Raw genomic sequence first — 140,737 nt, 5'->3', positions numbered from 1 at the left:
TTCTTTCTCTCAATTCTTCTCTTCAATTTCATCTTCAAAACTCTCATCAATTTTTTTATTATTATTATTATTATTTAATAACGATAAGAACACTGTTTTCATTCATTCTCACTTTCTGTCATACCTTTTCAATTTCAATTTCAATTTCTGTTATTCAATTATGCAACGCGCTCTCTCTTTCTCTCTCTAGAGAGTTCGGTCTGCCATGTCATCACAAACCGCCGCGGCGGAGGCGCCGCTGCTCCGCAACCGCCAAGACGCGGCCCGAGCGCCTGCGCTGGCGCTCCTCCTCGGCCGCGCCGGCCGCCGAGGGCCATCCATGCTGGTGCGGGAGACGGCGGCGCGCGAGCTCGAGGAGCGCCGCGCGGACTGGGGCTACTCCAAGCCGGTGGTGGCGCTCGACATGTCGTGGAACATGGCGTTCGTCGTCGTCTCGGTGGTGATGCTCGCATGCACCACCGGCGAGCGGCCGAACTCGCCGATCCGCGTGTGGATCGTGGGGTACGGGCTGCAGTGCCTTGTGCATGTGGTGCTCGTCTGGGTAGAGTACCGGCGCCGTAGCCGGAGAGACTCGCGCCGCGGCCAGGGGGCGCGGGACTTGGAGAGCCAAGCCGGAAGTGACAACGATGATGGCGGCAACGACAGCGACAGCGATGACGGTGATGGGAGCTCTGGCAATTCGTCTCGCTCCCGGTGCGTTCAATTCAATTGAATTTTGTTCGTGTTGAGCTGAGTTATTCTGTTTTTGTGGAATTGTTTCTGTTTTTTGGATGTTATGGTTTTGGCTTTCAATTCAATTTTGTTTGTGTTGAGCTGAGTTATTCCGTTTTTATGAAATTGTTCCTTTTTTGGATGTTCTGGTTTTGACTTTCAATTTCGTAATTTGATGTCTGAGTGGGTTCAACTCAATTTTATTAGATTGTAGAGGTTTGATTTTAGTAAGCAGGGTTTTTCTTTTTCAATTAATGATTTTTTTTTCATTTTTTTTCAACTGTTTGGATGCTAGGGTTTTGAGTTCGAATTTTGAACTTTGGAAAAAATTATGCATTCTGGGGTGCTTTGGTGAAGTTAGTGCTTGTGTTATGTTGTGGAGGAAAAGGGTAGTTGTTTTTGTGCCGGTTTGGTTTAGTAGATACGAACTGGGAGTGAGTTGAAGTTGCAGGGTCAGATGAAAATTGTTGTATTGTACCTTTGTCATGTTTATACACTGCTGTTTAAGATTCTATTAGGTAGTCTAGTAAAGTTAATCTAAGAAATTTTCAAATGTTATGCTTTGGTTTATGATTCAGGGTTATGTAATTTTTTGTGATTGGACTTGATAGGATTGACATAGTGCCGTGAAGAGGCGTATTGATTACAAAATTTGGTTTGCTAGAGGTAGTGAACTACAAATGTGAAAATGTTTTATTCATTAGTTAGGTTGATCTGGATGAGTGAAGGGTGATGAGTGGGGTATGTGTTTGTCTAATATCATAACTTGGACAATACTAGTGATAAAAACTGGTCCAGGTTCAGCGGACAATGAACATTGTTTATTGATGAAAAGAAAGAACACAATTTTCCTGGATATTTGAGAGATCCAGTACTGTCCTTTGCTGCAATACCGACTCTCCAACTGACTAGCCACTCCTCTCAACACCTCTTCCTATTATAAGGCAACGCTATTTATTTCTCTTATCTTAACTATTCTAGCTCGCAACTACCCAAGCCTAATAATTACTCTACTAATTAACTTAGCTAACTGAAGGGATTACCTTATCTATCAATACATCTCCGTAAAGTTTCATCTTGTCCTCTAGTTGAATAGCCTGAGGCTGCTGAAAGGCATCCCCTCCCAACTGATCGAAGCCTGGTGACCAAGCCTACCCCACCCAGCAACTCAAAATAGCTTTCACTCCTCCTGGACCAAACACTAATATTTGAATGCCCAATGCTCGTCCAATGCTCTGTCTTCTGCAGCATTTTTGGCCATGAAAAAGGAACATTGTGGCAAGCAGCTGTTGATGAGACATATCATAGTCCCTTTTCTGTTCTGGTTCACTGATGTTTGCTTCTTCTCCAAAGTTGTTATCCACCTTCAAATGTTTATCTTTGTTTTGTCTTCTAGTTCTTAATTCAGAATGTTTCTCCTGATTCTCTACCCTCTGTTTCTCCCTGCTCATCGTGTTCTTTCATTCCTCTAGATCTTGCTTCTCCACTTGTTTTTTGTTGGATATCTCCTTCTTGGGAGGTTTCCTTTTCCTAGAACTCTGGTTTCTTCTGCAACAATTTTCTGATTTCCTCATTTCTTGCCTTCAGTTGTTGATTCTATTCTCTTTAATTATTCATCTTCTTTATGTTTTCTTGCTGCATTTGTGATCACTTTCTACTTTCACATCACTGTTCTTGGCTTTTCTCTTGAACTTCATTTCCACATTCTTGCTCCTCATTCTCTTAATCTTGTAGACAAATCCAAACTCCACCAGGTTGCAACTTGGTTGTTCTCTTTACATGAAACCCACCATTCAAGAGCTTTTCCTCTCAATGCAAATGCAACAACCATGATAGTGTTCTTTCTTGTCCCCAAAATAGTGCTCTGCATTGATGTCCACCAGTAGGCATCACTTGATCAAATCTTGGAATTAATTTTGAAGTCATTTTCTTGACAATTCCCCCAAACTCCTGGATCCAAGCTTTAATACCCATTGATAGAAACTGGTTTAGCACACATGCTATTATTGATGAACAACAAAAATGTACAATTTCCCTGGATATTCTTGAGATCTAGGACTCTCCCTAGGCACAATACTAATTCTTCAATCAGCCATTCCTCTCAACACCTCTTCTTATTTATAGGCAACATGCCTTATTTCTCTAATTATTTATTCTAGCTCTCAACTAACTAACTAACTAACTAACACTAATTACTCACTAATTAATTTAACTAACTAAAGGGTTGCCTATCTAGTAGGTATGTAGCTTGCTATCTTTACTGCCTAAGCAAGGGTTGTAAACTATTTAGAATGTGCATCATGGATTTAGCATGTATTATTGTATTGATAATAAATATAGTTTTGGCCCTAACATGTTGAAATGCGAAAGCTCGTCATACCTGTACTGCAGGAATTTGTATATGATATGGCAGCATCCATATGTTTGACACATACATATTTTATTGTCTATTTTGGATTGGCTCGAGCCAACACATGCCAGCACTAGCTAGAGCATCCTCGGTATGAACAAATTACATCACTAGTGAGGACTGTTATGACTTTATGTGGCTTCTTTAGTGCTAAGGAAGGGTTATTCAGCTGTCTTCTCTGGTTGGACTTTGATGATGCAACCCTTTTGTTTAAGCTAATTTGCATTGAATATATATTTTAATTGTTTTCATTTTATTTCTACCTAATTTAAAAGTTGACTAAAACATAACATGTCTTTCAATTTCCTATTGTTTCAATTTTTTTAATATGCATATTGTATAAGGTACTTGTACCCAAGGTTATCAAACTCGAGAATCTATGTAAACTTGTGGGAACTCCATAAATTCGACTCATAAACTCGTAGAAGTTTACTTCGTATGAAAAAAATATTTCAATAATATAATTAATCAAACTACTTAAATCTGAAGTCCACAATACTAATAAAATAACTACATTTCACTTTTTTACCATTCCCATTAATATCTTTCCCGTGTTTCCATCCAATATCTGACCTATCTCCTGAAGTATTTTTGCTTCTACTTTAGTTAGATGAGGATGCATTTGGGTTGCCCTTGGTTGAATTTGATCCACTCCCAGATATACCATAAAAAACATGAATTTAAAAAATGGAATTTCTGAAATTAAAAATTGAATTCAATTGAAAAAAAAAAACTCTAAATATTAGAAAATATTGCTGTAATCTCCCAATATTTTCAATTAAAAAAAAACTCTGCAGATATGGTGCACTGGTGCATGCTTCTCTCTTGCATATATGGCCAAGCAAATAGAACATAGATGTTACAGACATGACCATGATGATCAAAGATCATAGACGACGATGCACCACTTCAATCGGAACATAGACGACGAGCAGAGGCGAATGCGAGTGAGAGAACCCGATCAACCACGATTGAAACATAGACACACCATCACGAAGAATGTGAACACAAACCCTAACCCGATCAACCCAGTTGAGTTTCTTTGATTTTTGGGTTCAGAAACGGGGTTGTTTTAGGTTTAAAGAAAAAAAACACTTTGAACTCGCCAACTCGGTTATAGAGTTGCAAGTTCAACTGAGTTCACAACTAGTTTACTGAGTCTATTCCAAAAACGAGTTTGTTTATGAGTCAACTCACTCCCTCGAACAAGTTAACTTGTGAGTTTGATAACCATGCTTGTACCTGTACATTTGAAACAACTCAAAACTTAGTATTTAATGGACTTGGTTTACTGAGATGGTATAGGAATCTCTTTGATTAAGTAGAGTAGTGTTCAATCCTTCCTTATTGCCACATTTCATTAATTAATTTACTTTTAGCTCAAGTTTTGGATGGATTGATATTTTGTAAGACATAAGATCATTTATGGGCTTGTACTTAATGACAAGTTTATAGAAGAGTTGTTTCCCTAAAGGAGGTTTTGTGTCATGGGCTTCTTGAAGATATTGGAGTATGCTATATTTATATAGCTTACATTCTTTCAACATTAATTGATACAGGAGTGACCAAGTTAGCTAATAAAATGTTGCTTTCCTTTATAATGTTTGAGGCTATATAGGCAGTGAACTTTTCACTACTTTACATTGTGGGTATACTTAGCTGTGGGTTTTCATTTGTCGTGCTGTCCCCCACCCCTCATGTTACCTGTACGTTTTTGCATGCAATTGCTATTAATTTTCACTATTTCCCCCTTTATATCAGCCTTCTGGAATAAAAAAATTAAGTATTCTTGCAATTGTTTATTCTGTTATTAACTGTGATAGGTTCATCCTTGGACCTAATTAATATGTGATAGAGCAATAGTTGTTCTTTTTCTGCTGAAAGCTTGAGTACTATTAAGCCTCCAAGCATGGGTAGATATAAAATAGTATAAATTGCTGTCGCTATTATGTTGTATACTAAAAGAGGATTAGTCACGATAGTTGATAAAAAGTTTGTTAGTAAATGTCTGGTAATATTGAAAGAATTTATGGTTTTCAAATAGGTTTCAGTAAATGGAATCCTTCCGTTGATATTTTTTGCTCAGAAGTTTTACCTGACATGGTGTACTGTAATGTGAGGGCTAACCACGGCCCACATGAGAGAACTATTATTATCTTTGGGAAAAGGAATAAGATGTCTGTACTTATCTTAAATACCCTGGCTGATGAAGCATGTTAATCTACTATAGTCTTATATGTTGTTAGGCTTATTAGTATCATATCATACTTTTTAATATTATATTATATTATACTTGATACTTCTTTGGGCTGTATTATATAATTAATTAATATTTGATGACACCAAATTTTGATTATTTACAACACAGGTTCACAAAACGATGTGAATCATTAAATACTGGAGTTTCATTCCTTTGGTGGATAGTGGGCTTTTACTGGGTTGTCTCTGGTGGTGATATACTTCTGCAAGATGCCCCACGATTGTACTGGTAAGCCTTTATTTCAACTTCTAAAATAATGTTTGTATATTAGTTTTAATATCCTGATATCTATCTATACATGTTGACTCATATACGGATGATATTTGCTTTATGTTCGGGTACCTGAACAATGCATACACATATAAGTATGTGTGCTCGGGGATTCCACATTCAAGATCAAAAAGAATTAAGCATTACGAATTATTTTAAATCCCCATTAATCCTAATTTTTAACATTTTTCAATATTAAAAATTTCAAACACATTTTTATATTGTATTTTTATTTTTTATTTCCTGTAAAATAATCTATCAATTAAACCAATATTTTCTTTAAATATTATTAATTTACATTTTCTTTTGCATATATTCATGAATACTCGAATGTTCTGATACTTGCTAATTCTTTTTGACAAATTGTTTGCTGAATTTTGTTAATCTTGCTAGCATTAATGACAAAAATCTGTTTTTGTAATTCTACAGGTTGGCTGTTGTCTTTCTGGCATTTGATGTCTTTTTCGCCATCTTTTGTGTTGTCTTGGCGTGCTTGATTGGTATTGCTCTTTGTTGTTGTTTACCCTGCATCATTGCTATCCTCTATGCGGTTGCAGGACAGGTATGAATAAAACATATTTTAGACGGACTAAAATATTTCATAGTTGTGTTGTGAACCTTCTAATATTTCTCCTTTTGTTCTGGAATAACACAGGAAGGTGCGTCAGAAGCAGATCTTAGCATACTTCAAAAACAGATTTCGAATACCAAGCAATGAGGATAAGTCCAGTGGTGGAGGTGGATCAATGGTTCCCATAGAAACCAGCAGTGCTTACTTGGCAACTGAACGAATACTTTTACCAGAGGATGCGGTATGCTCTTCTCAAATGCTATTTATTTTTGTCCCACATTCATCACTTCTATGAAATAGAAATTGCTGGTTATTTGATTTTCTATTTCGGTCAATGCACAAAGATTTGTACTGGTATTTGATAAGTGTAGACTTTGACACTTATCAAAGATGAAGTCACCAAGGAAATATTAAACGGGTGAAATTTACTTGCATAAATGGTTTTAGTGAAGATTTTGCTGAACTATTCTTGAGAGGAATCTAGTTGAAGATGTATGTAGGCTTGAGCTCTTCTAGTATGTTGCTTAGTGTCTTTTTTGTTATTATTATTCAAGATTCCAGCTTGTCTATCCCTTAAAGAATAAATTTCCTTCATTAGATAAAACATCATTTACCTTAAAATCGAAACCTTCATCTGTGGACTGTAAAAATATGGTCTGCTAAGATTCAACTTTCCATTTTCAGGAGCCTATTTTATTAATATTGCTGTTGTTTTTCAGGAATGCTGTATTTGCCTCTGTTCATACGAGGACGGAGCAGAGCTCCATGCTCTTCCTTGCAACCATCACTTTCATTCTTCATGCATAGTGAAATGGCTGAAGATGAATGCCACTTGTCCTCTCTGCAAGTACATATTCTCAGGGAAATGAACAAGTGTGACAGAAAAGTGAAGAACCTACCAAGTACCAACTGCATCTTTCAACAGCTCTTGTTTTATGTGTATATAGTTTTAAAACAAAACTCCGCTGTGTTTGATCGTTGGTTCGTTTATCTGTTTCTGTAGAGAAAAGATAGCATTTATTTATGAATAAGTTAACTAGTGTAGTCTACTTGGCATTCACTTGAAACTTGTCCACTTTATGAATTGTTTATTACTTTTCTGACGGAAACTGGTTGAGTAATCATAGCTTTTGTTCATTTTTTGTGTGTTAAATGAATCCTTTTATTTGTGTAAATTCGGTTCAGGTATCGTATATGAACCTTTCATCCTATTTAATGTAAAGTTTGCTGTAAGTTTCTTGGTTACGCTAAAACTACTCAGAAAGAATGCTACCCATCGAATTACACGATTTTCATATCAGAATAAAAAGGTTGAAAGGAAGAGGTCTTATTTAATGTAAATATTTAGAAAAATGTAGGAACTGTACTATGCTATTTGTAGGATGTTAATTGATGCGGTTTTGCTACCAACATTATATTAAAAAGGGTAAAAATTAAAAACAAAATGATAAAATATTTTAAATTTTGATTTTTTTTTTCAAGTGAATTCGTATAAGCCAACTCACTCTTAAAATAAGTTCTCTTTTATCGGCCTTATAATAGAGTGGGTTGGAAAAACTTTAACTATCAAAGTTTACATATAAAGTGGGAGAATTAACTCTTAAATACTTTTTAGAATTAAATAAATTGATCCCTACATAATTTTACATTAATTATAAAATGTTCTTAAATTAATTTTTATTATTGGTAACTTAATTGGAAGGTTAGGATCCTCCAATTGTTCAAGTGAGTCGATATAATCTAACTTAGTACAATGTGAATCCGACTCGATTCAATGTTAAGTGGGTCTGTCATGGTTGACTCTACTTGGTGTAACATAGACCAAACTAACATGAGTCTGATTATTCTCAATCCATTGTGGTCTCGACACAATTTGACCTGCCATAGTTTGACTCGACTTGGGCTGACTTATGATGACTTGACTCGGCTTGACCTGGACCAACTTGACTCGATTTGATATGGGTTCGACCTAACTCAACTCAATGTGGGTGAATTGATTGAGCCTGGGGTGAAATAAACTCAACTTGAACGAAAAATCAAGGTGGGCTTGACTTAACGTGGGTCTAACTCAATTTGACTCGATTTAACTTGATCAACATGGATCCAACCCAGATTGGCCCATGAGTCTCATCATGGCTTGACTTCCCTAAAACTACATTCAGTTCGATCTAGACCCAATAGATGTTATGAACCTTTTTAAATATTTCTCATTTCAATAAAAAATTCAATGTTAATATTTCTTTATTTTATTTAGTGATCCCTTATTAAGATTTTTTCTACATTAATTATACTTATTATTTGATTATAGAAAACTAAAGTTGTTCACATAAAAAAAAAGAGGAAAAAAGAGACACTTTTATTGTATTATTCACTTCTATATATTTGAACCATGAACCATTCACAATATTATTTAGGCCAGAAATATCCTATAAGTTCTTGAATTTACAACCTAAAAAATAAATTTATTTAAAAGGTTTCATCCAGTAGAATCATTCACTTCTCCCTCTCTTTATTGTTCCTCAAAACAAATTACCTGCAAATTGAATAATTTTAATGTTAAAAAAATAAATAAAATAAAGCCTTTAATATGAAAGACATAAGTGGAAAATAAATGGCAAAAACAATTACTTTTTTAATTTAGACTTTTGATAATTTTTCATAATTTGAAATGATGATGATGAAATATAATATCCAAGCTTGTTAAGAGGATTACATGCTTCTAAGAATGATAACGATGTTTTAAACATCAGTAAGAGAGTGAAATTAAGTAAATGGGTATCATAAACCAAATAATTAAAATTAGTTAAAAATAACTTCATATTAATTTATAATATTATTAGTATTTACCTTTTAAAAATGTTGTATTCAAAATGGTCTTTTTTTTGTTAAATATCACCAAACGACGTTAAGTGGTGCTTATGTGGCAGACACGTGTAAGTTACGTAAATTGTGCCTACATTAGTGAATACTGAATTAGGGTTTAGGTTATTCAAATTGGGGATTTCAAATTTCTGATTTAGGGTTTCTGATACGCAGGGGAACAATCCTCGAAACCCTAAATCAGAAATTCGAATCCCCAATTTGAATAACTTAAACCCTAATTCAGTATTCACCAAAATAATGTAAGCAACCAAATTGAATTTTTTAAAAATCACTGTACCAAATTGACTATTGACTATAAATATAGGGACGAAAAAAAGTAATTAAATCTTATTTATATAAAAAATATTATTAAAGAAAAACATAAGAAAAAACTTACAATATATTTAATTGAAAAAAAAAACTTTTGTATTATTAATTAAGTTATAATTTAGATTTGAATACCTGATTTGTTGTTTATACATTACAAACGCAATATCCATCAATGCAAGACAATAGTATTCGATCACAAGGTAAAGATTTGGAGTGGGCATAACAATCTTCTATTTTTTGACATGCAACTACCACTACACTTGCCTTTGCTTCCCTTGAAATTGAATGCCCTACAACACATATTTGCATCTTCTTAATACAATTTTATATGACAAAAAAATAATATTTTTCATTGAAGAACATGAGAAGAAAAAAATAATAATGATTTTCATTGAAGAACATGAGAAGAAAAAAAGAACTTTGATTGAAGAAGAAGGGATGAAATACCATTACAAACTTGCATGGCAAGAACTACAAACAAAAGTGATAATATGAATGAATTCTTTGACATCTCTTCCAATCTTCAATCTCAAGATATAATGACCAAATTTGAAACTCTTAGAATTTGTTATGATAATTTTGTGAATGTTCATCCTTAACTATTTATAGGAGAGAATGGGCTTCTTAACATTATTGCAAAATTATAAAATGGAATCTTAATTTAATGTAGTTTAATGTTATGATATTACATATTAAATTGTTAAAATAATTTGAACTTTATTGCTTCTTACATATCAAACTTATTTAATATAATCTAATAATATATTATAGTGGGGAAAGAGTAAGACTTCAAATGTTTTTTAATTAATACTAGAAGAAACATGTTAATATTAAAAATTAAATAAAAAATGTCAATTAAACTAAAATAGTGTATCTGTAATTTTTATTTTTATAATTTATATATAATTATGTTTAATATTAAAAATTAATAAAATATGTCAATTAAATCAAATAATAAAAAGAGATAAAAATTATAATTTTTGAGATAAATATATGAAGAAAAAAAATTGCTTCACGTCCTAAGAAGGTTATCACGTCTGCTTTTACGAAATTACAGTTTATTAGTCTTTTAAAAAAACAGTTTTCATTTAATTATAATAATAATTAGTTAAAAAATAGAAAATGACTGAAATATCCACACAAAAAGCACTCCTCCACCTCTCTTTCTCATCCTCCACCCGTATACCAAATGTTTTATAAAAAAATAGAAAATGGCGCAATGTCCATGATAATGAAATAAAATCAAATATTAATATAAGAATAAAATAGAAAAATAATTAAGAGCAGTTAAAGAGAATAATCTCCTTTATATATAGGTATAGATATCAATATCTAATATTTACTATCATTTTTTTATTAACCATATTAGATTAACTTAAAAATAGAAAATATTAATGAATAAAATTAAAGTAACAACAAAATTTTTAAATTAAAATAATTATATTTTTAATATGTAAAATAATTAAATAATTTATTTATTATTTAACATTATAACATCATAAAAATCGATATACCATTAACTATTTCAATATATAAAGATTCAATGAGAAGTTATTTTTACCGTTCTAGTTTAGTACATATGACTTGCACACTCAATTTACTCCATTAACTCTTTCATTATATGGTATATTTATCTATCTGACTTAGAATGTCATTAGAATTTGAATATCTCTCAAATTCCTTAACTTATTACTTGTGACATCTCAACATTAAAACCTTGGTAACTATTAACGCATACAAATCTTCATAGTAATGTCATATCTTCTAATTACTCATCATCATCATGCACACCAATGAATTCATCAATCACCCTTAATGATTCATAAATCTTTTATAAAATATGTCAAAATACGTCATATCTCACATTATTAAATTCGTATCAACTTTAAATCTTAAAAAAAAACATCTCAGATAGTCTCTAACATAAATTGAAAAATTAAAGAAATTACAAAGAAAATTGAGTTTACTTTATTTCAAAAATAATGGGATGGATGTATTTCTTATAATATTATCATTAAGAACGTTTGCTTTAGAAGAGTCTAGATGTGACCGTTGGGTGCTTTGAGGTATGAAGTGACTTCTTGTTCTTCTTTGATTGTTAACCGAACGACTTTAATGCTTTTGATATTTCAGTAGTTGTTTGAATGTCTCTATTGATACTTGTATAGTTTTAACAATGAATTGAAATGAAATCGAATTAGTGTGATTGATATTTGGATTTGTATGATAGTGTTTTGAGTGAAAAAAAAAAACTAAATTAATTATGAATTACTAACCAAATTAGTTCTTCTTATATCAGAACTTTATTTCAAAAGCTTACATTTGCATGTGTTTTTTGTGTATGAACTGCGATGATGATTATATTATGTACGTGAACAAATATTTGTATAGTTGCAAGAGTGAGATCTAAAGAGGAATTCAAGAATGATGATTTTTTTTATTTCATGTGAACTAATCAAGTTTATATTTGGTTTGATGTTCAGTTTTGGAGTGTTATAGATTGAAAGTACTTGTCCTTTTTGTAATCCTTCTTTTTCTTCAAACTAGTTTTAAATATGTAATTGTACAAGGCTAATTATCACTAAACAACACTCAACCCAATTAAAATAGTCTAGGTGGGATTTGAAAATTTTACCATAAAAATTTTGTATTTTAAAATTAAGTGGGATTGTGAAAACATCTGAAAATATATTCAATCAACACAAATTTTATTAAATATTTGTGGGTTTTATGAAGAAAATCGAGGGTTAATATTTATTCATTCATTCAATTATCTTTTTATAATAACTTTTCTGCAAATGTATTAAATTAAGATAGATGTTATGAACCCTTTTTAAATATTTATCGTTTCATTACAAAATTCAGTGCTAATATTTCTTTATTTGATTTAATAATCTTTTATAAGAACTTTTCTACATTAATAATACCTTTATTTGATTATAGAAAACTAAAAATGTTGACATAAAAAAAGGAAAAAAAAAGAGACACTTTTATATATTTGAATCAACCATTCACAATATTATTTTGGCCAGAAATTTCCTATCACTACAACCTTAAAATAATACATTTATTTAAAAAGTTTCATCAAACTCCTACTCCTGCCTCTCTAATTGCTTCCCTGCAAAATTTATATACCAAATTAAGTAAATAGAATGAAATATTATATACCAAATAATTAAAATTAGTTAAAAATAACGATATTAATTTATAATACTATAAACATTCACCTTAATAAGAATAAATAGTATTAGAAGTTGACACTCAAATATTATATGTTTAGTTAATCTATATATTATAAAAAAATTCAAGTTAAATATCACTATAAAATCTGAAATTTCAATTAGGTTGAAATTTTAGGATTCAATAATCATCATTAGATGAAAATATATTATTAAAAAAAATAGAAATACGATATATTTAATTATAAAGAAAATCTTTGATATTATTAATTAATTTAAATTTGAATACCTGAATTATTGTTTATGATTACAAACGCAATATCCCTCGTAGCAAGAAACTATTGTTGCATCACAAGCTATAGCACCCATGTGTGTATAACAATCTTGTATTTCTTGGCATGGCACTAACTCTATATCACTTTCCTTTGAAAATGAATGTCCTATAACACATAATAATAATAATTTATATGAGAAAAAAATAATAATTTTCATTGAAGAACATGAGAAGAAAAAAAGAACTTTGATTGAAGAAGAAGGGGTGAAATACCATAACAAGTTTCCATGGCAAGAGCTACAAACAAAAGTGATAATATGAATGAGTTCTTTGACATCTTTTCCAAACTTTAATCTCAAAATATAATTATCAAATTTGAAACTCTTAAAATTTGTTATGATAATTTTGTGATTGTTCATTCTTAGATATTTATAGGAGAGGATGGGCTTCTTAACATTATTGCAAAATTATAAAATGAGATCTTAATTTATTTTCGGCAAATGCTTCCTACACCCAATCATTTTAACCTGCACCCAACATATTTTTTTAATTTCCAAAAAGACCCTTTATTCTGGAAATAAAAATTCGGAATTGAAAATAATATATTCTGGAAAAATAAATCCGGAATTGATTATTGAGTTTCAGAAATAAAAATCCAGAAAGAAAAATTAAAATTCTATTTCAAAAAAAATATTCAGAATTGAAAATAATACATTCTGGAAAAAAAAATCTGAAAAAGAGATTATTGTATTTTAGAAATAAAAATCCGAAAAAAAAATGAAAAATCCATTTCAGATAAAAAATCAGTAATATAAAATTTGGTTCTGGAAAGGAAAATCCAGAACCCATATTTTGGAATTTTTTTGACAGTTTCGTCTTTTTCACTGAAATCGGATGTAGTGACATGGTGCAGGAAGCAATTGCCTGCCTTTATTTTCTGTGAATCTCATTTTGTCAAATATTTGTAACACATTTTACCGTTTTTACTTCAAAGTATATTTTCAAAATCCAAATTTTCAATAGCATTAACCATATGTTGGATCAAATTTAATGTAGTTTAATATTATGTTATTAAATATTAAATTATTAACGTAATTTGAACTTTATTGCTTCTTACAAATCAAATTTATTTAATATAATATAATAATATAATATATAATATATTATACATAACTGGTAAAGAATAAGACTTCGAATATTTTTAATTAATATATCGATTTTTAATGAAAAATAATAATTAAAATATTTTATTTAATATGTCATATTTAAATTATTAAAACATTTATTTATTTTACTTAATTTAATAAATAAATAGCTTAACTAGTCTCAAACTTGTATTTATGATATATTATTAAAAAAAAATATAAGTTGTAAATATCTAATATATTTACTGACTCAAAGAATAATTAAAATAATAATTAGAATGAAGAGGAATTTACTCTTCATTTGTAACTTCTGTTTTTATTCACTTTAAATCTTTATAAATTACTTTCAATTCTTACTTATTTTCTACTTAAAAGAATTTATTACTTGCATAACTATACACCGTATTTAAATGTCACGTGTTGATTTATTTTTTTTAAAATCTTGAGCGAAAAGAAAAAGTTTCAGAAAAATTAATAATTAAAATAAAAAACATTAAATTATAACTTATTTAAATAATATTTAATGACGATTTTTTATATTTCATATTCATATTTCACTCCTAAGTATATATTAAAATTACAACAATTTTAATATTATAATTATTTTATATATGTCCAGTAAAAAAGAAGAAAGAAGAATAGTTGCACTAAGATTAATGATGTTAATAAATAAAATTTTATTAGGTTAAATTTAATCGAATTGTTTACCTATAACTCAATTAAAATAGTCTAGGTGGGATTTGAAAATTTTACCATAAAAAATTATATTTTTAATATAAAGTTATTTAAGTGGGATTGTCAAAACTTCTGAAAATGTATTCAAAACATAAAATTTACTAAATATTTGTGGGTTTTATGAAGAAAATTGAGGGTTAATATTTATTTATTCATTCAATTATCTTTTTATAATAACTTTTCTGTATTATTTGTACCATTATTTGAATACAGAAAACTAAAAAATGTGCACATAAAGGAAAAAAAAACACCTTTTATCATTCACTTTTATATATTTCAGTCATGAACCACATATTTTGATCACAATATTATTTAGGATATAACTATATCCTTGAATCTTACAACCTTAAAACACATCTATTTTAAATGTTTCATTAATTAGAATCATTCACTCCTGCTTCTGTTATTGCTCCCCTTGAAAACAAATTACCTGCAAACATGAATAATTTTAATGTTAATAAAATAAAATTAAATAAAACATTTATTTAATGTGGAAGATATAAGTAGAAAATAAATAAAATAACACTTTTGAATTTAGGCTCTGATAAATTTTCATAGTTTGAAATCTAATATCCAAAATTGTTTAGAGAATTTGATACTTTTAGAAAAATATTTAAAATTAATTTATGTTAAAAAAAGTAATTGATGCATATTTGAACAATAATTATACAAGTAAAATTGAATTAATGGGATGAAATATTACATATAAAATAATTAAAATAATATAGAACACGGAGATACGGAATACGGACACACAAATTTATATATTATATAATTATGAATTATATAAATTCACAATAAATATTTATATGCACTAAGTATGTTTCAGTTTTTGTTGGGGGCAGAAAGATGTTTTTCATGACTGGTTCAAAAAGATTTGATTTTTATTTTCATAATCATAATAAAAATTTATATAATAAATTTTAGTTTTAGAAAATTAATGTATTTTTTTTTAAAATTATGTTAGATCTGTGTTAGAATTGTCAGAAATCCAATAAATATTTTTTGAATCAGACACTTCACTAATACGTGTCCTATGATCCTATGAGTGTCGATGTCCGATACGTGTGTCTGACACAGACACGTCATCTAAGAGGAGGGTTCAAACTTCATAACAATCTACTATCGAACTTTTCTTATTAGATAAAAAAAACATTCGTAATTAACTATTTCAATAAATTTTTTAGTACAAGTATTTATAGAGTCTAAAATTAAAACTTGAAAAAAAAATATTAATTTCATCGTATTATAAAAAATATATTTAACCCAATTTGAATACCTGATTTCTTCTCTGCATGATCACAAATGCAATTTCCATCGTAGCATGAAACTACTGATGCATCGCAAGGTAGAGTGCGAATTAATCGAACACAATCCTTGTGTGTACGACATGGAGCTATAATTATAGTCACTCCCTCTGTATTTGATTCCCCTGAAAATTAATTACCAACAAATTTAATTCTATCTTTTTAATAAAACTATATATTAAAAAAATAACATTCAATAAGAAAGGATAAATAAATAACCAATACCATAACAAACTTCCACAGCAAAAATTACAAATAAAAGAGCTAATATAAATGAATTCTTCCTCATATCTTTTTCCAACAATCTCAATATATAATCAACAAATTTCAAATTCAGATGTTTGTTATGATAATTTGGTGCTTCTTAAAGTAAAAAAACTTGATCCTTTTATAGAAGAGAATAAGTTCTTTAACCTTGCAAAATTCATAAATTTAATGGATTTTATATTACATAATTTTTAAGTCCTATTTTTATGTCACACTTAATAATATTAAAAATATATTTTTATAATTAAAAAAGTCCGAAAAAAGTTGATCCTTTTATGGAAGATACATAATTTTTAAGCCCTATTTTTATCTCACACTTATTAATATTAAACAAATATTTTTATAATTAAAAATGCCCTAATATAAACATCCAAAACTTTCTTTACATTTAATTAAAATAAATACGTTATTTAATGTAGTTCGATATTGCATTGTAACAGGGTAAACAAAAAAAAAAGAAGATAAAGAAGAAAAAGCCAAACCCTTGCCCCCACACACACACGAAACCTCTTTCTCTTTCTCTCTCCATCTCTCCCTTCTACCTTCTCTCTAAATTTCTCACTCTATACCTCATCTATTTTAGAATCTAATCATACCACGCTGTAGCAGAGGAGTTAAGGAACATTTCTACCCGATCAGATTTTTTTCAAACAGAGTAAGTTCATTTTTACTCTAAATATCCCTTTGTTCTCTGTTTTTTCCTTAGGATTTAGTCATCAATCTTGGTGGGGTCAGTTGAGAAGTTTAATCCTCTCAACTTATTCTACTATATACTGAAATTTTGTTCTGTTTGGATAATTTGCATTAGGCCCGTAAATCTTGAAGCTTATCCGAACGGTGGGGAATAAAATTCTAAAAGTTGCTTGGAAAGCAAGTAATTGAGGTAAGGGAAGCTAAATTTAATTTTTAATAGCACCCTAGGATAGAAGATCTGAATGCGGAAGGGACGTGGTCCCAATATTCAATTTCTCTTGCAGGGATGTTGTTTGTTTATATATTATTTAAATTTGTAAAAATATTAGATTTTGATGGTTTAATATTTAAGGTGTTGTTTTCTTATGTTAATTACGCTTTTGAATGTTGTGGATCTTGTTTGGAATGATATTGTATGATGAATAATCTGGAATTGAATTCATACATTTGGGATAATGTATGGACTGATGTTCGTTGTGTATTAAGTATTGATGTCAGGATAATGTATGGACTGATGTTTGCTGTGTATTAAGTATTGATGCCTATGTGGTAACAGAGATCTCCGAGCTTCACTGATGATCTAAGTCACATAGACTAAGATATCAGGTGGTGAGAAGCTGATGGGGGAGTTTATGCACACCGTGACATATGAGATGCACGGCTTGGGTTGTATTGAACTTACCCTGATCCTTTCTGTTGGATTCGCTGGTAATCTTTGGATCAGGTGTTAGTCTCTGGTAGGACTTACTTAATACGGGTCTTCCGGAAGACGTTGTTTGTTGAATATTCTGGATGTGTAGATCCATGTGAGATCTATGTGATTGTTTATTGTTGAGATTTGAAGAAAATTGAATAATTTGATAAATTGATCATGTAATTTGGTTTTCTCTTTGGATTTAAGTGTGTATATTATAAAATTCTATTTTTAGTCGCTTACCCTTGCTTTTCTTGCTGTGTTTGAACTGCGATGACTGTACTATGTACACGAGCAGATGACCATACAGGTGCAGGAGAACCTTAGAGGTTACAGAGTTTTATTTTGAGCTGTGGATATGTAAATATTTGTATTTCTATAAATCCTAATCATGTATTAGGAATATTTTGAAAAACTGTAAGCTTGTATAGAATTATGTAGAACGGTATTGTAATAGTTATATGTAAATTATGGGGTGTTACATTTAATGGTATCAGAGCGGTTCATCCTTAGGATAACCTGAGGGTAGTGGGTTTATTTTGTTTCTCTTGCGTGTAGATTTTTGTTTAAGTTTAGCCTCAAGACTTAGTTAAAAGTTTCTAATGAGATGTTTGACAAAGTTGTTTTTCTTGAAATCTTGTTTGTGTTCGAGTCAAGTTAATTGTTATGAATAAAGATGAAAGTATTAAGAGTGAAAAGAATCTTGATAGAGTGGTGATGGTGCACATTCATGACTAGATCAAGATTATTTTCTATCTTAATTCTAAGTAGCTAGAATACATTTTAGAGATAAGTCTTGATTGATTTTGTATCTATTTTGTGTGATTATTTATTTTAAGTTAATTTGTCTTAAAGATGTAGCTGAAAATTTTAGTAGTTTCTAATCCAATTCTTTATGTGCTTAGTAGATGGCACGTAGACCACCTACTCCTCTTCCACCAGTAGATATGCCCAACTTAGCTCGGGCAATAGAGATGATGGCAACAGCCTTGCAACAACAGAGTGCTACTATGGCACAACAGCATTAGGCCGCCCTTCATCAATTAGAAACAGCTAGATTAGCAGTAGAAGCATCTCAGCTTCATCAACAACCCCATACCTTTAGTCTGGAGGATTTTCTAAGACATAATCCACCCAGATTTAATGGCAAGGTAAATCCAGATGGAGCAGACCAGTGGGTGAGAGACATAGAAAGAATCTTTGAAGCTACTCAATGCCCTGAAGAGAGAAAGTTATCTTATGCCATCTATATGCTTATTGAAGAAGCTGAGTTTTGTTGGATAGGCATGAAGCAAATGATGGAAGACAAAGGAGAAGATGCCACTTGGGAGAACTTCAAAGTAAGATTCCTGGAGGAGTATTTTCCTGATAGTGTCAGGTATGCAAAAGAAATTGAATTCATGCAGCTGGAACAAGGAAATCTTTCAGTCACAGAATATGCTACTAGGTTCAAACACCTAGCTAGATTCTACACCCAGACCATGACTGAGGCTTGGAGATGTAGAAAATTTGAGTTTGGATTGAAGCAAGAACTTAAAGAAGTGGTGATTCCTATGTCCATTAGAGATTTCCCTGCCCTAGTGGAGAAAGCAAAAGTAGTGGAGAGTTTGAAAAGTAGTAGCAGACTTGCTAAGCCTCAAGTGGGAGGACCTTCTAAAAGCATGCCTAAATATGAAGATAGAAAGAAACCTTATTTCAAACCTCAATCTTATAGCAGTGGAAGACCCAGTTCTCAATCACCACCTAGTTTCAAATGTTTTAGATGCGGTGGGCCACATGTTGTTAGATTTTGCCATCATCCAGTGTCAAATGTGACATGTGATAGATGTCACAGGTATGGTCATGCAACAAAAGACTGTCGTGTCCAATTGGGAGCTCCAAATTCTGGCGGAGTGCAGCAAGTACAACAAAATAGTAATCAAAAACCCAAAGCTGCTGGCAGAGTTTTTGCTATTAGTGGAGTTGAAGCTTCACAGTCTGATAGCCTTGTTAGAGGTATTTGTTCTATCCTTGGAACACAATTATCTGTATTGTTTGATTCTGGGGCAACCCATTCTTTTATATCTTTTGATTGTGCTAAGAAACTTAAGTTGCCAGTCCGAGAATTAGAATTTGAGTTGGTGGTATCTACACCAACAGAAGGTATTATAGTAACTTCTTCCATGTGTGCTGAGTGTCCAGTAATTATAGATGGGCAGAGATACAAGATCAACATGATTTGTATACCTCTAAAAGATTTGGAGGTTATCTTGGGAATGGATTGGTTGTCTGCTAATCATATCCTTATAGATTGTGGTCGGAAGAAGTTAATTTTCCCTAAATTAGAAGGAATGCAGGTTATCTTAGCTCATCAGTTTGAGAGAGAGATACGAGAAGGTGCAGAATGTTTTATGTTCTTGGCTTGTTCTATAGTTACTGATAAAGTACAAAAAGATATGTTTGTAGTTCAGGAGTTTATGGATGTATTTCCTGATGAGATTCCTGGACTTCCACCTAAAAGAGAGATAGAGTTTGCAATAGACTTGATTCCCGGAGCAGGCCCTGTGTCAATTTCTCCATATCGGATGGCACCAGCGGAGTTAGCTGAATTGAAGAAACAACTAGAAGACTTATTGGAGAAGCAATTCATTCGACCTAGTGTTTCTCCATGGGGAGCTCCAGTGCTATTAGTGAAGAAGAAAGATGGTTCGTCACGTCTATGCATAGATTACAGACAATTAAACAAGTTAACAATAAAGAATAAATATCCTCTTCCTAGAATTGATGACTTAATGGATCAGTTGCATGGGGCAGTTGTCTTTTCTAAGATAGATTTGCGCTCAGGTTATCACCAAATTTCAGTGAAAGCGGAAGATGTTCAGAAGACTGCTTTTAGATCAAGGTATGGTCACTATGAATTTCTGGTTATGCCATTTGGGGTGACTAATGCTCCAGCTATTTTCATGGATTATATGAATTGGATATTCAGACCTTTTCTTGATAAGTTTGTGGTAGTGTTCATAGATGATATTTTGATCTATTCTCGTACAAGGGAAGAACATGCAGAACATCTTAAAACCGTCCTGAACATTTTGAGAGAAAAACAGTTATATGCTAAACTTTCAAAATGTGACTTCTGGATGTCAGAAATACAATTTTTAGGACATGTCATCTCTGCACAAGGAATATCAGTAGATCCTTCTAAAGTGGAGGTTGTACTTCAGTGGGAACGTCCTAAAACAGTTACTGAAATTAGAAGCTTTGTCGGGTTAGCAGGATATTACAGGAGATTTATAGAAGGTTTTTCTAAAATAGTGGCTCCTTTGACCCAATTGACTAGAAAGGATCATCCTTTTGCATGGACTGAACAATGTGAGAAAAGCTTTGAAGAGTTGAAAAGAAGGTTGACTAATGCTCCTATATTGACAATCCCTGATACCAATCAGTCTTTTGAAGTTTTCTGTGATGCTTCCTATCAGGGATTGGGTTGTGTTCTAATGCAGAATAAGAAAGTCGTTTCCTACGCTTCTCGTCAGTTAAAGGTGCATGAAAGAAATTATCCAACTCATGATCTAGAATTGGCAGCAGTTGTCTTTGCTTTAAAAATATGGAGACATTTTCTTTACGGAGTTAGTTTTAATGTGTTCAGTGATCATAAAAGCTTGAAGTATTTGTTTGATCAGAAGGAGTTAAATATGAGGCAGAGGAGATGGATTGAATTTTTAAAAGACTATGATTTCCAGCTAATATACCATCCTGGGAAGGCAAATGTTGTTGCAGATGCGTTGAGTCGTAAAAAGATACAAATGTCTTCGCTTATGATTAGAGAGTTAGCATTGATTGAAGATTTCAGGAGTATGAATTTGAAGGTTTCCATGTCTTCAAATTGCATTAGTTGTAATACACTTGTTATAACTAATGAATTTCTGGAGAAGGTGAAGGAGAAGCAGTTGGAAGATTCGAAATTGAAGAACTTCATGGGCTTATTAAATACTGACAAAGCTAAAGACTTCTCTTTAGGAGTGGATGGTATTTTGAGATTCAAAAATAGAATATGTATACCAGAGGATAATGAACTAAAGCAAACAGTGTTATCTGAAGGTCATAAAAGCAAACTCAGTTTACATCCAGGAATGACCAAGATGTATCAAGATCTCTAGAAGTCTTATTGGTGGCATGGCATGAAGAATGATGTAGCTAAGTTTGTAGCTGGTTGCTTGACTTGTCAGAAATCAAAGATTGAACATCAACGGCCTGGAGACATGTTAACTCAGTTAGACATTCCAGTGTGGAAGTGGGACAGTATCTCAATGGATTTTGTTACCCACTTACCACGTACTTTGAGGAAGCATGACTCTGTTTGGGTCATAGTGGACAGGTTGACAAAGACGGCACACTTCCTACCTATAGACTTGAGAATCTCTATGCGAAAGTTGGCCCAAATTTACATAGATGAAATAGTCAGATTGCATGGTGTACCCTCCAGCATAGTTTCAGATAGAGATCCTAGATTCACCTCCAGATTCTGGCAAACACTTCAAGAAGCTTTGGGGACTAAACTCAGACTTAGTTCAGCATACCATCCTCAAACTGATGGACAATCAGAGAGAACTATCCAGTCCTTAGAAGATTTGCTTAGGACTTGTGTGTTAGATCATTTGGGCAGTTGGGATGAAATTCTACCATTGGTAGAGTTCACTTACAATAACAGTTACCAAGCTAGCATAGGAATGGCTCCTTTCGAGGCATTGTACGGAAGAAAGTGTAGGACACCTCTGTGCTGGTTTCAGAATGGTGAGAGTGTGTTAATTGGACCAGAATTAATACAACAAACCAATGAGAAAGTCAAAATGATTCAGGAAAGATTGAAAACATCTCTCAGCAGGCAAAAATCTTATGCAGATCAAAGAAGAAGACCTTTAGAATTCTCTGCGGGTGAGCATGTCTTTTTGAGAGTTACACCGTTCACTGGTGTAGGAAGAGCACTCAAATCCAAGAAATTGACTCCTAAGTTCATAGGACCTTATCAAATTCTCAGGAGAATAGGCCCTGTGGCTTATGAAATTGCTTTGCCTCCTCCTTTAGCTAACATTCACAATATTTTCCATGTATCCCAGCTACGAAAATATGTGCCTGATCCTAGCCACATTCTAGAGTCTGATTCCATCCAGATGAAAGAAAATCTGTCATTTGAAGTGAAGCCAATCAGAATTATAGATTCACAAGTGAAACGACTTCGTGGAAGAAGTATTCCCAGGGTGAAAGTATTGTGGGATCTCATATCTGGAGACTCCACTTGGGAACTTGAAGAGGTGATACGAGCATCATACCCTAATCTCTTTCTTGGTAAGTTCATTTTCGAGGACGAAAATTTTTGTAGTTGGAGATAATGTAACAGCGTAAACAAAAAAAAAAGATAAAGAAGAAAAAGCCAAACCCCTGCCTCCACACACACGAAACCTCTTTCTCTTTCTCTCTCCATCTCTCCCTTCTACCTTCTCTCTAAATTTCTCACTCTATACCTCATCTATTTTAGAATCTAATCATACCACGCTGTAGCAGAAGAGTTAAGGAACATTTCTACCCGATCAGATTTTCAAACAGAGTAAGTTCATTTTTACTCTAAATATCCTTTGTTCTCTGTTTTTCCTTAGGATTTAGTCATCAATCTTGGTGGGATCAGTTGAGAAGTTTAATCCTCTCAACTTATTCTACTATATACTGAAATTTTGTTCTGTTTGGATAATTTGCATTAGACCCGTAAATCTTGAAGCTTATCCGAACGGTGGGGAATAAAATTCTAAAAGTTGCTTGGAAAGCAAGCAATTGAGGTAAGGGAAGCTAAATTTAATTTTTAATAGCACCCTAGGATAGAAGATCTGAATGTGGAAGGGACGTGGTCCCAATATTCAATTTCTCTTGCAGGGATGTTGTTTGTTTATATATTATTTAAATTTGTAAAAATATTAGATTTTGATGGTTTAATATTTAAGGTGTTGTTTTCTTATGTTAATTACGCTTTTGAATGTTGTGGATCTTGTTTGGAATGATATTGTATGATGAATAATCTGGAATTGAATTCATACATTTGGGATAATGTATGGACTGATATTCGTTGTGTATTAAGTATTGATGTCAGGATAATGTATGGACTGATGTTTGTTGTGTATTAAGTATTGATGCCTATGTGGTAACAGAGATCTCCGAGCTTAACTGATGATCTAAGTCACATAGACTAAGATATCAGGTGGTGAGAAGCTGATGGGGGAGTTTATGCACACCGTGACATATGAGATGCACGGCTTGGGTTGTATTGAACTTACCCTGATCCTTTCTGTTGGATTCGCTGGTAATCTTTGGATCAGGTGTTAGTCTCTGGTAGGACTTACTTAATACGGGTCTTCCGGAAGACGTTGTTTGTTGAATATTCTGGATGTGTAGATCCATGTGAGATCTATGTGATTGTTTATTGTTGAGATTTGAAGAAAATTGAATAATTTGATAAATTGATCATGTAATTTGGTTTTCTCTTTGGATTTAAGTGTGTATATTATAAAATTCTATTTTTAGTCGCTTACCCTTGCTTTTCTTGCTGTGTTTGAACTGCGATGAATGTACTATGTACACGAGCAGATGACCATACAGGTGCAGGAGAACCTTAGAGGTTACAGAGTTTTATTTTGAGCTGTGGATATGTAAATATTTGTATTTCTATAAATCTTAATCATGTACTAGGAATATTTTGAAAAACTGTAAGCTTGTATAGAATTATGTAGAACCGGTATTGTAATAGTTATATGTAAATTATGGGGTGTTACAGTAATCATTTTGAATATAAATCTTATTAGATAACCTTTCATTAATATTTAAATTAAATATTTAATAAAAATTAATATATGAATAATTTTACCAAATATATGCTCCTAAAAAATGTTGCTTTATCTTTCCATTGTATTGTTAATGTTAGCTTATGGTTTTGTTCTTTATCTAATCTTAGATGCAATTTTTTTTATTATCAACACCCAATATTGTTTGAGTGTTTAAATTTTTGTTATTAATAAAAAAATATAAATGAAAAACAATAGAGTATACTATCAAAAAGTTAAAAAATTATTTAGTGTTGAATAAGAAAAAAAAAGCAAAATAAACAATAATACAAAATTATTTTGTTTTATTTTTAAGTAAAAAATCCTTTGTTGTTACTTTTTGCACACCCACACCCATTTTATCAACCCCCCTCCCTTTCCTTACATTTTCCTTTTTACCCTCGCAGCCCATTCCACTATTTACGTTTCGCACCTCTGTTTTTATTTCCCGCAGCGTCGTAGCCCATTCCAGTTTTGCGTTTCGCACCCGAGCTTTACTGACACACCTCCTCACTCATTTCCAACCCTAATTTCAAACTCTGGCTTACCCTCTCCCACAGTACGCCTCTGCACACGCCACCTTCAAGGGACATGGAGGAGAAGGACCCACCGCGCAACACAGGACCGCCACCGTGCACCTCCGTCGCGCAGCTCGCCTCTGTCCGCCGCACGAGCGCCCCCAACCACCGTACCAAAGCCACTCAAACCGTCCCAGAACCCCGCGCTAGTCACCTCCAGCCACCTTCAGCCCTTTACATGGTCACTGCACTAAGGCAGTTTCTATATAAAAACTGTAATATTTTTTTTCATTTCAAATCGTGAAATTCAAAAAAATTTGATCGACGCTACCAGTAAAATTTTAGATTGACATGTTCGGTAACTTTCTGGATTGGTGTTTCTGATAACTTCTTAGAATAGTGCTTCCAGTAGTACATGAAAGACAATGTTAAAATATATGCATTTTGGATCTGTCAATCCTTAAGTCAAAATATACATTACGGATTCATCTGGAAAGCAACCTGATTCACTTTCAGATTGATGAATCCGTAGCACACTCCCAGATCCAATTTCAAATAAAATGTGAATGTCAGTTTTGGGATTTATAAAATGTTGGGGGTGCAGGAAGAAAAATGTAGGGGTGCAGGAAACTGCCCTGCACCAACTCCAAAGAGTTCCGCTAGGGCCTGGCCCCCATCTTGTTGGCCCAAAAAAATTTCTGTTATTAGACTGTTTCTTCCAGTACTTCCATATCTTTTTTGTCATCCCATACTAAAATAGGAAAATATCCTTTTATCTTTTTCGTGTCACTCGCATACATAATTCAGAAAATATTTTTGGATCTAAAAGATTTATAAAATCCAGAAACTAATCTCGTATCCAGAAAAGCTTTTGGATTATATAATCCAGAAACTAATCACACATTTAAAAAAAAAATGGATTACGTAATCGAAAAGCTAATATCAAATTAAAAAAAGATTTTTAGATGATGTAATCCAGAAAATAATATCATAAAAAAACTTCCAAATTATATAATCTGAAAGCTAATTACAAAAGGTTTCCAAATTACTCAAAACTAATTACAAATATAAAAAAATACTTGTGAATTATGTAATTCGAAATATTAAAAATATATATTTTAGGAATATAAAAATTTATGGGGTTACACAAAAACTTATGAAGATATAAGAAGAAACAGTCCTACTATTAATATTTTCACCCCAACGCTCCTACTATTTGCAGCATATTTTTAATATAAAAAAGATAATTATGTAAGAATAAAATTCTTGGATTGATTTTGAACATCAAGAGTGAAATTAAGTTAATTAATTAGACATAACTTGATATTAATTTACAATATCATTGGATTTACCATAAAACTTTTAAAATCCGAATAATTACAATTTGAACACACTCAAGTTGACGCTAAAAATGTTATATTTTTATTTAATTTTTATATTAATATATTATATTTAACTCTAAAAAATAAACTTCTTTATCATTGTTTATTCCCTTTAATTTAATTTAAATTTGAATATTTAATTTCTCCTTTTTATAAGTTCATTATTTTGAGTTAATTATTTTAAGTTATTATATATAATACTTTAATAATATAAAATAATATAAGTTGACTATTTTAAAATATTAACTTATATTAATTTTATATTATTAAATTATTACATAATTAATTTTATAAAATTTTTAAAATAATTTAAATGTAATCATTTTTTAATTATATATAATAAAAATTTATTTTCTAAAACTTCAGTCATTTTTTAATTATATAGTAAAAAAATATCATATCAAAAAATGTCAGAAAATCAATGCATAATCAAATGTGTTTTTAAATATTTAAAAAAAATTAATAACACAATTTCTAAACACTTCTTTAAAGTGAACATGAAGTTACTCTACATGAAGAAATACAAGTAACAAAAAAAGAAATTTAGGAGAGTGGGAAAATGGCATTGATTACAAATTTAATATTTAATAACATAATATTAAACTATATTAAATAATACAGTAGTTCAAATTAAATGTAGGGGAAAAAATGGAGTGTTTATGACATTTGTATTCTATATATTGTATATAAAATTATAAATTGAATATTTGACTTTTATAAAATTTCCTTGCTAGAGTACGTTAACTTAATATAACATTAAATATTATGAATTTTAATTAAGATTATGATCATAAAAATTAAAAAAGAATTTATTTTAAAACAACTATTAAAATTAATTTTAAAGATAAAAATAATTAATTATTATATTGTAAACTATTTTGTAAACTAAAAAATTATTGATATCTGTATTAATGTCTATTATTAATAACAAATTATAAATTAATTTTTAAATTGATATCTATATTACTCACCAAATTTTACCTACCAACTTCTTTATATTTTAATTAGTATAAAATATTATTGAATTTTTACTATATTTGTATTATATATATTATATATGTAGTATAATAATATTTAAAAAAAAGTAAATTAAGATTTTATTTTATAATATTAATATCATCTTTTCCTCTTGTATAAATAGGACAAAGTTTGAGTCTAAGAAGCACACAATTATCATTCATACAAAGTTCTCAGCTTTGAATTTTATCATCATATATTGAGATTGTAGGTTGGAGAAGATATGTCGAAGAAGAATTTAGTATTGGCAGTTGTGTTTGTAATTCTTGCCATGGAAGTTTGTGTTGGTATATTCATTTATCCCTTCATCAATGAAAGTTAACTTTTGTTGCATTATTACAGATTTTGATTGATATTTATGGCTTTTGGGTGTTTGATTTATTTTTCTCGTTCGAAAAAATTCTATTCAGTTGTTGGAGAATGGTATAGGGTGATATTTATTCTGTCTTATTGTGAGAACGTGACTTCTTTGGAGGGATAACGTAATTGTATTCTGATATGATCTCATCATGCCTTATATCAATCTTGTCATGTCTATATCACTTTTGTTGATGTTTTATAGAGTATGATGAATCTTCACTTAGTTGGGTGCTAAGAAGTTTGGTATGAGTTTTTTTTGTATAAGAGTTGGAACATTCGTGAAGTGTCTCATTTATTTTATTTATTTATTATTGATAAAAAAAACGTTTTAGAAACACGAAATTGTATGTTTTGTAGGGAATTCATTTTCGATGGAAGAAAACACAGAGGGAAGTGATATAGTTGTGGTTGCATGTCAAACAAAGCAAGACTGTCTTAAAAACATTCGTGCTCTTCCTTGTGGAGCATCAGTTGTTAAGTGTTCTGATGGTTACTGTGTTTGTAATCATTAGATCAAAACAAAGGTATTTTCATTTTCATTATTTATTAATTACTCACTTATCTCTTCCTCATTAAACCCTTTATTTTTTATTTTCATTAACTTTCAAATTATTTAATTTTGCAGGTAATTTGTCTTGAAGGGAATCTATAAGCTTATAAGAGGAGTGAATGATTCTACTTATTTAAACTTTTTAATAAATGTATTTTATGGTTCTATGCTTCAAGCTCTGTCATAGAATAATAATATTCCGAAACAATGAACAAATACATTGTTCATGTTGAAATATATAAAAGTGATTAATACAACATAAGTATCTCTATTTCCCTTTTTAATATGAACATTTTTGCTATTCAGTAATCAAATAAAGGAATAATTATATATAATTTTTTAATTAAAGATTATCAAATAAAATAAAGTAAAATTAGCATTGAACTTTTTTAATGAAAATTGTAAGTATTAATTAGTAATTTGGTAAGATATTGAAGTTGTAATAGTACTTTGAGTTAGGTAAATAAAAATAAATATATCATGTGATAAATAATGGATATAGCTTTTGTATACTAATTATATGGAAGTCATTAAAGACTTGGAAACAACTTTGACTAAAATTAATATGCATGATAATGAAGACATACTTATCAGACATACTAAAACTAATCACACATTTGAAAAAAGATTTTTGGATTACGTAATCCAAAAGCCAATATCAAATCTAGAAAATCTGAAATCTACAAAAGACTTCTAAGTTATGTAATGCAGAAGATAATCTCATGTATAGAAAAGACTTATGGATTATGTAATCTAGAAAGTAATCTCAAAAGACTTCCAAATTACATAATCCAGAAACTAATTACAAATATAAAAAAAATACTTGTGGATTATGTAATCCAGAATATTAAAAAAAAAGATATTTTTTTAATACAAAAATTTATGGGGTGACACAAAAACGTATGGAGGTGTAGGAAGAAACAGTCATACTATTAATATTTTCACCCCGCTCCTACCATTTGCACCATATTTTTAATATTTGCATCGCTTTTTACAAAAGAGGATAATTATGTAAGAACTAATTGATGTTTCTTGGATTGATAATGATGTTTTGAACATCAATAAGAGTGAAATTAAGTTAATGGGATGAAATGTTATATACCAAATAAGTAGAATTAGTTAGAAATAACTTGATATTAATTTACAATACCATTGGCATTTACCATAAAACTTTTGAAATCCGAATAATTACAATTTGAACACACTCGAAATGACGCCAAAATTTTTATATTTTTGTTTAATTTTTATATTTGATGGGAAAAAACGCACGCGAAAAGCAATACACAACCACCAATCAACCGCAGAAAAATAAACGACACAAGATTTAACGTGGTTCGATCGCCAACTGCAACCTACATCCATTTCTTTCCTGTTGCGTACCAATTACAAGTACAATTATCTCTTTAAATATAGATAAATAGAGATAATAAAGGGACATAATGATTAAACCCACTCACTAAAACATGGTGTCTGCTCAACCCAACCCAATTGGTCATGACTTCATACCCAACAATCTCCACTTGAAGTCACGGAATAATGTTCACCTACGCTTCAACTGTTTCAGCCCAACCCAATTGGTTTTGACTTCATACCCAACAATATTAATATAATATATTTAAGTGTAAAAAATAAACTTCTTTATCATTGTTTATTCCTTTTAATGTAATTTAAATTTGAATATCTAATTTCTCCTTTATATAAGTTAATTATGTTCACTTAACTATTTTAAGTTAATTATTTTAAGTTATTATATATAATACTTTAATAATTTAAAATAATATAAGTTGACTATTTTAAAATATTAACTTATATTATTAAAGTATTACATCATTAATTTTATTAAAAATTTAAAATAATTTTAATGTATTCATTTTTTTAATTATATATAATAAAAAGTTATTTTCTAAAAATTCACTATTTTTTAATTATAAAGTAAAAAATTATTATATCATAAAATCTCTAGCATAATCAAATGTGTTATTAAATATTTTAAAAAATTTCAATAACACAATTTCTAAATAATTATTTAAAGTAAACATGAACTTACTTTTTTGAAAATATGATTTGAGAGAAATAATCTCTAATTAATATAGGATGTGATTATGAGGTAGATAAAACATGAAGAAATAACAAGAAAAAGAAATTTAGGAGAGTGGAAAAAGGGCATTGATTACAAATTTAATATTTAATAACATAATATTAAACTATATTAAATAATACAGTAGTTCTAATTAAATGTAGGGAAAAAATTGGAGTGTTTATGACATTTGTATTCTATATATTGTATATAAAATTATAAATTGAAGATTTGAGTTTTATAAAATTTCCTTGTTAGAGTACGTTAACTTAATATAACAATAAATATTATGAATTTTAATTAAGATTATGGTCATAAAAACTAAAAAAGAATTTATTTTAAAACAACTTTTAAAATTAATTTTAAAAATAAAAATAATTAATTATTATATTAATTAATTTAAATACTATTTTGTAAACTAAAAAATTATTGATATCTACGTTAATGTGTATTATTAATAAAACATTATTGAATTTTTACTGTATTTGTATTATATATATTATATATAAAACTAAAAGTTTAAAAGTCTTAAAAATGTGTAGTGTAATAATATTTTTAAAAAAAAGTAAATTAAGATTTTATAATATTAAAATCATCTTTTCCTCTTGTATAAATAGAACAAAGTTTGAGTCTAAGAAGCACACAATTATCATTCATACAAAGTTCTCAATTTTGAATTTTATCATCATATATTGAGATTGTAGGTTGGAGAAGCTATGTCGAAGAAGAGTTTAGTATTGGCAGTTGTGTTTGTAATTCTTGCCATGGAAGTTTGTGTTGGTATATTGATTTATCCCTTCATCAATGAAACTTAATTTTTGTTGCATTGTTGCAGATTTTTTTTATATTTATGGCTTTTGGGTGTTTGATTTATTTTTCTCCCTCGCAAAAAATTATATTCAGTTGTTGGAGAATGGTATATGGTGGTATTTGTTCTGTCTTATTGTGAGAACGTGTCTTCTTTGGAGGGATGACGTAATTGTATTCTGATATGATCTGATCATGCCTTATATCAGTCTTGTCATGTATATATCACTTTTGTTGATGTTTTGTAGAGTATGATGAATCTTCACTTACTTGGGTGTTAAGAAGTTTGATATGTGTTTTTTTATATAAGAGTTGGAACATCCGTGAAGTGTCTCATTTATTTTATTTATTTATTATTGATAAAAAATGTTTTATAAACACGAAATTGTATGTTTTGTAGGGCATTCATTTTCGATGGAAGAAAACACAGAGGGAAGTGATATAGTTGTGGTTGCATGTCAAACAAAGCAAGACTGTCTTAAGAACATTCGTGCTCTTCCTTGTGGAGCATCAGTTGTTAAGTGTTCTGATGGTTACTGCGTTTGTAATCATTAGATCAAAACAAAGGTATTTTCATTTTCATTATTTATTAATTACTCACTTATCTCTTCCCCATTAAACCCTTTATTTTTTATTTTATTTTTTATTTTCATTAACTTTCAAATTATTTAATTTTGCAGGTAATTTGTCTTGAAGGGATTCTATAAGCTTATAAGAGGAGTGAATGATTCTACTTATTTAAACTTTTTAAATAAATGTATTTTATGGTTCTATGCTTCAAGCTTTGTCATAGAATAATAATATTCTGAAACAATGAACAAGTATATTGTTCATGTTGAAATATATAAAAGTGATTAATACAACATAAGTATCTCTATTTCCCTTTTTAATATGAACATTTTTACTATTCAGTAATCAAATAAAGGAAATAATTATATATTAATTTTTTTAATTAAAGATTATGAAATAAAATAAAGTAAAATTAGCATTGAACTTTTTTAATGAAAATTGTAAGTATTAATTAGTAATTTGGTAAGATATTGAAGTTGTAATAGTACTTTGAGTTAGGTAAATAAAAATAAATATATCACGTGATAAATAATGAATATAGCTTTTGTATACGAAGTCATTAAAGACTTAGAAACAACTTTGACTAAAATTAATATGCATGATAATGAAGACATACTTATACATACTAAAACTAATCACGCATTTGAAAAGAGATTTTTGGATTACGTAATCCAAAAGCCAATATCAAATCTAGAATATTTGAAATCTAGAAAAGACTTCCAAATTATGTAATGTAGAAGATAATCCCATGTATAGAAAAGACTTCTGGATTATGTAATCTGGAAGCTAATCTCAAAAGACTTCCAAATTACATAATCCGGAAGCTAATTACAAATATAGAAAAATACTTGTGGATTATGTAATCCAGAATATTAAAAAACGATATAATTGGAATACAAAAATTTATGGGGTGACACCAAAACGTATGGAGGTGTAGGAAGAATCAGTCCTACTATTAATATTTTCACCCCACTTCTACCATTTGCACCATATTTTTAATATCTGCATTGCTTTTTACAAAAGAGGATAATTATGTAAGAACTAATTGATGTTTCTTGGATTGATAATTATGTTTTGAACATCAATAAGAGTGAAATTAAGTTAATGGGATGAAATGTTATATACCAAATAAGTAGAATTAGTTAGAAATAACTTGATATTAATTTACAATGCCATTGAGATTTACCATAAAACTTTTGAAATCTGAATAATTACGATTTGAACACACTCGAGTTGATGCTAAAAATGTTATATTTTTTGTTTAATTTTTATATTAATATATTATATTTAAGTGTAAAAAATAAACTTCTTTATCATTGTTTATTCTTTTTAATTTAATTTAAATTTGAATATCTAATTTCTCCTTTATATAAGTTAATTATTTTAAGTTATTATATATAATACTTTAATAATATAAATAATATAAGTTGTCTATTTAAAAATATTAACTTATATTATTTTATATTATTAAAGTATTACATCATTAATTTTATTAAAAATTTAAAATAATTTTAATGTATTCATTTTTTTAATTATATATAATAAGAAGTTATTTTCTAAAAATTCAGTAATTTTTTAATTATATAATAAAAAATTATTATATCTTAAAATCAGAAAATCAATGTCTATAGCATAATCAAATGTGTTTTTAAATATTTTAAAAAATTTCAATAACACAATTTCTAAACAATTATTTAAAGTAAAGATGAACTTACTCTGTTTAAAAAATATGATTTGAGAGAAATAATCTCTAATATAGGATGTGATTATGAGGTAGATAAAATACGATAAAATACAAGTAACAAAAATAAGAGATTTAGGAAAGTGGGAAAAAAGCATTGATTACAAATTTAATATTTAATAACATAATATTAAACTATATCAAATAACACAGTTGTTCTAATTAAATGTAGGGAAAAAATTGAAGTGTTTATGACATTTGTATTCTATATATTGTATATAAAATTATAAATTGAAGATTTAAGTTTTATAAAATTTCCTTGCTAAAGTACGTTAACTTAATATAACATTAAATATTATGAATTTTAATTAAGATTATGGTCATAAAAATTAGAAAAGAATTTATTTTAAAACAACTATTAAAATTAATTTTAAAGATAAAAATAATTAATTATTATATTGATTAATTTAAATAATATTTTATAAACTAAAAAATTATTGATATCTACAGTAATGTCTATTATTAATAAAAAATTATAAATTAATTTTTAAATTGATATTTATATTACTTACCAAGTTTTACATACCAACTTCTTTATATTCTAAATCAGTGTTAAACATTATTGAATTTTTACTATATTTGTATTATATATTATATATAAAAGTAAAAGTTTAAAAGTCTTAAAAATGTGTAATGTAATATTTTCATGTGATGGCAGATGATTGTTATTAATTGAGGTGTCAGCCTAGCTGAGATGTCTAGTTCCATAGTGATGCCTAGCATGAAAACTTTTTATATATAAAAAGAATGTGTAGTGTAATAATATTTATAAATAAATAAATTAAGATTTTATTTTATAATATTTTATAATATAATTATAATATTAAAATAATCTTTTCCTCTTGTATAAATAGGACAAAGTTTGAGCCTAAGAAGCACAAAATTATCATACATACAAAGTTCTCAGCTTTGAATTGTATCATCATATATTGAGATTGCAGGTTGGAGAAGATATGTCGAAGAAGAGTTTACTATTGGCAGTTGTGTTTGTAATTCTTGCCATGGAAGTTTGTGTTGGTATATTCATTTATCCCTTTTTTTTCATTATTGCAGGTTTTGTTTGATATTTATCGCTTTTGGGTGTTTGATTTGTTTTTGCTCGCTTGCAAAAATTCTATTTAATTGTTGGAGAATGATGTAGGGTGATATTTATTCTGTCTTATTTTGTAAGAACGTGTCTTGGAGGGATGATGTAATTGTATTATGATCTGATCTGATCATGTCTTATATCAGTCTCGTCATGTCTATATCACTCTTGTTGATGTTTTGTAGAGTATGTTGAATCTTCAGTTAGTTGGGTGTTAAGAAGTTTGGTCTGAGTTTTTTTTATAAGAGTTGGGACACCGATGAAGTGTCTCTTTTATTTTATTTATTTATTGTTGATAAAAAAACAGAATAAAAACATAAAATTTGATGTTTTAGGGAATTCATTTTCGATGGAAGAAAACACAGAGGGAAGTGATATAGTTGTGGTTGCATGTCAAACAAAGCAAGACTGTCTTAAGAACATTCGTGCTCTTCCTTGTGGAGCATCAGTTGTTAAGTGTTTTGATGGTTACTGCGTTTGTAATCATTAGATCAAAACGAAGGTATTTTCATTTTTATTATTTATTAATTACTCACTTATCTCTTCCTCATTAAACCTTTTATTTTATTAATTTTTATTTATTTTCATTAACATTCAAATTATTCAATTTTGCAGGAATTTGTCTTGAAGGGAACCTATAAGCTTATAAGAAGAGTGAATAATTCTACTTATTTAAACTTTTTAAATAAATGTATTTTATGATTCTATGCTTCGAGCTCTGTCATGGAATAATAATATTCTAAACAATGAATATATATTGTTCATGTTGAAATATATAAAAGTTTATAATACAACAAAAGTTTGTTTTTATTTTCTTTTTTGATGGGAACATTTTTAGTTTTCAGTAATCAAATAAAGGAATAATTATGTAGATTTTTTTAATTAAATATTATCAAATAAAATAAAGTAAAATTAACATTGATCCTTTTTAATGAAAATTGTAAGTATTAATTAGTAATTTCGTAAGATATTGAAGTTGTAAAAGTACTTTGAGTCAGGTAAATAAAAATAAAGATATCATGTGATAAATAATTTTTGTATAGATCAATTAAAAGTGTATGAATCAAATAAAGAAATAAAATAAATGAATAATTATGTAGAATTTTTAAACATAGAAACCAAATTGATAACACGTGTTATTTTGTAAGTTCGAAATAGTTACGGTTATGTGAACAATGTATTTATTCTTCTTTCTTCTCTTTTATTCCATATAAGATAATTATGATATTCAAAATGTTCTAATTTTAAAATATGTTTATGGATAAAATATGAATATGAAATAGGTAGATGTAAGGAATTTTTTTATTATATATCATTTAAATAAATTATAACTTGATATTAGCTTTTAATTTAAAAATTATTATTTTTAAATATTTTTTTTCTTCAACCTCCATGGAGTGTTAGGATAACACGTAATTATTAAGTAAACTCTCTTTTCTTTTAGAAAATAAATTAAGTAATTTCCAGTTATAATATTTGAAGGTCATTTCTAAAGAAGAAGTTTCTATACCAATTAAAGTAATTTTTTACTAATGATATTATATTATTATAAATTATAGATTATTATTTTAACAACTATTATATATATATATATTAATGATTGTAGTATATATTTATTCATGTTATATTTTTTTATCTATTATTTAAATAGACACTATAAAAAAATCATTAAATAAAAATTAATTTTAGAGATAAAAATTAATTATCATTATATTAATTAAATTATATACTCTTTTTAAGATAAAAAATTATTGATATATAAATTAATTTTTATTATTAATAAATAGTTTTTAAATTATATCTAATTAATTAATAAAGTTTAAAAATCATTTATTAATAAAATTAATTTAGATATTAATAATATTTTAATATCTAAAATAGTATTAATGTAATAATTAATTAACAAAGTTAAAAAAGTGAGAATTACGGAACTCATGATACTGCATGAGAAAGAATTAAAGTTAGTTAATGTAATCTAATAATATGCAATGTAAAACTTAGTTAATGTAATCTAATAATATGTTATAAGTAACAATTAAATAATAAAAACACATCTATTCTCATTAACTCATGAGAGTTGATAGGAATGACAAGGTGGTTGGTACACATATTTTTGGATTAGTCGCATAATTTTTTTAATTAATAAAAAATAAAATTTTAAATATAAATTTTGAATAAATTTATTTATTGTTATTTAGATAAATTAGGTAAATTATTTACATTATTATTCTTACGACACATGCATAATAAGATATGAGTAAAAATATTATTACCATATTTTAATTTTTAATAAAACTTAAATTTTAATTGTATTAATAAATCGACTAATAAAATATTTCATAAAATATATACACTTTTTTAAAGTTAATATATGGAAACACATGATTATTTTTTAATTTAAAAAAGAATATATATATATATATATTTATATAATATTATATTTAATTTTTATTATAAACAAGATTAAGTTCTAACTAGTGCATTGAAACCTAAAAAATCTATACATTTTGGAATGCAAAAAAATTTCATTAAATATTAAAAAATTATTATCGAATTTTGTGAAGGTGTTATGAATTAGGATTGAAGGAAGTTTCTTCCTTTACCTACATGTCTTTCATCTTGCATCTTATATTTGAAAAAATACTCAAATTACTTTTGAAATTTTTCATTGAACGTTTTTTCTATAATTTTGGAATGTGGAATCCAGAGACTTTCCGAGTTATAGAATTTGGAAGTTAAAATTTGTGTTTCGGATTGTACAATATTTTAGATTGCACAATCCATAATACAAATTTATATTCTGAATTGTAGAATTTTGAATGAATAATTTTACAATTTTTGAAAATATGAGATTGCATGAAAAAATTATAGAGTGCAAAAAGAAATTTATAGATTTTAAGATATGCAGTTTTGACGAACTATGAATTATGCAGGATATATCTAAATGGACAAACACGTGTTGAAATAGACAATTTATCCTGTTTTTTTTTCCTTAGCAAGCCGTGGACCTGCTCATAGACTTCATCCCACATTGTTATTTTTATTTTTTAGAGTATATATATGCGGAGAAAATAAACACTTTTAATTTATTATTCAATTTTATATATTTCAAACGTCAACCATATACGTTCACAATATTATTCTCCTATGATGAGAGTCCTTTCATCTTACAACCTGAAAACACACTTGTTTAAAATGATTCTTTAACTAGAATCATTCACTTCTCCATCTCTTATTCCTTCCCTTGAAAACAAAGCACCTGCAAAATTGAATAATTTTAATGTTAAAAAAATAAATAAGTAGAAAATATATAGAACTACTGTTTGAATTTACGTTTTTGATAAATTTTCATTCGACGATCTAACCACAAGATACAACAACATTAAATTATTGGAATGTAATATTATAAATCAAATAATTAAAAACTTGTTAGAATGACTTAATATTAATCTACAATACCATTAACATTTTGCAACTTTTGAAATCTGAATAAATAGGATCTGAAGACGATGTCACACTACAAATATTATATATATGTTTAATTTGTATATTAATATATAATATTCAATTATAAAAAAATAAAATAAAAATAAAATACCTGAGTTTTCGTTTTTACGATTACAAGAACAATATCCATTGATACACTTAACTACTGATGCACTGCAAGGTAGAGCACGAATATTGCGAAGACAATCCTTCTTTGATTGACAAGCAACTACAACTATATCGCTTCCCTTGTTTGGTTCCATCGAAAATGAATGCCCTACAAACATAATTATATGCTTTTAATACAAGTAGATAATAGAAATAAACAAAAGAAATTCAGAAAGAAAAGGTAAACAAAAGAAATACCATAGCAAACTTTCATGGTAAGAATTAGGAACAAAAATGTTAATATGAATGAACTCTTCAACATGTTTTTTCAGGCTACAATCTCAAAATATGATGATGAAATTTGAAGTTCAGATTTTGTTATGATAATTTTGGTGTGTCATAGCTTGATTATTTATAGGAGAGTATGAAGTTCTTATTAATGGCAACATAGAAAACGACAATGAAGTAGTAATGTAAATGGTGCAAAAGTTTTGTTTGATGTAAGTGTAATAAATACATTATTTAATATACTATAACATTAATATTAGTATTAATGTTTCATTAATGTTTTGTAATTGATGAAATATTTGTTTTAATTATTATAGAAAAATTAGGTTTAGGATTACTCATACTTTTCGTGAAGGGGATGCGTGTGCTGATAAGTTGACTAATTTAAGATTTATTCATAGAGAATCATTTCATTAGTATCATAGGCTTTCATTTAGTTTGTTCTTAGAATTCTTTATGAATATGTGTAGTGTATCTATGTATCATTTTTGTTAACATATGAGTTTTGGTCCCATATTTTTTGTATTTTTTTTAATAATACTTTTTTCATGTAATGGTACATGATTGTTGTTACTTGAAGTGTCAGTCTAGCTTGATTATTTATAGGAGAGTATGAAGTTCTTATTAATGGCAACATAGAAAACGACAACGAAGTAGTAATGTAAATGGTGCAAAAGTTTTGTTTGATGTAAGTGTAATAAATACATTATTTAATATACTATAACATTAATATTAGTATTAATGTTTCATTAATGTTTTGTAATTGATGAAATACTTGTTTTAATTATTATAGAAAAATTAGGTTTAGGATTACTCATACTTTTCATGAAGGGGATGCGTGTGCTGATAAATTGACTAATTTAAGATTTATTCATAGAGAATCATTTCATTAGTATCATAGGCTTTCATTTAGTTTGTTCTTAGAATTCTTTATAAATATGAGTAGTGTATCTATGTATCATTTTTGTTAACATATGGGTTTTGGTCCCATATTTTTTGTATTTTTTTTTAATAATACTTTTTTCATGTAATGACACATGATTATTGTTACTTGAAGTGTCAGTCTAGCTAAGTTGCATAGTGATGCCTAACATCTTTTATAATATTTTTTAATATTAAAATAATCTTTTCCTATTGTATAAATAGGACAAAGTTTGAGTATAAGAAGCACACAATTATCATACATACAAAGTTCTCAGCTTTAAATTTGATAATCATATATTGAGATTGAAGGTTGGAGAAGATATGTCGAAGAAGAGTTTAGTATTGGCAGTTGTGTTTGAAATTCTTGCCATGGAAGTTTGTAATGGTATATTCATTTATCCTTTCATCAATGAAAGTTAATTTTTGTTGCATTATTGCAGGTTTTGTTTAATATTTATGGTTTTTGGGTGTCTGATTTATTTTTTCTCGCTCGCAAAAAATCTATTTAATTGTTGGACAATGGTGTATGTGGTATTTATTCTGTCGTATTTTGTGAGAACGTATTTTCTTTGGAAGGATGATGTAATTGTATTATGATCATATCTAATCATGCCTATATCAGTCTTGTCATGTCTATATCACTCTTGTTGATGTTTTTGTAGAGTATGTTGAATCTTCAATTAGTTGGGTGTTAAAAAATTTGGTCTGAGTTTTTTTGTATAAGAGTTGGAACACCAATGAAGTGTCTCATTTATTTTATTTATTCTTTGATGATAAAAAAAATGGTTTAAAAACATGAAATTGTATGTTTTGTAGGGCATTCATTTTCGATGGAAGAAAACAGAGAGGGAAGTGACATAGTTGTGGTTGCATGTCAAACAAAGCAAGACTGTCTTCGCAACATTCGTGCTCTTCCTTGTGGAGCATCAGTTGTTAAGTGTTCAAATGGTTACTGCGTTTGTAATCATTAGATCAAAATGAAGGTATTTTAATTTTCATTATTTATTACTCACTTATCTCTTCCTCATTAAACCCTTTATTTTATTATTTTATTTATTTATTTTCATTAACATTCAAATTATTCAATTTTGCAAGTAATTTGTCTTGAAGGGAACCTATAAACTTATAAGAGAAGTGAATGATTTTACTTATGTAAACTTTTTAAATAAATGTATTTTAGGGTTCTATGCTTCAAACTCAGTCATGGAATAATAATATTATGAGCAATGAACATATGTATGGTTCATGTTGAAATATATAAAAGTGATTAATACAACAAAATATATCTATTTTCTTTTTTTAATATGAACATTTTTACTATTCAGTAATCAAATATAGGAATAACTATGTAGAATTTTTTTTTTAATTAAAGATTATAAAATAAAATAAAGTAAAATTAGCATTGAACTTTTTTAATGAAAATTGTAAGTATTAATTAGTAATTTGGTAAGATTTTGTAATAGGGGTAAATAAAAATAAAGATATAATGTGATAAATAATCAATATAGCTTTTGTATAATAAGAATATGAAAGTCATTAATACTGAATTAAATTTAAAGTGTATAAATCAAATAAAGGAATGATTATGTAGAATTTTCAAAAATAAATACCAAATTGATAACACGTGTTATTCTGTAAGTTCGAAAGTTCAAAATACGTAAGTATTGATATTTAATGTCACTTTTGATAAGGATTACCTAAAACAATGTATTTATTCTTCTTTCTTCTCTTTTATTCCATATAAGATAATTATGATATTCAAAATGTTATAATTTTAAATATATTTATGGATAAAATATGAATATGAATAGGTAGATATAAGGAATTTTTTATTTAAATAAATTATATCTTAATGTTAGCTTTTAATTTAATAATTATTTTTTAAAAATATTTTTTTTCAACCTCCATGGAAGGTTAGGACAACACGTAATTATTAAGTAAGATCTCTTTTCTTTTAGAAATTAATTTGTAAAAAATATTTTTTACATCAAGATTTAAGACATGACATTTAGAGATGCTCTCCACTTATACAAGTAATATTTGAAGGTAATTTCTAAAGAAGTTTGTATACCAATTAAAGTAATTTTTTACTAATGATATTATATTATTATAAATTATAGATTATTATTTTAACAACTATTATATATATATATATATTAATAATTGTAGTATATATTTATTCATGTTATAATCTACACTACACAGGGACTAGAAGTCAAATCTCTTGAAGAATGTCAGAAGTTTTAACCATGACATAAGTCAAGTTTTATTGTTATGATTATTATTATAATTATTAGATATTAATATAATTCATAAAATAAAAATTAATAACATTATTCATATATTTAATATCATTAATTTTATTAAATATTATTACTATTAAATACTATTAATATTATTAAATACTATATTATTACTATTATTAAATATTATTAATATTGTTAAATAATATTAATATTGTTAAATATTATTAAATATTATACATATTATTAATATTATTAAATATTATGCATATTATTAATATTATTAAATATTGTGCATATTATTAAATATTATTAATATTATTAAACATTATAAGTAGTGTTATTATTATTAATATTATAAAAAATATTAATTTTATTAATATTTTTATTAATAGTATTTATATTATTAATGTTATTATTACTAATATTTTTTTTATATTATTAATATCATTAGTACTATTAATATTACTAATATTATTATTATTAATATTACTAATAATATTATTATATTAATATTATTAATTTTATAATATTAATAATATGTATACTTATTAGTTATGATTATTATTATTTATGAATATTAATTATGATTTTATAGTTATTTATATTATAATAATATTAATATTATGTATATAATTATTATGATAATAGTTGGTAGATAATAGAGATTCGTGGGTGATAGTTCGTGGGTAAAAGTTGGTAGGTAATAGAGATCTATATGTAAAAGTTTGTAAGTAATAAGTTTCGTAAGTAATAATTAGTAGGTAATGCTGAATTTATCTACGAATTTAGAATTTATGGGTAATATCCGTAAGTAATGTTGTCTGTGGATAATATTCGTAGTTTATGTTGAATTTACCTACGGATTTGAATCCGTAGATAAAAATTCGTAGATAATACTGATATTTTTGTAGTGATTATTTAAATAGACACTATAAAAAAATCATTAAATAAAAATTAAATTTAAAGATAAAAATTAGTTTATTATATTAACTAAATTATATATTATTTTAAAAACATTATTATAAAAAATAATTTTTATTATTAATAAATAGTTTCTAAATTGATATCTAATTAATTAATAAGATTTAAAAATTATTCATCAATAAAATTAATTTAAATAGTAATAATTTTTAATATCTAAAATGATATTAATACATTAAATAACTAATGATTGAATAGTAGTAAGAGTTAAATATATTAACAAAGTTAAGGAAGTGAGAATTACGGAACTCATGATATTGCATGAGAATGAATTAAAGTGAATTAAATAGAAAATTATTCTTCAAGTAAGTGAATTTTATTTATGTATATCTGAACATGTGTAAATATATTACTTAATTATAATACCTATTTAAAAAGTTATTTTTATTTTTTCTTATTGTGTTATGAATTATTATTGTGTGATGAATTGTATTATGTATATGAGTAAATGTTAATATAGGTGAAAAAACATATGAAAGAAAATAAACTTTTCATTAGTTTTTTTTTTTATTGTAAATGACTTGTATTTATCTAAATATTTTGAAACACTCCATACTCAGTATAGATCATCTATTAGATTTACACAATATGTTATAAGTAACATTTAAATAATAAAAATACATCTCCTTCTCATTAATCCATTCTAAGTGTTTTATTTGACTTTGAAGTGAGAGTTGGTAGGGATGATAAGGTGGATTGGTCCGCCATGCATAATAGCTCGGTCGTAAGTTTGTGGATTAGTCCGCATAAATTTTGTAATTAATAAAAAATTATTCTTAAATATAAATTTTAAATAAATTATTTATTTATTTTTAGTTTGATAAATTAGGTAAATTGTTTTACATTTTTATTCTTACAATACATGCATAATAAGATATGAGTAAAAAAAATTATTATGATATTATGATTTTTAACAAAATTTGAAATTTAATTGTATTAATAAATTTACTAATAAAATATTTCATGAAATATATACACTTTTTAAGCTAATACATGTAGGATACATGATTACTTTTTAATTTAAAAAATAATATATAGTACTATATTTAAATTTTATTATAAAAAATTAAGGTTTCCCTAGTGCATTGAAATCTAAAAAATGTATGCATTTTAGAAAGGCAACAAAATTATTAAATATTAAAAAATCATTATCAAAATTCTTGAAGGTGTTAGGATTGAGGAAAGTTTCTTCCTTTACCTACATGTCTTTCATCTAGCATCTTATATTTCAAAAAATATTTAAATTACCTTTTGACATTTTTCATTGAACGTTTTTTCTTTAATTTCAAAATGTGTAATTCATAGATTTTTCAGGTTATAGAATTTGGAAAAAAAAATTGTGTTTCGGATTGTGCAATATTTTAGATTGCACATTCCATAATACAAATTTAAATTTTGGATTATAGAATTTGGCATTAATAACTTTACAATTTTTGAAAATATGAGATTGCATGGAAAAATTATGCAGTGCAAAAAAAAGAAATTTATAGATTTTATGATATGCAAACCTAACCTACCTGCTCGAAGTGCGAATTCTGCAAGACACATCTAAATGGACCAACGCGCATTGAAATAAATAGTTCATCCCATTCTTTTTTTTCCTTAACGAGTCGTGGACCGGCTCATAAAGTTCATCCCACATTGTCATTTAGAATATATATATATATATATATATACCAACGCGCATTGAAATAGTCCATTCAATTCTTTTTTTTTCCTTAACGAGCCATGTACTAGCTCATAAAGTTCATCCCACATTGTCATTTAGAATATATATATATATATATACACTTTTGATTTATTATTCAATTTTTTAAATTTCAAACCTCAACCATATACGTTCATAATATTATTCTCTATAATGAGAGTCCTTTCATCTTACAACCTTAAAACACATTTGTTTAAAATGATTCTTTAACTAGAATCGTTCACTTCTCCATCTCTTATTCCTTCCCTTGAAAACAAAGCACCTTCAAAATTGAATAATTTTAATGTTAAAAAATAAATAAATAGAAAATATATAGAACTACTGTTTGAATTTATCCTTTTGATAATTTTTCATTCGACGATCTGACCACAAGATACAATAACATTAAATTATTGGAATGAAATATTATATATCAAATAATTAAAAATTGGTTAGAATGACTTAATATTAATTTACAATACCATTAGCATTTTGCAACTTTTGAAATCCGAATAAATAGGATCTGAAGACGATTTCACACTACAAATATTATATATCTGTTTAATTTTTATATTAATATATCATATTTAATTATAAAAAAATAAAAAAATTAAATACCTGGGTTTTCGTTTTTAGGATTACAAGCACAAATTCCATTGATACATTTAACTACTGATGCATTGCAAGGTAGAAAACGAATATTGCGAAGACAATCCTTCTTTGATTGACATGGAGCTATGACTACATCATTTCCCTTGTTTGGTTCCTTCGAAAATGAATGCCCTACAAACATAATTATATGCTTTTAATACAAGTAGATAACAGAAAGAAAAAAAAATCAGAAAAAATAGATAAAAAGAAAACAAATACCATGAAAAACTACCATGGCAAGAATTAGGAACAAAAATGTTAATATGAATGAACTCTTCAACATAGTTTTTCAGGCTACAGTCTCAAAATATGATGATGAAATTTGAAGTTCAAATGTTTGTTATGATAAATTTGGTGAGTCATACCTTGATTATTTATAGGAGAGTATGAAGTCCTTATTAATGGCAACATAGAAAACGACAACGAGGTAGTAATGTAAACGGTGCAAAAGTTTTGTTTGATGTAAGTGTAATAAATACATTATTTAATATACTATAATATTACTATTATGACTAATGTTTCGTTGATGTTTTTTAATTGATGGAATACTTGTTTTAATTACTATGAAAAAATTAGGTTTAGGGTTACTCATATTTTCCGCGAAGAGAATGCGTGTGCTGATAAGTTGGCTAATTTAATATTTATTCATAGAGAATCATTTTATTGGCATCATAGATTTCCATCTAGTTTGTTCTTAAAATTCTTTATGAATAGGTGTAGTCTACCTATGTATTGTTTTTGTTAACATATGGGTTTTGGTCTAGTCCTTCCATATTTTTTGTATTTTTTTAATAATAATTTTTTCATGTAATGACAAATGATTGTTGTTACTTGAAATGTCAGTGTAGCTAAGTTGCATAGTGATGCCTAACATGAAAGCTTTTAAAAAAATAAAAAATTAAAGATAAGAAATAATTAGTTACTACATTGTCCAAATTATATACTATTTTATAAATTATAAAATTATTGATATTTATATTAGTTTTTTATTAATAAAAAAATTATAAATTAGTTTATAATCACTTTAGATACAGGTTTTTTTAACTAATTTTTTAGTCTATAAAATAGTATTTAACTTAGTTAAGGTATTAGTTTTTATATAATGATTTAGTTTCTATTTAACAATTTTTTGAATGTAAAATAATAAAATAGGTTAATTGTAACCGCACGTAAAGAAAAAGCAACATACCTCCATAGCTTTTATCCTTTCTCTTTCCCAACTTCTCTTCTTTCCCTTTTCTCTTCAATTTCTCTTCCATAAATCATTTATTTCAAAATTTGATCACACCCTGCAATAGTTGAGAAGTCAAGCTACATTTCTATCCAATTAGATTTTCAAACATAGTAAGTTCATTTTTACTTTAAAGATATCTTATTCTTTGTTTTTCTTTATGATTTAGTCATCAACCCGTGTGAAACCAATTGAGAAAAATGTTTCTCTCAAACTAAAATTTGTTAATGTGTGAATAACTTGCTCTAGGTTACTGAATTTTGGAATGATTCCCTTGTTTGAGGTAGAATTTTCATCAGATAAGAAATTACAGGTAAGGGAAGTTATCTATTTTTTTTTATATAGAACCTTGGATAGTTGATTTAAATAATAAGTTAATCTAGTAATTGTATGCATGTTAGGTTATAAAGTTAGTTAAACTAAATTTGATTATGAGTTTATATGAGTATGAATTTGAAATATACATGTAATTGATTTGAGAAATCTTAAATGATGTATGTATGAGTGATTGATATGCATTGTATGTGAATGATGTGTGTTATATGTGAATGATGTGTTGTATGTGAATGACATGTGCCGTATGTGATTGATGAAATTTGCATGAACTTGATGTTATACATTCGAGGTAATGTATGAGATGTTGTGTTTTGGTACATTAAGTATTAAAAGTCTATGAACAAAGATCATCTAGCTTCACTGATGATCTAAGTCACATAGACTAGGGTATCAGTTGGTGAGAAGATGACGAGGGACTTCATACACATTGTGACCGCTTGTAGTCACACGATATGGATGTTTAAACTCATACGAATCCAATTGGAGTATATTAGATATTAGTCTCTAGTAAAGGCATACTTAATGAGTCTTCCAAAAGAGAATAAATCCATATGTTATCACTGATTGAAATGAAATAAAAAAAGTATTGGGGATTGAAAGGAAATCAAGGTACTGTGAAACAAATGTATTTATGTGGCCACAATTTGATTAATGAGTCTTTCGAAAGACGATATATTCATATGCAATCACTATGATTGGCTTGAAATCAAAGGTACTGAGGGTTGAAACGATGTGAGGCAAATGAATCTATGTAAAGTCAATATGATTGAAATGAAATCAATGTACTGTGGATTGGAATGAAATCGAATTATTGTGATTGATATTTGGATTTTGTATGACTGTGTTTCAGTAAAAAAGGAACTAATTTAATTATGAATTACTAATCAAATTAGCTATCTTACTTATATTTTCGTGTGTCAGAACTTTATTTTGATAGCTTACCCTTACATGTGTTTGCTTGTGTATGAACTGTGACGACTGTACTATGTACATAAGCATAGCAAATGATCATACAGGTACGGGAGAATCTAAAAGGCTTTAGAGTTTTGTTTTAAACTATGAATTGTAAATATTTGTATTTTTATGAGTCATAATCATGTATTATAAATGTTTTGAAAAACTCTAAGCTTGTATATAAATATGTAGAACTTGTATTGTAATAGTTAAATGTATTTTTGGGGTGTTCCATTAACTATTTTTTAGAAATCACACTTATTTAATGCAATCTACTAATATATTATACATAATCCTTAAAAGAATAAAACTTCAAGTATTTTTAATAAATATATTAAATAAATAATCATGAAAATTATTATATTTAATATGTCATAATTAAAGTGTTGAAACTTTAACGTTTCTTTTTTCTTTCTATTTTGTTTTTTTCTTTACATTTTTTTATAGGATATTTTTAATTGATCAAATTTTTACTTTTTAGATAAAGTAAGTACATGTTTATTTTAAAGATTCTTTATTATTTTTTGTTTCTTGTGATTTTGTCATTAATTTTTATGGATTGGTTAAGAATATTGATCATTTCATCTTAATTAAACTCATACAAAAATTTGATTATGTTTGGATCACTACATCATTTTTAAACTTAGGACAACACTGAACTAAGTTACAATACAATCCAAGTCGTGCATCTCATATGTCATTTTGTGCATGAACTTTCTCATTAACTTCTCACCACCTAATATCTTAGTCTATACATAGGCATCAATACTTAATACACAAACAAACATTTGTCCATATATTATCCCAAATGTATGACTTCAATCCCATACAATCTTCATCATATAGTATCACTCAAAATGCGATATACAACATTCAAAAATCAATTTAACATAAAAAAATATATTTAAATTCTAACCCATCAAAATCTAATATTTCTACAAGTTTAAACAATATATAAACAAACAACATCCCTGCAAAAGAAATTGAATATTATGACGATATCCCCTCCACATTTAGATATTCTAGTCTATGATACTATTGAAAGTTAAAGTTAATTTCCCTTACCTTAATTGATTGCTTTCCAAGCCACATCTGAAATTTTAGTTTCTCACGATAAGCTTCAAAATATAAGGGCCTAATGCAAGTTATATAAATAGAACAGAATTTCAGTATATAGTAGAATAAGTTTAGAGAATTACTTATCTCAACTAACTCCACCAAGATTGATGACTAAATTCTAAGGAAAAACAGAGAATAAAGGATCTTTAGAGCAAATATGAACTTACTCTGTTTGAGAATCCGTTCAGGTATAAATGTTCATTAACTCCTCAACTACAACATGGTGTGATAATATTCTAAAATACATGGAAATTAGGAGACAAAATTAAGAGAGATGGGAGAGAAGAAAGTTGGGATCGAGAGAGAAAATTATGTGAGGGAGGAGGGTGTCCATTGTTGTGTTTACCAGGGAGGGGGTTACATTATTTAGGCAATGTGATGAGCCCAATGTTATTGTGAAAATGTGTGATCTTCTACTTTAACAAAGTTTCCTCTAACTAGAAAAAAAAATAAAGACGATTTCTTGTAAGATAAATTTAAATTTAAAAATAAAACTTTTTTAATTTTAAACTGAAAATTTGAATTTAAAAAAAAAACTAGAAAACACAGTTTTTAAATTTCAAACTAAAAATTTGAATTTGAAAACACAATTTTTGAATGTAAAGGATGAAAAAGGAAAATGAAAAACACATTTTTATCATATAATCTATCATTTTTTTTTTTCAAAACCTAATAATTAAACGATTCTATTTTGTTGTGGTAATTATGAATATCTTATCATTTAATTAAGATATAACCACAATTCATTCAAATATTTGCCTACATAAAAAAATTTTCAATATATGTATATTACATATATGTTTATTTGATAATTGACATTAAGTCAATTGAAGGTAAAGTATAATAATTTTACATAATAATGATTACAATAATATTTTTTTATTCATATAGATATTAACAAAGAAAATTACTCTCTCAAAAAATAAACAAGCCTAATATATATATATATATATATATATATAATATTTATATTTTATAAATTATTTTAATTATTCAAATTCACATTATAATTCTTTATTTTACCATATAAGAGAATTTTATATATACTCATAGTCCTATAACAGTAATTTTTTTATAAAACAAGATATCTATATTTATGAGATTCTTATACTTTATTTAATCTTTTATTATAAATTATATAATATTAATATCTCATAAATTACATTAATTTATTTTTATGTAGTTTTTTAAAACTCAATAAATTATAAATGATGTGTTTTATACATTAAGAAGATTACTTTCCTATTTAAATAATATACATTTACTCCATTATTTTTATAATTTCATAAATATAAATATATTTGTTAACAAAACTTTTAGTTGTTATGAATTTGTTCAACCAGGCAAAGAAGAATTAAACCCTCAAAACTTGTTTTAATAAAAGCATACATAAATACATGCTTACAACACTAATTCAAACAAATCTTACACATTTAATTTAAATTTTAATATTTGATTCACACTTAAATTATATGTATAACGTTTCTTTCAATTAGTTTCAAGTCTACCCTCTACTATAAATATTCAAAACGATCAATAGTACATACCATGAAAAAACCCAATTTTGCTCTATTTAGATAAATTGAGTTTCAAATTTTGTATTTTTCTTCACTCACAAAATTTCAATCTTGTATCCCAAGGCTACAACCTAGAAGATATGTCAAAGGGTTCATTGAAATTAGTCTTTTTGTTCTTCATTATTGCCATGGAAGCCTTTCATGGTGTGTATTTGTTCTATAATTATTTGTCCCATGTTCTATGTAATATTTTTCTCATATCTTCTTATACTAAAATCATTTAATGAATTTTGTAGGTTTTTCATTCTCAAAGATACCAATGGAGAAGGGTGGAATGGTTGATTCATCTCAATGTTTTACCGATAAAAATTGTGTTCCCTACGTTCCATTTATGAAATGTGGTGGAGCAGGTGTTTTTTGCAGAGATGGTGCTTGTGTTTGTAAACACAAAAGTATGTAATATCAAAAGATGGAGTCAGATATTCATCTTAATATTTTTCAAAGGAAGATTACAACTCATTTATGAATAAGAATAGAGATAGATTGAATTAAAATTAGTAATACTTTCATGAGTTTTATTAAAATAAATAAATTAAACTATTATAAAATTAAATTAATATGAGATAAATTAAAATTATAAAATTGAATTAATATGAGAGAACATAATTGAATATAAATTGACTATTATGTATTTGTTATTTGTTCTATAATTATTTCTTCCATGTTGTATGTAATATTTTTCTCATATCTTCTTATACTAAAATCATTTAATGAATTTTGCAGGTCTTTCATTCTCAAAGATACCAATGCAGAAGGGTGAAATGGTTGATTCATCTCAGTGTTTTACCGATAAAAATTGTGTTCCCTTCGTTCCATTTATGAAATGTGGTGGAGCAGGTGTTTTTTGCAGAGATGGTGCTTGTGTTTGTAAACACAAAAGTATGTAATATCAAAATATGGAGTCAGATATTCATCTTAATGTTTTTCAAAGGAAGATTACAACTCATTTATGAATAAGAATAGAGATAGATTGAATTAAAATTAGTAATACTTTCATGAGTTTTATTAAAATAAATAAATTAAACTATTATAAAATTAAATTAATATGAGATAAATGAAAATATTATAAAATTTAATTAATATGAGAGAACATAATTGAATATAAATTGACTATTATGTATTTGTTATTTGTTCTATAATTATTTCTTCCATGTTGTATGTAATATTTTTCTCATATCTTCTTATACTAAAATCTTTTTAATGAATTTTGCAGGTCTTTCATTCTCAAAGATACCAATGTTGAAGGGTGGAATGGTTGATTCATCTCAGTGTTTTACCGACAAAAATTGTGTTCCCTTCATTCCATTTATGAAATGTGGTGGAGCAGGTGTTTTTTGCAGAGATGGTGCTTGTGTTTGTAAACATAAAAATATGTAATATCAAAAGATGGAGTCAGACATTCATCTTAAAGTTTTTCAAAGGATGATTACAAGTCATCTATGAATACGAAAATAGATAGATTGAATTGAAATTGGTATTCCTTTCATGAGTTTTATTAAAATAAATAAATCAAACTATTATGAAATTGAATTAATATAAATTGTTCTAATATGAGATAAATTAAAATATTATAAAATCAAATTAATATGAGAGAATTATGTGAAGGTAAATTGTGTTTTATTACATCACAATTTTAATGAATTAAATTTTATTTAATAATTTTAAATTACGTTAGCATATACATTGTTTGAATTATTATCTGTAGATATTTTATTTCAAAATATATTTTTACATCTCAAGTGTTATAATTCAGTTCAATTTAAATAAACTTATTTAAGAGTAATATAGTTTTTTTAATTAAATTAATATAATAATTCAATATAAAAAATAAAAAATTTCATTATACAATTTAAATAAGTTTTGTATCAATTTAGTTCAAATATTTTTTTAATGTAAATATTTGTATTTCTATAAATCCTAATCATGTATTAGGAATGTTTTGAAAAACTCCAAGTTTGTATAGAAACTGGTATAACTGATATTGTAATAGTTATATGTAAATTATGGGGTGTTACATTTAATGGTATCAGAGCAGTTCATCCTTAGGATAACCTGAGGGTAGTGGGTTTATTCTGTTTTTCCAGCGTGTAGATTTTTGTTTAAGTCTAGCCTCAAAACTTAGTTAAAAGTTTCTAATAAGATGTTTGATAAAGTTGTTTTTCTTGAAATTTTGTTTGTGTTCGAGTCAAGTTAATTGTTATGAATAAAGATGAAAGTATTAAGAATGAAAAGAATCTTGATAGAGTGGTGATGGTGCACACTCATGACTAGATCAAGATTATTTTCTATCTTAATTCTAAGTAGCTAGAGTACATTTTAGAGATAAGTTTGATTTATTTTTTTTACCTGTTTCGTATGATTATTTCTTTGAAGTTAATTTGTCTTAAAGATGTAGTTGGAAATTTTTAGTAATTTCGAACCCAATTCTTTACGTGCTTAGAAGATGACACGTAGACCACCTACTCCTCCACCAGTAGATATGCCCAACTTAGCTCGGGCAATAGAGATGATGGCAACAACCTTGCAACAACAGAGTGCTACTATTGCACAACAACATCAGGCCGCCCTTCATCAATTAGAAACAACTAGATTAGCAGCAGAAGCATCTCAACTTCATCAACAACCCCATACCTTTAGTCTGGAGGATTTTCTAAGACACAATCCACCCAAATTTAATGGCAAGGTAAATCCAGATGGAACAGACCAGTGGTTGAGAGACATAGAAAGAATATTTGAAGCTACTCAATGCCCTAAAGAGAGAAAGTTATCTTATGCCATTTATATGCTTATTGAAGAAGCTGAGTTTTGGTGGATAGGCATGAAGCAAATGATGGAAGACAAAGGAGAAGATGCCACTTGGGAGAACTTTAAAGTAAGATTCCTGGAGGAGTATTTTCCTGATAGTGTCAGGTATGCAAAAGAAATTGAATTCATGCAGTTGGAACAAAGAAATCTTTCAGTCACTGAATACGCTACTAGGTTCAAACACCTAGCAAGATTCTACACCCAGACCATGACTGAGGCTTGGAGATGTAGAAAATTTGAGTTTGGATTGAAGCAAGAACTTAAAGAAGTGGTGATTCCTATATCCATTAGAGATTTCCTTGCTCTAGTGGAGAAAGCAAAAGTATTGGAGAGTTTGAAAAATAGTAGCATACTTGCTAAGCCTTAAGTGGGAGGACCTTCTAAGAGCATGCCTAAATATGAAGATAGAAAGAAACCTTATTTCAAACCTCAATCTCATAGCAGTGGAAGACCCAGTTCTAAATCACCACCTAGTTCCAGATGTTTTAGATGCGGTGGGCCACATGTTGTTAGATTTTTCCCTCATCCAGTGTCAAATGTGACATGTGATAGATGTCACAGGTATGGTCATGCAACAAAAGACTGTCGTGTCCAATTGGTAGCTCCAAATTTTGGCGGAGTGCAGCAAGTACAACAAAATAGTAATAAAAAACCCAAAGTTGTTGGCAGAGTTTTTGCTATTGGTGGAGCTGAAGCTTCACAGTCTGATAGCCTTGTTAGAGGTATTTGTTCTATCCTTGGAACATAGTTATCTGTATTGTTTGATTATGGGGCAACCCATTCTTTTATATCTTTTGATTGTGCTAAGAAACTTAAGTTGGCAGTCCGAGAATTAGAATTTGAGTTGGTGGTATCTACACCAACATAAGGTATTATAGTAACTTATTCCATGTGTGCTGAGTGTCCAGTAATTATAGATGGGTAGAGATACAAGATCAACATGATTTGTATACCTCTAAAAGATTTGGAGGTTATATCGGGAATGGATTGGTTGTCTGCTAATCATATCCTTGTAGATTGTGGTCGGAAGAAGTTAATTTTCCCTAAATTAGAAGGAATGCAGGTTATCTCAGCTCAACAGCTTGAAAGAGAGATACAAGAAGGTGAAAAATGTTTTATGCTCTTGGCTTGTTCTATAGTTACAGATAAAGTACAAAAAGATATGTTTGTAGTTCAGGAGTTTATGGATGTATTTCCTGATGAGATTCCTGGACTTCCGCCAAAGAGAGAGATAGAGTTTGCAATTGACTTGATTCCTGAAGCAGGCCCTGTGTCAATTTCTCCATATCGAATGGCACCAGCAGAGTTAGCTGAATTGAAGAAACAACTAGAAGACTTATTAGAGAAACAATTCATTCGACCTAGTGTTTCTCCATGGGGAGCTCCAGTGTTATTAGTGAAGAAGAAAGATGGTTCGTCACGTCTATGCGTAGATTACAGACAATTAAACAAGTTAACAATAAAGAATAAATATCCTCTTCCTAGAATTGACGATCTGATGGATCAGTTGCATGGAGCAGTTGTCTTTTCTAAAATAGATTTGCGCTCAGGTTATCACCAAATTTCAGTGAAAGCGGAAGATATTTAAAAGACTGCTTTCAGATCAAGGTATGGTCACTATGAATTTCTGGTCATGCCATTTGGTGTGACCAATGCTCCAGCTATCTTCATGGATTATATGAATCGGATATTCAAACCTTTTCTTGATAAGTTTGTGGTAGTGTCCATAGATGATATCTTGATCTATTCTCGTACAAGGGAAGAACATGCAGAACATCTTAGAACTGTCCCGAACATTTTGAGAGAAAAACATTTATATGTTAAACTTTCAAAATGTGACTTCTGGATGTCAGAAATACAATTTTTAGGACATGTCATCTCTGCACAGGGAATATCAGTAGATCCTTCTAAAGTGGAGGTTGTACTTTAGTGGGAACGTCCTAAAACAGTTACAGAAATCAGAAGCTTTGTCGGGTTAGCAGGACATTACAGGAGATTTATAGAAGGTTTTTCTAAAATAATGGCTCCTATGACCCAATTGACTAGAAAGGATCATCCTTTTGCATGGACTGAACAATGTGAGAGAAGTTTTGAAGAGTTGAAAAGAAGGTTGACTAATGCTCCTATATTGACAATCCCTGATAACAATCAGTCTTTTGAAGTTTTTTGTGATGCTTCCTATCAGGGATTGGGTTGTGTTCTGATGCAGAATAAGAAAGTTGTTGTCTACGCTTCTCGTTAGTTAAAGGTGCATGAAAGAAATTATCCAACTCATGATCTAAAATTGGCAGCAATTGTCTTTGCTTTAAAAATATGGAGACATTTTCTTTAAGGAGTTAGTTTTGATGTGTTTAGTGATCATAAAAGCTTAAGGTATTTGTTTGATCAGAAGGAGCTTAATATGAGGTAGAGGAGGTGGATCGAATTTTTAAAGGACTATGATTTCCAACTAATATACCATCCTGGGAAGGCAAATGTTGTTGCAGATGCGTTGAGTCGTAAAAAAATACAAACGTCGTCGCTTATGATTAGAAAGCTAGCATTGATTGAAGATTTCAGGAGTATGAATTTGGAGGTTTCCATGTCTTCAAATTGCATTAGTTGTAATACACTTGTTATAACTAATGAATTTCTGGAGAAGGTGAAAGAGAAGCAGTTGGAAGATTCAAAATTGAAGAATTTCATGGACTTATTAAATACTGACAAAGCTAAAGACTTCTCTTTAGGAGTGGATGGTATTTTGAGATTCAGAAATAGAATATGCATACCAGAGGATAATGAACTAAAGCAAACAGTGTTATCTGAAGGTCATAAAAGTAAACTCAGTTTACATCCAGGAATGACCAAGATGTATCAAGATCTGAAGAAGTCTTATTGGTGGCATGACATGAAGAATGATGTAGCCAAGTTTGTAGCTGCTTGCTTGACTTGTCAGAAATCAAAGATTGAACATCAACTACCTAGAGGCATGTTAACTCAGTTAGACATTCCAGTGTGGAAGTGGGACAACATCTCAATAGATTTTTTTACCCACTTACCACGTACTTTGCGGAAGCATGACTCTGTTTGGGTCATAGTGGACAGAATGACAAAGACGACACACTTCCTACCTATAGACTTGAGAATCTCTATGCGGAAGTTGGCCCAGATTTACATAGATGAAATAGTCAGATTGCATGGTGTACCCTCTAGCATAATTTCTGATAGAGATCCTAGATTCACCTCCAGATTCTAGCAAACACTTCAAGAAGCCTTGGGGACTAAACTCAGACTCAGTTCAGCATATCATCCTCAAACTGATGGACAATCAGAGAGAACTATCCAGTCCTTAGAGGATTTGCTTAGGACTTGTGTGTTAGATCACTTGGACAGTTGGGATGAAATTCTACCATTGGTAGAGTTCACTTACAATAACAATTACCAAACTAGCATAGGAATGGCTCCTTTCGAGGCATTGTACGGAAGAAAGTGCAGGACACCTCTGTGTTGGTTTCAGGATGGTGAGAGTGTGTTAATTGGACTAGAATTAATACAAAAAATCAATGAGAAAGTAAAAATGATTCAGGAAAGATTGAAAAATCTATCAGCAGGCAAAAATCTTATGCAGATCAAAGAAGAAGACCTTTAGAATTCTCTGTGGGTGAGCATGTCTTTTTTAGATGTAGGAAGAGCACTCAAATCCAAGAAATTGACTCCTAAGTTCATAGGACCTTATCAAATTCTCAGGAGAACAGGTCCTGTGGCTTACGAAATTGCTTTGCCTCCTCCTTTAGCTAACATTCACAATATTTTCCATGTATCCCAGCTAAGAAAGTATGTATTTGATCCTAGCCACATTCTAGAGTCTGATTCCATCCAGGTGAAAGAAAATTTGTCATTTGAAGTGAAGCCAATCAGAATTTTAGATTCACAATTGAAACAACTCGTGGAAGGAGTATTCCCATGGTGAAAGTATTGTGGGATCTCATCTCTGGAGATTCCACTTGGGAAATTGAAGAGGAGATACGAGCATCATACAACCTCTTTCTTGGTAAGTTCATTTTCGAGGACGAAATTTTTTGTAGTTTGAAATAATGTAAGAACGTTAAAAAAAAAGAATAAAGGTGTAGAGAAGCCCTTTTTCCCCACCACGGTTTTTTTTTTCTTCTTTCTCTCTCTCTCTCCATATTCTCTTCTCTCCCTCTCTCTTAATTTCTCTCCCAATCTTCATTTATTTTAGAATATGATCATACCACGCTGTAGCTGGGGAGTTAAGGAACATTTCTACCCGATCAGATTTTCAAACAGAGTAAGTTCATTTTTACTCTAAATATCCTTTGTTCTCTGTTTTTCCTTAGGATTTAGTCATCAATCTTTGTGGGGTCAGTTGAGAAGTTTAATCCTCTCAACTTATTCTATTATATACTGAATTTTTGTTTTGTTTGGATAATTTGCATTAGGCCCGTAAATCTTGAAGCTTATCCAAACGGTGGGGAATAAAATTCTAAAAGTTGCTTGGAAAGCAAGCAATTGAGGTAAGGGAAGCTAAATTTAATTTCTAATAGCACCCTAGGATAGAAGATCTGAATGCGGAAGGGACGTGGTCCCAATATTTAATTTTTCTTGCAGGGATGTTGTGTGTTTATATATTGGGTTGTTTGTTTGTATATTATTTAAATTTGTAAAAATATTATATTTTGATGATTTAGTATTAAAGTGTTATTTTATTTATGTCAAATAGACTTTTGAATATTGTGGATCACTTTTTGAATGACATTGTATGACGAAATGGTATGGAATTGAATTCATACATTTGGGATAATGTATGGACTGATGTTTGTTGTGTATTAAGTATTGATGCCTATGTGGTAACAGAGATCTCCGAGCTTCACTGATGATCTAAGTCACATAGACTAAGATATCAGGTGGTGAGAAGCTGATGGGGGAGTTCATGCACACCGTGACATATGAGATGCACGACTTGGGTTGTATTGAACTTACCCTGATCCTTTTTGTTGGATTCGCTGGTAATCTTTGGATCAGGTGTTAGTCTCTGGTAGGACTTACTTAATACGGGTCTTCCGGAAGACGTTGTTTGTTGAATATTCTGGATGTGTAGATCCATGTGAGATCTATGTGATAGTTTTATTGTTGAGATTCGAAGAAAATTGAATAATTTGATAAATTGATCATGTAATTTGGTTTTCTCTTTGGATTTAAGTGTGTATATTATAAAATTCTATTTTCACTAGCTTACCCTTGTTTTTCTTGTTGTGTTTGAACTGCGATGACTGTACTATGTACAGGAGCAGATGACCATACAGGTGCAGGAGAGCCTTAGAGGTTTCAGAGTTTTATTTTGAGCTGTGGATATGTAAATATTTGTATTTCTATAAATCCTAATCATGTATTAGGAATGTTTTGAAAAACTCCAAGTTTGGATAGAAACTGGTATAACTGATATTGTAATAGTTATATGTAAATTAAGGGGTGTTACATTTCATCTTGCATCTTATATTTCAAAAAATATTCAAATTACCCTTTGACATTTTTCATTGAACGTTTTTTCTTTAATTTCAAAATGTGAAATTCAGAGACTTTTCAGGTTATAGAATTTGGGAAAAAAAATTGTGTTTCGGATTGTGCAATATTTTAGATTGCACATTCCATAATACAAATTTAAATTCTGGATTGTAGAATTTGGCATTAATAACTTTACAATTTTTGAAAATATGAGATTGCATGGAAAAATTATGGAGTGCAAAAAAAAGAAATTTATAGATTTTATGATATGCAAGCCTAACCTACCTGCTCGAAGTGCGAATTATGCAGGACACATCTAAATGGACCAACGCGCGTTGAAATAGATAGTTTATCCCATTCTTTTTTTTCCTTAATGAGTCGTGGACCGACTCATAAAGTTCATCCCACATTGTCATTTAGAATATATATATATATATATATATATATATATATATATATATATGGAGAAAATAGACACTTTTGATTTATTATTCAATTTTTTATATTTCAAACATCAACCATATACGTTCACAATATTATTCTTTATGATGAGAGTCCTTTCATCTTACAACCTTAAAACACATTTGTTTAACATGATTCTTTAACAATTCTATTTTGTTGTGTTAATTATGAATATCTTACCATTCAATTAAGATATAACCACAATTCATTCAAATATTTGCCTACACAAAAAGGTAATTGTCAATATATGTATATTATATATATGTTTGTTTGATAATTGACATTAAGTCAATTGAAGGTAAAAGTATAATAATTTTACATAATAATGATTACAATAACATTTTTTTATTCATATAGATATTAACAAAGAGAATTACTCTCAAAAAAATAAACAAGCCTAATATATATATAATATTTATATTTTCTAAATTATTTTAATTATTCAAATTCACATTATAATTCTTTATTTTACCATATAAGAGAATTTTATATATACTCATAGTCCTATAACAGTAATTTTTTTATAAAACAAGATATCTATATTTATGAGATTCTTATACTTTATTTAATCTTTTATTATAAATTATATAATATTAATATCTCATAAATTACATTAATTTATTTTTATGTAGTTTTTTAAAACTCAATAAATTATAAATGATGTGTTTTATACATTAAGAAGATTACTTTCCGATTTAAATAATATACATTTACTCCATTATTTTTATAATTTCATAAATATAAATATATTTGTTAACAAAACTTTTAGTTGTTATGAATTTGTTCAACCAGGCAAAGAAGAATTAAACCCTCAAAATTTGTTTTAATGAAAGCATACATAAATACATGATTACAACACTAATTCAAACAAATCTTACACATTTAATTTAAATTTTAATATTTGATTCACACTTAAATTATATGTATAACGTTTCTTTCAATTAGTTTCAAGTCCACCCCTACTATAAATATTCAAAACGATCAATAGTACATACCATGAAAAAACCCAATTTTGCTCTATTTAGATAAATTGAGTTTCAAATTTTGTATTTTTCTTCACTCACAAAATTTCAATCTTGTATCCCAAGGCTACAACCTAGAAGATATGTCAAAGGGTTCATTGAAATTAGTCTTTTTGTTCTTCATTATTGCCATGGAAGCCTTTCATGGTGTGCATTTGTTCTATAATTATTTGTCCCATGTTCTATGTAATATTTTTCTCATATCTTCTTATACTAAAATCATTTAATGAATTTTGTAGGTCTTTCATTCTCAAAGATACCAATGGAGAAGGGTGGAATGGTTGATTCATCTCAGTGTTTTACCGATAAAAATTGTGTTCCCTTCGTTCCATTTATGAAATGTGGTGGAGCAGGTGTTTTTTGCAGAGATGGTGCTTGTGTTTGTAAACACAAAAGTATGTAATATCAAAATATGGAGTCAAATATTCATCTTAATGTTTTTCAAAGGAAGATTACAACTCATTTATGAATAAGAATAGAAATTTGAATTAAAATTAGTAATACTTTCATGAGTTTTATTAAAATAAATAAATTAAAATATTATAAAATTAAATTAATATGAGATAAATTAAAATATTATAAAATTGAATTAATATGAGAGAACATAATTGAATATAAATTGACTATTATGTATTTGTTATTTGTTCTATAATTATTTCTTCCATGTTGTATGTAATATTTTCTCATATCTTCTTATACTAAAATCATTTAATGAATTTTGCAGGTCTTTCATTCTCAAAGATACCAATGCTGAAGGGTGGAATGGTTGATTCATCTCAGTGTTTTACCGATAAAAATTGTCTTCCCTTCGTTCCATTTATGGAATGTGGTGGAGCAGGTGTTTTTTGCAGAGATGGTGCTTGTGTTTGTAAACAAAAAAATATGTAATATCAAAAGATGGATTAGGATATTCATCTTAAAGTTTTTCAAAGAATGATTACAAGATGAATACGAAAAGAGATAGATTGAATTAATATTGGTATTCCTTTCATGAGTTTTATTAAAATAAATAAATCAAACTATTATGAAATTGAATTAATATAAATTGTTCTAATATGAGATAAATTAAAATATTATAAAATCAAATTAATATGAGAGAATTATCTGAAGGTAAATTGTGTTTTATTACATCATAATTTTAATGAATTAAATTTTATTTAATAATTTTAAATTACTTTAGCATATACATTGTTTGAATTATTATCTGTGGATATTTTATTTTAAAATATATTTTTACATCTCATGTGTTATAATTCATTCAGATCAATTTAAACAAACTTATTTAAGAGTGATATAGTTTTTTTTTAATTAAATTAATATAATAATTCAATATAAAAAATAAAAAATTTCATTATACAATTTAAATAAGTTTTGTATCAATTTAGTTCAAATAATTTTTTAATGCTTGTATATATGATTTTTTTTATGGATAAAAAAATATATACAGACCATTAAAGTATATGAAAGAAATATATTTAATGTTTTAAGAATAGTGATCAAATAAGTTAGATTTTTTCATAAAATGATACATATGTTTTTTATTAGTTTAATTATCCTTTCAGAGTATATATTAAAATAAAAAATTAATTTCTTCCTCCAAATTTCAAAAAGTTTAAAAATCATTCATTGGATCTCAATTACTTTAAAAATTTATCGTGGTCCGAACATTTTTTAATTATTTCAATTTCGTCCTAACTTTTTCTTTTTAAGTTTTTAACGTAGTCCGAACTTTTAAAAAATTTCAACTTGGTCCAACTTTTTAAATAAAATTCAATGCGATGCCAATTTCTTTTAAAAAAATTCAATGTAATAATAATACATATAATTCAATTTAGACAATTGCTTCCTGCACCATATCACTGCACCGATTTCAGTGAAAAGATGAAACTATCCTTAAAAAAAATTTACAAAATATGTGTTCTTAGATTTTTTTTTTTGGAATGAAATTTTATTTATGGATTTTTTTATTCTGAATGGGTTTTCATTTTTGTTTCTGCATTTTCATTTCCGAAACACAATAATTTTTTTTCGGAATGCATTATTTTTCAATTCTGGATTTTTTTATTCAAAATAAAATTTTAATTTTTTTCCAAATTTTTATTTCCGAAACTCAATAACCATTTCTGAATTTATTTTTTCAGAATATATTATTTTCAATTTTGGATTTTTATTTCTGGAATTAAGAACTTTTTGGAAATTAAAAATGATTAGGTGTAGGAAGCATTTGCCTTTAATTTATAGTGGTAGAGTCGTTGAGATAAATCATTTTTAATGAGAACAATCTAGTTGAATATTTAAAAAAAAATTGTAACGATATTGAACTTCTTAAAAATATCATAATTTAATTGTTTTTTTTTCCTTAATAGAAAGATTACATATTGATAATTACAATGACATTCTTTTATTCATATAAATATTTTTCCTTATAAATTAATTGTTTGCAAATTTATTTCATTGAGTGACGCTTCCACACTAACAAAGAGAATTATTCTATACATTTATGAGATTCTTTATTTAATCTTTATTTAATTCTTTATTTTATGTAGTTTTTTAAAACTCAATAAATTATAAATGATGTGTTTTATACATTAAAAAGACTACTTTCCTATTTAAATAATATACATTTACTCCGTTATTTTTATAATTTAATAAATATAAATATATCTATTAACAAAACTTTTAGTTTTTTATGAATTTGTTCAACCAGTCAAAAAGAAGAATTAAACCCTCAAAATTTCTATTAATGAAAGCATACATAAACACATGCTTAAAACACTAATTCAAACAAATCTTACATATTTAATTTAATTTATAATATTTAATTCACACTTAAATTACGTTTTCTTCAATTAATTTCAAGTCCACTCTCTACTATAAATATTCAAAACGATCAATAGTACACACCATGAAAAAACACATTTGATCTATTTACACAAATTGAGTTTCAAATTTTTAATTATCTTCAGTCACAAATTTCAACCTTTTATCTTAAGGCTACAACCTCAAAAATATGTCAAAGGGTTCATTGAAATTAGTCTTTTTGTTCCTCATTATTGCCATGGAAGCCTTTCATGGTGTGTATTTGTTCTGTAATTATTTCTTCCATGTTCTATGTAATATTTTTCTCATATCTTCTTATACTAAAATCATTTAATGAATTTTGTAGGTCTTTCATTCTCAAAGATACCAATGGAAAAGGGTGGAATGGTTGATTCATCTCAATGTTTTACCGATAAAGATTGTGTTCCCTTCGTTCCATTTATGAAATGTGGTGGAGCAGGTGCTTTTTGCAGAGATGGTGCTTGTGTTTGTAAACAACAAAGTATGTAATATCAAAAGATGGAGTCAGATATTCATCTTAATGTTTTTCAAAGGAGAATTACAACTCATTTATCTCTTCCACGTTATCTGTAATATTTTTCTTATATACTTCTTATATTAACATTATTTAATGAATTTCGCAGGTCTTTCAAGTGGAAAGGTTGATTCATCTCAATGCTTTACAGATAAAGATTGCATTTCCTTCATTCCATTTATGAAATGTGGTGGAGCAGGTGTTTTTTGCAGAGATGGTGCTTGTGCTTGTAAACAAATGTAATATCAAAAGATGGAGTCAGATATTCATCTTAATGTTTTTCAAATGAGAATTATAACTCATTTATGAATAAGAATATAGATAGATTGAATTAAAATTAGTTATCCTTTCATGAGATTTATTAAAATAAATAAATTAAACTATTATAAAATTAAATTAATATGAAATAAAATATTATAAAATTGAATTAATACGAGAGAGAAGGTAACTGAATATAAATTGAGTTTAATTACATCATAATTTTATTGAATTAAATTAAATTTAATAATTTTAAATTACTTTAGCATATACATTTACGTCTCACAAGTTATAATTCAGTTCAATTTAAACAAACTTATTTAAGAATAATTTAGTTTTTTAAAATTAAATTAATATAATAATTCAATATAAAAATAATAATTTTATATTCTTATAAAATTTAAATAATTTAAATAATATTACTATTATAATTGTCGTTAATAATATTAATAATAAAAATAAGGTATGTAAAATGTGTGTGAATTGTGTGTATATGGACCATCTAGGATCACAGAAATAAGATGGTGTTTAAACGAGGTGAGGTAGATATCGAAAAAATCTTCCATATAACACAATTTAAGGTGTGGACTAGTATGAAAAATATATCATCTTTTGTTTTGTTCTCCTTATCAGATTGGATGTTATGCCCTATTAAGTGTTTGAAATACGTTAAATGAGTCTCGCTGTCTCAGGTTGTGTTATTGTATTGTTTTCGATATATGTTTGGAAGTTTTGCCTTATTCTTAGCTTGATATCTATAATTGTATTTGTCGTAGCAGGTTTATTTCTTTGTTATATGATATGTGGTTTGTGTGTAATATAAATATCTTTTTAAACCTATTTGTAACTTTGTCCTCTTCTCTTTTCATATCTTGGCCGTATCAAGGAAAGGTTTTTTTTTTTTTTTTATTCTCTTGGTGGAGTGTTATGGAGAAACTGGTAAAAAGAAGACTATAACTGACGTGGAGACTTTTGGAAGGGTATATGACATGTATTACAACACTCCATGTTGGTTTCCAACACTAGCATGCTTTTGGATTTTGTTGGTGGGTCAGATGGTTGATGTTGCTAAAACTATTGGGCCTTGAGCGGTAGCACTTTTATAACTATGTATTTTTTGTGGTGCATTTGGAACACATAACAGATTGAAGCGTAGTGTTTCCTATGTTTTGGTTGTCACAACTGTAAACTACCAAAGAAACTATGTTGTTTAGACAGCTTGTGGTTTTGGTCTTGTTTTGTTAGTTGTTGCATTATTATGTGATGTTTTGGGCTTCTAGTTAGGTTTTTTGTTTAAGTCATTTCATTCACAGGCTGCTTGACATGTATGTAGGTTTTTGAGATGATATGTTAGTGGGTTGTTATGAATTCTGGCTTGGAGGTCATTCTTGTGTATATGGGTTGAGACGTTCCTTAAGTGTCCTAATTTGTTTAATGTAATTAGTTCATTGTAGATAAAAAAATAACAATATTATGATTATTATTACTCATAATAATAATTATGATTATGGATTATAAGTCTTGTGTTTAGAAATTCATAGTTATTAAGAGATAATTTATCCAATCTCTAACAATGGGATGAATAAAGATTATGAATGAGTATCTCTTAAATATATTAAATATTTGAAGTAATTTATTGGCTTTTTAATTTTTTATACGTCCAAATTTCAGTCATGATGTTGTTGAAATGTTGAGAAAGTTTTAGCAATAATTATTTATAAAATAATATGTAATTAATTTTATTGTATTAAAATTATGTCACAAACAATCTTTGGTTGTGGACAATAGAGATAGTTATAGAGATAAATTAGAGTGTGGAAGATAAGAGACTATTATTTATAAATCATTGTATATGATTGATTAAAAACGAGTAAAATCACATTTTCTACAATCTTTTGCTAATCTAGAATATTGACCACCCTAATAAAGAAAATTACTCTCTTAAAAAATAAACAGATAATATAAATATATATATATATATAATATTTACATTTTTATTTTTTTTAATTATTCAAATTTACATATAATAATTTATTTATTATAATTTATTATTTTACCATATAATAGAATTCTATATAAAATCATAGTCGTATAACAGTAATATTTTTTTATAAAATAAATATCTAATTTATGAGATTTTTATAATTTATTTAATTTTTATTATAAATTATTTACTATTAATGTATCATAAAAGTATTACTTTATTTCTTATGTAGTTTTTTTAAAAATTAATAAATTATAAATGATGTGTATACAGGATTAAGAAGACTACTTTCTACTTAAATAATATATATTTACTCCATTATTATTATAATTTAATAAATATACATATATTCATTATTAAAACTTTCTGTTATGAATTTGGTCAACCAGCCAAAGAACAATAACGTTCAAAATTTACTTTAATGAAAGGTTACATAAATACATGCTTACAACTCAAATTCAAACTAGTATTACACATTAATTAATTGTTAGAATCAAAACTCACATCATTTTTATTTGTTTATTTGAATGTTTAAAATAAATGTATGTATAAATATTAAGTGTGAATCATATATTAAAAATTAAATTAAATGTTTCTTCAAATAATTTCAAGTCCACCCTCCACTATAAATATGTAAACCAATCAATAGTAAACACCATGAAAAAATCCATTTGTTCAATTTACACAAATTGAGTTAGAAATTTTGTATTTTTCTTCACTCACAAAATTTCAATCTTGTATCCCTAAGCCTACAACTACAACCTAGAAGATATGTCAAAGGGTTCATTGAAATTAGTATTTTTTTTCCTCATTATTGTCATGGAAGCCTTTCATGGTGTGTCTTTGTTCTATAATTATTTCTTTCATGTTCTATGTAATATTTTTTTCATATCTTCTTATACTAAAATCATTTAATGAATTTTGTAGGTCTTTCATTCTCAAATATACCAATGGAGAATGGTGGAATGGTTGATTCATCTCAATGTTTTACCGATAAAAATTGTGTTCCCTTCGTTCCATTTATGAAATGTGGTGGAGCAGGTGTTTTTTGCAGAGATGGTGCTTGTGTTTGTAAACAAAAAAGTACGTAATATCAAAAGATGGAGTTAGATATTCTTATTAATGTTTTTCAAATGAGGATTACAACTCATTTATGAATAAGAATAGAGATAGATTGAATTAAAATTGGTAATCCTTTCATGAGTTTTATTAAAATAAATAAATTAAACTATTATAAAGTTGAATTAATATAAAATTAAATTAATATGAGATAAATTAAAATATTATAAAATTGAATTAATACGAGAGAACATAATTGAATATAAAGTGACTTATGTATTTGTTCTATAATTATTTCTTCCATGTTTTGTGCAATATTTTTCTCATATCTTCTTATACTAAAATCATTTAATGAACTTTGCAGGTCTTTCATTCTCAAGGATACCAATGGAGAAGGGTGGAATGGTTGATTCATCTCAGTGTTTTACCGATAAAGATTGTGTTCCCTTCGTTCCATTCATGAAATGTGGAGCGGGTGTTTTTTGCAGAGATGGTGCTTGTGCTTGTAAACAAACAAGTATGTAATATCAAAATATGAAGTCAGATATTCATCTTAATGCTTTTCAAAGGAGAATTACAACTCATTTATGAATAAGAATAGAGATAGATTCAATTAAAATTAGTAATCCTTTTATGAGTTTTATTAAAATAAATAAATCAAACTATTGTAAAATTGAATTAATATGAGAGAACATAACTGAATATATACTGGGTTATGTATTTGTTTTATAATCATTTCTTCCATGTTTTATGTAATATTTTTCTCACATCTTCTTATAATAAAATTATTTAATGAATTTTGTAGGTCTTTCATTCTCAAAGATGCCAATGGAGAAGGGTGGAATGGTAGATTCATCTCAATGTTTTACCGATAAAGATTGTGCTCCCTTCGTTCCATTTATGAAATGTGGTGGAGCAGGTGCTTTTTGTAGAGATGGTGCTTGTGTTTGTAAATAAGCAAACATGTAATATCAAAAGATGATGTGGGATATTCATCTTAATGTTTTTCAAAGGAGGATTACAAATCATCTATGAATAAAAATAGAGATAGATTGAATTACAATTAGTAATCCTTTCATAAATTTTATTAAAAAATAAATAAATAAAACTATTATAAAATTGAATTAATATGAGATAAACTAGACTGTTATAAGATTGAATTAAATTAGTTAATAAATTTAAATAAATTGAGTTTAATTATATAATTATTTTAGTGAATTGAATTTAGTTTAATAGCATATACATGGTTTGAATTATTATCAATGAATATTTTATTTTCAAATATACTTTTACATCTCACGTGTTATAGTTCAGTTGAATTTAAACAAACTTATTTAAGAGTGATTTAATTTTTTAAAAATTAAATTACTATAATAATTCAATATATTTTTTTAAATGATTATAATGTTTTATACAATTTAAATAAGTTTTATATCAATTTAGTCAAATATTTTTTTAATGATTGTATATCTGAATTTTCATGAATAAAAAATATATAAAAAACATTAAAGTACATTAAAGAAATATATTCAATGTTTTAAGAATAGTGATCAAATAACTTATATTTTTTTTTATTGCACCTTAGGATAAAAAAACAGAAAATCAAATGGTACATTTAAATGCATAACCTAAGTTAATCAAGGAAACTAACTTTTACATTCACAATATTGTGTTCACAAACCGTAGGGTTTTTAACACACTCACTTTTACTTTTTGACACTTAACAAAACCATCTACACCACCAAAAAATATAAAATAATACTAGTCTTTCTGGATTAAAACTCATAAAAAAAACTTCAATATTAATCGGTTAGGAAATAAATAAAAAAAGTAGTTTTCAATTAATCAGTTTAAAAATAAAAAATTAATTTAAAAAGTACAATTTAACAATACATTTGAAATTGTATAACTTTCTACATTTGAATTATACATTCCAAAATACTAAACAACATTAAAAATAAATAATTTTAAATAATATATTTTAGAACACAATGTCCAATTTTTTATCTTGCTTCTAAAAGCTTTTCTGATCACCCATTCCAGAGTCTTTTCAATAAAACACATAAAAAAACATTTTTCAGATTTTTCATGCTCCCATTAGAAATTACAATGGAGGTTTAACAAAAACTACGAGAGTGCAAGAAGAAAGAACCATAGTGTTTTTGGGGTTTGAAAGATAATATTTTTCATGGGGCTGCTTCTTCTTGCATCTCCGTACATTATTGTACACTCTTCAGTAAAAGAATAAATTAACCTTTAAAAATATTTTGAATTACATAATTTAGAAGATATTTTTTTAGATTTATAGAATTTAAAATTAATTTAGAAATTATATATATATATATATTTCAGATTATATAATTCAAAAGTTAATTTTAAATTTTAAAAAAATTATGTAATCTAGAATCTAATTCCAAAGCTAATCATGAATTGGAAAAGGATGAAATCCAAAATATAAATTACACTTTAGGGGAGTGACCCAAGAATGTATGGAGGTGCATGAAGAAGCGGGCTTTTAACAATAAAAAAAGAAAAAGGCCCATTAAAGTTTTGGATAATTTAAACCATTACCAACGACCCGGTCCATGAAAGTTTTGGATCATTACGAACGACCTGGCCCATTTGATAGCTATCCCCGTTCATACAAAACCTCTAACCAAACACCCTCTCTACTAATAACCCTAATTCGTTCCCTCTCTCTCTTCACATAAACCCTACAAATCACACACACAAACCTCATCTTCGCGCCGCACACATACACTCTCACACACTCTCTCTCTTCCAAACTTTCTCTTTCCCTCTCTCCCAATCCACAATGGCAGAGCGCGGAGGTGGTGACCGCGGCGGTTTCGGGCGTGGCTTCGGCGGACGCGGACGTGGTGGCGACAGGGGTCGCGGCCGTCGCCGTGGGCCTCGCCGTGAGGAGGAGGAGAAGTGGGTCCCAGTGACGAAACTCGGACGTCTGGTGAAAGAGGGCAGAATCCGAAGCTTGGAACAGATCTACCTCCACTCCCTTCCCATCAAGGAGCACCAAATCATCGACACCCTCGTGGGTCCCACCCTCAAGGACGAGGTCATGAAAATCACGCCGGTCCAGAAACAGACCCGGGCTGGTCAGCGAACCCGGTTCAAGGCCTTCGTTGTGGTTGGCGACAGTAACGGCCACGTGGGTCTCGGCGTTAAGTGTAGCAAGGAGGTGGCCACCGCTATTCGTGGCGCCATCATTCTGGCGAAGCTTTCCGTTATCCCCGTTAGGAGAGGGTACTGGGGTAACAAGATCGGGAAGCCCCACACCGTTCCGTGCAAGGTTACTGGCAAGTGCGGTTCTGTTACCGTGAGGATGGTGCCCGCACCTCGGGGTTCGGGAATTGTGGCGGCTAGGGTTCCCAAGAAGGTGCTGCAGTTCGCTGGAATCGACGATGTTTTCACCTCCTCCAGAGGATCCACCAAGACTCTTGGCAATTTCGTTAAGGTTTGTGTTGCTTTCTCTTGCAAATTAGTCTCTTTTAGGGTTTTGAATTGGAAATATGTAGGTACTAATTGAGTGACTGCTTCATGTGCGGTGGTTTATGATGCAATTGTGGAAACTATGAAAATTTGTGATTTATTTTGTCCGATTCTTCTTATGGATTGTTGATGATTTGTTTGTTTTGATTCGCTTGTTTGCCTTTTGGATTAAGGGTATTTTCAGGAACACTGATTGTTATGGTTTTTGGTTGGATGTTTGTTATCTATGTTTGATTTTTTTATAAGAATGTTTCGATATAAATGTCCCATGTTCATTATCATCTATTATCACCTAAATCGCAAGATGTTTTTTGAATGTAGTTGGTCAGTAAATCTACCTTTTTCGTTTGCAAGAGGAGTGGTTTCATTGTGTATGAATGTATTTGGACTCATTACCAATGTTGTCTACAATTGGTAGTTTTAAAGCAATAAACATTACTTAACAAATTTCCAAAGTATTGAATATCCATCAATTTACCTATGTTTATGAATGTTAGTAACGTTTAGAAACTGATGTGAAAGTGTGAAAGATCTTTTATTATAGAGGGTCTATTGATTTGTTGTATGGAAGTGATAGATGATATTTTTGCTGCAATTGAGGGCATTGAAATGCATCATGGATTCCATTCTAGAGTTGCAATTTTCATGCATTAATTGTTCTGATGTTTTCTTAGTACTCAAAATGATTGATACCTGTATTTTTGTTTTACAGGCCACATTTGACTGCCTGATGAAAACCTATGGATTCCTGACACCAGAATTCTGGAAGGAGACTCGCTTTACCAAATCCCCATTCCAAGAGTACACAGATCTGTTGGCAAAACCAACAGGGAAGGCCCTTATCTTGGAGGAGGAAAGGGTTGAGGCTTGATTTACCAGTTTTTGATTTTATGCATGTTTTAGGAACTATTACTTATATATGTTGTTGCTTCTTGCTTTACTTTTGGTTTTTGAGGGACGGCATGTTACTCTATGCATTTTGATTATTTCCATGTTTTAATTGACTTCAGTTTTGAGTACACCATAGTTTTCCACCTTTTTAATTGGATTGTTGCAGCTAAATTACAGAATTCAGAAAAACGGCATTGCCCACCCATAGCTTCCCTCAGTAGAAGTGACTTTAAGAATTGCGAGATGCTTGGCACCATTGTCGAATTTCAAATGTGATTTTATTGTGTGGCGAAATTTTATGTTTCTTGATATCAGGTGTGTTCATACTCTGCATCTAACCCACACCTGTGACTGCACATTCTAATTAGAAAACAAAATTTTGGACTTTAAAATTCGATGAATTCAGGAGGACGATTTAAATACATGAGTGTTATGTTTTCTTCCAGTAAAATCTTACTTCCTCGAAAAAATAGATTTTCACCTATTGCTGTAGTAATGTTTTTGTAAGCTTGATAAAAAAATTCATATTCTGAAAATTTTCCTTCTATCAAATTTTGCTTCTAACATGTGTTGCTGTTAATGAGTTTAACGAATTCTAGAATAAGTATTTACGAATGATTTGTGATTAATTGTTTTTATAAGATGTTTTCTGTGATATTTGTAAAGTTTCTCTTTGCTTTATTGATTGTGATAACTTGAGTTTAATTTTCAATACGTTTTTTTTTATGTTTTTGGATATATTGATTATGTCACAAAACAATTTTTTTTTAATTTCTTTCAATATATATTTTAACTTAATTTATTAGTCACTGCTTTAGTCATGTTAGAACATTAGATAATTGATTCTTATACTTTTGAAATTCATATAATAAAGATTGAAGTTATAATTTTTTTGATAAAGTTCGGTAATTAAAAATTTGGTGATAAAATTTTGAAAGTTGATAATATAGTGTAATGGTAAAATTTATAAAAAATGCAAAAGTTATGTAGTTTAAAATATGTTATATATTATTCTATAAAGTATCTTATGTCTGTTATTATTCATTGCTAATTTCACAAATGACGAATGTGTAATGTTATATAATTTTAATTGTTAAAAGTTACAAAATTTAAAATTAATGGTCAAATTTGCGGAAACAAAAATGTTAGCGATAAAATATGTACTAGTCTTCATTTAATTATTAGATTTATTTATTTATTAGTTTCCAGAATAATATTAATTTTCAAAAGTCATTATAATTTTAGATAACATCCCACCCAAAGTCAAGCTGACTATTAACCCAGACTAAATTCTTAAAGAAAGAATACGATTAAAAAGAATAAAAATTACAAATTCATTTTCTCTAGTAATATTTAAAATTCTCAAATTTATTTAATCAAAATTACTATTATAAATTCCTAAATTTTATATTCTTTTTCAAACTTTTTATCAAAATATATATTATCCTGAAATATTTTAAATTCTTTATAAAATACAGGCTTGATTAAATTTTTCATAAATGTTAATGTAAAGTAATATTGTGGTAATTTATAATGACAAGCAATTTGTATTATTTACATTACACACGACATCATTTTATATTAACCATATAATCTCACATTTTTTTAATACATAAACTTAAAATTTACTGAGAATTTAAAATTTAATTAAATATTAAATAAATTACACAGGCTTATTAGTTATAATTCACTTCTACCACAACCAACTACGATAGGACAGCTCATACTCATTAGGTTACTTTTGCAAAAATATAAAGGAAGTCTTTTATAAAAATAAATAAACAAAATAAAAGACCAAGCTGGAATTCAGATGATTGAATGACACGTGGCAACCTATTAGTAATTATGGAACATGTTTCATAGAACAAGCCAATAAAATATGCAAAGATAAATATGGGAACAAATTGTACAGAACTCGTAAAGGATCAATTAATAGCAATCACAGTAAATCCCTTCAAACCTCCATCATAATGCTATGTTAGAATCACATAGTATCACATTATTAAGGCCCCATAGACAAATTTCTATTGGAATCAATTTCCATCAATTGCTCAGTGTACAGCAGAAATCTAATCTCGAAATCAAACTCCTTATAAAGAAAGGAAGAATAACCCCAAACCATGCTGTTCTGTTTAAACTGATTCTCTTTCTATGGAACGAACCATTTCTTGTTGATTCATTCACATACTTGCTTCAGTGCTCTGAGATAAACTTCTTCTTCACTGGGTATATATGATCTAAATTGCTGAGATTTGTTTCCTCGCAATTTTCTCATTCACTGCTGACCAAAACAGCAGAAATACACTGCTTTGGTTATTATATTTTGGGAGGTTTCCTTAATCCTGCAAGGACAATAATGCTTCTACAGAAGAGGGATGCAGGAAATATTATTTGCAGATGCTCTTCAAGAAATTGAGTATTTCAAGATAAGTCGCAATGAAGTTCTGAATAAAAGAACTAAGGCTGAGAGCATTTGTCACTTAAGCTATCCATTGAATCACCAATATGTCAGAACGTTCCGCTCAACGTATCGTGCTTCTGTTCCTCCAACATAAGCAAAAGTTCATCCTGGTGTACAATCTTTGCCTTTTTTCCCTTCTCCACGACCAAAACTCCTTCTGATACCCTTTCATCTTCAACTTGGAGCATAGGCATTAAATTTTTATCTGGCGTAGTAGAGTTATATATGTCCGCCGAATTGCATTTCTGAAATGTGAAGTTCGGACTCAAGCAGCTTCGAATGAAAGTGTCTGAGGCTTCTGCATTTACATAGTGAGTTGAAGGAATGCATATGGTTTCATTGTTTGCAGGATCATAACATTGAATCCCAAATTCAGAATGAATTTTTTCTTTAAGGGATGCCATCTTATGCTTCTCCCCATGCACGAGTATAACATGCTTGGGGGCGAGAAAATTTACAAGATCCATTATCCCTTTAGAATCAGTATGAGGACTAAAAGCTAATTGATGAACCTGCCAATTTAAGACGAGTCAAAGTTATACCATAAACTACATGAACTGTCGCAGTTACCTTCAATGCTAATTTGTACAATATAGTCCTCAATTTACAATTTAACTATAGGGCTTTCTTGTTTTTGGATATTCAAGCATTTCAAGACCTTAAAATTTAAACAGTTTGCAATCTTGGCCTTATTTCTATAGCACACTAGTTTTCAAAACAAAATTTCAAGATAATCGGAGGAACAGCAATAGGTGACAGCGACACAGACATTAGTTGAAGTGGAATATGAAACCTAAAATCAGTTTATGCCTAGTGTACCAATATCAACTCAAGCAGAAGAGGACAGAATTTGCTTATACCCAACAAAGAAATGAAAAATAAAATATGGTTTCAGTTGTAAATATTAATATGAAAAAATTCATGTCAGAAGCATACTCATCACCTCAAACACCAAACTCAGGAAGTTAGACTAATGTACTCTGTGAAGGTCAAGATGTTTATTTTCCAAATATCAATATACTAATCATGTTATTTTCATCACTGTGCAGATTTATCAACTTGTACATGCTGCTAACGCTGTTCCTACCCATGCCATGTGGAGCATCTATAAACTGAAGTTCATAAAAATACTGAATTTTTAGATATATCTCCCCGTAATTGGGTAGGAATTAATATTTACCTGGCATCGCACATCTATTCTTGTATTAGCATCCAGATCAACTTTTCCCCGCTTATCTGACATTAATTTATGACCTATCGTTCCAGCCACACAATACCTACAAGAGTACAAAGTAACGGACAGGCAGAATTCAACTGGTTTGCGAGTATATGAAAATGGTATAGATCAAAACATTTTTTCTGGTATACATTCATACATATTTTTTCTTTAAAAGAAAAAGAATACTGTGGAAGAGACAGTAAAATGAATGGCAAAGGAAAGTCTCTCCATGCACACAATACATGTCGTGACATGGTGTAGAATGCAGAATGACAGGCCATGAAATAAATAAATAAAAAACTATACATATGAGAAAAAACAAAAATTCGTGGTTACTTCTAAAAGCAACCACAAACTTCTGTTTAAGACAGATTTTTGGGTTGCCACCATCCAATCCAACATCAATAACATTGCACACCAGTAGAACTGGAGTTTGTGTTATATTTTGTTAGACCTGTAAGTCATGACTGCAAACGAGGGGAAAATAACTGAATTGTTATGTGGCAATAAGAAAGTGGGGAGGATCACGCAGGAATCATACTATTGGCCTAAAGGTAAAGGGAGAAAATATAGGTAAACGTGTTTGGGTGGTATTTGGGTGGAGGATGGCTCTTCTCATCATCTAGGCGCCTGTTTTCTGTTGTTTTCTTTTGCTTACATTGTGACTATTCTATATTTGTAAGGAGATTATCTCAATCTAAATTCATTTGCTCTTTCTCTTGGATTCTCTTATTCCATTATATACAGATATTCTCCTCCGATCAGTGATAAATATTTGTACCAGTTTAGCTATTTCCCTAATATGACACCTTGTTTCCCATCAAATTCTCACTAATCTTTACCTTGTGCTCCTTTGCCTCATCCACAATCTATCACTGTTTTTCTTATTTTTCCTTCTTTTTTTTTACTTGTTTAATTAATTTACCAAAGCCCTTTCTTTCCACAAAATCTGTAGTTTTGTTTTCTTTTAGTTTTCTTCACTTAAATACAAGCTTCAGTATAGAAATTAAAATCCATATTTTGGTTAATTTATCAAAATGGAGTTAGAATTTTGAAAAGTCTCTAAACATTGATCTGAGGAGTTCTCCCCAAATTCTGAAACCTCAACCTAGGGTTACCCCTTCAAGCATTATAATATATGCTGATCCTATCCTTCCAATTTTTTAATTTTTTGGGTGAAATGATTGGATTTATGCATGGATGGGTTGAATAGATAGTGGGTAAATGAATGTAATTGCCACCTGTAAAATAAATAATAAAATGGAAAATCGTTAACCTAAAATTTATAACTTTTATCTATAACAATCATGTGAAATCATTCCTATGCTTTGAAAAGGCAATCTCACTCGTACACATCCAAAACAATCATTTGCAATTTCAAATTTTAAATCTTCTTTCCATCCCAAAAATGTGAACCAGTCATTTCCTAAAGTGACAGGCTATCACCAATGTATATGTACCAGATTTATTAAGTTTTAGTCAAGCGTGATATTCATCATTAAAGGGAAATATTAAAATAGGAAACATTTATCTGCATTTTGCTCATCATGCTATCAAATGGCTAACATAAGAGGAAGAAAGTAAAGAAAAAGAAGAAATAGGAGGCTACCCAGGCAAAGTGACAAGGTTATTTTCTGACACTGCCCAGTGCTTAAAAACTTCAAGTGAAAATCCACCGCTTATCATCCCGGGAGTGGCGAAAAGAACACAAGGACCAGGAGCATCTATCATAGACTTTTCAAATTTTTGAACTGTAACATCCAAACCAGATGAATGAGACATAGAACTTATCAGATGATACACATAATTGCAACAAAAGATCTAATCTTAATTTCTTAAGTTTTCACACGGAAGTTTCAATATGGATGAATTTGAATAAGTTCGTTTAAAATTAGAATTAATAATATGCTATATTAGCAAAATTTCATATATTTCCACATAATACTCCATTTGAACTTCTACTTTTATTACTCCAGAGTCTAGACTTTTACCGACTGACCTTGAAACTTCACTAGAAGTTTCATTAGATATTAAAGATCAAGGCCTAGCATAACAATGACACAATTTTCTCAATATTCTTCGTCTTGCCAATCAAAGTTTGAGGACACACCATAGTCATTATAGTAAAACAATGAAAAGAAAATTTTTGTCAACAAAAATGGACCGATTTCCTTTTGTTGATTTATTTTTGTTTTCAACAAATTCAAATTTGTCATTACTAGATATGAAAAGAAAATATTTAAAAATCCATATCATCAAAAGGTCAAGCTTTGGTATATATGCTAAATGGATGTCAAGCATATGAATCTGATGGCAGACATTCTTTCTTATAAAACCTATAAAGCAACTACTCATTTCTGGTCTTTTAGGACACCCGTTACAGCTGCCAGTCAACTACCATGTGTTAGCCATTTCACTCCTTTTGCCCACAATAATCAAACCCTTTGCCATTAAAAATCAATCAGCACCAAGCCCTTACCTTTTTGCTATTAAGAAATTAATGTTTTAAATATCGAATTCAGTAATCCTTTGGCAAACTGTTAAAATTATTGAACTTAAGAACTATAATCTCTGACTTAGGACTGCTCCAACGTCAAGGCTCTGTATCATGGCATTAAAGATATGTAGCAAACATTAAAAAAAGGAACTGTATACACAGATGTGAGTGAACATATGAATGCATAACGATGCCAGCCAGAATATTTCTGATATGTAAAAAATATTAAAATTACCATTTTTAAAATCGAAAGCATTATGTTTAGAGTATGTATCTTTAATCTTCTGGCTTGTCCAACTAATAAGCATTTTATAATATGCATTGGCCTGGATTGTTAAACCTGGAAAAAAATAAATCAAGTTTTTATCAGCACAGATCCCGACAAATAATGGAAAAAAATATACATCATTGGAATAGACAACTCAAGAAGTTATAAAAGTAAGCTGTATTTTTGTTGAGTTGAGATATATATGATGAAGAGACAAGAAGGTAATCTCTCTCTCTCTGTGTTCCACTAGAGGAACATATACTGCTAAAGATCTACCGCTGTCATCTCCATTTACTGATTCATCTGAAACTTCCTCGCCCAATGAAGCTCCCATCATCAAACATTTTCCAGAACCTCATTAGTTCTTATTTCAGCTTGCTCCCTTCAATTTTTTTTTTTATTTCTCTCTAGCACTAATTCTCTTCTCTAGTTCCTGAACCCTTTCAAAAGACTTCATCTTTTGTAGAACCATGAGCTCCTAGAATCATGAGAGGAGCTCTACTACCAATTAATAGCATCCAATCAAAATTAGAGAGGTGAAGAATGTAGCTTTTATAGGATATGTATCAAAATATACAAAAGCAGAGATCTAGAAACGATATAGAAAAATAAGGATACATAATTTACTACTCCTAGAGAAACCTGTGACCACCCTCTTAAACCTTACTCAGAATCTAAAACTGATGTATACCCTGTCATACTCTTTTATCTGTCCATGACTAACTATAAAAATCGAGGAATTTTGTAGTGGAGGTTTATATTTTTTTTCTGTTATAAAATATAGTTTTGAAATTAAAAACCATACACAGAGATATTCCTTTCAGGTTTCAATTTTAAACCTCTACAGAAAAATTTCAAGGCAAGATTTGAGATAATGTCACAAGACAAAAAAACATGTGATGATATCTGGCATTAGTGATTATATCTTTAAAAAAGGTAAGACTGGCTGTTTAATTAAGATAACGGAGAGCAACTCTGGTTAGTTAGGGTTACTACAACCTCAGTCCTGGCCCATTAAGCCACGTGGAAGATTTAAAAAAAAATTATGTGCTGTGCAGAAGAAAGCTCCTTATTTAATATATTGAATGTACATAATATATTTACAAAAGTAAGTGTAAAGCTTAGGAAATAAGATAAATTCTTGTTTTCTATAAATGGGAAGGATTACAGTGAAATGATTCTGTATGGTTTGTATATACAAAACAATAGATCAAATAGAGATCATTGACACAAAACTATAGGCTGATACGAACCTGCTGAGAAGTAGATAGGAACCTTCAAATTCATGCGTTCCCAGTAGTCCTCCAACAAAATACATAGTTCCTAGATATTGTAACAGCTTCGTAAATATAAGACAAACATTGCATATATATCATAGTTTTGAAAATTGAACTGGTCACTAAAGACAGTAATTTGAGTCCCTCATGGTTTATCAATATAACCTTTGTGAAATTGTTTTTTTAATTTAATATATAGATATAGATATAGAAATAAGGATAAAATGCTTGTCTGGGACAGCATAAATTATAGGAAATTATCTTTTAATTTTCCAAAGGTCTCCCAAAATACAGGCAAAATTAAGCGATAGTTTCTTCAAAATATGTTGAACCAAATACAAACTTAGAATTTATAAGTGAAATAGGTGCTTGTACTTTATCCATTGGCTATAAATTAAAATCAGTGAGATGAATAGCGATCTTAATAAGAATACCTGAGCTCTTCCAAGAGCAAATGTTGGAATAAGCACCTTGCCTCCACATGATACACATTTATGAACCTAAATAATTTAATTTGAAACTTAGTACCCAACATCCGAGTAGCTATGGACCGAGTCATTTTGAAAAACAAAAGCAGAAAATTAAAAGAGAAAATAATGTAACTTGATACCAAATCTCTAACACAGCATGTAACTATCCTGCTTCCTTCCAAATAAACACAAGGACTCCTTTTTAAAATCAAAACTAATGCTAAAGTTGTCAATACATTTAACATAGAAAAACAAAGGTGATAAACTTTATTGCATAAAATATGTTATACTAGTGAAATATTAGTTTTGGCAAATGTCTATATCTGTAAAAATTGATTACCATTAATATTTATTAGGGATGTAAGTGTGGGGTCAACATTGACAACTACCAAAACCAAACATTATATTGTATCAATATTTAGGGTTCGATCCAGACAGAAAAAATCACTAAAACTTGTACAGCCAATATAGATCAACAAGTCTAATGCAGTAACATCATAAACAGATATTCCTAAAACAGCTCAGTCTTAATATTCTTTGCCAGATCAAATGCCACCTAATGGTAAGCATAAATAGCACTCATTAAAAAAAATTCCTTTTATCCCTTCAGTCAAACCTGTCTTAATCAACAAAAATTGGTCCACACCATGAATACAAACCAAGGATTCTTCAAACATACCAAAAGTCCATTTCTAATATAACCAATGGCAGGTCAATGTAAAATGTAACGGCAAAAGTATGACAAGAAAGGACTGGGAAAGTGAGATCAACAATATTTTTTTCTTAAATCAAGGTCTGAAAGAAAACATGACACCATATTTTATTTTATTTTTCACAAAATTACTATTATTAACAAGACACCATATTACACAAGCAGCATTGCATCATAAACTAAGTGTTGCAAATACATACAGCTTTGAGGAATTCCCTCTCTCGAGCATATCTTGAATCACGAATTGTAGTAGCATATGTGGATCTGAAATTATTTTTTTAGAATCATATAAAAAATGTATCCAAGAAAATCCATCTTATAACTTCAAGCATTAAATCCAAAATAGTATTCATGCATTTAAAACCCACTAAACCATTAATCAATATGAAGAAAAAAAGTGATGATAACACAGATAAATTTACTGTACCTTGGTAACATGACACAATTATAGAATGTTTATGCAAAACTACTATGGACTGTATTAATCTATCAAATTTTATATCTGAGGTAGGTAGTTAGACAAAATCCTTCATCCAAACTACTAACGAATACCAGAGAATTCAGTTTAAAGATCCAAAAATTTCACAACTTTGGTTTACATTTGATATTGGGCCATAAACTCATTCTTTTACAATTCTGATGGTGCCTTTCAAGCACAGAGGAAAAATTTACTGAATAGCAATAAAACCAATGATGCTTATTATTGTACCGGTTGGAATATCATGCAAGAAATGCAGTAATGGGAATTATAATAGTTAAATGCATTTTGCCGCAAAACAGTAATAATGAAAAAATAAGACAAGAAGAATTGATCACATGACCTCTTGGTCACATCACATATGGTTTGATACAATTCAAGAACCAACATCCAAAATTTTAGGCAATTAGGTACTAGGCAAGGCATAATTCATATTTCTAATAGTAATATCAATGAGAATGAGCTAGTGGTAATGCATGCAGATTAGTAGTCCATGAAAAGTTTGTTCAAAACTCAAAATCACTGTAGAAAATAAAGTAAAAGATAAACAAGAAAAGAACATTTATCACTATCACTACAGTATTGATAACTTTGTTATAAGGTTGATTTATACAACCTATGATGTTCTTACTCGGTTATTAGAAGGTCCAGCCGTAGTCGATCAATTTGAGCTGCTCCAAGGTGTCTATCTGGTGTCATATTGTAGTCTCCGGTATAAACCATTTCTGCATCCCCTACTTTTGCATAGAACATTGCAGCTCCAATAACCTTAACATAACGATGGGCTTAAGTACTAAAACATTAATGTAAGGCTTAAAAGAAGACAGTGAAAAGATAGAAGAAGTGAGAAAACTCTAATTCTATTTCTTAATCCAAACAGTACAAGGGAGTACATTACATAGAGACTCTACCATCCTAGAAATAATTGCAATAATTAATAATAATTCTTCATATCCCTACAATATTTTTACAATAATTGATAATAATATATTTTCGTGACTCGACAATCCCCCTTAAGCTTTAAGCTGGTGAATGAATATCAATCGTTCCCAACTTGCATGTAATATCATGAAACCATTTTGTGGGAATCCCCTTTGTAAATAAATCTGCAAGTTGGAGTCTTGATGGGATGTATGAAGTTATAAGGCCATTATCCAACTTCTCGTTGATGAAGTGTTAGTCTATCTGTATGTATTTGGTCCTATCATGTTGGACAGGATTGTGAGAAATACTAATAGTTGATTTATTGCCACAAAAGAGAGTCATGAGTTCTTCACATTTTACTTTAAGATCATTCAAAATAATTTTCAACCATAACAATTTAGACACCTATGTGTCATAGCTCAAAAATCTGCCTCTATATTGAACCTTGTAAGAACATTTGTTTTTGTTTCACAAGTGTTTCCACCAGGAACATGCAATATCCTGAGATGGACTTCCTATCAGTAACAAACCTAGAATAGTCTGCATTAATATATATCTCCATATTTAATTTTCTGCCCTTGTTAAACAGCCCCCTTCCAGAACTTGTATTCAAATGTTGAAAGATTCTATCCACAGCCTACCAATGTTGATCTCTTGTATCATGCACAAATTAATTGACCACATGCACAACATAAGCTATGTCTGGTCTAGTGTGGGCCAAGTAAACGAGTTTCCCTACAGGTTTCTGAAATTGGCCCTTAATTATTTTAGAGCTATCTTCTTCACTCCCAATTTTATGTTTTTGTTGTATAGGAGCTCTAGTAGCCTAGCAATCAATGTTACTCGTTTCTAAAAAGGTTAAAACATATTTCCTTGGAGAGATAAAGATGCCCTTTATGAGTAGGAAACTTCAATCCCAAGGAAGTACTTGAATTTTCTTAGATCCTGGTCTCAAACTAAGCAGCAAGTTTTTGTTTCCAGATCAGTTTGCCACGTCTCTTGCAACAATCATATCATTAACATATACCCAGAAAAGAGTAAGTTTCCCTTCTAATGAATGTTTAATAAACAGGACATGGTCTTCATTAGTCTGCATTGCTCTTGTTCTTCTTCATCTACTGAAGACTCTTAGACCACTGTTCCTTTCCAGACAAGATAACTGCACGTGGTACTATCTTAATTTTTTTCCTTGACACAGTGAAACCCATGTCCTTTTACAGAACAAAGGAAACTTGATTCCTTAAGCTGTATCCTCAGTTGTTGATACCATACAATCTACTTCTTGATCATACAACCCAAATGCACCACTGCACAGAATTTCAACCTATGCTAGTTTTAGAACCCTAATCTCGATTCTTGAATGCTACCAGACACATTCAACTAGAACTATGAGAAGGCTCCTGCTTGCAGATGTTCAAATGGATTGCCATACACTTTCATTATATTATGATTGTTGTCTAACTAATGATTTGATTTTCCAATTTTTCAGCATCTTATCCTCTTTCATTTAAGAACCATGAAAACTAAAAAAGAACTTTTACGGTAAAAAACTTCATCAACACATCTGATGCCATACTTTTTTTCAGAAAACTAAATATGGCTTCAGAAATGAAGCTCACAAGCCTTACATGTCCTGCATAATAAGCCCGTATCTGCAAGTCTTCATCTACTTGTACAGTCTGCCTCAAATCAACAGCAGTAACTGCACAGGGAATCAAATTAATTTACAATTTAGATACTAATGTCAGAAACATGGTGATTTTAGATGGAAACCTGCTGTGTTCAAAAGTCCAAAACAAATACTAAACTACTGATAAGTATAGCTGAATCAGTTTTAAATGCACACAAAAATTTAAATCATGTAAATGAAATCTACCAAGATTTATCAATTCGAAAAAAACAAAACTTAAATGGCACATTTATCGCCTAAAAGATGAATATCTTTTCTTCACTTGAAATCCCTAATACAACAGCTGCACACAAGTCAAATTTCAACAAAGTCAAGACTAGAATACGTGGCAATATCCCTAGTTGCATGTTTAAAGTAATAGTTGTCTAACCAACCTAAAGATGGAGAACTTTAAATGAATAGAGGATCCTACATTACCCTTCTTCATGCACTCAGCAATTTGATTGGAAGAGAATAGCTCCTCCTCACCCCGTCGATCAACCATCACTTTCCGATAGTCTTCCAACATCAAAGGAGCCAAAGCTTTTGTTGGGTACTGTTTAAAATCAAATAAAACTCAAGTTAAATTTACTGATGTAGAATTATGACTTGGAAGACAAAGCTTATCGACCCATTTAGTTTCACCTTCTTTTTTTCCTATTTTCAAAAAATTTAATATACTTTTGAAAATTTGTATTCAATGTTTAATTTAAATTATAATTTTGCTCCCTAGACTTGCTTTTTGTATTAGGCCCAGCATGAAAAAAGTTATAATTTTTTGGTCCCTAAGTGAATTTATATATGGAAATTGGTCCCCACCATTTCCATAAGTTATAAGGTAAGAGTAATTTTTCTAATAGGAACTAAAACCAAAAAACTATACAACGGATCAAAATGCAGAATTTTTTACATGGAAGGACCAAAACTAAGCTCATTTTTTTCACATGGGAATTTAAACATAAAGCAGCCCCAAGGATCATCATATAACACTTTTGCAAGTTGGAAAAACAAGAGCTGGCTGTTTCTAAAAAGAGTTTTAAAAAAGGATCAAATTATAGTTTCTCTAACCGGCAGGAACAAAAAAATTAGTGAAGCACAGTGAAAATTTATAATTAAATTAAACCCAAATCTTTTAGTACAAATATTAAAATTCTATTATATTAAATACCTCCACAAACCTTTGCATATGTTCAGGCAAGCATTTCATCAAACATGTAGCGGAAAAAGGACTCACCGTCATGTAAATTGGTCCACTATACCCACAAACTTCAGTGAAGTAAGCTAAAGCGCCAACATGATCCAAATGACTGCCCAAATTTTGCACATGACAAGGCAACATTAAAACGTTAATAACAAGGAGGGTGAGGAGGTGAAACTCTTCACCCTCTCCTTACAGTTGTCTCCGTTTTATATTTCAGTCTCTCTACGAGAAAATTGCAAGTTTTAGCCCCGATATAAATTCTTGTAGTGGCTAATCATTCTCAGAAAGTTTTCTAACAATTCTACAAAATGGAATGCTGTTATTGTTAGATTCGTAGAACAATAAGTAAAAACAAGAATAAGAGTGAAAGAAATAATTTGTATCATAGAAGGTTCTATAAAAGATGAACGCATGTCACACGTACAAAGAGTCTCTACATATAGAATTATGAATAATAGAAAACCTTTTGTATCTAAACTTATCAACGCCTGTAGTAGATGTTTTTCTTTTTTTTGTGTTCTTCACAAGATAATCATGATTCTTAAGTCAAAACATCACACTCATATTTCTCAAATATTAATGTTAATCTTACCTAGGGACTAAAACTTACAATTTCGGTCTCTCTTCTGTATTGACATCAGAGGTAGCTAACAGCTTTCCGATGTTGTAAAGATGTTACAGAAACTTTCTGGCGGCACTGATAAAACTTACAATTTTCTCGTACAGAGACTGAATCTTAAAACGGAGAAAACTACACCAACCAAGTGAATAGTCTAAATTAACAATAATTAAAAATGGAAAAACTGAGAATGGAGTGACACAAACAAGTGAGTGATGATGATGCAAGTGATGGCAGAGTTGAAATCTTGATTAGGGTCAACAAGGGTGAAATCAGGGTAACGACGATGATCCAAGAAGCCCATATGCATTCCACAATCGAACATGATTCGCTTGCCGTTGATGGTTACCAACACGCAGCTCTTCCCAACTTCTTGACCAGCACCTGCAAACAAACCAAGTAACGGTAAGATTGATGCGTGTGCCTGCACCATAAGAGAGGGGAATAGGAACGAAGGAATACCTAACACTAGCGTTTCAATCGCCATGGATGGTTTTGCTCTGAGTCTCTCTACTCACAGATTGTTAGCGGCAACAAACACCAGAGTTTGGTTTACCACTCACAACGGTGTTATTTTGAAATTTAAATATTAAAAATATAAATAAATGAATAAAATAATTATTCAACAAGTTATTTTCAATCTCCATATCTGTTTTCTTGTGTAATAATTAATAAATTTATGTAAATTTAAACAAAGACAAAAATAAATAATTAATATCTCTGATAAGCTATGAGGTTCATATAGGTGGCGTATGGTACAATAGTCTTAGAACAAAAGTAAGTAGTGAAATGTTCAATTTAAAAAAAAATTAAATCTTTTGATAATTTTAATATAGTTTTAACACAATTTTAAAAATAAAAAATACGTTAATTTTTTAAAAATATTTATTATATAATTTTTTATTATAATTATAAAATAAAAAAAAAGTTATTTTTAACCAATCATGTGAATTCTCCGTGTTTTATGTGATACCATTGTTTGTGTTGGTTAGTTTTATAATTAATTTAATATTAAAGAATATTTCAAATTAAAATAATTATTTTCTTTTTCTCACTCAACTAATTAATTGTTATATTTGTATATATTTTTATTTTTATTCAATGATTTACTTTTAATATTTTTTATTAAAAATAATTATAATTTATTTAAACACTTATAATCTATTTTTTTATATATTAATGTTGATATTATAATTTGAATGGTTGCAAAATTCTTTATTTTCTTATATATTATAACCAATCTTTTTATCTTTAAAGAAAATAAAATCATATACTATGTTTTATATTTTAATAATTTTTAATTATAATATATTAAAACTACATGATATAAAATAAAAATAAAAATTGCATAACATGGAAGTAGGTAAAGACGATTTAATTTCATATAAAATATCTTAAATCAAACTTAGATAGTAACAAACTAAATAATTTATATGTGTCCAGTGTGTTTTATCTAATGTGTAACAAACTTAATGAGTTCCTTATATAAATTTAAACAATTTCCATAAAAAATACTATGAAATATGTCTTCCAAGTAAGAATATTGGAATTTGTGAAAGCCATGATGAGGCAACCTTCCATCAAGAAGCGAGAAGAAACCAAGAGAAGAGTTTGAAGTATATAAACGAATGAAACACTAGAGACTAAGTTATGAAAAACATATGATTCTTTAGGGAGAATTAAGATCATACGACTTCGTTGTAGTGTCTATAAACAAATGTCTTCTTTACAAGCATCAATCTTTAGATAGCTCATGTCAAGTGGAACAGACACAACCTGAAAAGTGATTTACACTAGATGCATCTTTAGGATATCATATTGTCTAATATTTAAGTTGACCTAAATGATTTTCTTATGAAGATGCTAACAAGAGTAACAACTATAAATGTGTGAAAGTACCAACTATAAATGTGTGAAAGTATTTTTCCGATATTGTCAATGACACAAACTCAATAACAGAAATACAAATAGTGTGTTTCAACCACCTCAAAGTATCACAGGTCACATGATGTAAGTAAAAAGTCACAACTCTATAATATAAGAAAGTTTTAATAAGTAGTTATTCTAAAAACACCCAGTCTTAAATGATCATTTTTTTTTATCCAGACTCATCCACGTAAAAGTTCATTTCAACTCTATAAATATGTTGACATTTTGACAAGCAAGATTACATTCAATAACATTTATTTTTTATAATTACACACTCAGACTAACTTAAACATCAAATATTTTTTTAGGTATACACTCTCTCGACCTCTCGACTACTCATCGCACTTCCAACTATAATAATAATGGAGGAGGAAATCTATTGTTTACTTGTAAGAATAATTATAATATAATTGTTAGATAGTGTGAAAATATGTTTTCTATGAATTTATGCTAAGTACTTGATCCAAAGACATTCTAAATCCAACAAGTTAATGTGCAATTAAACCATTATACGCGTGGGTGGGTTGTTTGTCCGCACACTATAAACCAGCTAAGTTCTCATCCCACTAACCTACGCCGCTGCGCGCACTACCACCCAAAAAAAAGAAGCCCCACATCGCTCACACGGGTGCGCACCACGCTTCAACCTCACGTTAAACCCCACACAATAAGGATCAGATTACCAGCATTTAAAATTGCACTCAAGTTTCACTCACAAACTCACTCTCTCACTGTTTAACTAAAAAATCATCTAACAAAGCCAAAAAGCCTTTTTCTCTGCAAAAGCGCAAACCTCACATTCGCTAACTCACTCACTGTTTCTTTATTCATTCGTTAAACCTCTCTCTAAAACGCGAAAAACAGATTTAAATCGCAGAGATATAGAGAGAGAAACAAACAAGACAAAATAAACATAAGGAGAAAGAAAGAGAGAAGAACCAAAAGTATCTATTTCTCTCTCTCTTTCGCTTCTTCAAACTCTCTCTTTCTCTCTCTAAAACCACCGTTTTCGAGGACGCGAGTTTCTGGCTCTATATTTATGGTGTGTAATCCGTGTTGCGTTGTGCTTGCGTGCGATTTGGAATCTGGCGGTGCGAGCAGTTGAATGTGAGTGGAAGAGAGGATTTCTATTTTCGGATTCGCGGTTAGATCGGCGATGGCGGAGGTTTCCGGCGACGGCGCGGCGCTGTCGGTGTCGGGATCATTCAAGGAGGGGAGAGGCTCGGCGAGGCGCCGCGGCGGAGTGAGGCCGCCGAGCATGGACGCCGACGAGTTCATGAACCTGCTGCACGGTTCGGATCCGGTGAAGGTGGAGCTCAATCGCCTCGAGAATGAAGTTCGAGGTGCGGAAATGCAGCTCGATCCGAAGAGTTCTACGCCGTGATTTTTTTGTGGTTTTTGTGGTTTTTGAGTTTTTTTTGTTTGTTTGTGTTTGCAGATAAGGACAGGGAGTTATCGGAAGCGCAGGCTGAGATCAAAGCCTTGAGGCTATCTGAACGTCTCAGAGAAAAGGCCGTTGAAGAGGTTACCGCTAATTTTTTTAATTATTGTTCATTATTGCTGTTCTTTGTTGTATTGATTGATGTTTTCTTTATTTGAAGATTGTAATAAATTATTCATTTTTGTGACATGCTAGTAGGGTAGTTACTAATTGCCAATTGATCACCGGTTGGTTGTGGTGGTGGTGTTAAGTAAGAAGGTCCTGTGTTCTTTACTAGTGTGAGTGAACGTATTGTTGGCATTTTTGGAAATGTTTCAGAGCGGTTACTAAGTTTGGACGTTGGAGTTATTGCTGTGAAAAATGGATTCAATTCTTTCCGTTTATTTGTCCCTAGTGCATTGGAGGATGCTCTTCACGTTGAACCAACCTCTTTTGGTTTGCATTGATGCTACCTTTCCCATTTTGGCTATGTGTAGCAATTTCTCTAGCATTCTGTTTCTTTAAGTAGTTTTGAAAGAAAGTGTCTTGGTTAAGTTTTGCACTTTCGCTCTGTAGTCATTCTGCTAAACTCTCTCTTTTGTTGGCCACATGTGGAAAATCTTTTACTGAATACCCTGTACTAATGTTTTAGGATAAATTAACTCCCTCGCCTCTCCTGATGGATGCTGGAATTACACTTCTCTATTTATTTTTTGAGTTACATTTTCCTCTCTATAGACATTTTTAGTTCATTTAAAGGTGTACAAGCTTCATAGGGATGATTTTGCTCTTTTGAGTGTCTCTTACTATCATTGGCATCTTTTGAATCCCTATTATTATTATCAACTCAGGGAAGGTATAAAAATGAAATGAAGATTTTGGGTAAAGTTTCAAAGCTGGCAGTAGTAATATTTAAACCATTATTTCTTCTTCTAAAGTCGTAAAATCAATAATAGAATGTTCTAAATTAACTTTAGGTCTTACTGAAAGTTGTAGAGAGAGGAAAAATGGCTTAAGAAGGCTTCTTTATAGTTATTCATGTTGCTAAGAAGTTCATTTACATCAAGATGTGCTAAAGTGTGACACAATTTATATCATGGGAAAGGGGAGTGTACTTCTTAAAATTAGGAGAGGAAAATATAATTCAAGCATCCCTTAAGGAAGAATGGATGTGTATTCTCACTCTTTTTTTTTTTCTCTCTTTTTAAGTTAAGTCATTACTAAATAATGAATACTGTGTTTTACAAAATGGCATGAGAGAATACTCTTCATGTCAAACGACCCCCTTTTGGCATTTGCATCGATACAACTAGTACTACCTTTTAACATGTTTCAGTTAAATTTGGAATTCACTACACAGTCATAGTAATAAACTCTGTGTTGACTTGATTATTACAGAAATGCATATCTCAATGTCTATTAATGTTTTTAAAATAAGTATTATACAATAGTGGATATGACAGAGCTAGGAGATGTCATGATCGATCAAGCATCCAATGTTAGCCCATTGAAGTATCTTCTCTCGTAAGCTCAAATCAATGTGGTTTGCTAAACTGTCTAGGCTTTTACTTTCCAATTTCCAGATAGAATACCCGATTCATTTTATGGGGTTTGGTTTGCTAAGGAGTGCCCTAAGACACATGTGAAGGATGAAAACCAAAAGTATTTGATGAAAAGCAAAACATTTACATTATGATCTTCAAAAGCTGTGCTTTTCATTTAGTACTTTCCATTTTCATTAGTACCCCTAGGACACTCATTAGAAAAACCTTTATTTTTTTACTTCTTCCATATCTTCTGCTTTAGAACTTTTTGTTTTATTTAATTGTCATTTGAAAAAACTATCAAAGCATTAAATCTTTTTTTTCTTCTAATTTTCCCCTTGGTATTAATGAGTGAGATAGAATTCCAATAAATAAAGTGATGTTAGTATTTAGAGGATTTTAATAAAGGATAGTATTTGAAGTATTTTAATAAAGGATAATTTTGTAAATTGCAATTTTTTTCTTGATACTGAAAGTATAAATTATTAACTATTCTATCTTAAATGAAAGCTAAAAATGAATATCAAAGCAAACTTTTCTATCTTTTCTATTATTTTAACTTTGTGTTGACTTCTGGATAATTTTGATTTTCCGTACTGAGATTTAATAGTTTCATTGTCTGATTTTATAAATTTATATTTTAGAGTCATTAGTAGTTTACTATGTTCTGTCGTACTTTCTTTTCATAATAATATTTCTTCTATAAAATAAGACTATATTTTGATTGCCGGCGGTATTTTTGAGTGGATTTTGTATTTAACATGATTGTCGTTGTACCGTTTTTTTTCTCTTTTTTAGTTTAAGCATTCTTTACATTATTTTTCCTGAGGCTTCTAAAGTATGTTGCAGCTTTAATGTTTACCATGCTTTGCTTTGTTCATGCTTTATGCCAACTTGAAATGTAACTTTTCTGCCTTCTGCTTGTATTTTAGCTGACGGAAGAACTCTTAAAGGTTGAAGGGAAGCTAAAACTAACAGAATCTCTTCTAGAAAGCAAGGTATTTCTTGAAGCCTCTATCAACCTTAGTAAATAGCCATTTTCCTGGGTTAGGTGTTATGTTTTCTGAATTGAATATTTCTGGCAGAATCTTGAAATAAAAAGAATCAACGATGAAAAGAAAGCATCAATGGCAGCTCAATTTGCAGCTGAAGCCACTCTTCGAAGGGTCCATGCTGCCCAGAAAGATGATGACATGCCTCCAATAGAAGCAATTCTTGCTCCTTTGGAGGCTGAACTGAAGCTTGCTCGGCAAGAGGTATTACCTTGTTGGAGTTCATATTGTAACCCCTCGTAGAAAGAGCTGATGGAAGCACTGACATTGGCTTGGAGTGACTGAGTGTTTATTTTGTACTTCCATTTATTCCTTGCAGATTGCTAAACTACAAGATGATAACAAAGCTTTAGATCGCCTTACTAAATCTAAAGAAGCTGCACTAATCGAAGCTGAGAGGACTGTCCAGTTTGCCTTGGCTAAGGCCTCAATGGTGGATGATTTACAGAATAAAAATCAAGAACTAATTAAACAGATTGAGATTTGTCAGGTATTCAATTTTGTATGACTATTCTCTCTCTTGCTGCATCAGAATCATACTATGTAATTTTGACCTTCTGGCTATGTCATCAACTTTGTCAGGAAGAAAATAAAATTTTGGACAAAATGCATAGGCAGAAGGTGGCAGAGGTTGAAAAGCTGACCCAAACTGTGAGAGAACTAGAAGAGGCTGTCCTTGCAGGTGGTGCAGCTGCAAATGCAGTGAGAGATTATCAGCGGAAAGTTCAAGAAATGAATGTAATGTGTTAAATTAAAATCTTCAGCAAGTTCAAACTCCCAGTTGTTTTATTCTTGATTATATTGCCTCTAATTATTTATTTTTGTTTGGTTTATTTGACATTCTTTAGGAAGAAAGAAAAACACTGGACAGGGAGTTGGCCCGTGCAAAGGTAACAGCAAATAGAGTAGCTGTTGTGGTTGCAAATGAATGGAAAGATGCTAACGATAAAGTGATGCCTGTCAAACAATGGCTTGAAGAACGGCGATTCTTGCAGGTATTTTTCTTTGTTCTGTGCCAATTCATCTGAATTTAGTGGTTGAGCTTTTGACTTTCATTACTCTTATTTCCTATATTTCTTTGATATAAAATTCTCACATTTGGTTTTGCTTTGCATTCTTATAGGGAGAAATGCAGCAGCTTCGTGACAAGCTTGCTATAGTTGAGCGTGCAGCAAAATCTGAAGCACAGTTGAAAGTAATAATCTGGTTATTGTCTATTAACCTAGGTGATTAGTTCTTCCATTATTCATGGTAAACTTTAAAAATTTTCAGGAAAAATATCATTTACGACTTAAAGTGCTAGAGGAGAGTTTGAGAGGAAATTCTAACAGCAGTAATCGTAGCACCCCGGAGGGAAGAAGTGTGAGCAATGGTCGTCGTCAATCCCTAGGAGGAGCTGATAACTTCTCAAAACTATCCTCTAATGGGTTTTTATCTAAAAGATCTCCGTCCTCTCAACTGAGGTCATCCCTATCTTCTAGCACAGTATTGAAGCATGCTAAAGGAACATCTAAATCTTTTGACGGTGGTACAAGATCACTGGAAAGGAGTAAAATTCTGCTGAATGGAACACCTCCAATTTACTCTTTCAATCAATCTCTTGAAGAAACCAAAGAGAGAGAGGCAAGTGATAATTGGAAAGGAAATTCAGATGATAAGCCAAATGACTTCCCAACGGTAGATTCAGTGGATAGTGTTCCCAGTGTCTTATATGACCTGCTGCAAAAGGAAGTCATAGCCTTGAGGAAAGCTGGTCATGAGAAAGATCAAAGCCTAAAAGATAAAGACGATGCTATTGAGGTAAGTGTTTGGTCCATTTTTGTGTTTGGATATAATCCTTGACCTTCTTATTGTAAATGACAGTCCTTGCTAATTGTTTCCAATGTCATCATCTGTCAGATGTTAGGAAAGAAGGTAGATACATTAACCAAAGCAATGGAAGTTGAGGCTAAGAAGATGAGAAGGGAAGTGGCTGCTATGGAGAAGGAGGTAGCTGCTATGCGTGTGGAGAAAGAACAAGAGTACAGGGCAAAGCGTTTCAGCAATGTAAAGGGTTCTGTAAACAGTGCTCATCAACAGCTAATTTCTGGAAGGTAATTGTTATTTTGAGGCCTCCTTCTTGAGAATATGGTTTTTAATCAAGTCCAATGGCATAATGTGATGCATTAGCCAATCTAACTTGATAGGACTAGAGGCTTTGTTGTGTGGATTTTTTCTGATCCTTGCTTTACTATATCAATTTCAAGGGACATTTCTTAAGGGATCTCCGTTCTTGCATATAAACAATTTCCTTTTACTGGGTCATGTGCTCTGAATGCACTTTGGTTTCCGGCTTTTCTCTACTTGTTCTGACAAGTCTACAGCCTGCAATTTAAGATGAGTTATCAACACTCAGTTGAACCCAGAATTTGCCACTTGGGGTTTTTGTTGCTGTTTGTTTTTTATTTTCTTAATTGGTTAAAATAATTAGAAGTTTAGAAAGTTCACATATTTTAAACAAAGGAATGATGAATTCAGACTGCGAAATATTGGTTACTGAGTTTGGGATGCCATTTTCTTTTCTTCTGATTTCTCCCAATTAATTTGGAATGACTAATGGGGTCTCTAATTTGCACAGGAATGTGACAAGGGGTGGATTAACACGCAGCACCCAATGACAATTAGTGTATTACAGTGGCGCTCGGGAGTAATATTTCATAGGCATCATCATTCTTCTACCCTTCTCTGTTTTTTCCTTGTGTTTTTGTGCAATTGATTGTAAGATTGTAACTGGCATGCCGAGGACCAGTGTTACTGATATTAGCCATGGAGTGGGGATAAGAAAAACAATTGCAGGATTCGGTATGCATCTGACCTAGTGTTATGTTCTCTGCTTAGAGAGAGAGCGGCTAAGAAGGCAGGCAATGGAAGGCAATTAACTTGGACTAACCTTTCACTCTTTCAGCATTTCTGAGTGGTGTGGTTGTATAGGTAGCTCTATTCTCCCCCTTTTACTCCTTTTTGCAGTTTATATTTGTAATACGCAGTAGTGTGATTGTCTTGGTTCAGGTTTGTTAATATATATACTAGCGGTTGATCCGTCTCATGCATTTGCTTGTGAAATGATATATCTAATTTTGTTAGAAAAATACCTTCAACAAAATAATTCTTATATAGATATTCATTTATAATTATAATTTGTTGGATGATATGACCAAACTCAAATTTTCATAGGAAAGATAGCCAACAAATTTTGTTCATTATTTTTAATGAAATTGAGTGAGATAGTTAATAAAAGATTATCCATATTTTGTCTATACCTATATGGAAAGAAGATTTCTATGTTTTTTGTTATATATAAATTTGTTCATATTTTAACTTTATATTAATATTTTATTTTATTATTTTATAATTACTTAAATTTAAAACTAAAAAAAAAGTTAATATTAAATCTAAAAGAAACTATTTCAGAGACCTGTAGTAGATTTATTTTAAGAGAACGAGTCAAATAAAATTTTGAATTATGGGTAGTTATTTTAGTTATCTCAAATAGGCAAAAAAATATATTTCGTTACCTTTACACTTTTGTTTGAATTTTGAAAGAATTGCTTTTGTTATATATCTTTATAATCACTATTTTAGTGGATACAATTAATTATTGATTTAATTTTATTAATGTAATTTATATTTTATAAAATTAGTAAATTTAAATTTAGTTTTATTAATATTAATGGTTAAATTATATAATTTTTTTATTAAAAAATTAGAGAATTTGGATTAAATATAATACTTAAGATGTTTATCAATAATTTAATTAAAAGATAGATTGTATGTAAATTAATATTTAAAATTAGATAAAATATTATTATTCGTATAAATTTTTAATTTATTTAAATATATTTAAATATATTATATCTATAATTATATATAAAGGAGATTTTTTATTATAACTATTTTTGGTTGTATATAAATTTGTTCTTATTTTATCCTTATATTAATGTTTAACTTTCTCAAACGGGTAAGTAAAAAGAGAAAAGTGTGAGAAAAAAAAATTGAAAGAAAAAAAAAACAAAAGGAAAAATAAATATAAAAAAATATGTAAATCACAAAAATTAGTTTTCTTTTCATTCTCGTCAATCTAAAGATATTTTTTATTGAACCAATATCATTATAGTTTATTTTGTTCTGATAACAATACAAGTTCTATAAATTTTGATTGTTTAATTATTAATATTTTTCATTTTTATTTCTTACTTTCCTTTTCATTTTCGTATAACAAGTGGAGTTGAGAAATGAAGAAGATAGAGAAACAAAATATCCTAAATTGTTATTTGAATACAAAGCATTCAGATCTTTGCACACGTACAAAGTTATCTTGATGTCATTGTTGATGTAGGCGTCGACGGGAGGATGAATGTGTTCTGAATACCACATTCTTGCATATAAGAGGAAAGAGATTAGAAAATAGATATATTCTTAGGGTTTCTTACTCATTCTCATCTTTTTTTTTTCTTTTACTTTTTATTATTATATATATATATATATTTTTTTTTAGTTTTATATTAGTAACAAATCAAAATTAGTGATTTACAAATCTTGAAAATGAAATAGACGACGTAATTGCTTTAATATAATTATGTTCATTGTGTTGTAAATTTGAATTTGTTTGATATATTTTGTACTGTAAACTATTAAAATTGTATGTTAAAACACATAGTTGATGAGAGAAAATGTTTTTATCTTATTTTTTCTTAGTAATATTTGACATTTAAAAGATATAAATACACTACGTATAATAATATACATATAATAATAATAATAATAATAATAATAATAATAATAGTAGGTAAACAAGATAACACATAGCAAGTAACAAGTAAGAGAAGTAGCAGGTAGAAGGTAGTAAGTAAAAGGTAACATGTAAGACGTAGCAGCAGGTAAGAGGTAAGATGTAACAAATTAAATGTAGCAGGTTAGATGTAATAGGTAAGAGGTAGCATGTATCTGGTAACAGGTAGAAAGTAAAAGGTAAAAGGTAACATGTAAGAGATCTCAGGTAAGATGTAATAAGCAAAATGTAGTAGGTAAGATGTAGCAGGTTGGGTGTAATAAACAAAATGTAGTAGGTAAGAGGTATCAGGTAAGAGATACCAAGTAAGAGGTACCACGTAAGAGGTAGCATTAGGTAACAAGTAACAGGTAGGAAGTAACAAGTAGCAAATAGTAGGTAACATGTAATAGTTAACAGATAACAACTAACAGGAAATAGGTAGCAGGTAACAAGTAATAGACAATAAGTAATAAGTAATAGGTAGTAGGCAACATGTATCAGGTAGTATGTAACAACTAGCAGGTAACAAGTAACAAGTTAGATGTAACAGGTAAAATGTAGCAGGTAAGATGTAGCAAGTAAGAGGTACTAGGTAAGAGGTAACAGGTAGCAACTAGCAGGTAATAAGTAACAAGTAAGATGTAGTAGGTTAGATGTAATAAGTAAAATGTAGCAGGTAAGGGGTACCAGGTAAGAGATACCAAATAAGAGGTACCACGTAAGAGGTAGCAGGTAACAGATAGCAAGTAACAGGTAATAGCTAACAGATAACAGGTAACAACTAGCAGGTAAGAAGTAATAGGTTAGATGTAACAAGTAAGATGTAAAAGATAAAATGTAGCAGGTAAGATGTAACAATTAAGAGGTACGAAGTAGCAGGTAAGCGGTATTAGGTATTGGGTAAGAGGTAGCAGATAGCAGGTAACAAGTAATAGGTAACAGGTAACAAGTAATCGATAATAGATACCATGTAACAGGTAAGATGTAACAAGTAGCAGGTAAGAGGTACTAGGTAAGAGGTAGCAGGTAAGAGGTACTAGGTAAGAGGTACTAGGTAAGAGGTAATAGGTAAGAGGTAGCAGGTAGGAGGTAACATGTGACATGTAACAGTTAGCAAGTAGCATGTCGCATGTCACAAGTAATAGGTAGCATGTAACATGTAGTAGGTAACATGTAGATTGTAGCAGGTAACATGTAACTGGTATCAGGTAAGATATAACAAGTAAGAGGTAGCAAGTAGCAGGTAAGAGGTACTAGGTAGCAGGTAACAAGTAACAGGTAATAAATAGCATAAATAGCATGTAGCAGGTAAGATATAGCAAGTAACAGGTAAGAGGTAGCAAGTAGCAAGTAGCAGGTAAAATGTAGTAGGTAGCATGTAGCAGGTAGCAGGTAGCAGGTAGCAGGTAGCAGGTAGCAGGTAGCAGGTAGCAGGTAGCAGGTAGCAGGTAGCAGGTAGCAGGTAGCAGGTAGCAGGTAGCAGGTAGCAGGTAGCAGGTAGCAGGTAGCAGGTAGCAGGTAGCAGGTAGCATGTATCATGTATCATGTAGCACGTAGCATGTAGCACATAGCATGTAGCATGTAATAGGTAACAAGTATAGCATATTGCAAATAAGATATAGCAAGTAAGAGGTAGCAAGTAGCAGTTAAGAAGTACTTGGTAAGAGGTAGCAAGTAGCAGTTAAGAGGTACTTGGTAAGAGGTAGCAGGTAGGATGTAACATGTAGCATGTAACATGTAACATGTAACATGTAACAAGTAGCAAGTAGCATGTCGCAAGTCGCATGTAGCAGGCAGGTAGCATGTAGCAAGTAACATGTAGATTGTAGCATATAACAGATAGTAGGTAGCAGGTAGCAAATAACTGCTAACTGATATCAGGTAAGATATAGTAAGTAAGAGGTATCAAGTAGCAGGTAAGAGGTATCAAGTAGCAGGTAAAAGGTACTAGGTAAGAGGTAGCAGGTAGGAGGTAACATGTAACATGTAACATGTAGCATGTAGCATGTAGCAGGTAGCAGGGTAGCAGGTAGCAGGTAGCAGGTAGCAGGTAGCAGGTAGCAGGTAGCAGGTAGCAGGTAGCAGGTAGCAGGTAGCAGGTAGCAGGTAGCAGGTAGCAGGTAGCAGGTAGCAGGTAGCAGGTAGCAGGTAGCAGGTAGCAGGTAGCAGGTAGCAGGTAGCGTAGCAGGTAGCAGGTAGCAGGTAGCAGGTAGCAGGTAGCAGGTAGCAGGTAGCAGGTAGCAGGTAGCAGTAGCAGGTAGCAGGTAGCAGGTAGCAGGTAGCAGGTAGCAGGTAGCATGTAGCATGTAGCATGTAGCATGTAGCAGGTAGCAGGTAGCAGGTAGCAGGTAGCAGGTAAGAGGTATCAAGTAGCAGGTAAGAGGTACTAGGTAAGAGTGTAGCAGGTAGGAGGTAACATGTAACATGTAGCTAGCAGGTAACAGGTAACAGGTAACAGGTAACAGGTAACAGGTAGCAGGTAGCAGGTAACAGTACGTAGCAGGTAGCAGGTAACAGGTAACAGGTAAGATGTAGCAGGTAGCATGTAGCATGTAGCAGGTAGCAGGTAGCAGGTAGCAGGTAAGAGGTATCAGTAGCAGGTAAGAGGTACAGGTAAGAGGTAGCAGGTAGCAGGTAACAGGTAACAGGTAACAGGTAACAGGTAACAGGTAACAGGTAACAGGTAACAGGTAACAGGTAACAGGTAGCAGGTAGCAGGTAACACGTACGTAGCAGGTAGCAGGTAACAGGTAACAGGTAAGATGTAGCAGGTAGCAGGTAGCAGGTAGCATGTAGCATGTAGCAGGTAGCATGTAGCATGTAGCATGTAGCATGTAGCATGTAGCAGGTAGCAGGTAGCAGGTAGCAGGTAGCAGGTAGCAGGTAGCAGGTAGCAGGTAGCAGGTAGCAGGTAGCAGGTAGCAGGTAGCAGGTAGCAGGTAGCAGGTAGCAGGTAGCAGGTAACAGGTAACAGGTAACAGGTAACACGTAACACGTAACACGTAACAGGTAACAGGTAACAGGTAACAGGTAAGATATAGGTAGCATGTAACATGTAGCAGGTAGAAGGTAGCATGTAACAGGTAGAAGGTAGAAGGTAGCAGGTAGAAGGTAGAACGTAGCAGGTAGCAGGTCACAGGTAGCAGGTCACAGGTCACAGGTCACAGGTCACAGGTCACATGTAACAGGTAACAGGTAGCAGGTAGCAAGTAGCATGTAAGAGGTAACATGTAAGAGGTAGCAGGTAGCAGGTAGCAGGTAGCATGTAAGAGGTAGCATGTAAGAGGTAGCATGTAAGAGGTAGCAGGTAGCAGGTAGCAGGTAGCAGGTAGCAGGTAGCATGTAGCATGTAGCATGTAGCATGTAGCATGTAGCATGTAGCATGTAACATGTAACAGGTAACCTGTAACAGGTAACAGGTAGCAGGTAGCCGATAACATGTAGCCGGTAGCCGGTAGCCGGTAACATGTAGCAGGTAGCAAGTAGCAGGTAGCAGGTAGCAGGTAACATATATCAGGTAAGATATAGCAAGTAACATGTATCAGGTAAGATATAGGAGGTAGCAGGTAGTAAATAACATGTAACAGGTGAGAGGTAACATGTAACGGATAATAGATAACATGTAGCAGGTAATAGATAGTATGTAGCAGGTAAGATATAACAAGTAAGAGGTAGCAAGTAACAGGTAATAGGTACTAGGTAGGAGGTAACATGTAACATATTTCATGTAACATGTAATATCAAGTAACTAGCAGGTAACAACTAACCGGTAACTAGCAGGTAACAACTAAACGGTATCAACTAACATGTAACAACTAACATGTAACAATTAACATTTATAATTAGAGTACTCGTACATGTACTTGCCTTTTTTATTTCATTGAATATATTTTTAAAAATTATTTAATGGTTTTAACAAACTCCTTGTATATTACATTATTTTTTTTGGAAAAACAGCAATATGTATTTATATATGAATGATTATTTTGAATATTAAAATATTATGTTAATCAAGAAAAAAACCATATTTTCATTTTAAAATTTACTATTATTTAATTGCCTCTATCTCACTTGTATTTTATTTTTTAAAATATAGATATGTATAAAGTTTCTTTTTCCCATAGTTAAACATAATTAGAATATATGATTAAATTAACACCGTAAGAGATTGATTGCTTTTGATGTAGGAATTTTTTTTTCATCCATACATAATAAAAACATATACTCAACATCACATTATAATAATATAATATTATCTAAAATAAAAAAATAAAATAAATATAATTAAAATATTATTTTATTGATTTATGGAGTGTACATTTTTTATTTTTTTTATGGAATCCAAAGAATGAAATAAAATAAGACCATGCATCCTGTCACGTTCTTTCTATTCCACATCATCTTTATTTAAAACCCAAACAAACAATATAACTGTTGGTTGCTGCATTCTCATTGGTTGCTGCATTTCCTCATGCAAACAAAAAACACACACACGAAAGAAATCTGCGAAAAGGTGACCATTCGCATTCCCAACTGAGTCTCACCATATAACCGTTTTCTGGGATCGGTTTCTGGCATTAGTCGTTGTTCGACAAAATGGCGACCATGACGAGCTTGATCGGTCTCATCAACAAGATCCAACGCGCTTGCACGGTGCTCGGCGACCACGGCGGCGAGGGGATGTCCCTGTGGGAGGCGCTTCCGACCGTCGCGGTGGTTGGAGGACAGGTGCGATAGGTTACGCGCGCTTCTCTTCGATTGTGACATTTTCTTCTTTTTTTAATCAATTCATTGTGTTTGTTGAATATTGTGATTGGTTGATTGTGATTTTGGAATCTAACCAGAGTTCAGGGAAATCATCAGTGTTGGAAAGTGTTGTGGGAAGGGATTTTCTGCCACGTGGATCTGGTAATCTTCACTTACAGTGTTACTTAATTTGCACTCTTTTTTTCTTGATAAATTTTGTTTTTACAAAGAAAATATGTCAAGAAGATGAATATATTTAATGTCCTGAAAATATAGGAAACATTAGATCCTTCTCATGGGAAGAGTAACCTCCAAGCTCACACAAGTAATATTTATTAGTGTTTTTTAACCATGTTATTCATGTTTGAATTATGGTTATATTATTTTGGATATAAATTTTTCGATATGGATTAAACATTTTTTAGAATAACTCTGTGGGATTAAGGTTTGATCTAGTTAGTATTTTCTTTGAAAATCTTATATCAACTAGAGATTAAAATATATAAGTATGAATAAATCTAAATTTATAGCCGATTCTATAAAATAAATTTATTTTAATGAGAGTTTGTTGGTCAAAGATTGAGTTAGAATTAAATTTATTTCTTAATATAAAAATATATTAATACTAGTTCTATAATATAATTTTATTACTGGAAAAATATAAAGTTATGACTACGTAGGGATAGTTAAATAGGAGTGAAGGAGATATTAATTTGTGTTTCTAATCAATTTTAAATGAAGATAAAGGTGGTTATTATATAGTTTGTTGCTGCCATTTACTTGCACAAGGAGCTGTCTTGTGAGGAATTGGAATTCAATCATCTTTTCACATTTTTTTTGTCAAGTATTGTTTGTGTTTTACTGAGACATTAAACACGATTTACTTTTTTATTTAATACTTTCGAGGAGGATAGTAACCTCACTCTTGTAATAAAGTTGTAATAAAGTTAGAGATTTCTTTTGAACTGTTGTTATTTGAACGAGTTCTTTCAATTTTAAGAGTTTTTTTTGTTTTGTTTTAAAAGCAGACAGGGACACTAATTTTTTATGGTTTATTGGATCAGAAAAGTTGCAAAACTTTGGAAATAATGTTTATTTAGTTTTTCATGCCTTGTCTAATAACCCGGGAAATATATATTTCTTTTAGAAATTCTGATTAATAGCTAGTTATTGGCCATGGTCCTTTTGCTTTCATTTGAAACAATCATTGGTCATTATTCCATTGATGGCTGTAAAGAGTGGTTATTTTTATTCATCTTAACGCCTTTATAACATTATTATTCATTATTAGGTATTGTCACACGGAGGCCACTAGTGCTGCAACTTCACAAGACAGAAGAGGGGAAACAGGAATATGCTGAGTTTCTTCATCAATCAAGGAAGAGATTCTCTGACTTTGGTAATGATGTTTCTGACTATGAACATTTCTTTCCTACTTCAGTAAGATTTGCACTAACTAATGATGAGCTCACATCATGTAAAGCCACTTGTATTGCATAGTCTTCTATTGATTCAATGCTATTTGTCTAATCTCAATTTTTTGGTGAATATATGGTATCATGGGCTGAAGAGTTATACTTATTTGAGCTTAGTGGATCATAGTCCGTCATTTAGAGAGTGATAGATTTAATCATGAGCTGCAAAATTTGTTGCCACGATACAGAAATCCATCTGATTTACATATAATTTGCAATTGTATTAGTTTTTCTTGAAAAATAACTATCATTAAATTGAATTAATAATACAGAATTATTTATCTTCCTTATAGAAAGGCTGTGGTTGTAGATGAGACGTAGACTTTCAGGGCCATTTCTGGCATGAGTTTGATGCTATATTTTATGTTATACGTCCTTTGTTAAGCATGGCTAACACAATTGTAGTAACAATTAATTTCATTTTAAATTTTCAATTAATGGATTGTCTTAATTGCCACATTTTAACTAACAAATTCATTACAAACTGGACTTCTCTCTGGATAGAATGATAAATAATAACTCTTGGATAGGGTTCAACTAGAGAGATTTCTTTGTAATAATCAGGTTTGCTTGCCATCCATGAATAGAACACCAAAGAGAGTCCATAACAGAATTCAAAACCCTATTGTGTACAACATATGTTAAATAAATCCCCCTAGAAAATGCTACACTATGTGGTCCAACAAATGTATTAGAAAACAGAACAAGTCACTAAATAGAGGTTTAGCCTCTTTCTTTTGGTTTAGCCTATTACTATAGAAATATTGAGAATATTTTTTTTAACTCAATCTACTATTTACAACAGTTTTGACTAGGAGAACGAGTCATAAACTAAAGTATCCTATCTCAGTTGGCAGAAATTTGTCTAGAAGTAAATGCATAGCTTAGGGGTTCTGATGTTGTAAGTCATTGTAGTTCCGGAAAAAAAGTAAACTTCCAACAGAGCATAGGGCCCTGACTACGAGAAAATGATTTTCGTTGTACAGTGGCTAGAAGGATAACGCAATGCCTCCAATGATTTTGGTTACCAAACTCCCTAACTACATAACTAACACCAGGACCTCCTCTATGCTTGGCACCCCTTCACGGTAGGAAGACCCTTATAATCTGTCTTCTTTAGCCTAGCAGCAAAAGAAGAAAAGGAAATGAATATTAATACAAGAAAAAGGAACATAAGTAATTTTGTTAATTTACGTAAATGTAATGCAAGGCAGCAAATATTGTAGATTTAAACCAAGTTGACTTGTAAGATAAATACAAGAACGTTGCAAACAACAAACACCAAAACTAACAGAAGAAGAAGGAAGTAATACATCACACAAGAAATTATAGTAGTTCAATTAGAGTATTAGCATAGCAAACTCTAATTTACGTTCACTAGTAATTTATTATGAAACAAGTTTATATCTGAGTTACAGATTCAGAGATTACAACTCAATTGTTATTCTCTCAAACTTATGATGAAAACTTGCTTACACGAATCAACCAACCAACATCAATGTGTTTTATACAAGGTGCAGCAATTATAGTTAACTTCGTGAATCACATCTCTAATACGTTAAAGCGTAGACCGTTTATAAGAAGATAAATGTTTCTAGTTGGCATCATATGTATAGGTGCATCAAATGGTTTGCATCAGAATGTCTTCATAGATAGGTGCATCAAACACACTTGTTTACTAAGCCAATATCAATAGAAAATATATTATTTAGAAGGTATTTGCAATACTTAAATCCTACAAGTTAATGTTCCTTTGGTTTCAGAATAGAAATGTGTTTTCCATGAAAGACTAAAGGTTAACTCTTGAACATTACATTATTGAGGTTTAAGCTTTGTTTCATCATTTATTAATTGAAATTATAGATGACAATAACAGTAAAGCTCTTAACTGTAGAAATTTTCCTCTTTTGTCGTATGCAGCTGCTGTGAGACAAGAAATTTCAGATGAAACAGATCGTATAACTGGGAAGACAAAGGCAATTTCAAACGTTCCAATTCAACTGAGCATATATTCTCCCCATGGTATTTATTTCCATCACCTGTTGATATCAGCACAAGCAATTTAACTGATTTAATAACTTTGTAACGTTGTCATGTGTTTTCTTTTACCATCACCCCTTCTCATTGAACGTATTATTTGGTAATTAATTAAAGTACATGTGGTTTAAAGGTAAGGCTAAATTTTGTATAGTTGAAACAAATTGAGAACATGAAACAAATTGTACCTTCACTTATATGCGACACTTCAATTACAGTTGCATAATGACTTTTCATGGCTTTCTCTGCAGTTGTGAACTTAACCCTCATCGACCTTCCTGGGTTGACAAAAGTTGCTGTAGGTAAAGTTTCCTCATTTCCCAGTATTTCTAAACAAGTTGGATGTAATTTTTAGAGGACTCTTCTTAATGTTTTAAAAAAATAATAGAATTTGTGCTTCTTTTGTAGAGGGACAATCAGACACTATTGTTCAAGATATTGAGAACATGGTCCGTTCTTATATTGAGAAGGTAATTGTACTTCTAATATAAAATGAATAATCATATATGATTGCAAATTGTATTAAACAACTAATCAAGCACGCTAATATGACCTTTGTCAAATAAGGGCTATTAAAGGAAGGAAATTAAAGCCAATATACTATATATGAACTCCCTTCCAAGAACGAACCATGTACCATGTCTAATATTAAAACTTATATAGTGGTTCCTGACTGGAAACAGTTTTTATTTCAATCATCTCTTTCAAAGTGGCCATCACTTTAATCCGTATTTTGTCATATTTTCCTAGATTGGTGTCACGCTGATATAGAATTCCTTGTATACAATCAGTTCGTATCTTGTCCTTTTATGTGTGACCACATATCCATCACCACATTCCCATTTTTTTTTCATTCCATTTTTTCACTTTTTCTCTTTTTAAATTCCAACATTCATCGTCACCATGAGTATAGTTAGAGGATAAAACTTCCCTTTGAATTTATTAGGTATTGTGTTCTCACATATAACCCCTAATGCATTTCTTCATTTTAAACTAGTTTCCTTTAGGTAACACCTATTTCGATCATTATTGATCTTAAATTCTCAAATATAGAAACTTGTGTTACGTAATCTCAAATTTTTACCTCCAAGTCATTTTACCCTTGCTTCTTGCTAAAATTTCAATACACAATATTCGTTATTACTCAAGCAAAAACCCTTTTGACTCCAATGTTTGTCTCCAAAGCTGGAGTTTGGAGTTATTTTTGGTTTCTCGATCTAAATTCCATCATCAGTAAGAGAAAGTATACATTTAGAGAAAATCTCAGTATGTTCTTAGAAGTACATTCAAGACAAAATTAATCAAGAGCAAAATCCAAATATAAGATGTGATCCATTGCCTTCCAGAATGTTTCTCTTGGAACTTCATCATACAATTTTTCCAAGTCAATAAAAACCATGTGTAACTCTCTTTAGTTACTTCAATACCTTATAATCAATTCCCATAGAAGATAAATATAAACACCTTTTGTTGAACCATTTCTAGCACAAATCCAAATTAATTATCTGCAGTCCTATACTTTTTCTTAAATTATGCCCTATCTTCTTTTCCTTAATTTCAATATGCTTTGCAAATTTATTATTCTAAAGGTTACACAATTCTAAATATGTAGGAACCAAAGAACTCTTCTATTTTGACATTTTCTTAGATCTAAAAATCACATTATTGTGTCAAATGATAACTTATTTTCATATACATTTCCAAATTTCAATCAGAATACCATGAAGACCAACAACTTTGTCTTGAATTCTTCAATATTAAGCAAGATTTTGTTCATTCCCTTGGATTTCTAATACTACCGTTTTACATGTCTATTATTGTCCCAAGATCTTGGAAAAACTTGTTAAAAGTTTTGTATTGTGTCTCACAAGTTTCTTTTTTCGTTTTTATCTTCTAATACCTTTTCCAAATATCAACATTACATCTATATAAGGCCTTAAAACATTCCTATTAAGAAGTGAGTTTAAGCCTAACTCATCTTTACAAAACTGGCTTGTAAGGTGAGGATTGTCCCCACTTATATATTGTAAATTGGTTCTATCTCTAGTGATGTGGATTTGTTTCTTACCTTTTCTTCAACATTTTCTTTCCACCATTAAGATTGTGTATCTCTTGCTCCAAAACCTTTTGATTCACCTAAGACTACATTAGAAACCTTCCTTACTATCAAACATCTCATCCCAAATAAGACTAGTACTATACAAATTTATAATTTTCATTATCTTCATCCAATATTTACCTTTCTAAAGGTCAAAACTCAAATGTTCACCACTTGTTCTTGGATTTGTAACTTCTTGATTTTCTGCTTGTGACTTTCAAAACAAACATAAATAATAAAATCCTTGACTGTTGCGTAACAAGATTCTCTCCTTGAATCTTCTTGGAATCCTTGCGAGGTCTTCTTAGAGTTTCTTAAAATAATAAATTTCTAATCTTGAGAACAAGTGATTAAATGTTCCTTCTACTTCTTACAACAAGTGCATAATCTAAATTGACATGTCATTAGAAATAAAGAATGAGAGTAGGCTGTCCTTCCTCAATTTGATCTTCAAAAACAAACCATTATGAGCTCTTGTAAACTGTCTTGTCTCACACCTGCATGTTCATCTAGGTCCCAACCTTTGAGAACTTTTGTCTTGTGGAAATCCTTGAATGGACCTTTCCATGTCTTCCCAATTTTTTTTAGAAGTGCTTCCAGTCGTAGTTGTGATGAAGCATTAATGATATTGACAATATCCAATGCAACCATTAATTTTAAAGATAAAATTTTATCCCCAATCCTTTACACACCACCACACTTCTTTTTGTTCCTTGTCCACAATTACCCACATAATTTTTTCTTCTAACCCTTTCTTTTGTGCCAAATTAAAATTTTGTAGTGTCAAGCTCCTTTGCTTTTTCTCCAACCCATTTAATTTCTTAAAGACACATGACATTGATCCTTCTGCAAGTTATGGTGCCCACCTTCTCAAAAGACTTATATGTCAAAGTACCAATATTTTAATAACAATAATAATATTGTGCAATTGGTAAGTTATAATAAGCATACTGAACCAATAAATATGCTCTTCCAAATTCATTACATCTTATCCTTTTTTTTAATTAAAAGTAGAGTATGCAAAAACTTCACAATATAACATATGATCCCAGCTAGGTTGGCACACTACATCAATCATTTTCAGCATACCCAAATAGCATAAAAATAAAGAAAATAATTACAAACGTAATACATGTATTACATCTTATCATTTAACTTCTACATGTCTATGACGAGCAATCAAATTTTCTTATGGTGCAGCCCAATTGCATTATATTGGCCATCTCTCCTGCAAATCAAGATATTGCCACTTCAGATGCAATAAAAATTGCAAGGGAAGTTGATCCTTCTGGTATGTCTTTTATATTTGAAGGAATTTTTAGTGCTGATACTGTTTCCTATGATCATATATTTCTTTATCTTTCCTTTTTAGCCGTGACTCGTTTAGAAAGGAGCTAATGTGGTTGAGTTATTTTATTCCTTTTTCAGGTGAAAGGACATTTGGGGTGTTGACAAAACTTGATCTTATGGATAAAGGAACTAATGCAGTTGAGGTATAATTCTGTAACAGCTACATGATGATTATGTTCAGTTTTGATGTTGTCACTAAGACTGAGTCTATAACCTCATGAAAAGTTGTGTTTATGTGAACCGAATCTTATAGGTTCTCGAAGGAAGACAATACAGGTTGCAGCATCCTTGGGTTGGAATTGTCAATCGTTCACAGGCTGATATTAATAAAAACGTTGACATGATTGTTGCTCGCAAGAAGGAGCGTGAATATTTCGAGACTAGTCCCGAGTATGGACATTTGGCACATAAAATGGGGGCAGAATATCTGGCCAGACTTCTATCCCAAGTATTTTCAATAATATTTTCTTCACGTAATTTTCCTTAATGATTTTGTTATGTTGATTTTAAGTGATCGTGAGTAATTTCCCTTTCCTTCCTATACTGGCATTTATCACTGCAGCATTTGGAATATGTTATTAGGCAGAAGATACCCAGTATCATTGCCTTAATAAATAAAGCCATTGACGAGCTTAATGCAGAGTTAGACCGAATTGGCAGGCCAATAGCTGTGGATTCAGGGGTCAGAAGTTCAATCAATGCTAAAAACAATCTTCTTGTGTTTGAAACTTCTTGGATTTTGCTCGTACTAACTAGCACTACTTTTTGTGTAGGCAAAGTTATACACAATTTTACAGATGTGTCGAGCATTTGATAAAGTATTTAAAGAACACCTGGATGGAGGGTAAGTGCTGCCTATTTTTTGTTTCAAAAAAATGAGGACAAAATCGCATAAGTACGCTTCGGGCATCAGTTCTAATAATTCACTCTAGAAAAACCAAGTGTTTAAAAGATTGAAAAAGAGTTCAATTTTAATCACGTTTTTGTCATGAACACAATTTATTGAAGTAATTTTCCTTATTGTCTTAATTTATTTTTGGAGAATTAATATATTTGATTAAGTAACCAACTGGTATTCTAGCCGTCCTGGTGGGGACCGGATATATGGTGTTTTTGACAACCAATTACCAGCTGCTTTAAAAAAGCTCCCATTTAATCGTCATCTTTCCGTAAAGAATGTTGAAAGGGTAGTTACAGAAGCGGATGGTTATCAGCCACATCTAATTGCTCCAGAGCAAGGCTACAGAAGACTTATTGAGGGATCTATTGGCTATTTCAAAGGCCCAGCTGAAGCCTCTGTGGATGCTGTAACCCTCTTGACTTTATTCCTTGATCTGTTTAAATGTGATGACTTGGCAGATATTTATAAGTTTTAATACACTTGTTCATGTACTGTGAAGGACATGCTGCTTTTAAAGGAATTGTTTAAAGTCTTGCAATGTCACAGGTGAACTATGGCATAATTGGAACATTTAACAGCATATGATATCCGTTATGATCTGAATTCCTAATTAACTTTCTTTAGTTTTCATATGTCCCACCTTATCAACCAAAACCTGGGTGATAGCTACTTTAAACCCCCCGACACTGTAAAAACCCAACATACATTTTCTTTTTTATTTTTTAAACCTCTTTGAGATGATCCATCGATTTCGAAGCTAGAATCTTTTATCTTTAATTCCAAAAACCATAGATTTGAAAATGTGCACCCTTCCTCAAGTCCATCACATTTTGATTGTTTAACCTATATTTTTTCTTTGTACTTCTTATTCCTGTTTGTTAGCATTCAAATAGGAAAAAAAAGTTGGTCCAGAAGAATGGGTTACCTCTTTTATGTTTCACTAACTACCTGCATTACTTCTTGTTGTTTCATTCTGTAAAAGATTGCCTCGTAAGTGTTTCTTCAATATCTTTTACCACTGTTTGTTCTGCTTACAAATTGATTCCTGATACCTACTTTCAGGTCCACCTAATTCTGAAGGAGCTTGTACGGAAGTCAATTGCAGAAACTGAGGTAGGAATAGTTCTTTTTTAAGTTGATATATCTCGTTCAGAAGACTCCAATTTTCAAATAATGCATCCTAGTGCGATGAACTTGATATTAGTCAACAGTTAATTTATTTGTGGTAGGGGAGATATTGGTGTTCCCTCCTGCTCTAGTTTAACTGTCAAATATTAAGAGTTGGAACAAGGAAATGAGGAATTGGAGTTAAGGAACAGGATGTTGGAGGAGAAAAAGATGTAAGAAATAGTTTTTCATAATAAAATCTTGTAGAATATTGAGATTGTTTATCTTCAATTTTATCTTTAGTATTAAGTGTATGTTTAGACTTTGGGATTGCTTATAGTTTTGGGGTGAAGGGTTGCTTGCTCAGTGTTAGTGTTAGTATTTGTTGTAGTTGCTTTATCAGCTGCTCTTTACATCTATGTTTCTCTTTACACCTATTATTTTGTAAGCAATTTTTCAATAATACAAGTTAGCTTCTTTTTTCTCTTTTCTTGTCTCCCACTCTCTCTCAAGAACTCGAATATGGTTTCAAGAGCTTAGTGATCCATGGCTTAAGAAAAAAATCCTTCTTCTCCACCCCTGCAACCAGCAACAACTTAGGCTATACCCTTGAAAACTCATATCTTTGCACTTGATAGTAATTCTGTCATAGCTGATATAGGAATTGAAGAGGTTTCCCACCCTCCAAGCTGATATATCTGCTGCTGCAAACGAGGCTTTGGATCGATTCCGAGAAGAAAGTAGGAGGACTGTGATTCGCTTGGTGGATATGGAGTCTGGCTATCTAACAGTGGAATTTTTCCGGAAGATGCATCCTGAACCAGAAAAAAAATCAGATCCAAAGAACCCAAATCGGAGTGCTCCTAATCCCAATTTGGACAGTACAGATAGTCACCTCAGTAAAATTGGTAAATAATTCTTTGCATGCATTCTCACTGCTTAGAAGTCCACTTCTTAAGACTTTAGAACTTCACACTTTTTCTTGTTAATTCTTGTGTATCATTTATGTTAATTCTTGGTTCTACAAAATTAAGAATAGGGTGTTTGGATAATCATTAAGTATTGTGTTAGATCTGGCTTTGATTTTTGAATTTAGATGATGTTGAATTGATGTTTGGGAGATATAGTCTGAGTAGAAATGTGTTACAAACAGTAAGTACAAACACCTATTGAATAAATCTTCATTCAAGTCCGGATATTGTAAGTGCTGGTTACTTTAATCCTTAACTTTATGAAATTCTCATTTTAGCACCAAAAGGGACCAAGTGAATGACATTTTGCAAAGCGGGATTTTGTATAAATGCAATAACCAATGCTTGCAGTTTCGTGGAAATAAAATGGGGTTTAATCAAGATAAAATGGGGTTTAATCAAGAGTTAGTATACATCTATTAGTACAAGTATTTCCCTGTAAATTTACTAAATAACAACAAAGGTCGTATTAGTTATTATTTATTTTCGATTTTATTTCAACAATATCTATAGATATCTGAATTTCATCTTAATCATTGATCTTTTCCCTAAAAAATTATAAGAAACAGATTTATGGTTGTTAAAGGATTCTGTGACACTTATTTCAGGGTCAAATGTTAATGGTTATATCAACATGGTTTGTGATGGACTAAAACATTCTCTACCGAAAGCCGTGGTTCATTGTCAAGTTAGAGAGGCAAAGAGATCATTGCTAAACCAATTTTATGTTCAAGTCGGGAAAAGGGAGGTATAAGTTCATATCTTTTTGTCATTTTTTCGCAGATAGATCAATTTCTACCTCTTTACATTAAGTTGTTTTTCACATGGTTTACATGATGGTAAATTATTCTGATTTTTGGGCCTCTGCAAGATCACTAATTAGACCTGTTAGTCATGTCATGTCTGTGAAAAAAATGTTAAACAGTGTCAGAATCTTAACGAACATAAAAATTGGTTTAAGTTTGTGCATGCCAATGGAGAATGCTTTGCAAATGCTGGATACCGCAAATCTAATATGACAAAAATGTTTGATGAACTCTACACAGTTTTTTATAGGGACAACTCCGAAGGCAATGGTCTAAAAGTTGACAAAATTAATTTCAACTTTTTGTTTTATTGATCTTGTTTGTGATGATCAATCATCAATCATTAGAATAATGACATTTGACTTTCATGTAATTTACAACTTTGAATTTCCTCTTTTGTAATGTTGTTCAACCTCACCTACTTCTGTCATCCTTGACTAAAGCTTTTTTCTTGTGCTATAGTGTTAAATTTTTCTTACTCCATCAAATCCTGTTTTGTTAAACTGAAAATTATGATGATGAATTTCTCGTACTTTTATGAGTTCTTCTTCCATTAAGCTGCAATGGAAAAACATCTTGACGAGGTACTTCAAGGACTAACATCTAAGAGTATTAAGTGAAGTGTCTTCAGCTGTTATCTTGTGTTATTGTGATGGCCAAATTAACCTAAACAACACCACTTGGCCTTTCAAGCCTATCTATCACTAAAATATATAGAGCAAATTATAAATATTGTAGTCTGATTTACAGAAAATTTTCTTATATCTGTAACATCCCAAAATAATAAATATATGCGGAACATATCTACAGCCAAACCAGAAATAGGTTTGTTATCATAGCTTGTGGTGATTGGTTGAGTATTTTGATAAGGACAGACTGTAGAGGCCATTGTAATGTTGAAAAATACCTAGGATTTGGTATAGATGGACCAAGATGGAACAAATGAATGAGGAATAAAAGAAGGTTGATATTGAGAATTAAATTTGTGATAGCATAACAAAGCATATTTAAAGCAAACATGACAGTGGATTGAACCTCAACCAGAACAGCCTCTTCCACCACGTCAAACATGTCCTCTGCGACCTCATCCAATCCATCTCATGTATTATTTAACATCTGCAAAAGTTACTGTTTTCTGTTATGCTTTACTTTACTGGTCTCCCAAATGCTTTGTAGTGAAATGCTCCTTTTGGAAGGTTAAAGAAAATTTGTGGTGTGTATGCAGAAGGATCAATTGGGGGCCTTGTTGGATGAAGACCCTGCACTTATGGAAAAGAGATCACAACTAGCTAAAAGGCTTGAATTGTACAAGCAAGCTATGGATGATATTGATTCTGTGGCTTGGAAATAATCCATCTCATTCATTACAACCAATGTTATAGGTTCAATTTCAAGATAAATTATTTCACTATTTGTTACTAATTTTGTTATCGATAATATGGAAAGCTAAAAGCATAATAGCTGCAATAAGTAGTAATTGCACACTAGCACGTAATTCTTTTGCCCCTCCCTAGTGTATAAGGCACACTTTCCTCTTACTATATGTTACTCATTGTATTCTCTGCATGTATGTTTCTTTTAATTATGAAAGTTTTTATTGTTAGATTTTTTAGAATGATCTTAGAATAATTAAAAAGCACATGAATTATGAATTTTATTCATTCTGAAATATACTGATTCAAAAGTTTCTTAATGCTTTGCAAAAAAGTATTTTTTAAAATATAAAAAATTTATTTTGAATGCACGAGGAAAACATAATTTAAATAGCTAGATAGAAAATAAAGAAAAAAAATTATTCCAAGCAGAAGAAAACAAAAGAATGACATTTTTATGATTAAAAATGAAAAAAAAAACTGTTATTTCATCTGGTTTGAAGAAAAATTAGAACAAATAACATGCTTCTTTTTTTATTAAGAGAAGAAAACTTAATTAGAGAGAAGTTTTGTCTTGAATTCTTCCCATGTTACACCCTTTTGCAGATACTCTATGTTAGCAGGATCTAAAGGTCCTTTCACTCTATCTATGGACACTATCACTGCCCTGGCTGGAAGAATACTTCTTGTTGGGTCAGGGGAGGTACTGTAGCTCAAGCATGAAGAGAACCCCTGAAATGTGTTGCAACCAAATTTCTCTTAGGAAATACACATTATTAGCATATTGGGGTCCAACTAAGACTATGTAAAATCAATTATTATTAATTATTTGGCATAATGGATAGGTTATGTTTACTTTTTTAAAAATATTTTTATGTATTTTGAGAAAAAATTACCTTGAAGATAAGCAATTCTACTTCCTCTTGGTCCAAAAGTGCATGCACAAGGAGTGCTTCTCCTTTTGCTGACTGACTATAAATCTCCAACTTAGTAATCTCCTCATTGTGACCATACTCTTCATCTCTATCTTCTTCCTCATCTTGGTATCTAATTTGCCTCCTTGCTGAACACAAAAGTCTTATACCTCTTTTGCTCAAATCCACATCTTTAAAGGCATAACACAAGCTTGAATTGTGAGTGGAAGTGTTACCAAGAGAAGATGGTAATGGTGTAGGCAACATAGGTGATGGCACCATTGTCCATGAAGAAATGGGCACACTTTTCATTTGAAGTGTGGTGTGGTTCATATTGCATATATACTATTGTGTTCTCAAATTACCTTGTTTGTTCTAAAACAACCAAATGAAGGAGTTGGAGATGATGGCTTCAAGATAAGGTTGGGTTTGGTGTGTTGGCAATCATAGAAAGAAGGACTTTTGGGTTTGGAAATTACCATTTTGGGTTCACAAACAAACTTAAATATAGTTTACACATTTAATAAATAAATAAATAAATAAATTATTTATTTATTTATATGTAACAGTTGCACATATACAATAATTTACCATTTGAGTAATTAATCAAAGATAGAAAATTAATATTATTTACCTCAACACAAGAGCAACAATCCATACATTAGGAAACACAAAAGAGCAATTAGCATGAGTTAAGCCATTCAAGCCAAGTACTCTTTTTGTCATTTAAAAACTTCTGATCTAATTATAAGTCTGTTGAAATAACAAATATTGAAAGAAGCCTGTTATTTTCAAATTTAAAGAGACTTTAGAATATACGAAATCCATAACATAATATGAACTTTTTAAATAAGAAATTTAGAAGAAAAAGTTTTTCTAAAATACCCTTTCCAAAACAATTATTTAATTAAGGAACATTTTTTCATTTCGTATCAGTGGTGGAGGAACCAAAAGCCATAATATTTATTTTATAATGTTTCTTAATTAAACCACGTAACAATGGAACCCTAATTCCACGTCACCCATCTCTAACCTTATATGATGACGGCATCTCCGACACCACCGTCAACCTGCAACCCGCGACCACCGCAATCGCCGCACGAACGTACGAAACGCCACCACCGCGCGACCGCTCCCCTCGATCGCCACCACCGCCGCACTCGTTCAGAGAAGACGCACCACCTCCGCGCACTCCACAGAAGACACAAAGATCAGTTTATTTCATTTAATTTTCCTCAGAAGGACACCGTTTTGGGTTAAAACGAAAACCCAGTTGAACTCGCCAACTCGGAGCAGACTCGCGAGTTTGAGCGTGTTCACTCCGATTCTGCCGAGTTTACGCAAAAGAAACACAGACTTCTGGTAAATTGTACCAAAAGCTTAATTTCAACAAACTCTTTCAAATGGCAATTCGAAACATCCGCAACGACCTCAGGTTGGTCTCAATTCCTCACTCGTGTCACTCTCTCTTCTTCTCCGACACCCCACCTTCAAGTTCAGCCACACCCCTTCCTTCTCCTCCCCGCTTGTCAAGTTATTTGCTTTTCTCATTTGGGTGTTCCGCTCTTTGCTCCCCCAAACACCCTTTTGCGCCTTCTTCAACTTTTCGCTCTAATATTCATAATGGGCACTCGCGCTTCAATCCCAATTTGCACTTTAACACTCGCCTGTATTTTTGTACGCGTACTTATACTCCTTACTGGGGCAGGCCTCTCGCTACTTCAGAGCAAGTTGCTCAAATCATTGCACTGATTCGTGAGAATGGGGATGACTTGGGATGCAAGTTGAATAGTATGAACGTGTCTTTGTCTGATGCATCGGTTGTTGACATTTTTCAGATATTAGCAAGTGAAAGAGTGTCAGCATTGCAGTTCTTTGATTGGCTTAAAGGCTCTGATCCTGATATTTGTTGTGATTCTGATTTAGGTAGCTTATTTGTTAATAACTGTGGGTTGTTGGGGAATTATGAGGCAATGGTTCCCGTTTTGAGGGGATTTAGCCTTAAAGGAGTGTTTTTGGGTGTGAAGGCTTTTGGGTTTTTGCTGGATTTAGGTTTGGACAAGGCTTCTAGTATTGAACGTGTGAAAAAGATTATGGCTGTGTTCAATGAGGTTGGAGGGGTTTATCAAAGTTGTGGAGTTCAGTTGTTGGTAGAAATGTTTGGTCTTTCGGGGTCGTTTGAGATAGCTGAGTTTGTGATAAGAGCAGCTGGGAGGAAGGTGAAGAACTATCATGTCTTAATGAAGATAATGTGTAAGAGAGGTGATTGTAAAAGAGTAGGAGATTTGGTTAAGGAGATGGAGAGAAGTGGTATTGATGTGAATGCCAGTACTTATAATTTGCTCCTCAGTTGTCTATGTAAGAGTGGTAAAATCGATGAAGCTTGTCAAGTGCTTGAAGCTATGGAGAAAAACTATGGTTTAACTGATGTTCATAGCTTTGATATTCTTATTAACACTTTTTGTAAGCAGCATCAGTTTGATCTAGTTTTGAAGCTTCTTGATAAAATGACTTTGAAGGGTATAGAACCAAGTATTTTAACTCATGCTGCGGTAATAAAGTCATACTTTGAATCAGGAAAGTACGAGGAAGCACATGAGTATGTGATTGGTTCTGCCGATAAGCTTAGCTATTCTAGCAATGCAAACTACAGCTTGCTTGCTACCCTTCATTTGAAGAATGGGAATGTGCTGCTTGCCAGTAAGGTTCTTTCTGAGATGATGGACAAGGGTCTTAAACCTAATTTTTCAGCATACAAAAAAATTAGGATACATCTTGAGAAGAAAGGTGAAAAAGATTTGTCTATGGAATTATCAAGAAGATACTTGAGCTTGATTGAAAAATGAGAAAAGATGCTGGATTTTATGTAACCAGATGTTGTAATGTCATTCAGTGTTTACAGTTGCTCTCCATACTGAGCGGTTCAGCTAATGACATTTGCTTCTGTGATTTTGCTGGCAATCAGGTTTGTATTACTCCATTGTAGGTTTTGATTTCCAGTACTGAGAGAAATTATATCTTTGTTATGATATTCTTGATGCTTTATAGATGACAAAAACTCACCTCAGATTTCATAGAACTTGTTTTCTTCCTGTGTTGTTTACAAATTTTTCAGAACTTGCATGATTCTCTTTTGAGACTGCCTGATTTCTATGTACTCTTGAGATGATTTAGGCCATTTTTTATTTTCAGCCACTTGGCCAAATTGCCTTACTTTTAACTTAAATTTTGCATAGATCGTCTAACAGTTGCTTATGGTCTTTTTGAGACATTTAAAATTTCATCTTTGACATGAGGAGCTTCAATGAAGACACTTATACCAAGAAAGATTGGAAAAATATGAGTTTAAAGAGTTAAAATCTTCAAAAACAAGCATTACATGGTCAAAGATAAAAGGCCAATGAAGCACTGACACTCAACTAAAATTCAAGAAGAAGATGAGACTGTTCATGTAGGACTTTTAGATTAGTTGTGGGCCCAATTTTAGTTGAAACTAAGGCTCACCCAATTGTAAAGCTTTGAAATTTTATAAATAGAGTGTAGATGTAGAAGTAAAACATCATTAATCATTTTAGGCAAAACAGTAATTGTAGTTAGTTTTTCTCTGTTTTTAGTTCATTTCAGATGAAAAACGAGAAATATACACTAAGATTCATTCACTCCTTAACTGTTGAATTAATGGGAGATAGGGTGAAATAGAAGGAGAGGGAGATAGGAGGAAATCACCTGATTGATATTGCTTGAATGCGTTATGTAATAACTGTGTTATGCAGAACATCATTCTCTCTATCTAATTGAGGATTATTTCTTAGGAAAAATGTAAATGGGTGTCACTTTCTAAATCCTGAAATACTAATTCCTATGAAAACTAATTGTTTTGTAACAAGTGTTTCATGAACTTATTTAACATGCAACACATGAATTTCATGTTACCCCACTACCTGCATTCACTATCGGACTACCATATAACATTATTGGTCTTCTATCTGTTTATTAGGAGATTTCCTTTTAGTTTAACCATAAGAAATGAAACCGAAAAATACAATTCTCATTTTTTCCCTGTCATTTCTGGTATTGCAGTTATTAGCTGTAGCAAGGAAAAACAATGAGGTAAGTTGTTTCAAGGTCTATAGTTCTGTTGTTTGTTCTGGAAAAGGTTTTATTTTCTAGGTTAGCTATTAAACATTTAGTACTTAACGCTTCATATTCATTCTACAGATTGAAGTTTTGAGCCCTGTGAATGGAGACATTCAGGCCACAATTTCGGATGCCAGTGGTCTAGATATTTGCTCCGAAGAGAATAACATTGTTAGTTTGCATTTATTTGGAAAACAAAAATCAGAATTAGCTTCCGGGTATAGAAATAACTTTGCTTGACAGTTTAGTTTAAATTTGTCTTTTATTCTTGTCTGTAATGTACATATCAAATTCTGTGCTCAATTTTGTTGTAGTCTCGAAGAACAATGACAAAAGGGCAATTCCTGTATGAATAATTGAATTGTTTTTGCAATGTCTGATGTGATTGTGTAAATATAACAGGGCATATGTTAGACTTCTGTGGGTTTAGATGTCACATATAATCCAATAGTTGTTAGAATATTAGGGTTACTAATCTTTCTATTGTGGGTTTTGGAACAGTACTGATGCTCGAGGTTTAGGAGGAGAGAAATTTGGTTTTGCACCTTGACAAATGCTTTACGAATCCTTTATAGGAGGAGGAGGATTGGCATGATGTTTATCCATTCATTTATATAGTTTGGATTCTTTTAGATGATTGCATCATTAGATTATCAGGACAAATACCTAAAGTTTAAGCATTTAGCTTTCTGATCTCTAAAGAGAAATACCTTGGAACCTACTGGCCTGCCCCTGTTAGTCAGGCCTTGTTAGTTGAGGGTATATAGCCTTTGCTGGTACAACTGTTCAGTTAATTGGTTAGGTTGCTACAAATAGAGCAAGAAAATGTGATAGGACCTTGGTATTTATGTTTGAAGAAAATAAGAAATTGTCCCCTGAATTCTGTGGCTAACAGGAATAACATTGAAGGTCTGCTTCTCCCAGTCCCCAAAGGCTTCAAGGATCTCACAAATGACTGAGATTTCCCCCTCTTAGGCAACATGACTCATTTCTCTAACGGCCAATTTTCTAACTATTTATGTAACAAAGTAATGGGTATCTACCATAACACTGAAGGCATTGGTTAGTTGATCACATAGTTTTGGGTTTGGATTTCAGGCATCAGAATTCCTTGGGAAGACTTAATTGTTGACCCTGTATACTTCATAGAGTTGGAGGGGGTCCAATCCAAATTTTGTGACTTTCTTTGTGCTAATGTCTATATTCTTAACCTTTATCTATTAGTATTTCCATAAATAAAAGTAAATCTTTAGTCTGTGTGTAAATTCACTAGTTCTTTCATGTTTGAAATGCATTAATCGCTTGCATTATGCCCTGATGTATGTAGGGGTTATTTTGTGTGTGTGGCTTTGTATCAGCAACTTGATTTTGTGTGTACTTCCTAAATCATTTGGATGTGGTGATTGTTTAGGTGTTGTACTCTACTTACATGCACAACCAAAGGAAATGCTAGCACAAGGTCTGTTGAACGTTTACATGCACAACCAAAGAAAATGAGACTAAGGCTCACCCAATTGTAAAGCTTTGAAATTTTATAAATAGAGTGTAGATGTAGAAGTAAAACATCATTAATCATTTTAGGCGAAACGGTAATTGTAGTTTTCTCTGTTTTTAGTTCATTTCAGTTTTTTACTATTTGAGTTTCTTCTTCTTCTCTTTTCTTTTGGCATTATCTCAATTGACTATTGGAGTTTTTCTCTTTACTTTTGCAAAATACCACAGGGTTAAAATGTTCACGCCTTCTCTCTTTCCTCAATTTCATGTTTCACACATTTCTAAATTTCATTAGTGACTGCCAGCAACAGGAAGGAAGCAGAGAAGTGTGGTATAATCTATTTTCATATTATCAAGGTATTCACCAGAACAGAAATCTCCACATGAACAAATTCCTCTTTCAAAATGATGGAACCGTTGGGAGACTTTTAATGCTATCTTAAAGAATTTCAAGATGTTTGATATCAATACATATTTTCCTGAATTCTCTGTATCCGATTGTAAGAGCTTCTTTGCTGCAAGCTCTCCGAATGGGTTTGAGACCTGAGAGGATTGGAATGGACATGGTGATACTAGATTAAAGTGATAAAAAAAAAAAAAACCTTTTATTTCTTTTATTTTTTTACTTAATATATTTGTTAATATGTCATTGGTTAAATTGACTATATGATTGTTAGTTAAAAATAAAAGCAAATAATATAACAATAATTTTTAATTTGGACAATTTAGTTGTGAAAATTGTATGGTTGGAACTAGGGTTCTTATAGTCTATGAGGCTCAGACACTTCTCTAAAATGGCGTATCCGTGCACACGTATCGGTGTCGATCCTCATACAATTGACACTTATTGGTGAAGTGTTTAATTCAAAAAATACTTATTGAATTTTTGAAAATTCTAGTACGATTTTAACAATTTTAAAAGGTATAAATACACTAATTTTCTAAAAACTCAAATTTATTATATAAATTTTTATTATGATTATAAAAATAAGGAACATTTTTTTTGAACCAGTGATGAAAAATATATTTCTACTCACAAAAATTTGAAACATATTTTTGAACATAAATATTTATTTTCAATTTATATAATTCAAAATTATATAATATATAGATTCGTGTCCTACATTTTAGAGATTATGTGTATCTCTGTGTCCGTGTCGTGTCAGTGTTCGTATCTGTGCTACATAGCTTGTATGTTTGTAAATTTTGTGCATTTTTATACTTAAGAAGAGTTGTTTTATTTTATAATCCACCTTGGAATGAAGTTTATTAATACCGAGAAATTTGAAAACGGTGGTGAGACAGATTTTTTCACCAAAATAGTACAATTTCGTTGTGATATTACAAAAACAAATAAAAAAATTATCTATGAGACGACTTAAAAGTATATCGTGGGTGGATACCAAAACCATGTTATGGTTAAACGATTTTAATTAAAAAAGTTTGAATTGAATGTGAGGAGATGCATGACTTTGGTTGAAATTTGGCAATTATTTAATAGATGAAAAACACTAGATGGTCTAAGAAAATCTGGGACCAGAAAGTCTTAGCATTCTCGTACTTAGACGGTCTAAATAGAATTGAAAATAAGTCCGTTATAATTTAAATTACTTTAAATTATTAGAGTTCGAAGTGAAATTTATTTTAAACTAAATTATATATGAAGGATGTTGACATAATATATAATTTAAATTAAATTTTAATTTGAATATTTAAAATTAAAATTAACGGTACCTTAGTTTTAAAAATAAAAAATAACTATTGAAATCACTGGGTGCAGTTAAAAGTGATTTGTGCAGGTGCTTTAATACGAGTTTTGAACGAACCACGTGTTTATACATTTAAACAATAAGATAGTAGTAGTTGACGAAAATCATTGGTGACCGTTTAAAATTGAGTGTTCGTCAGTTAAAGATAATTTTTCTTTGAGCAGCAATCAAGAGAGGGCAGGTAATGCTAATGGTACACCCATCGCCACTTAGAATCAATTCAGTGACTTCAATAACCTCAGCATACCCAACTGATAATACCAACACAGAAAGAGACAGCTATAGAATCATTCCATCTCAGGTTAACAAATTATATATTGCCTTATACAAAAAACCTGCAAATTTGTTATCTCTTTTCCAACCAATAATACATGTTAAGCTCAAAATTGATCACTGGTATACAGAGCTGATGGGATTTGTCCCCAGATAAAATAAAATAAATGATACACCATAGTTAACTAAAAACGAGTTGACGCAAGATAAAACCTATTTCAGCAAAAATGATGTCCAAAATGCACGCTCCGAAACAAATCATAAGAAAAACCTTCTTCGGCTTGTGTCCATTTCCGGCTAAAAGAGAAAAAGAGACAGAAAGAAAGCAAAATAACAGAGAGTAGGTAAGAATTAAATGCTTCCAAAGGTCAGGCGAAGAATTGAAACAGGGAATTGGTTAGCAAACAATTACCTTGTGAACCCACTCATATTCCCCACCCTTTGTGTCAAATGTTCCATTCTGCAGGCTAATCAACTTCAATGTGAAACGAGGGCCACATTCCTGCGTTTAAGTGAAGAACCAAGTTTGAATACCATTATTAATATGAAACAACAAATATAAAAAACTTGAACAAATCAATAATTTAAATACTTGAAAATATCATAAAAATTGGACGTTGTGAAGGTAAAGCATGCGGTAAAAATTTAAATCATTTATTTTTCTTTACAAAAAGTGACATGCTTAGTCTCACAATACATAAATAAAATTGGCAACCAATCTTTCCTGATACAGATTGAATTATAAAATAGATGTCATCTGATATTGGTAACACAAAGTTGCAAAATCTCTACAAGACTTTCTAAGCATCCATATCTTTTCGTGGAGAGAACTTTTAGTCTGCCATAATCACATTCATGATTAACTTTTAGTCTGCCATATTACATCTAAACAAAGATTAAATAATGAACAACTGGAATAAACAAATTACTTAATCTGCACAATCTCTCCTCTATACATTCTGATCAATATCACTTTAAATCACAGAAGTCAATAATCTGAACAGCCAGTTCCTATTATCTAATATTGACTGAAACTCACTTCACATACTATACCACTTAGTTTGACAAACAAGGAAAGTAATGATGAGCATAATAACTATATGTAATACAGTAACCAACAGCTATTGAGTTTTTAACAGGTGGAAACTAAAAGGAAAATAAAAGCCCAACACCAACCTGAAGACGAGCAATTGTTTTCTGTTCAGGAACATTATCGCTCTTGTCATCTTTGTCCTTTTTACCTTTCGACTCGGCTTTTTTGACTACTTTGTTTTCAAAAATGTACCTTTAGGTATGGTTGAACGAAGCACAATGTCAGAAAAATGAAAATTACTAATATTTTCAAGCAAATGCCAATATTGTATATTTAACAGATATATACCGGTGATGCCGGAAGAAAACAAAATCTCTCTGATTGTGGAAGGTGACTACTCGTCGACCTTTAAATTCTGGATCTTGAGGAAAAAGTGACTGTATCAACCTAGTACACAAATCATTATTATATTCAAAATGGAAACAGAGGAGATAATTGTTGATGGAAAATTCTATTAGCAAAATAGGGAAGAAATCTTTAGATTCCATTTTGGCTATTTGCATAATATTTATATACAAGTAACAAACAGGAAGTAAATAAAAGCATTTCAATCTGACATTTGAATAAAGCAAAATCATTTAAGAAAAACATTACAGATGAAATATACAATGAAAGAAAATAATCACCTTCCAATTCGAGACCCTAGACGTGTTGTGAAGTTATTCAGTACAAGCTCAGGCTTGTGACTAGTCGGAGTTCCATGACTCTGCAAGGGGGCACAAAATGCATGCAATAAAAATTTAAATCATTTATTTTCGTTAACAAAAAGTGGCATGTTTAATCAAATTACAAAAATAAAATTGTATCAATCTCTACTGCTGATACATAATGAATAATAAATAACAAATTGCAAGATCACTTTAAGAATTTGTTTTTTTTTTATAGCGACCACTATGATGCACGGATACTATGCGTATCTGATACGGTGATATGTTTATCTTGAAAATAACAGGATACGATAAGTGACATACATATTGAAAATGTACAAGAATTCTTAAAACATGATAACTATATGATTGCAATTGTGCAAAACCAAATTAAAATCACATTTATTAGACATTGTCAAAATAAAAAAATTATAAATTATTGTCATCATAAAAGTATTAGTTGTTTATAGATTGGATACTTACTTCATCAATAAGTATCGGTAAAGTATCCTAGAGTAAAAGTATCAGATAACGTGACACAAATTGAAGTATTGATGAATCATAGGTGACCACTGAGCAAAAAATAATAGACGAAAGGTAACTTTAATTGTTATGCACCTGTACACTTGGCAAGTCCCAACCCGAATTATTCTCCCTCAATCAAGATTTCAAGAGACTTTTTTTTCACTTATCTATCTACCTCGATTAAAAATAAGCAGATTATTGCATACCTTGATATCCTTGCGCAAAACAAGCTTCGACAGCTTGAAATGAGCAGTGGGCCCATTAGGTACACCAATTATTAAAAGAGCATCTGCAACAAATGGAAGCAAAGAATTATGTAGGGCCATGTGCCCAGAAATCTAAGGGAAAAAGACATCAACATGTTACATATCTAAAAATACAATACAATAGTTGAATGTATAAATCTGTATGGATTGAATCAACTTACCCGGTTCCCTACGATTTGTGTGAACAACTATAATAGAAGTGAAGTCCTTATTCTTTGCATATTCTACAATCTGTGATTAAAAAATGAAATTCGAAAAAGCTCTCAAACATGTTTTAATGTCCTATGCTTTCACCCTACATTAGGAAAAGAAAGTCCAAAACCGAGCACCTTTTTTAGATCATATGTTCCTCTCTTAAAGTAATGAGCATTTGGTATAACAGACAGCAATTCCGATATAAACGCAGGTCCCCTCTGCAAAGTCATGTCCCAGCCAAAAGTCAGAAAAGTTATACAATTAAGATGAAATTATTTCTTTGACTATATTCTACTCCTAAAAAGAGTGAACCTAAAATACAAAAAAAATGACTGAGTAAAACAAAGAGTTATTATTACTTCAAAAACAACTAGACAGATATTACAAACATACTGTAGAATGGAAGCGGCAAGTGGTGATCAGTATCTTAGGAGTTTGTTGCTGATGCAAGATTGAACTGAATTCATCAGCTTCATTTCCAGCAAACAACTGCAAACAAATATTATTCATTAGTCAAAACAAATAATGCTTGAATTTTGAACAACATCAGCACTGCGTGCAAATTAAATTCAAAATAGTAAACACCAGCCCCTCGTCAAAAACAAGATAACCACCCAAAAACAACCTTACTCCATTTGCAAACACAGATTGATCTGTTTCAACTTATATTGGCGCAACTAGTTAGCTCATCCGTGATTCTCAGTAAAAGTAGAACTATCATTTAGCACGAAAAACTCTATTCCAATCCAATCTAGTCTAATATATCAGATTAAAAATCCCGTAACACAAATTTCTCAATCACAAAGCACAAAATTCAAAACCTCTTCGTCGTCGGGCTTGCAAACTGTCTCATCAAATTCCCTAGTGTTCTCGATTGTGCGAGGGACCTTCTTCTCCGGAAGCTGCAGAAACACGGAGAACCTTATCGTCACTGATACGTATCGAACACAGCAACAACAAAAAAGAGAGATGGAGAATTAACAAAGCACCTCTTCACCGAGCTCGAGAGCTCTCTTGATAGCAGCGTCACGAGACTTGGCCTTGGCGCGCTTATCGAGCTTCTTCTGATGCTTCAATTTGGCGTGCAACTCCGATCTCTTTTCCTTGTTCTTTATCATGGAAGGACGCAATTGATCCTTCTTCTCCGTCGTTAGCGTCTTCTTTCTCTTGGAGGACGCTGAATCTGAATCTTCAACATCTGAATCGTCGTTCTTCCTCCTCTTTCCCCCCATTGGAACGTTAGGGTTTTCGGAGCAGAGAAAGGGGAAGGTGGGGGTTATGTCTAGGGTTTATATGAAAAAATAGTGGTAACTGCACCCCCTAATTTCTTCTCTTGTTCCAGAATTCTGAAAATCTCAAAAATACCCTTATGAATATTGGAAGGAACACCATTAATCATTAATTTGAGGATTTGTCTTTTAAAATTTTATTTTATTTTTTAAATTTGATTCAACTGATTTTTCTTAGCTTAAAAGAATAATGAATTTCTATTATACATTTAAATTTGGTTCAAACATTTTATAAAATTCTTAATTTTAGTTTCTAAATTTTCTTTCATAGTTTAGTTTTTAAGCTATGTAACATATATACTTCCACAAAATGGATACAAAGATATGTATAATCTCTAAAATGTAGGACACATGGATACATATCTATACATTATATAATTTTGAATTATATAAATTGAAAATAAATATTTATGTGCAAAAGTATGTTTCAGATTCTTTTGGGAGCAGAAAAATATTTTCCATGACTGGTTCAAAAGAATTTGTTCTTTATTTTTATAATCATAATAAAAATTTATACAATAAATTTGAGCTTTTTAAAAGATTATTGTATTTATACATTTTAAATTTGTGTTAAAACTGTGCTAAAATTTTCAAAAATCCAACAAATATTTTTTGAATTGAACAATTCACCGATAAATGTTCTACTAGTGTCGACACCGATACGTGTGTCCGACATAGATATACCATTTAAAAGAAGTATCTTATAGTTTTTAAGTCTTTTGATTTTGATACTTTAATACTTTTTACGCATATGATATATGATTAAAAAAACACGAGTCCAAGTTATAGAATTTTTTAAACACAAAAAAAATACAATTAAGTATTTAAATTTTTTATTTATTTTTATGTATTTTTAGGTATATTTTGATATTGTAACACCTCATTCTAACTTAACTATATACCTTCATCAAGCTTTTTCTTAATATATATTTATTTTATAAATATCTCTCTGTATATTTTTAAAAATATATTAATTATGTAAACATTTTATTGAGTATATTATAACTGAATATTTATATATATAATTTGAGAAAATGCTTGATGAAGGTATACAGTTAAGTTAGAATGAGGTGTTACAATATCAAAATATACCTAAAAATACATAAAAAAATATATTAAAAAAATTAAATACTTATTATATATATATATTTTTTAAAAAATTCTATTAACTTAGAAAGTTAATATCATATTTTTTTAATCATCTATCATATGTCTAAACCTTAAACCCTTATAAAATCAAAGACTTAAAAATTAAACTGTGAAAGAAAATTTAGAAAATAAAATTACGAATTTTATATAATATTTGAACCAAATTTAAATATATATATATAATATAAATTCATTATTCTTTTAAGAAAAAAAATTAGTTGAATGAAATTTAAAAAATAAAATAAAATTTTAAAAGACAAATCCTGAAATTAATGATTAATGGTGTAACATAAGTGATTAGTTTTTGTCCTCGCGCCTCGTATTTGTAGTACTGTGGTGTTTGTTATGTTCCTCCTTCTACCCTAAATAAACCCTACACCCACTTTCTACTTTTCTCCTTCTCTTTCTCTCCTTTTCTCCTTCTCAATCTTTGCTTCCTTCCAAATCCTATCATTGCTTCTTAATCTCAAGTATGTATATGTATATGATTTTCTATGATTTCTTCGTTATTTCATCTTCCCTCTGTGGTTGCCCATTTCGCTCTGTTGTTGCTATGTAACTATTGATTTCGTTTTTATTTTACTTTTTCCATTTGCTGTGTTTGAGACTCTCTATTGTATGTGCATAACTGGTTTGTTATATTAATCCTTTTTCTTATCAATAGTCATGTATGGTTTGCCTAACCGTTCTTCAGCTAAAATATGTTTTCCTATCACATCAACTGTAGTTTTATTCTTTTAGTTAAGTATCACCAGGTTAATTGAACATTGTTTTTGTTTTTGATGTTTAGTCTAGTCAATGGATGGTTTTTCTGGACTTTAGAAGATACTTTTGGGTCTTTGATAACCCTTTTGTAGTGGGAGTTCACACTTTCCAAAGCATGAGCCCAAAACTCTGTATCTTTTATTTTGAATCGATATTCACATAATTGTAGTTGATACTTAATCTGTCTTTTCAGTAGGATCTGCAGGTATTGCTGTTATCTAAGTAAGCTTAAGCTCCCTTCAGCGTTGCTGTTTTCGTCTTTACTTTACTTCCCTTGACTGTGAAAGATGCCTCGGACAACCACTTTGGAGTGTTCCGGTTGCCCTCCTCTGCGTGCTTTAGCATTTGACGCACTTGGTCTCATCAAAGGTGATGCCTTTTTTGAATGCCCTTTTCTGAGTGTGTGACTTTCTTTTTCTTATCTCTCTGGGTTTGGCTTGTGTTCTTAGTTGTGGAAGCCCGTGATAAGCAACGGGGAATTCCCCAGGTGGTAGAGAGATGGGGCGACCCTGAATCATCCAAATGTGTGATGGCTGTTTCAATGATTGATCGCAACTCTCAACCTGTATGTATTGACAAAAAGTTTTCCTTTTCTTTTTTTCTGTTCTGAGCATGTTTATTCTTTTGAGTACATATTTAGGTCCGTGCCATGTCTTTTGTCTAATCTAGATGAATATCGAGAAATGTACACTAAGATTCATTCACTACCCGACTACCATATAACATTATTGGTCTTCTATCTGTTTGTTAGGAGATTTCCTTTTAGTTTAACCATAAGAAATACAATTCTCATTTTTTCCCTGTCATTTCTGGTATTGCAGTTATTAGCTGTAGCAAGGAAAAACAACGAGGTAAGTTGTTTCAAGGTCTATAGTTCTGTTGTTTGTTCTGGAAAAGGTTTTATTTTCAAGGTTAGCTATTAAACATTTAGTACTTAACGCTTCATATTCATTCTACAGATTGAAGTTTTGAGCCCTGTGAATGGAGACATTCAGGCCACAATTTCGGATGCCAGTGGTCTACATATTTGCTCCGAAGAGAATAACATTGTTGGTTTGCATTTATTTGGAAAACAAAAATCAGAAATAGCATCCGGGTATAGAAATAATTATTGCTTGACAGTTTAGTTTAAATTTGTCTTTTATTCTTGTCCGTAATGTACATATCAAATTCTGTGCTCAATTTTGGAGTAGTCTCGAAGAACAATGACAAAAGGGCAATTCCTGTATGAATAATTGAATTGTTTTTGCAATGTCTGATGTGATTGTGTAAATATAACAGGGCATATCTTAGATTTCTGTGATTTGTTTAGATTTCTGTGGGCTTAGATGTCACATATAATCCAATAGGTGTTAGAATATTAGGGTTATTAATCTTTCTATTGTGGGTTTTGGAACAGTACTGATGCTTGAGGTTTAGGAGGAGAAAAAGGGGAGGGGGGCAGATGAGACCAGTGTACTAGTGTAAAGGCAAATCATATAAGTGAACTTTGAAAAGTTCTTTTTGTCTTTTGGTTTTGCACCTTGACAAATGCTTTATGAATCCTTTATAGGAGGAGGAGGATTGGCATGATGTTTATCTATTCATTTATATAGTTTGGATACTTTTAGATGATTTCATGATTAGATTATCAAGACAAATACTGAAAGTTTAAGCATTTAGCTTTCTGATCTCTAAAGAGATTACCTTGGAATCAACAGGCCTGCCCCTGTTAGTCAGGCCTTGTTAGTTAAGGGTATATAGCCTTTGCTGGTACAACTGTTCAGTTAATTGGTTAGGTTGCTACAAGCAGAGCAAGAAAATGTGATAGGAACTTCGTATTTATATTTGAAGAAAATAAGAAATTGTCCCCTGAATTCTGTGTCTAACCTGAATAACTTTGAAAGTCTGCTTCTCCCAGTCCCCAAAGGCTTCAAGGATCTCACAAATGACTGAGATTTCCCCCTCTTAAGCAACATGACTTGTTTCTCTAACGGGCAATTTTCTAACTATTTATGTAACAAAGTAATGGGTATCTACCATAACACTGAAGGCATTGGTTAGTTGTTCAATTAGTTTTGGGTTTGGATTTCAGGCATCAGAACTCCTTGGGAAGACTTAATTGTTTACCCTGTATACTTGATAGAGTTGGAGGGGATCCAATCCATTGTGACTTTCTTTGTGCTAATGTCTACATTCTTAACCTTTATCTATTAGTATTTCCATAAATAAAAGTAAATCTTTAGTCTGTATGTAAATTCACTTGGTCTTTCATGTTTGAAATGCATTAATTGCTTGCATTATGCTCTGATGTATGTATGGGTTATTTTGTGTGTGTGGCTTTGTATCAGCAACTTGATTTTGTGTGTGTACTTCCTAAATCTTTTGGATGTGGTGATTGTTTAGGTGTTGTACTCTACTTACATGCACAACCAAAGGAAATGCTAGCATAAGGTCCGTTGAACTTGCTGATTCATCTACAGAATCTTCCCGTACTGACTCTCCAAAAACATGGAATGTATGCTCTGGTGGGAACATCTCGTGTTGCAAGGTGGACGGACAAGAGAACTTTGCTTTATTTGGAGGGTGAGTTTATTTTTCATAACTGTGGTAAATAAGTTTAAAAGTTAAGTTGAATACAAATGAGTATTAAACAGTTAGAATAAATTATTCATTCAACTTTGATAATGAAACATATTGATTGTGAATATAAAAGAGATGAACTAAATACAAGGCAAGTCACCAGGTATGGTGAAAAAATGCGAACTGAAAAGATGAAAGGATATTCAAATAACGAATTGTTCTTCTTTGAAGATCAGACATAGGCAGTCCCCTAAAATAGTGATTGTCAAAGAAATGTCTTTTTCAAAAAATATCATCCTCTTCTACGTACTGCACAAACCCCAGAATAAATATGCAGCTTTATAAGCAAACCTACTTCATGTAATAAATTCTGAGCAAATTCCTCATAATAGATGACGCTTGACTCAACCAAATAGTGAAATCAAATAGTCATTGCCTTTGGAGTTTGGTGCTTCTGAATTTTGTAATTTTCGGAAATAAAGACTTATGTGGCTTCTGCTATCCCTGCTGTTTACTTTTGCTTGGTGCAATTTATAGGCCATGTATAAACTTGGGCCTGAAAGATGACTTCTTCACCTTTGCTTGTTTGTGGACACTAATTTCAAGTGCCATTAAGAACTGCAAGCATCCGCTTACCCAAATTTATATGGAATTGAATTTTTACAAGTTTGAGGAAGTCTTCAATAGCACCTTTTATTATGGAAGGCTCATAAAGTGAGAACCTTAAAGAAATACTCAACCTTACTGCAGAAGCATTAATTAGATGACATGCAAATGGGTACCTGTTACCATAATCCTTGAGAATCTAAACAAGTTGTCACCAAAACAGAACTTTTATCTCTACATATTGAGCTGAGAATAATGAACAAGTACTTTGTCTGTAGGAAAGGTGTCGAAATTAATATTTGGGATATTAACAACCTCACTAAGATCTGGAATTCCAAATCTGTGAGTCATTACTTCAGCCCTACTTTTCGTCTTTGTTATTAATTGTTAACTTATCTTCCTACAGTTTATCTTATACTTGTGCACAGTATTTTTAGTGCTTGATTTTACAAATTCTTTTAACCTATGCAGCCACCTAAGGATAACCTTGGTATATTTACACCTACTTGGTTCACATCTGCCACGTTTCTTATGAATGACGACCATCGAAAATTTGTTGCTGGCACCAACAGTCATCAGGTAAAATTGATTAGTGGATTTGTCTCAAATTCTAAAATAAATGAAGAAATTTATTTTCTAAATATAATAATCTAATAATGCATGGAATAATCCTCTTTGATATCCTTGAAAAAGGTGTGCTAGATACTACTGAGAAAGATCAATAAGGTGCTCTAAGCTCGAATGATGGAAAAATGGACACGATATTTTGTGTGAAACCTTTTCTTTTTTCTAAATCTTATAGCCAAGCACATGAACTTTAAGTCATGTGTGATCTTTCCAATTTTATTAACAAATATTATGTGTAATACTATAATAAACTGCAAATTTTCCTTTTTCATGACTTTTTCAATTCAGAAAGGGATAAATTCTTAGTTTCTGTTATTATTTTCCCTCCAGCAGCCTCATTAAATGTTTTCTCATTACTCTATTAACAACGTCAGTCTTTTGAATAGGTTCGCCTTTATGACATATCTGCTCAGAGGAGGCCTGTTCTATCAGTTGATTTTCGTGAGACACCAATTAAAGCGCTGGCCGCTGATATAGATGGCCATTCAGTCTATGTAGGGAATGGGTCTGGTGACATGGCTTCTTTTGATATACGCACAGGTATCCCACAATGAGAAATTTGTCATATATTTTGGACACTATTTACTACTATTTAGACTTCTGGTTGTCAAATGGTGCAACTGGATTAACTTAACTTCAGTTTGTTAAGAATGTCTTTTATCTTACTTTTTGTTGTCTTGGGATATTCTAGAAAAGTGGCAGAAACTTGCCCTGTTGATCCGGGCATGTGTATAAAAACATGTATAATAAGCCTTGTTAAGGAGAGTAGATTTGATGGAGGGTAGCCTGATTGCTAGAGGCAATAGGAGATGAAAATCTACAGGTTAAATAATTAATAAGGATTTAGATGTCAATATTTCATCTACAGACATGTTTTGTTGCATGGAACTGACCTTAATTACTCAAAAAAGGCATGCCTATTATTGTTGCTGTCTTTTTTGTTGACTGCTTTTTTATGACTGTTATTGCAGGAAAAATGCTGGGAGGTTTTTCTGGAAAATGCTCCGGAAGCATCAGATCCATAGTCAGGCACCCTGAGCTACCTATTATAGCATCATGTGGTGAGGGCTGCTTTGTACTTTCCCTTAATGTTACATTTTCTTTTAATTATGAGAAATCTTATCTGGTGCAGTCTTTGGATCCCTAAAATTTGTTTACTTGTTTCTAAAGTTGTTTTAGTTTTGCGAAACAAATTTATATCTTATGCTATACTATCTACCTTTAGTACGATGGCTCCTGAAGCTTATCCAAAAAGTATAGGGCGTGTAGCTGCTAGATCACCTTTTCTCTGGAAGAAAAGTGATTCATTATTTCTTGGTCTGATATATTAAGTTTCTGTTACCAATTCAGTTTCATGATCTTTCATTTCAGGACTGGACAGCTATTTACGCCTTTGGGATACAAAAACAAGACAGCTTCTTTCTGCTGTAGGTTTTATACCATATTTCTTTGTCCCTGGCAGCATGCTCTATAGTTTTTGTTATTTGGATGTGTAGGTCTGGAAACTAAAATGGATATATTGATATGTGTCCATTATAATTTCTAAACTATTTATTGGAATATAACGTGACCTTGTTATGAAACCTATAAACTAAAGTCCATTAACATGTTTTAAGCTTAAACATATATATTCTGATAAGGACTGTTTTGTATTTCCTTTTGATCAGTCAGTTCTTTTAAGTAGTTCTTTATTCATGTAGTCATAATCATTTATATACTTTCTTATGGGTTGCAGATTTTCCTGAAGCAACATATTATGCACGTGCTTTTTGACTCCAAATTTGATGTTAAAGGTTAGTTTTCTTCTTCTTTTTCAATAGTGTTAGAATAGAAGATCTTCATTGAAAGAAACATAAAAGAAAGACATTGAAGTTCTTAGTTGCACTGGTTCTTTATGCCTGGAGCAGTCCACTCAGTAGTATCACACACACACACACACCTTAGCATTAGTTTGGTGAATAGCAAAAACTTGTTGGGTCTGAAATAAACATTGATTAGGGGTATACTTGATAAGAGAATCCTGTATAATCTGGTAATAGGGAGTGAAGTGGATTTATTGTTGAATATCAGAAACAATGTCACTGTCTGAAAACTCCATTACTGTTGTAGCATATGAAAGAAGCTTAAAATGGTAATTATGCTTTTAAATTTCTAATTAGTAAATATATAGTGTTTATATTTACTGTTGGATATCATATTCCTTCCCAAGAATGTTACCAAAAGGCTTGAGTTGTGGACCCTGTTGTTTCTTAACGTTTATATGTTTTTTACCATGACGAATTCAGTGATTATGGTCCCATATTTCAAGTTGATCTGCCTCTAATTTTTTTGTAAACAAATATATCATCAGGAGTGGATTCGGTACCATCCAAGGGAAAAACTCAGACAGAGATAATGCTTGACGAGGAAGTTGAAGTGTTGCCTTCAAAAAGAAAAAAATCTTCCAGAAACAATGAGCATGTTGAAGATGGTGGTGAAAGAAAGAAAAAATCTAAACATAGTAAAAAAGAGCGCAAGAAATCCGAAGGAAAAGATGGAAGTGAGAAGATTGCAACAAGAGATGAGCGAAGGAAGTCAACATTGAAGAAGAAAAATAATAGCTGAATTCCAGGGTTGTGATTTGGATGGACTAAGTTCAATGTGATGCAAAGGTTTGAGTATTCTTTTCTTCTGAGCTTTTTGTTACTTTTTCCATGGAATTGGAGGTTACTTTGTATATACTATTTTAGTTAATGAGATCAATTTTATGCATACACATTTCAAAATCGTATTGAGGGATTTTTTTGCATACTTTAAATGATTTGAAGTATTGCTTGTAAACTTATAATGTTATGACATTTTTTTGTTTGGAATATCATTGCAAAACAAATTATCTATTTTATCAGTTCATACTAAGGCTAATTCTCCGCTCACATAAAATGTCTATTTTATCCTTAATCTTCCGGATATCGATATTTGCAACACAAATAGTGCAGTTCCGGATATACAAATCCGAAACTAAAATGTGCCATCTGGATATAATCATCCACAATCTTGTTTGGACACAGGAATGTCTTCCGAATGCTAAGATCTGGAAGCTTTTTTCCCATTTTGGATATGAAAATTCTGGAAAATGTGAAACTAAAATGTGCCTTCTGGATATAATCATCCACAATCTTATTTGGACAGAGGAATGTCTTCCGGATGCTAAGATTTAGAAGTTTTTTTCCCATTTTGGATACGAAAATTCTGGAAAATGTGATGAGCAATTTGGGGTTTTAAAAAAAATATGGGTGCATATTTGAATTGATCTGGAGTAAAGAGAATTAGCCTCATACTAAACGATTAAATTTATGTGTAACACTAACCTTAGCCATCCCTAGTGATGCCACAATTCCTTTGTTTTTTAAATAAACATCTATGTTATTTATATTGTTTAATAAATGTCATTTGTCTTTTTTTATTATTATAGGATGCCGTAACTTATTCCTTAAATAAACATAATTTTTCTTTATATTTTTAATAAATGCCATTTATCTTTTGTTATTTAAATAAAATGGTACTTATCTCTTATTTTTGTTTAAAATAGTATATTAACTAAACTTAATTAAAGTGGAATTTACTAATTTTTTAAAATTATTCATGTGTAAAAACTTTAATAGTCATTGTGTTGTTGGGATTTTCTTCGCTCACTCATAAGAGATCTCACATCGACTAGATATTAGAATATTTTATTGTATATAAGCGGGTGTAAACTTCAATCCTATGAACCGATTTTATGAGGTTGAATTAAGCTTTTTACTTCATAATACCAATCGACAATGAAATTTCATCTGACGTAACAATTCATTGCTAAATCATTAAAACCATAAATTCATTGGATAATAATAAAAGAGAAAACTTTTCTGGATTGTATTCTAAAGTGTACAATTCATAATATAAATATAAATTTTGTATTTTAGACTGTACAACTTAAAATATAAAATTTGTATTTTCTATTATCCAATCCAAAATGTAAAATTTTATCTAAGGAATTGTTGTCAACATGATACAATATGAGATACATTTACAAAAATAAAACACATTTTTGAATTATACAATTTAGATTGTTTAGAATTCATCAGGTTAGTAGACAGTACGATTCAGAATATGTATTTTTCTATAAACATATTATATAGAACGTATCTTCGAAAGAAAAAACTTTCAATTTGTATAACTTATAATACAAAATTCTATTCCATGTATAGTCCAGAATATAATTTTTTATTTAAGAATACATAAAATACAAATTTTTATATTTCAAAATAAAATATTTAACAAAAAATTAATTGAAAAAGTGAATACAGTTTTATTAAAAATACAAATAATAAAAAATGACTATTTTAAAATAAAACTAGAATACATGGTGTCATCCATAAATAAGTTGAAGTCAAATTTTCCCATTGTTAAATATGAAATGTAAATTCATTTAAGATTGCATGAAAATGTTTAAAAAAATTGTATAAAATTATTGTGTATTCCATAATAAAAAATTGAAGAAAAAAAGAGAACTGAACAAAAAAACTATATTTTTTATTGAAGAAAATTGGAAGTTGAACTCCGATTTCAACATGGAATAATAACTAAAATTAAAATAGACATTCATTTTCTTCTACTGTTAATAAACTAAGACATTCATTTTCTATTTATTTTAAAATGACATCATATGTTTTAATATATAATAATTACACTTTTAACTATTGTTTATAGAAGATTCTTTAATATTTGTATTTTAAAATTTAACTTTTCTTTTTTATAAATTTAATTTAAATTTTAATTAATGATACTTTTAAATAAAATAGCAAACATTGTGCATAAATTTTTAGGCTTCTTATTCTTGCACCCCTACATTTTTCTTCCTGCACCCCACAATTTTCTAAATCCCGAAACTGACCTTAATCTTTTACTTGAAAAAGGACACAGTGGTTATCGGAATTAGGAATCTGCGAGTGTGCTATGGATTCATCAATCCAGAACTAAATTTTTTTTTCCCAGATGAGGGGGTGTTCTGGAAGCAATTTTTGCACAAATTAATGATTTCCGAATTGCTGAATCCAGAAGTCTAATTCTGTTATGGATTCATGGATCCAGAATGTTTTTTTTTTGAATTATGGATTTTAGAATCTAGAATACATATTTCTGTTATGGATTAGTAGATCCGGAATGATTTTTTTGAATGATAGATTTTTGAATGTGAAATGCATATTTTGAATTATGGATTGATGGATCCGAAATTTTACCGGAAGTGCCAATCCGAAATTTTTCCAGATTCCATAATCCATAATGCAAAAAAAATAAATATAGTTAAAGTGCATTTTAGGGTTTTTAAAAAATAATAGGGACAATTTGATCTTTGCATAACATTCTGGGGGTGCAGAAAGAAAAATGTAGGAGTGCAGGAAGAAACTGCCAAATTTTTATTGTAGGAAATTGGCTAGTACTCTGTCTAAACCAAAAGGTTTAAAAACTACTGCAAATTGTAAGAGGGTAACTGAAAACAGGGAGAAGGAAAAGAGGGAGCGCCGCCGCCACCGCCACCGTTGCCGCCACCGTCGCCGCCGACGGAGGAGAAACCATAGACGACCACCGTCGCTCACACCTTCTTCTTCTTCTTCTCCTCGATCCATCGCTTTTCAACTTCAGAACCTTTTCCCCTCACTTTCCTTTTCCGCTAGGGTTTCCATTCTTCTCCGATGCTCACTCTCGCACATTCTGCCGCTCCCAACTCTCGCTGAACCACGCCGTTGCTCTCGTCGCTCACGTCGTTAATAAGTGATTCGCAAATACAACGAACCAAAAATAAGAGTTGTAACCTCTTCCTCCTCTGTCATCTCGCTCTTCACAATTCAAGACCCATTTGAAATTACATAAAATAAAAATAATCCCAACATACCTGCTCATCAATTGCCCTTTTGAACTCAACATAGGCCAATATTTCCTTCAATATCTTACCCAACTCAACAAAACTGCTGCTTTTACGAACCTGCACATAAACTGTTTGCTTAAATTCCTGTTAGAAACCCGGTCTTGCTTTTATGTATTTGTGACACAAGTTTTGTTGTTTTTGCAGTCCTTGAGACATGCATAATATGGCTCTAATGAATGCTCCAATGCTACAGTTTAAGAACTCTGCTCTCTTTGGAATCCATCCTAACTTGTTTGTTTGCTTTCAGGCACAGAGTAGAAGTAAGTTAAGTTAATTTTGCCATGTTTGTTATTCTTGGGATTTTTGTCGTGTGCTTGAGAATGTAATTTATTAGCAATGCAATGTGTTAGCATCTATGAAATTTGAATTTATAAGGTGGATGCCGTAGTATGCTCGTAGAATTCAGCAGATGATATTATCTAAACATGGACACAAAATTAAGCGCGACTTTGGTATTGATTACTTTGAATGTTCCTACAGGTATAACTAAGAAACCATTACTTGTTGAAGCCATGGGTAGAGCAAATACTAGAAAAGAAAGTGCAAAAATTCGGAACAGAAAGATGTTGAAAAAGGTATCTCTTTATATAATTCAGCTTTCACCTTTAGTACTGCCATATCTATTGTAGAGATTTGTAGCGATATTTTGCATGATTGAGGTGTTCTGGAGACACATTTTGCATTCCAAATTGAATGCATGTTTGCTATGCCATTTACCTTAGTCCATGTAACCATTAGTAAAACATTGCATCCAAATTTTCCTAGTTAGTTTCAGATTTTAATAAGTTCTTCCTGTGAATTCTGTCTCTCCAAGAGTCCTTTGATTTATATAGAGATACACACTGTATTATGTTTTACTCGCAGACTATAACATAACCGGTGACAAGCTGTTGCAGCATTTTTAACTGAAAGAAACTTTATCAAAGGTTTATATTGCACCCCACTACACTGATTTTTTTTTCTCAGTATAATGGAACAGCTACACATCCAAGACTTTCGGTATTTTGCTCAGATAAGCAATTATATGCAATGGTTGTAGATGACAAGACTAGGAGTTGCTTGTTCTATGGAAGCACGCTGCAGAAATCCATCCGACAAGATCCTTCTTGTAGCACTCTTGTAAGTAGTATTAGTACTCCACCTTTTCTTACAAATAAACATTGCATGAGACAGGGAATGCATCTTTTACCTTTAATTCTCGGGTTACAAGGATGAGAATCCCCATATTTGGTGGGGGTCATGAAACTATATTCTTAGTTTATCTATTTTCACGAAAGTTATATAAAGGGGTGGGTGGGTATTTATATTTCCATTTGAAATAAAAGTATAATCTACATTAACATTCCATCTCTGCCACATTTTTCTTTAATTAGAGATGAATTATATAATTTATTTTGTCTAAAATTATAAATATCAACTAAACATGTCTATAGGAATAATACTGTGAAGGTTTAGATATATGTTTAGTTCTTATACAATAAATGAGCTTTGATTTTAGTCCTTGAAAACACTTTTCTTTATTTTTGGTTGCTTTGTAAAATTAAAAATTAATTCCTTTTATTCCCATTATTATATGACACTGAAAATTTTGAAAACATAAAAAAAAAAATGTTTTATAGACTAAAACCAAAAGTCATACATTTTATATTTGGATTTTTGTTCTTCTGTTTTGGCATAACATGATTTCAGGAAGCTGCTCAACGTGTTGGGGAGGCACTTGTCCAAGCTTGTAATGATCTCAACATAAAAGAAATATCATCCTATGATCGCAATGGCCTCCACAGACATGAAGAAAAGCTAAAAGCCTTTGAAGTTGCCATTTCAAGTTATGGATTCTTGCCAAGATAAGTGTGTAGATGATATTGACACTTTTTAATGAAACACTCCAATGTTATGTGATTGAGGGTAGGACATAATCTCTTTTCAAGAATATTGACTTGCAATATACCATTGCTTATATGAACTTTGAAACATCTTGCATTCTTTATTCCATAATAGCATACATTGATTTGAATATCAATCTAGAATACTCTAATGATTTAGTTAGGTTGGAGCTAGCATTTGTTCTGTGGACAGGTTCAAATATGATGATTAGATTAAAATATATATTAGAAAGGCACTATATTAAATTTGATCAATAATCAAATGATTCATAATCATTAATGCTTATACAAAATACAACTTAAAAGCAGAAGAGAGTAGATCATTAGGTAGAATGAAACAAGGTGATAATAAAGTCATACTGATATAATATATTTTTGAGTGGTAGAGTCTCTTCAATTTTCTTTTAAAAAACAAAGGGTATATGGAATTGATGTTACACTGATGCATTAAAAAAATAGTAAACTACAATCTTAACTTTTATTAAAAAGAAATAAGTTAATATTAAAATACTAGTATTAGTGGTAACTTTTATTAATTTTTATCTTCCTTTTATTTAATGTTATTTTAGTCATTTTGTAAGAATATTTCATTAACCTTATAACATAATTTATTTCTCATTAATAAAAAAACAAATTATATTAAAGGCTAAATTAAGAATAATATTAAAACAAAAAGTAACCGCTAATAACAATAATAATTAAAAAAAAATATCAAAACACACACTATAATTACCCTATTTATATAAAATAAATGAATTATATTACTGTTAATTATATATTTAAATTTTCAATTTTATCGATTTTTAATTTTAATTAATATTCTTTTATTTTAAACATTAAAGTAATTATAGTAAATGGTAATGACCGAATAAAATACCAACAAAAATTTCAAAAATTAAAAAAAAGAGAAAGAATTTTGTTTTGGCAAGGAATAAAGTCGAACATAAGACATATTTACAAGTTTTGAAAGTTTAAAACATTTCATTAATAACATTTATGTAAAAATATCTATTAATTTTTTAAGCTAACTAGTTATATTATATGAATCTTAATTCGCAGATCAAAATTTGCCCAAAATCTATCAGAAGTTACCACTTAAAAATAGAAAATGCACAAATATTTTCATCAATTAGACACACATGGAAAGAAAATGACAAACTAAAATGTCATATAGTATAATTATGTGTATAAACACTAATACTAATAGATATAAAAATACATATAATCTTTAATCTTTTAAAATATGATACGAAAGTACATATAATTTTTAAAATAAGATAAAAAAGTATATATAATCTTTAAAACAGGATAAAAAATACCTATAATCTTTAAAATGTAAAACACGAAAACACGAGTCTATATATATATAATTATAAATTATATAAATTAAAAAAAAATTTATGTATATAAATATATTTTATTTTTTTAACCAAAAAATTAAAAATTTATATAATAAATTTAAATTTTAAAAAATTAATGTATTTCTCTTTTAAATTTGTGTTAAATTCATACTAAATTTTTTATAAATCTAACAAATAAATTATATTAAGTGTTGGATTAAGAATGATATTAAAACAAAAAGTGAGTGCTAAAAAAACAATAGTAATTAAAAAATAACACATTAAAACACACACTAAATTACCCTATTTATTTTAATTAGAAGAATTATATTACTCAGTTAACTTACATATTTTAAATTTTAATTTTATCGATTTTTTTTTAAACATTAAACTAATGATAGTAAATGGTAATGACCGAAAAATAATACCAACAAAAATTTCAAAGATCTATAAAAAGAGAATGAATTTTTTTGGCAAGAACATAACCATATTTCAAAGATCTTACTTTGGTCTTTCATTTAAAGAAGAATTTATTCTTACAATTTAATATTTTTTTAAAGATATGTATATGAACTATGTTATGTGCTATAATTTGTAATAACATTTGCATTTTGGTATATGTGTTCTGTGTTATATAATGCATTTTATTTTCTTGAAGCTGTGGTAAGTGCATGATATTGTATTAATAAATTCAAAAAATAGTTTTAAGATTATAAATTAAACAATGTTTTTTCATATTTTTCATGCAAT

The 140,737-nt window shown here is 30.3% G+C and overlaps 10 protein-coding genes, 7 long non-coding RNA genes and 1 pseudogene across 27 annotated transcripts; 12 read left to right on the top strand and 6 right to left on the bottom strand.

The window, feature by feature from the left end:
- Window positions 1-82: 82 nt before the first annotated feature.
- Window positions 83-7,116, top strand: LOC137806162 (E3 ubiquitin protein ligase RIE1-like; annotated as a pseudogene).
- An 8,026-nt stretch (window positions 7,117-15,142) lies between these two features.
- LOC137805746 (uncharacterized) lies at window positions 15,143-16,391 on the bottom strand. Its single transcript, XR_011080231.1, has 3 exons — window positions 16,280-16,391; window positions 16,027-16,179; window positions 15,143-15,177 (listed from the first exon to the last, which is right to left on the bottom strand). It is a non-coding gene; the product is annotated as an uncharacterized lncRNA (long non-coding RNA).
- Window positions 16,392-23,140: 6,749 nt separating this feature from the next.
- LOC137805745 (uncharacterized) lies at window positions 23,141-24,506 on the top strand. The gene is made up of 3 exons (XR_011080230.1): window positions 23,141-23,292; window positions 23,444-23,518; window positions 24,321-24,506. It is a non-coding gene; the product is annotated as an uncharacterized lncRNA (long non-coding RNA).
- A 3,112-nt stretch (window positions 24,507-27,618) lies between these two features.
- On the top strand, window positions 27,619-28,664 carry LOC137805744 (uncharacterized). Its single transcript, XR_011080229.1, has 3 exons — window positions 27,619-27,757; window positions 28,188-28,354; window positions 28,456-28,664. It is a non-coding gene; the product is annotated as an uncharacterized lncRNA (long non-coding RNA).
- Window positions 28,665-31,097: 2,433 nt separating this feature from the next.
- On the top strand, window positions 31,098-32,045 carry LOC137805743 (uncharacterized). Its single transcript, XR_011080228.1, has 3 exons — window positions 31,098-31,237; window positions 31,665-31,831; window positions 31,945-32,045. It is a non-coding gene; the product is annotated as an uncharacterized lncRNA (long non-coding RNA).
- A 2,405-nt stretch (window positions 32,046-34,450) lies between these two features.
- Window positions 34,451-35,472, top strand: LOC137805742 (uncharacterized). Its single transcript, XR_011080227.1, has 3 exons — window positions 34,451-34,592; window positions 34,998-35,164; window positions 35,278-35,472. It is a non-coding gene; the product is annotated as an uncharacterized lncRNA (long non-coding RNA).
- Window positions 35,473-37,726: 2,254 nt separating this feature from the next.
- LOC137805741 (uncharacterized) lies at window positions 37,727-38,649 on the bottom strand. The gene is made up of 3 exons (XR_011080226.1): window positions 38,515-38,649; window positions 38,261-38,425; window positions 37,727-37,921 (listed from the first exon to the last, which is right to left on the bottom strand). It is a non-coding gene; the product is annotated as an uncharacterized lncRNA (long non-coding RNA).
- Window positions 38,650-44,488: 5,839 nt separating this feature from the next.
- Window positions 44,489-45,373, bottom strand: LOC137805740 (uncharacterized). Its single transcript, XR_011080225.1, has 3 exons — window positions 45,253-45,373; window positions 45,001-45,165; window positions 44,489-44,665 (listed from the first exon to the last, which is right to left on the bottom strand). It is a non-coding gene; the product is annotated as an uncharacterized lncRNA (long non-coding RNA).
- A 17,573-nt stretch (window positions 45,374-62,946) lies between these two features.
- Window positions 62,947-67,708, top strand: LOC137805739 (uncharacterized). Of its 3 annotated transcripts, none has more exons than XM_068605672.1 (4): window positions 62,947-63,115; window positions 66,566-66,721; window positions 67,062-67,214; window positions 67,503-67,708. In XM_068605672.1, exons 1-4 carry the CDS (start codon window positions 63,052-63,054, stop codon window positions 67,652-67,654), a joined length of 525 nt encoding a protein of 174 aa, XP_068461773.1. In that variant the 5' UTR covers window positions 62,947-63,051; the 3' UTR covers window positions 67,655-67,708. The 3 variants fall into 3 exon arrangements, 2 of the variants coding, with proteins under 2 accessions (XP_068461773.1, XP_068461774.1); XM_068605673.1 differs by lacking the exon at window positions 62,947-63,115 and adding an exon at window positions 66,304-66,473; XR_011080224.1 differs by lacking the exons at window positions 66,566-66,721; window positions 67,062-67,214; window positions 67,503-67,708 and adding exons at window positions 63,208-63,363; window positions 63,506-63,736.
- A 1,626-nt stretch (window positions 67,709-69,334) lies between these two features.
- On the top strand, window positions 69,335-71,223 carry LOC137806161 (small ribosomal subunit protein uS5w-like). The gene is made up of 2 exons (XM_068606144.1): window positions 69,335-70,169; window positions 70,917-71,223. Exons 1-2 carry the CDS (start codon window positions 69,513-69,515, stop codon window positions 71,073-71,075), a joined length of 816 nt encoding a protein of 271 aa, XP_068462245.1. The 5' UTR covers window positions 69,335-69,512; the 3' UTR covers window positions 71,076-71,223.
- A 1,776-nt stretch (window positions 71,224-72,999) lies between these two features.
- On the bottom strand, window positions 73,000-85,474 carry LOC137806152 (cleavage and polyadenylation specificity factor subunit 3-II). The gene is made up of 13 exons (XM_068606127.1): window positions 85,353-85,474; window positions 85,097-85,274; window positions 84,305-84,377; window positions 83,509-83,626; window positions 83,030-83,103; window positions 81,109-81,245; window positions 80,200-80,263; window positions 79,252-79,317; window positions 78,794-78,863; window positions 77,508-77,612; window positions 76,385-76,526; window positions 74,737-74,833; window positions 73,000-74,068 (listed from the first exon to the last, which is right to left on the bottom strand). Exons 1-13 carry the CDS (start codon window positions 85,375-85,377, stop codon window positions 73,604-73,606), a joined length of 1,614 nt encoding a protein of 537 aa, XP_068462228.1. The 5' UTR covers window positions 85,378-85,474; the 3' UTR covers window positions 73,000-73,603.
- A 1,918-nt stretch (window positions 85,475-87,392) lies between these two features.
- On the top strand, window positions 87,393-93,963 carry LOC137806151 (microtubule-associated protein 70-2-like). The gene is made up of 11 exons (XM_068606126.1): window positions 87,393-88,162; window positions 88,258-88,343; window positions 90,716-90,781; window positions 90,869-91,039; window positions 91,155-91,325; window positions 91,418-91,573; window positions 91,684-91,830; window positions 91,959-92,030; window positions 92,108-92,635; window positions 92,735-92,928; window positions 93,453-93,963. Exons 1-11 carry the CDS (start codon window positions 87,976-87,978, stop codon window positions 93,490-93,492), a joined length of 1,818 nt encoding a protein of 605 aa, XP_068462227.1. The 5' UTR covers window positions 87,393-87,975; the 3' UTR covers window positions 93,493-93,963.
- A 6,156-nt stretch (window positions 93,964-100,119) lies between these two features.
- On the top strand, window positions 100,120-112,741 carry LOC137806157 (phragmoplastin DRP1C-like). Of its 5 annotated transcripts, none has more exons than XR_011080312.1 (17): window positions 100,121-100,373; window positions 100,490-100,553; window positions 101,683-101,790; window positions 103,787-103,888; window positions 104,155-104,205; window positions 104,312-104,373; window positions 107,202-107,292; window positions 107,430-107,494; window positions 107,605-107,799; window positions 107,914-108,033; window positions 108,125-108,195; window positions 108,433-108,658; window positions 109,315-109,365; window positions 109,482-109,592; window positions 110,021-110,267; window positions 110,939-111,078; window positions 112,362-112,741. XR_011080312.1 is itself a non-coding variant. In XM_068606135.1 (16 exons), exons 1-16 carry the CDS (start codon window positions 100,242-100,244, stop codon window positions 112,485-112,487), a joined length of 1,851 nt encoding a protein of 616 aa, XP_068462236.1. In that variant the 5' UTR covers window positions 100,133-100,241; the 3' UTR covers window positions 112,488-112,741. The 5 variants fall into 5 exon arrangements, 3 of the variants coding, with proteins under 3 accessions (XP_068462237.1, XP_068462238.1, XP_068462236.1); XR_011080313.1 differs by having other exon boundaries at window positions 109,464-109,592; XM_068606135.1 differs by lacking the exon at window positions 109,482-109,592 and having other exon boundaries at window positions 100,133-100,373.
- Window positions 112,742-112,970: 229 nt separating this feature from the next.
- On the bottom strand, window positions 112,971-113,827 carry LOC137806160 (uncharacterized). The gene is made up of 2 exons (XM_068606143.1): window positions 113,406-113,827; window positions 112,971-113,241 (listed from the first exon to the last, which is right to left on the bottom strand). The coding sequence occupies exons 1-2, from the start codon at window positions 113,754-113,756 to the stop codon at window positions 113,062-113,064; spliced, it is 531 nt and encodes a 176-aa protein (XP_068462244.1). The 5' UTR covers window positions 113,757-113,827; the 3' UTR covers window positions 112,971-113,061.
- An 861-nt stretch (window positions 113,828-114,688) lies between these two features.
- Window positions 114,689-119,671, top strand: LOC137806158 (pentatricopeptide repeat-containing protein At1g22960, mitochondrial-like). Of its 2 annotated transcripts, XM_068606140.1 has the most exons (5): window positions 114,689-114,858; window positions 115,132-116,388; window positions 117,504-117,533; window positions 117,642-117,778; window positions 118,972-119,671. In XM_068606140.1, exons 1-2 carry the CDS (start codon window positions 114,827-114,829, stop codon window positions 116,267-116,269), a joined length of 1,170 nt encoding a protein of 389 aa, XP_068462241.1. In that variant the 5' UTR covers window positions 114,689-114,826; the 3' UTR covers window positions 116,270-116,388; window positions 117,504-117,533; window positions 117,642-117,778; window positions 118,972-119,671. The 2 variants fall into 2 exon arrangements, with proteins under 2 accessions (XP_068462241.1, XP_068462240.1); XM_068606139.1 differs by having other exon boundaries at window positions 114,689-116,388.
- Window positions 119,672-121,120: 1,449 nt separating this feature from the next.
- LOC137806150 (uncharacterized) lies at window positions 121,121-125,164 on the bottom strand. The gene is made up of 11 exons (XM_068606125.1): window positions 124,812-125,164; window positions 124,644-124,724; window positions 124,216-124,311; window positions 123,957-124,040; window positions 123,789-123,858; window positions 123,568-123,650; window positions 122,816-122,895; window positions 122,478-122,576; window positions 122,273-122,381; window positions 121,509-121,598; window positions 121,121-121,393 (listed from the first exon to the last, which is right to left on the bottom strand). The coding sequence occupies exons 1-11, from the start codon at window positions 125,052-125,054 to the stop codon at window positions 121,355-121,357; spliced, it is 1,074 nt and encodes a 357-aa protein (XP_068462226.1). The 5' UTR covers window positions 125,055-125,164; the 3' UTR covers window positions 121,121-121,354.
- A 1,402-nt stretch (window positions 125,165-126,566) lies between these two features.
- Window positions 126,567-133,709, top strand: LOC137806159 (uncharacterized). 2 transcript variants are annotated; one of them, XM_068606142.1, is made up of 13 exons: window positions 126,567-126,730; window positions 127,222-127,394; window positions 127,475-127,590; window positions 127,847-127,876; window positions 127,985-128,121; window positions 129,411-129,590; window positions 130,472-130,535; window positions 130,665-130,772; window positions 131,207-131,360; window positions 131,792-131,881; window positions 132,192-132,247; window positions 132,556-132,613; window positions 133,171-133,709. In XM_068606142.1, the coding sequence occupies exons 2-13, from the start codon at window positions 127,313-127,315 to the stop codon at window positions 133,422-133,424; spliced, it is 1,329 nt and encodes a 442-aa protein (XP_068462243.1). In that variant the 5' UTR covers window positions 126,567-126,730; window positions 127,222-127,312; the 3' UTR covers window positions 133,425-133,709. The 2 variants fall into 2 exon arrangements, with proteins under 2 accessions (XP_068462243.1, XP_068462242.1); XM_068606141.1 differs by having other exon boundaries at window positions 127,219-127,394.
- A 2,563-nt stretch (window positions 133,710-136,272) lies between these two features.
- Window positions 136,273-138,784, top strand: LOC137806155 (uncharacterized). 3 transcript variants are annotated; one of them, XM_068606133.1, is made up of 5 exons: window positions 136,283-136,643; window positions 136,909-137,024; window positions 137,245-137,339; window positions 137,731-137,883; window positions 138,454-138,784. In XM_068606133.1, exons 2-5 carry the CDS (start codon window positions 136,919-136,921, stop codon window positions 138,610-138,612), a joined length of 513 nt encoding a protein of 170 aa, XP_068462234.1. In that variant the 5' UTR covers window positions 136,283-136,643; window positions 136,909-136,918; the 3' UTR covers window positions 138,613-138,784. The 3 variants fall into 3 exon arrangements, with proteins under 3 accessions (XP_068462233.1, XP_068462234.1, XP_068462235.1); XM_068606134.1 differs by having other exon boundaries at window positions 136,283-136,646; XM_068606132.1 differs by having other exon boundaries at window positions 136,273-137,024.
- The last annotated feature ends 1,953 nt before the right edge of the window (window positions 138,785-140,737 follow it).

The sequence above is a fragment of the Phaseolus vulgaris genome, chromosome 3 (assembly GCF_000499845.2).
Source record: "Phaseolus vulgaris cultivar G19833 chromosome 3, P. vulgaris v2.0, whole genome shotgun sequence".
Taxonomy (NCBI): Eukaryota; Viridiplantae; Streptophyta; class Magnoliopsida; order Fabales; family Fabaceae; genus Phaseolus; species Phaseolus vulgaris.
The sequence above is the reverse complement of the archived record's forward strand: the minus strand, read 5'-3'. Positions and strand labels throughout refer to the sequence as shown.

What these genes read in the sequence shown, in the direction of transcription:
- LOC137805739 (XM_068605672.1), top strand. Translation starts at nt 63,052, where the DNA reads ATGTCAAAGGGTTCATTGAAATTAGTCTTTTTGTTCCTCATTATTGCC. An exon ending in TGCCATGGAAGCCTTTCATG is followed by an intron (nt 63,116 to 66,565) that starts GTGTGTATTTGT and finishes TGAATTTTGTAG; the next exon opens with GTCTTTCATTCTCAAATATA. An exon ending in TTGTGTTTGTAAACAAAAAA is followed by an intron (nt 66,722 to 67,061) that starts GTACGTAATATC and finishes TGAACTTTGCAG; the next exon opens with GTCTTTCATTCTCAAGGATA.
- LOC137806161 (XM_068606144.1), top strand. Translation starts at nt 69,513, where the DNA reads ATGGCAGAGCGCGGAGGTGGTGACCGCGGCGGTTTCGGGCGTGGCTTC. An exon ending in CTCTTGGCAATTTCGTTAAG is followed by an intron (nt 70,170 to 70,916) that starts GTTTGTGTTGCT and finishes TTTGTTTTACAG; the next exon opens with GCCACATTTGACTGCCTGAT.
- LOC137806152 (XM_068606127.1), bottom strand. Translation starts at nt 85,377, where the DNA reads ATGGCGATTGAAACGCTAGTGTTAG. An exon ending in GGGCTTATTATGCAGGACAT is followed by an intron (nt 81,246 to 83,029) that starts GTAAGGCTTGTG and finishes CGTTATGTTAAG; the next exon opens with GTTATTGGAGCTGCAATGTT. An exon ending in TTGCTCTTGGAAGAGCTCAG is followed by an intron (nt 78,864 to 79,251) that starts GTATTCTTATTA and finishes TACAATATCTAG; the next exon opens with GAACTATGTATTTTGTTGGA.
- LOC137806151 (XM_068606126.1), top strand. Translation starts at nt 87,976, where the DNA reads ATGGCGGAGGTTTCCGGCGACGGCGCGGCGCTGTCGGTGTCGGGATCA. An exon ending in AATCTCTTCTAGAAAGCAAG is followed by an intron (nt 90,782 to 90,868) that starts GTATTTCTTGAA and finishes TATTTCTGGCAG; the next exon opens with AATCTTGAAATAAAAAGAAT. An exon ending in AAGAACGGCGATTCTTGCAG is followed by an intron (nt 91,831 to 91,958) that starts GTATTTTTCTTT and finishes GCATTCTTATAG; the next exon opens with GGAGAAATGCAGCAGCTTCG.
- LOC137806157 (XM_068606135.1), top strand. Translation starts at nt 100,242, where the DNA reads ATGGCGACCATGACGAGCTTGATCGGTCTCATCAACAAGATCCAACGC. An exon ending in GTTGACAAAAGTTGCTGTAG is followed by an intron (nt 104,206 to 104,311) that starts GTAAAGTTTCCT and finishes CTTCTTTTGTAG; the next exon opens with AGGGACAATCAGACACTATT. An exon ending in TTCAAGTCGGGAAAAGGGAG is followed by an intron (nt 111,079 to 112,361) that starts GTATAAGTTCAT and finishes GTGTGTATGCAG; the next exon opens with AAGGATCAATTGGGGGCCTT.
- LOC137806160 (XM_068606143.1), bottom strand. Translation starts at nt 113,756, where the DNA reads ATGAACCACACCACACTTCAAATGAAAAGTGTGCCCATTTCTTCATGG. An exon ending in TAGAATTGCTTATCTTCAAG is followed by an intron (nt 113,242 to 113,405) that starts GTAATTTTTTCT and finishes AACACATTTCAG; the next exon opens with GGGTTCTCTTCATGCTTGAG.
- LOC137806158 (XM_068606139.1), top strand. Translation starts at nt 114,827, where the DNA reads ATGGCAATTCGAAACATCCGCAACGACCTCAGGTTGGTCTCAATTCCT.
- LOC137806150 (XM_068606125.1), bottom strand. Translation starts at nt 125,054, where the DNA reads ATGGGGGGAAAGAGGAGGAAGAACGACGATTCAGATGTTGAAGATTCA. An exon ending in CTAGGGTCTCGAATTGGAAG is followed by an intron (nt 122,577 to 122,815) that starts GTGATTATTTTC and finishes TTTGTGTACTAG; the next exon opens with GTTGATACAGTCACTTTTTC. An exon ending in AATATGAGTGGGTTCACAAG is followed by an intron (nt 121,394 to 121,508) that starts GTAATTGTTTGC and finishes TTTCTCTTTTAG; the next exon opens with CCGGAAATGGACACAAGCCG.
- LOC137806159 (XM_068606142.1), top strand. Translation starts at nt 127,313, where the DNA reads ATGCCTCGGACAACCACTTTGGAGTGTTCCGGTTGCCCTCCTCTGCGT. An exon ending in AGATCTGGAATTCCAAATCT is followed by an intron (nt 130,536 to 130,664) that starts GTGAGTCATTAC and finishes TAACCTATGCAG; the next exon opens with CCACCTAAGGATAACCTTGG. An exon ending in CAAGACAGCTTCTTTCTGCT is followed by an intron (nt 132,248 to 132,555) that starts GTAGGTTTTATA and finishes TATGGGTTGCAG; the next exon opens with ATTTTCCTGAAGCAACATAT.
- LOC137806155 (XM_068606132.1), top strand. Translation starts at nt 136,919, where the DNA reads ATGCATAATATGGCTCTAATGAATGCTCCAATGCTACAGTTTAAGAAC. An exon ending in CTTTCAGGCACAGAGTAGAA is followed by an intron (nt 137,025 to 137,244) that starts GTAAGTTAAGTT and finishes ATGTTCCTACAG; the next exon opens with GTATAACTAAGAAACCATTA. An exon ending in ATCCTTCTTGTAGCACTCTT is followed by an intron (nt 137,884 to 138,453) that starts GTAAGTAGTATT and finishes ACATGATTTCAG; the next exon opens with GAAGCTGCTCAACGTGTTGG.